General features: G+C 42.7%; 4 protein-coding genes across 5 annotated transcripts; 3 read left to right on the top strand and 1 right to left on the bottom strand.

Moving 5' to 3' along the window:
• The first annotated feature begins 51,463 nt into the window (after window positions 1-51,463).
• Window positions 51,464-66,928, top strand: LOC117047221. The gene is given in 15 exon segments (XM_033150119.1): window positions 51,464-51,602; window positions 52,351-52,400; window positions 52,736-52,846; window positions 52,848-52,908; window positions 54,492-54,602; window positions 55,522-55,572; window positions 56,962-57,039; window positions 58,526-58,582; window positions 60,367-60,426; window positions 61,312-61,330; window positions 61,333-61,375; window positions 63,825-63,849; window positions 63,851-63,904; window positions 64,900-64,955; window positions 66,628-66,928. Coding segments are annotated over 15 exon segments (1,008 nt in total). The 5' UTR covers window positions 51,464-51,587; the 3' UTR covers window positions 66,845-66,928.
• Window positions 66,929-74,140: 7,212 nt separating this feature from the next.
• On the top strand, window positions 74,141-77,419 carry A4GNT (alpha-1,4-N-acetylglucosaminyltransferase). The gene is given in 4 exon segments (XM_033148171.1): window positions 74,141-74,146; window positions 74,966-75,194; window positions 75,197-75,300; window positions 76,642-77,419. Coding segments are annotated over 4 exon segments (963 nt in total). The 3' UTR covers window positions 77,266-77,419.
• Window positions 77,420-84,272: 6,853 nt separating this feature from the next.
• On the top strand, window positions 84,273-104,285 carry DZIP1L (DAZ interacting zinc finger protein 1 like). The gene is made up of 16 exons (XM_033148170.1): window positions 84,273-84,329; window positions 84,599-85,177; window positions 88,516-88,600; window positions 91,563-91,675; window positions 92,711-92,872; window positions 93,490-93,627; window positions 95,445-95,507; window positions 95,793-95,933; window positions 96,468-96,498; window positions 98,122-98,169; window positions 99,209-99,342; window positions 100,198-100,390; window positions 100,637-100,859; window positions 101,626-101,828; window positions 102,873-103,012; window positions 103,913-104,285. The coding sequence occupies exons 1-16, from the start codon at window positions 84,273-84,275 to the stop codon at window positions 104,087-104,089; spliced, it is 2,487 nt and encodes an 828-aa protein (XP_033004061.1). The 3' UTR covers window positions 104,090-104,285.
• Window positions 104,286-120,330: 16,045 nt separating this feature from the next.
• On the bottom strand, window positions 120,331-140,364 carry CLDN18 (claudin 18). Of its 2 annotated transcripts, none has more exons than XM_033150117.1 (5): window positions 140,071-140,364; window positions 124,812-124,976; window positions 123,141-123,252; window positions 121,816-121,926; window positions 120,331-120,919 (listed from the first exon to the last, which is right to left on the bottom strand). In XM_033150117.1, exons 1-5 carry the CDS (start codon window positions 140,288-140,290, stop codon window positions 120,778-120,780), a joined length of 750 nt encoding a protein of 249 aa, XP_033006008.1. In that variant the 5' UTR covers window positions 140,291-140,364; the 3' UTR covers window positions 120,331-120,777. The 2 variants fall into 2 exon arrangements, with proteins under 2 accessions (XP_033006008.1, XP_033006007.1); XM_033150116.1 differs by lacking the exon at window positions 140,071-140,364 and adding an exon at window positions 128,046-128,265.
• Between the last annotated feature and the right edge of the window lie 3,815 nt (window positions 140,365-144,179).

The following is a 144,179-nucleotide window of genomic DNA, read 5'->3' as shown; positions in this document are numbered from 1 at the left end:
TCCTGATTCATAATATTCGCATATTGGGATTGCAAGTATTTAATTTCTTTTTGAATTTTGACACATCTGGGATGTCCTCTTAATTCTTTTTCCTTTTCTTTGATTAATTTCAGCAGTCTCTCCATTTCTACATTTTGTTGCTTCTTCTTTTTTGCTTTTTCACTTATGAGGAATCCTCTCATTACCGCTTTACTTGCATCCCAGGCAATCCTTTTCTCCACTTCGGAACTCCAATTAATTTGAAAATATTCTTTCATCTTTTTCACCGCTCTTTCTACTAGCTTGGTATCCCTCATCAGTGCGTCATCCATTCTCCATCTGAAAGAATCCTTGGAAATCATTTTTAGGTTTAACTGTACCGGATTATGGTCTGAAAGCGTTTTGGGACCGATTTCTGCCTTTTGTATTTTTGGAGCCAATTCATTCGAAATCCAGATGTAGTCTATCCTCGACCATGACTGCTGAGATTCACTGAAATACGTTGCCTCTGTTTCTCTGGGATTTTTTAATCTCCAGGAGTCCACCAAATTCAAATTGTCCACCATTTCAAAAAAAGTCTTTGGGAGTTTCCCATCGTTTGTTAATTTAGTTCTTTGAGATCTGTCCATTAATGTGGAAACTGCCCCATTAAAGTCTCCAAGGCAAACAACCTTATAATCCAAATAGTCCAACAGCAAGTCATGTATTTTTTTATAGAAAATCGACTTTCCATCATTTGGTGCATAAAGTCCCAGAATCAAGAATTTTTCGCCTTGTACGTTAATTTCAATTGCGATGTATCTCCCTTCTTCATCTTTAAATAGCTGTCTTGGGCTATATTTCTCCTTTGCATAAATCACTACACCTCTCTTCTTGACCTTGTCCGATGATATAAACTCTTGGCCTAGTTTTTTGTTCTGTAATAATCTTCTATGACGACGGGCTATGTGGGTTTCCTGTAAACATATTATGTCCAAATTCTTCTTTTCTATGCTGTAAAACACTCTGCGTCTCTTTGGTCTCTGATTCAATCCCCGTACATTCCAAGTCATTAGCTTGAGCGCCATTTCTTTGTTTATTCTTCTCCTCCAGTTGCCTGTCCTTTCTTATCTTGTTCTGGATCCTGGCTTGGTCCTGGTAGTCCCGACGGTGGTGGGAATACTTCTGGAAGCTTGTAAAGCTGTGCTGGGTCCAATGGAGTACCTTTAAAGTGTTCCAGATGCTTGTCCAAGAACTTTTGCTTTTCTGCCAAGGACCTTATTCTTATCTTTTTCCCTTCAAACGTAAATGCCAGGCCTTCTGGAAATTCCCAACTGAAGGAGATCTTTCTTCTTCTTAGCTCAGTCACCAAATCGTTGTAAGGAGCTCTTTTATCCAAAAAAAATTTGGGGATGTCCTTATAAAAAATTACTTTATTCTGCTGTACCACCAGGTTGTTTCTGTAGTGTAAGTCCAGAAAGTAGTCTCTATCGTGTCTATCGTGAAGCACAAGCAAACAGTCACTGACTGTTTTAGTGCTTTTCTTTCCTCTGGAACCTCTGGGTCCAAATCTGAAGGCCTTCACTATGCGTGCTGAGACGTTTACCTCCTCTAATTCCCAATATGTTGAAAATTGTTGCACAATATAAGCTTTCAGGTCTTCCCCTTCCAGTTCTGGAAGACCCCTTATTCTTATGTTTCCTTCTCTCTGATGTAGTTGCAGAAAAGCAAGAGATTCTTCAACAGTTCTCTGTCGTGTTCCAATATTCTCTATCTGCTCCAAGTCTATATTGTCCAATTTTTCCTCCACCTTTTTTATTTTTTCTCTGACCACTTTGATTTCCTCTGAGTCCTTTTTCAAAGTAGTCACCTCAAGCCCTATTTTATTAATTTCTTCTCTGTTCTTTCTTACATTCTCCTCAATTTGCCCAATTGATTTTTCCAAGGTCTCAGTAGAATTTTTAATATCGGCTTTTATATCAGCTTGGAGTTTTTCTATTGCAGAGTTAACTGTTGTATTCACTGATGCACCAATAGTGTTCACCGATTCTTGTGTTTGCTTCAACCTTTCAGTGACACTATTCAAACCTGCTGCAATTTCTGCCACGCTAACAACCAATTTCTCCATTTGTTCCTGAAGAGTTAAGGAAACAGAGCCTTTTCTTTTCTCAGAGCCAGTTCCTTTAGATCTAGTTTCCATTCCCTGTGGGCTCTGTAGCTGTAATCTCAAGGTCACTCCAGTTGCTGTGGTAACTGTCTCAGACATTCACAGCAGAAGACCAACAGTCCCAAAAGTAAACACCAGGTGGCCTGCAGCTAGCTTCTGAGAACAAAGAGGCTGCTGAGCCAGGAGCCCACACCAGTCCAATAATCCAACTTTTAGGCAAAGAGTTCAAATTTTCCCAAAATTATAAATTCCTTAAAGCCAAGAAGAGTCTATTTTAAGTAGCCCAAGTCAGTAACTGTTTCTCACTTGCAGTGTTACCACCAGGTCCATAAAGTAACTTGTATCTGGCTACAAAAGTCAAAGAGTCTCCACTGGTAAACAGTCACTGAAACAGTATCAAGGAAAAAGAAATGGCAACAATATTTTGCAGCCCGCTACTGACCCGGAATCCTAGTCCTGAGGGCGAGCGGTGTCTTCTTTTGCCATATCAACTATTTCTGAGTCTCAAAATATCCATAAAGCAACTTTTAATCAACTTTTAAAAAGTTTGGCAGAGTTCGCAAAACTTTCCCGTTACTCGCGGCTTTAATCTTTTAGCGCTACCCAGCTCGCGCAAACAGTTCAAAGGGAACAGGCTTCCTTTTAAAGTTTCCTCTGCAAGCAGTATGCTCCAAACTTTTCAGATAGTCCAAAATCTTTTACTTACAGAGTTTCTTTGGAAGTTTCTATGTCGGAAGTGCCGGGTGCTCGGGTCTGGCGGGATCGCTGCTTTGATCCTCCGAAGGCAGACGCTTCTTCAGTCCCGTGCCGGAGCTTCGCTCGCCCGATTTCCCCCCTTACGAGGGTCAATCGGGAGCGGAGACGACACGTCTGGGACCCACGAAGCAGACGGTCCACGGGACGCTCTTCCCGTGGCTTTAAGGGACCCGTGGCGCAGGCACGGAGATCCCTATCGCCTGACGGAGGACGGAGCCGTCGGACTCCCGTCCGCCATTGACTCGGCACCAAACCGGAAGTCCAATATTCCTAGTGATTCTAATTGTTCAGCAGTTTTCCTAATATAGCAACATTTCATTTATATTGAACGAGGGATATGAAACCTCCCAGAAAGAATTCAAATCCCCATTTGTACACACTAATAATAGTACACACATAAAAATCCACCTGCTTGTTGAAGTGCTCATTTGAATTCCACCCCAGCTTGTGAGCCTGCTCCTCAATCATTCATTTCACATAAAAGTTACAGAATTTTTGTGCCTGCATGTTTCACTCACAGGCTCACTGCTCCATGGGTTTTGTAGTAGCCTGTGTTTTGTTTTGTTGTTTGCTCAGTTCAAGTAAAGGCCACTAGGCATTTTAACCAAATTCACCAGTGACCCTCTGTAAAACAATTTGGCCAAATGTCCAGCCCAGCAAATATACCTGAGGGATCAGGAATGTTAAACAATCCATAGCCGGAACTAATCCCACAAGCTTTAGTACCACAGTTCAAAAGATGTCTGGGTGTTATCATAAACAAGTCAAAGTCAGGAGGAAAATGGACTAGAAGTAGATAGCTAGAGTTATTGTAGATATTAATATTGTGCAGCTTCAAATAATGAGATGAATACTCATTCCCACAATACTTTTTTACGTGTATACAGAGAACATGCATCCTCTATCCTACACTGAGGTACAGGAATGCTACATGCATCTCTCCATGTGCTCCTCACTACAGAGGAAGAAGAATGAGTATCCAAGTCTCATGTAACACAGGAAGATGAAGCGATGCTTCTCCTGTTGCCACTTCTTTGTAGCATCTGAAGCTTCCCTGAATATCTCCAATCTTTCCCAATTGCCTGGTTTATAAAGAACATCTCTCCTTTTATCCATGTGAAGATTCATAATCTCAAGGCTGGCAACCATTGAGGGGGCACAGTACTCTCAAACCCAGGGACCAAATGTCCTGGGAAGGGTTGCTGGAGCAAAGGCAGGAAATTGCTAATCAATGAAAGGTGATTACATTAAGAGTTACAGTCCCAACACAGAAATTAACCTTAAGAGAGCATATCCATGAATAAAACAAATTGACTCTTCTGCCGTAACTTTGCTGCCTCTCAGGTGAGTTATTAGTTTCACCACAGTGCACATTATCAGGTGTCAGGTCTGAAGGAAATCAGCCCACTGGTTTTAGAGTTAAGAGCACCAAGAGAGTCAATTTCATGGCTGTGTAGTAGATAGGTTCTTCTTTTTATTTGTTCTGCCTGTTTCTAATGTTTCTTTAAAAAAAATTGAACAATTAAAGCAGAATCAGAAAGCTGTAAATTGTATGGGTTATCTTCAAAAGTGGCTTAATTTCAACAATAACGAGCCTTGAGAACTCACAGATGCCAAATGAGCACTTGTTCGAAACAGTTTTTGTTTCCATTAACGGATGGAGCGTTGCATTTGTACTTCTGAGAATAGCAGAGCAGTCCGAACCCCGTCCAGCGAGCAATGAACTGGTGGATCCACTACTGCAAACCCAACATTCTCCCCACAGACCCCCTTGAAAATCGCTGAGGGTCTTGGAGAACCACTTAGTAATTTTTCTCTCTGTTGCAGCAATTGCCATGTGCTGTGCTAGATGCTGTGTGACCACTGGAATGAAGCTCACAAACCACTTGTGGCCCACAGACCAAAGTTTGGAAGTCCCTGCGCTCAGGGGCGTAGCAAGGTAAATTGGTACCCAGGGGCAAAAAAAATAATTCTCACCCCCCCCCCCCGAGGCATGGGAAGGTCAGGTGGTACCCCGCAAAAATGGTTTTACGCTATTTCATATTTTCTTACAAAGGAATAATAACAAGTAATAATAATAATAAACTTGTATTTATATCCCACCCTCCCCGGCCGAAGTTGGGCTCAGGGTGGCTAACATCAGATACATAACATTGGTATAAAATCAAACACTAATTAAATTACCTCCTAAAAACATCTCAAAATCAAATTAAAGTCTAATTAGATGGCTTTCCACAGGGTTAGGGTTGGGAACAGTATAAGTGCTCCACTGAACTGAAATTTCAGCCTTCACGACATAGGAAAACAGCCAGGTAAACAGCTATTTCGGTGGAGCAGGGTCAAGATATTAACAGATATGCATGAAATTTCATATATAGCTATATAATCCCTAGTATAGTAAGATCAGGCCTTCGGAGCAGGTATTTTCAAAAAAAAAAATTCCTTGATAATTTGTCACCCCCTCCATTATGGAACATGGGGCGCCCCCCCCCCCTTGCTATGCCCCTACCTGCGCTACTGCATCCCAAGCCCTCCCAGCTCATGCTAGCTAGGGCAAGAGGTGGTGGTGGTTTAAAAGAAGAAAATGCTGTAGCAGCTTCAAGCATGAGGATCTGTAGGACCTTGAAGCTAGCAGTTCCATAGCTGCTGGTTTGTTGTTGTTGTTGTGGTTGTTGTTGTTGTTGTTTAGTCGTTTTGTCGTGTCTGACTCTTCGTGATCCCATGGACCAGAGCACGACATCAAGGCTTTCCATTGGTTACTGCCAAAGGGAGAACCACTGGCAGTAGCTTCCCACCCAACTGGATGAAGCTGGGAGCTGGCGGAGGCTGGTGAAGAGGCCACTATATACCATTATTAAAAACACATATACACTGCTATCAATGAGGGAGCGGCAAAGTTTAGGGCAGTGCTCTTAGATTCCTTTCCAGGTGATCTTTCACAGTGCAGTTCTGTACATGTCAACTCATGAGTAAACTCCCTTGACGTCAAAAGGGCTTGCTCCCAGATCAGGCCTGCTAATCAATTCGACCCCCATTTTCCTCACCATTATGGTAATGGAGAGGACAATAGTTATCTCTACCCTTCAGAGACCACCTCATTACAATGTTGGGGTGATTTGGCATGAGATCAGAACTGGGTGCAATAGTGTATGACTGGTGTATGATTACACACTCTGTGTGTGTTTCTGTTTGTGTGTAAATGAGAGGGAAAGTGTGTGATCTGCATGTTCTGTGAGTAAGTGTGTGAGCAAGAGTGGATGTGTGCTTGGTAGCATGGGAGGGTTGCCCAATTTTGAATGCAGCTCTCAAGCTGCCCAAGGTTAGCCACTCCAGTGTACAGCATTGCAGCCTTAACTCCCTTTAACTGCGTTGTCAGGGACTGGAGCAAGTCACCATCTCCTGACCCTCAATTCTACACCTATTAAATGGGAATTTTAAAGGGTCTGACTCACAAGGTTCTTGCAAAGAAGATTAATATAATGATGGTAAAGCACTTTGCATCCCATTTAAAAGACTATTTTTTCCTGTAAGCAGTGAGCTAAAACTGACCCATAGTAACTATACTGAACATTTACCTTGTTATTATGCGACTTTAATCCCATTGAGGCTGCAATTCTATGCACAATTACTCTAAAGACTTAGTTCCAAACATGCATAGAACCATGATTAATGATATTAAGCCCTGAATTAACCTTTTATTTCATTATCTTGGCTGATGTGTGTATGATCTGAACCAGTCAGTTCCTCACTTATCCCATCTGTCACAAAAGCTGATTGTCACTTTCATGTCCTGCTTGTTGCCTTCCTATTGGCATCTGCTTGGCCACTGTGGGAAAACAGACTAGATAGGCCTTTGGTCTGATTCAGCAGAGCTCTGCTTATGTGCATTATTGTGGTCCTGGTGGTAAAAGCAACAGCTGCTGAATTTCAGTTGTCATAAAGCTGTTGCAGGCAGATAGCCTCTGTCATGAAAAAGGCAGCAACCCAGCTTAAGCCCCAATCTAGTTCGGCATCCCTGAAGTTGATAGCTAAATCAGAGTGACCTCACTTGGTTTTTAACTATGGCTGAGTGGGAAGTGCTACTTCCAAGTACTGCTCTGTCACACACCACTAAGAACAGAAATCATTTGGTCAGGAAGTATAAAGAAAGTGGAGGAGAAGAGTTTCTGGTTTCCCTATACCCCAAACTGAGCATCCCCTGCAAAATCTGCACATATCTGGAGGTGGATTGTGTCATACCCTCCAACATTTCTCTGATGAAAATAGGGATGTCCTAGTCCATACCCTCCAACATTATTTCAATGAAAATAGGGACATTCTAAGGAAAAGTGAGAGTTGGATCACAAAGAAGGCTGATCGCTGAAGAATTGATGCTTTTGAATTATGGTGCTGGAGGAGACTCTTGAGAGTCCCATGGACTGCAAGAAGATCAAACTTATCCATTCTTAAGGAAATCAGCCCTGAGTGCTCACTGGAAGGACAGATCCTGAAGCTGAGGCTCCAGTACTTTGGCCACCTAATGAGAAGGGAAGACTCCCTGGAAAAGACCCTGATGTTGGGAAAGATGGAGGGCACAAGGAGAAGGGGGCGACAGAGGACATGATGGTTGGACAGTGTTCTCGAAGCATGAGTTTGACCAAACTACGGGAGGCAGTGGAAGACAGGAGTGCCTGGTGTCCTCTGGTCCATGAAGTCACGAAGAGTCGGACATGACTAAACAACTAAACAACAACAAAGGAAAAGTGGGATATTCTGGGATCAAATCAGAAACCAGGACAACTGCTGTAAATCTGGGACTATCCCTGGAAAATAGGGACACTTGGAGGGTCTGCTATGTGCATCGCTTTTGTGTGTGTGTGCGCGCGCTTGTATGCAATTCACACACACCTCAGTGTCCATCCTGTTGGTTTCTGTGTTCTGACAAATCCAGTACATCTCTCCCTGACAGTTGCCTGCTACTGCTGTGCAATTATTTTTACTCTGTGATTTCAGCCATAGGCACTTTTTAACATGAGGGTCACTTGCATATCTTTCCCATAAATATTTAGAGGTTTTGCTGCAACCAACCAAATGTCACTGCACCTCCAGAGGTATGATTGATTTAATGGGTCCCAACTACTACGGATTTAATGCACCAGCCAACCCAGCTAACGGGGACACATCACATACATTTTGTGAAAACGTTAAGAGCACGGCATTGTTCAAAGTCTAGGAAATGGATCAAGGGACACACAGGAAGCTCAGTATAATGAGTCTTTGTTATTCTTTTGGAACTGGGTGTGCCCCTGTCGGGATTGATCAAATGTTCTGGTTCACAGTAACTATGAAAGAAAACTACATTGCTTATAGGGTAAAAAAAAATAATGAAGCAAAACAGTGCAAAAATCAATAGCTCATTGTGTTTTTATTTCAGGCCTGGTAAAAGCCTGAGATATTTACCTAGGGTCTCGGGAGTTCATAAACACCTTTATTTGCTGCTTCCAATTTGACTTTGTTCAAAACCGGGAGGTTGCAAATGCGTTTTTGTTTGCTAACTGCTGATGCTGCTACTTCCCCACAAAGGAATGAGCTGCCTTTTTTCACGAGTGCCTCATAAAATAGGGATTAAGAGTGTTTTTCTTAAATGTAGTTTTTGTAATAGCACAGTCCAAGCCCTTTCAATCAGAGAACTTCAGTGCAACTTGACAGGCTAAACTGCCGTTCCGCAGCCCACAGGACAAGCGGCCCCATTTGCACATGGTCGGTCAGCAAGCGTGGAAGATTCATGCTGCCTGCTAATTGCCTCTGGCAACTCTCCATGTCCAGAATGCCTCAGCGCGGCTCGCTTCTTTCCTCGTGGTTCAAATGCATCCCTTCTCTGTTTTAATGGCTCAGTGGCGGAATACATCTGTGCAGGTGGTTGAAAAATGGAGGAGGGAAAATGTTTTAGAAGTACACAGGCTGACCACAGGAGCCAAATCTGGGTAGGTTTGAGTGGCGAGGTCATAATACGAGAATTTGTGAGGCTCAATAGCCTCTTTGTGCAAAGGTCGGGGCCAGTAGCGAGGCTACCACCTGCCCCAATCTAGAGCATCCCACCATTTCACAAGATCCCAGGAAGGTGTGAACTGCAATCCTGCCTCTCACCAGTGACATTAGAGCACTCGGATGAATTATCGCTGTGCTCACAAGTACACAGTCATTATGACTTGGTGAAGCCTCTGTGTCTTGGGATTTTGGTGCATGTGTGCAACTCTGCATATAGTTCTTATTGGTTTCAGTGCACAGTGTGGAATGCTGCCTGTGAGGCTTGAGGAATCCTCTCCCTCCCCCGGTGGCACCAAGAAGCAGGGAGGAAACAAGGAAGTTCTTACTTATGATTTTACCCAGTCATCACGGTGAAAGACAAGAAATCCAGTCATTCCACAACGATGGTGCTGCTCGCACTGAGCCCCTCCCCCTTCCCTTCTAGCAACAACACCTCCCTCTACGGCATTCTCCAGTGGACAATTGTCTCTGTGTCCTTTGTTCTTGCACCCTTAATGGACGCCATGTTTTGGGGAAAGGGGGGGGGGGGTCGGTTATCTGCCCAGTGACGTGTCAGCTAGCTGCTCTGTATCCCTTCCTCCTTCTCCTAACACCTCATAACTCTGCTGTTCACCTGCCCCATAGCTGTTACCTTCCTCAAAGCCCTGCTATAATTTGAGACTGCCTTCTTCCTCTCTGGAAGCTACAGGAGAAGGGGGGCAGCGGTGGAGCATATGTCCGTGCTGCCCGGGGCAGGCTCACTCCCGAGGGGGGCGGGGTGCAGAGAGTGCCCTCCCACATGCCACAGTTCAGGGTAGGAGAGGGGCAGGGCAACTGCTGCTCACTCTCCTCCTGCTCTCTGCCACCGGGTCAGAAGAGCTGCTGTGGCTGGGAGCAAGGTGAGCCGCCCATTCACCTGCTATTTTGTCACACACACACCCTCAGTCATGACACCCAGGGTGGACCGCACCCCCCTTCCTACACCTCTGAATGGGGGGGTGATCCCCACCATTCCTCCTCCTCTTCAGTCCTGTCCCTGACACTGCCTGGAGCTGAAGGGAATGGAACTATCCTTGTTCATGTGGCAATCTAGATGCATACACCTGAGCCTGTGGATTGCGGCATGTATGTTTTTTCTGGGTGCTGGAATGTTCATGGAAGTTCATCTGATTCAAGGTCCCTTTGATCATTAATCTTCTGTGCTTTTGCTTTTCTTGCTAATATGTATTGGTGTGGAGCCAGTTATAGGGAAAGGGTCAGGAGCAAAAAGCCAAGATTATTTCAGACAACTCCCAACTCATAGCTGTAAAGTCAGCATAAAGGAACAATTACTAGTAACTAGAATGTGCCACGATGGTAGGAATTTATTATATACGGTAATAATTTCCCCCCTATCATATCACAGAGGTTCAAGTCATGTTGCAAAGCACCCAGTGGTGGTTAGTGCCCAGAGAAGCAGTGTGGTGTAATGATTAGAGACCTGGGAGACCAGGGTTCAAATCCTCACTTGGCCATGTTTACTGCTGAATTGGAACAAATATCAATCCATAGGGGGTGGGGAAGTGAGTTCAATTAAGAGACTTATCCAAGGCTGCAAGGGAGCTCAGGTTTGCTGAGCAAGGATTTTTGAAGCTGAGTTTCTCATTTCCATATCAGACTTGTTATTCTCTGTTTTCATGCTATCCTTAAGAAATGTTCTGTATAGGTGACAAACATCCTACTAACAAGCTGCTGACAGCTTCTGCTTTGAGCAGTTGTGTTCTGGGTTTTTGTTGCTGTTGTTGTAGGTTTCAGTACTTGTGTTTATTACTTGCATGCAGAGCAACACAGCTTGGCTAGATTTGCATTCACCTTGAATATATTATCATGAGTTGCGCATAATTTTCTGAAGCTATGTCAGAGCCCAAATTATTGAACACTTCAGTGAAATGTACTGCATTAAGAGTCATTTTTATCATATGTTTATGCAGTAATTAATTGCATATAGTTTATCAGTATATAAGGTCCAAAATTACACTACAGACTAGGATAGGTTTTGGAGAGGAATGGTGAAAAGAACCTTATCTGGTTGTTATTGGGAAACTATTCATTACAACCGTCTTTCTGAGCAAATGTCTATAATACAAGGACCTTTCCCCAGGGAACCAGAGGTACAGGGATGGGCTGCACATGGTTCTGCTATGCTCATGGAGTTAACCCATCATTATCACCTCTCCCAGCCAGAGCTGATAATTTCCTAGCCTCCCTCTGCCAACTCTTGCAAGCTGGTGCCAAACATATTGCTCTGCTTTGTTTTCAGCCACATCAGCGAGGCTGGGGGGGGGGTCTTGTTGTCTGGGCAGCCCAGGTCCTCCAAACTCACTGCCCATGCTTGTGCCATTGGGAGGTCACTTCGGTGCCATTAACACAGCAGAATGACTTCACCCACAGAGGTGCACTCCATTGTCTCTCAAGACAGATGGATGCCAACAATGCACAAGAGCGCAGCAAAAGTTCTGGCAACCAAGCTCACCTATCTGACAACAGGCACCAATACTTTTGGTTTCTTATTGGTTTGATTGTTTAATCAGGCTAGGTTGGGGTGGGGGTGGCTGTGGGTGGGGGTGAGAATGACAGTGAGCATGAGCGCAAGCGCGAGAGAGGGGTATCTTTTTTCAGCAGTACTATGGCAGCCTTCCCTCACCTACTTCCTCGGAGTCAGTGCATATTTCTCGTTTATCTAAAACTGATCTCATTGAATCATAGAATTGTAGAGTTGGAAGGTACCCCTTCCCCGATGGTCATCCAACCCCCTGAGGCTCAGGATTCTCAACTAAAGCATCCATGACAGATGGCCACCCAACCTCTTCTTAAAAACCTCCAAGGAAGGAGAGACTAAAATCTCCCAAGGGAGTCTGTTCCACTGTCAAACAGCTCTTCCTGTCAGAAAGTTCTTCCTGCTGTTCAGTTGGAATCTCCTTTCTTGTAACTTGGATACATTGGTTCAGGTCCTAGCCTCCGGAGCAGGAGAAAACAAGCATAGGCTTTACCTTTTAGTGAGCACATGGGATTTAGTTGTTATGCCGATCCTGAGCATTTCGGCCATTCCATAACAAGATCTATCTCCTCCTTAATGTCTTTTCCTGCACAATGTTCACATTGATAACCTCAAAGCATCTGCTAAGGGAGGAGATACTTCATCTCTGTAGGCAGCTATTTTGGACTGAGCCACAAAGAGTCTTGGTTCAGGGCTTCCTGATCCCGGCCTGCCAGTCACTTGGGTCTTATTCTACACTGTCTTGCCTTACCCTGCACTTTATCACCCCACAAAGACTTTTGCTCATTCTCCACCCCAACATCAGGGGTTGTTGCCTATTTAAAATGCACTCTGTCTTTAGCATGCACCTACACACATATATTATTTCCTAAGACATATATTTGTTGTTGTTCAGTCGTTCAGTCGTGTCCGACTCTTCGTGACCCCATGGACCAGAGTACGCCAGGCACGCCTATCCTTCACTGCCTATACCCCTCTCCAAAATGGAAACAATTCTGTATGCATAAATCTGGAGGATTAAAAATATGTGTTTGGATTTCCTGTTTGCTCAGAAAGGATTGTAATTTCATAATATTAACTTAAAGGATGTATTGCAAGTTATTTTATAAAGAAAGAAAAATGCAGGGAGCAAATAATAAAGCAAACAAACATGAAATGAGAGAGAAGTCAGTATATAACAGTAAATGAAGGGTGTGGGGGGGAGATTGACTGGTTACACAACTGAAAGGTAATATTTGCAGAAACTAATATGTAGAGGGGGGGGGTATTTTTCATGCCAAGCAATATCTAACTGAAGGTTAAGTTTTGTGGTAAGTTTTCAAAAAATGGGGTATTCCATAATTATACATTATATGTTTCTTAATGTAAAAATAACTACTGTACAATAGTTTTTTGGCAAAAGGATTGCAGAGAAATCTGTGAAAATTTCATACATTTTCTCTCTCTAGAAAACCTAGTCTCTAATCCCTTATTCAAATATTCAGTTTAAACCAAACCTTAAGCACATTCATCCCTTGTCCTCAGGCCTCACCTTCTTCCCTTTGTTACCTCCTGTATTGCAAAAAGTTTAAACGTAACCTCCTGGATATGGAATGGAAGGAAGGGAGCCCCATGCCAGCAAGCTGCAGTTGGGGGGGGGGGGAGCAGCAGTAGCAGCAACAGCCAGTCACCACTCACCTGCCTGCTTCTGTAGCCTACAACAACCTTCCAGACATCCCTGTGTGGAGAAGCAGCCAGTCCCACTTAGGATGTCTGCCAGGTCAGAGCTTGCAAACTTAAAGGGCTGGAGGGGTGAGGAGACAGAGCAGCAAAATTGGGGGTGAGAAGCGAAGCATTCCTTGAGTTGCTCGGTGATCAGGTGTTCTTCAGATGCTGCTGGGATTGGCATAGGCTAGGCATTGGACTGGTGCCTGTGGGGCAAGGGAGCTGCAACTACACCATAGGCCTGTTACCTTGGTGACAGGGATGCTTCTCCACCTCAGCAGGAGAAAGGATAATTCATCCCACAGCAGGGTGTGCACTAGTTGGGCTGGCTCTTTTTCAGACTCGGCACCCGTAGTTGATTTCAGAGAATCTGAGCCCCAGGCTGACAATCCCCCACACAGAAAGCATCTAGGAGAGAGGCAGGAAGTGCTCCACTCTTCCTTTCTCCATCCCCAGACATGCCTGGGGGTTATTCCTCTAGTATTCCACTGGACTGATCTGATGGGGCGGATAATTTTTTAACACGTGTTTTCTTTTTCTGGCTCTTCATGAGGGGGAAAAGGGCAATTGATTTGTCAAACTGGAAGGGGGTGTGGTGGGGGGCTTATAAAAGCTAGACAGTTTTCTCCTGCTGTTGCAAGAGTGGTCTGATGCCCTTCCTCAAGTCTTCATCCCCAAATCAGTGCAGATTTGTGGAAGGAAGTGGGACTCTATGCACACTTTGCTCACTTAGGGCATGATCAAATAGAAAAGGGAACTCAAGGTTCCAGTCAGCCATACCTATTTTTTTGGATACTCCATTCCATCCCCCACTCTCCCTGGCTTTTTATCTGCCCAGCTTATTTACCAACAGCCAGCTTATTTACTATGGCAACTGAGTATGCCCAGTTCACACTGACCTGCTTTGGGGTCTCGTAAAATACTTAGTGGGTTCCCTCCCCCTCTTAAATAGTTTTTTTTTTTGTACTTCTGCAAATCTTGGGGTTTGCACAAACCTGCTGATACCTGCCTGTGGTGAGTGAAGGTGCCATTTCTGCCTGCCTAAGGTTCACCTCTTGGAGAACGAGTTTGCTATTAGCATATAGGATCTCCAGAGCTTTGCCTGAATATATTTACACTGCTGGATGGGAGGCAATCGCTGCCAATTGCCATATCTGGAGCCACCTGTGACGGCACCGCTCTAGTGCCATTTGTGTCCCTGCTTATTGGCAATGCATTAACCTCTGGATGAAATGATAAGCCTGAGCAACTACGCAGTGGCCTTTATCCCATCTGCGGTGATTGCCAAGTATTTCTGTGGGTAATGTTATTTATTCAGCACATTGCTAATGTCAGATTACAATGGGCCCCCCATCTGGAAGAGGAAGGGCCCCTCAGCATGAGGCTGGTATGAGTTCATTATAAATCAGTGCTGCTTGGATAAAGTATATCCACGGAGACTATCTAAGCAGTGACCTTCATACAAAATGTATCACATCACATTTTCCATGAAAATAATAATAAACACAGTAAGCAGTAAACAAAACAATCAGAATGTGTCTTGGAAATAAATGAAGAGAGTGGGTGATAGATGGTAAGCTATTAAATGTACATTATGGGATGGGATGCATGCAACCAAGGACAATTTCCTCTTCACAAAAAAACATATAATTATGCAGTTTATAAAAACAGCAACAGGACGATCAGCAATGAAGGCATAATGCATGGATATGCCACCAAAAACCCTGTTGGTGACTCATTCACATGTTAGCTTTGTCGCTCTTATTGTGCCAAGCAAAACATTGCAGGAATATGTCCAAACATAGCAGGGACATTTTGTGTGGCAGCACACTGGAAAGAATGAGAGCTGCACAGAAACATACCTGCACTGGGGAGTGCTTAGAGGGAAAGGTGACTTATGGTGGGGGGGGGGGGACACACACACGATAGTGGTTTATAAAGTTATTGATGCATAGTGGGGAGAAAATAGATGGAGGTGCATTCAGACATGGGGGATATTGCTTTAGTTTTCCTCATTATAATGCTAGAGCTTCTGTTACAGTTTCCAGCCTTCCTCTCACATGGCAGTACCTGTTGTGCTATGAAACTGTGCATTTTTGACCGATATACCAACTTGCTGTGCTAAATTCCATCACTGGTCAGTGTCACCTTCCCCCAGCCTTTCCACACATGTGTTTTTCTGTTCCCCCATGACCACCACCCCTTACGAAAACAGCAGGAAAGAACGACATGCTGGTATACCGCCCTCAAATTTTGTCACTCCCGTGATTTTCTGGGTTAAGGGATCCGCAAATACATTCCCCCCCCCCTAGAATCAGATAACACGGAAATGAGTGCTAAATATGTGCTATATTACATTAGCTTTCTGGAGGCTTTCAGGTGAAAGCTCAAGTATGCTGTGGAAATTAACAGTTAGGGAAATGGAATAATTTGCTGTGTGAATGCAGCCAGACACACTTTTCTCACTCTCCCATATTACTATAACTTGGGATCTCTTGGGGAAATTGATTAGCTGTAAATTCATGACAAACAAATGCAAGTACTTTAAACAACACAAAACTGATGGATGGAGCCTGCTGCTGCATCTCACATCTGCCACAGTATCACCTGCACCTGCCTTCATCATCCTGGTGACTTCCAGATGTTTGGGACCACAGTTCCCTTCCTCTAACAATCTTGGCTTGGTGGGGATTGTAATCCAGAATATCTGGAGGGCATCAGCTTGCCAAAGGCTGGTTTATTATTATTTTTAAATGAACTGTTTCCCACTTTTAAAGCAATCAGTTTTTTGGGGTGTAAGTCTCACTGGTTGGCTCAGTCAGTAGAGCATGAGACTCTTGATCTCAGAGTCGTGGGTTCGAACCCCCCATTGGGCAAAAGATTCCTGCATTGCAGCGGGTTGCACTAGATGACCCTCGGGTCCCTTCCAACCCTACGATTCTATGAAAGGCTTTAAAACAAAATATCCAAACACTCTGCATCCGGCTTGCCATGCTTCAATTAAAGCCCAGGGGAAAGCAGCCCAAATGCATGTTACCAGAACCCTGATAGCTGTGGCCAGGTTATCATTGTCCAGGAAGGGTGAAAGCTGGTACACCTGCAGCTTTTGAGATTTGGTTCAGGGTTTTGAGAGTCCATTTCTGAAAGTCTTTCCTGATGTCCCAGTGCAACTGTATTTCTACATCTGGTTTATGGGGGGTTTGGGGCGTCTGCATCACATCTGGATCATGAGATCTTTCCTCAATGCTGTCACAAACCACCCATGGGAAGTGGCATCAAACTGCACTTTCAAATGCAACTTCCTATCTTACCCCCTATATAAAGTCAAGGGACGTTTTCAGCTTGCTACAATTTTTAAGGACTAAGAACTTGAGTTTTTGCACAGAGTAGCACCTTTCCGTGTCAGTCAAGCCTCTCTGCCAGCAGAGGCAATTACCTGGATTCTTGTGCTTGTGTCTAAATCAACTCTTAACCCTGCCAAGACGGCATCAATTAGCAATATATATGGCCACTTCCAGGCAGCAACTGAGAAGTTGTTAGCTTTTCTTTTATAGTTTCAAGGGCCTCCTGACAATTGTCAGTCCATTGCTCTCTCCATTCTCTCCTTTTTTTCCTGTTTCCTGATTATTAGGAATGATGCTAAATGTCTAGCAATAGCTGAATTTCTATCCTCACCAGAACCTTGGGAGGTAGGTTAGGCTGAGAGACTATGACTGGCCCAAGGTCACCCAGTGAGCTTCATGGCTTTGTGGGGATTTGAACCCTGGTCTCTCCAGTCCTGGTCTGACACTCTAACCATTACACAACACTGGCTCATGCTGCGCTAGTGTGTTCCATAAGCTCATTTTCTGTTGTGCAAAAAAAGTGCTTCTGCTTGTCAGCCTTAAGCCACATAGCCAGGTGGTTGTAGCATCTTTCCCTGTGGACAATAGAATTTATCCAGGGGAAGGAGGGGCATGGAGAAAAGACGGGGGGCTACTACACACACCAGGCTCCCCAGGTGGTTGCATGCCAACTACAGTTAATTTACTCCTTACCGTAGTAAATGGTAAATGTCTGCATTTTACTCTACATTGTGCACTTCCCTAGCTACAAAAAGGCTTCCATACAGTGGCAAAGGCCCTCTGGGCATTTCTGCATTGCACGCTGTTCTGCGGCTATAATGATCTGATTGCACATGCAGGCTGTTTGCTGAACGAGGACACTGTTCATTATTTATTTTTAGCCTCCGTGTTCCGTCATTCAGTGCTTTGCCTCATTCGTTGCAACCCATCCAACTTGCGAAATGGATTTCTATATTGAATATTATCAGGCAGCGGCCATATGTGATTTCCCCTTTCTTAATGCTAATGAATCTAATAGCGTGCTATTATCAGGATTCCTTTATAATGTACATTTTTATGGATGGACTGCTAGGCAAATCTTTGTTAACGAAAACGAGGAGATAGGTGTGATAGATATGCCAAGCAATGATCTAGCTTAATGTAGCCTTTAATTGTTGGTCAGTAATTAATGGAATTGGATGGTTAGGTGGAACTGAACAAGATTGATAAAATGGGATGGGGGAAGAACCTCCTGTTTTGAACAGGGCCTGTAAAACATGGTGATTTTTGTGGATTCTTTTCAGTACATAACCTTTTGCAACTCTGTGCTAGATTTCAGGGGACATTTTGATCTTCAGCTCATCAGTGTCGCAGATATTCTCACTGCTACTCATGCAGCTGGGGCAAAGGACCCCGTGAGGAAAGGCTGCAGCATTTGAGGTGAGTAAAAGAGGACATGACGGAAGTGTACTAAAGAATGTCTGGCATGGAGAAAGTGGGCAGAGAAATGTTTGTCTCCCTTTCTCATAATGCTAGAACTTGTAGACACCCCCCTGAAGCTGAATGTTGGAAGATTCAGGACAGACAAAAGAAACTATGTCTTCACATAGTACATCAACTATGGAACTCACTCCCATAGGAGACAATGGTGGCCACCAACTTAGCTGACTGAAGAAGAGGGAAAGACAATGGCTAAGCTTGATGGCTATGTTCTATTTCTACTATTGGAGGCAGTAATGCTTCTGAATGCCAGTTGCTGGAGATTGCAGGAGATCTGTTTGATGGCTTCCTGTAGGCATCTGGTTGGCTGCTGTGAAAACAAGATGCTGGACTAGATGGGCCCTTAGCCTGATCCAGCAAACTATTCTTATGTTCTGATGTCTTGAATCTTTTCAGTGCTGTGTATGCATCATTTTGCTACTAAAAGATGCTGGACATCTTTTAAAAGCTATCAATGGCTACTTAAAGCAAAACTGCATCATGAGGAGGCTGGAAGACACTCAAAGGGGCAGGAAAATTGTGTGGATGAATATTGTAGCATTCTGACCAGACAGTGCCTTAGAATCTTGATCTCGTTTGTCCTCACAACAACAGCCCTTTGTGGCACATCAATATAATTCCTGTTTTACAGCTGGAGAAACTGAGAGGGAGGGACTTGTGACAGCCACCCAATGCATCACTTGAGACACAATTCTTCTAGTTCAGATTCCAATACTCTGTTCACTGAAAGCCCCCAAATATTGCTTATTGCTTTTTCTGGAGACCTGCTGTGTGAAACATCTAGAGCTTTGCTGAATGTTCTACTGAACATTATTATCCCAAATACAGAGTTTGTGGGGCATTCAGACTCTGAATGAAAGCATCCCCCTAATAGTAGGTAGGAGGCCTTGTTCATCTGTGGTATTCCATTTCCCGTCCTCTGGATTCCAGCCACTGTTTCTGTTAATCTTATTAAAGCTTTTTGGGAGCTTTGCACCTGCTTCAGGATGCAATCTAATGCACGCTGACCTGGGAGTAGATTTCCAAATAAGCATGCATAGGATTGCAATGGACACATTTATTTGAATTGTGTTCTCTTTCCATTCATTTCTGGCTTTGCTCAATATTCAGGGAAATGTAGTGGATCCAACTGATATTAATCAGCATGAGGATAGATGTTTACTCTGGAATCCAAAACCTCTCACCGGTTTGTGAGGCCCTGAGCTGCCAACCACTTTCCTCTGTCTCAGCAGCAGAGGAGCTGCGCTATTCAGTCCTGCCTCCCTTTGTTCCACAGCATCCACAATAAACAGTGCATTTTTGCTTCCACGCCATGTGTGTATGTGTTCAAAGGTTGAAATTGCTGGAATGAAACACTCCGATGCCCCCTATAAATGAGCAGTCACTGCCCTCCTCCCTCCCTCTCCCTCTCTCGCTTGCTGTTTTCAGAAACTCGACAGCGGTCTTGGATTTGAGAGGTAAAAAAAATCTAAGTGTAAAAAAGAACCCTTTCCCCAAATTTAATCAGTAAGGGTCACTTAAGTGACATGCCAAAGATAACAATGACAGCCATCTAGACCCTAGCAGCTTCTAATGGAGCAATGCTGCCATCTACGGACAAACAGAAATTAAGACAGTTTCCTCACTCCCATCAAAGCCAAAGACCTGCCAAAATTCCTACCGGTAAGTGAAATTTAGCATTTTAATACCTATTGCTGGGTGCTAATGCTTATGTTTCTACTGCCTTGATTCCATTTAATACAAGCAGTTATAGTATTATTCCCTATTGTCCTATAACTGTCCAAGTCACACCATTGGTCTATTGAGATAAGTATGGTCTACACTGACTGGATTCATCTCTCCAGTTGGGTATGTTTAGCCTGCTAAAGAGGAGATACGATAGCCATCTTCAAATATCTGAAGGGCTGCCTATCACATGGAAGATGGAGCCAGCTCGCTTTCTCCTTCTCCAGAGGGTAAGACCCAAACCAACGAATTCAAATTATAAGAAAGGATATTCTGACTGAACATCAGGAAGAACTTTCTGACAGTAAGAGCTGTTCAACAGTGAACGAACTATCTCAGAAGGTAGTGGAGTCTTCTTCCTTGGAGGCTTTTAAGCAGAGGTTGGATGGCCATCCATCTGTCATGGATGCTTTGGCTGAGATTCCTGCATTGCAGGGGGTTGGACAAGGTGACCCTCAGGGTCCCTTCCAACTTTTCGATTCTATGATTCTATGTATAAATGCAAACTTAGACATAATTGCCATGATTTAAATAGAAGTATAATACATCTCACCATAGCAGGGAAGACCCTGACCAGGTTCTAACTCTTTATGGGCAACTTCAAGGTCCCTGCTGCTCTCCTTACGAAGGGTTGTTTATCTTAAGAACGTAAGATGAAGCTGCTGTATCAGGACAGTGGCCCATCCAGTCCAGCATCCTGTTTTCACAGTGCCTGTGGAAAACCATCAAGCAGGACACAGGCACAAGAGTACTCTCCCTTCCTGTGGCTTCCAGCAACTGGTACTCAGAAGCATTTCTGCCACAGATTCTATTGGCAGTGCACAGTCACCAGCTTTTTGAATTATGGTGCTGGAGGAGACTCTTCAGAGTCCCATGGACTGCAAGAAGATCAAACCTATCCATTCTCAAGGAAATCGGCCCTGAGTGCTCACTAGAAAGACTCTTGAGAGTCCCATGGACTGCAAGAAGATCAAACCTATCCATTCTCAAAGAAATCAGCCCTGAGTGCTCACTAGAAGGACAGATCCTGAAGTTGAGGCTCCAGTACTTTGGCCACCTCATGAGAAGAGAAGACTCCCTAGAAAAGACCCTGATGTTGGGAAAGATGGAGGGCACAAGGAGAAGGGGACGACAGAGGATGAGATGGTTGGACAGTGTTCTCGAAGCTACTAACATGAGTTTGGCCAAACTGCGAGAGGCAGTGAAGGATAGGCGTGCCTGGCGTGCTCTGGTCCATGGGGTCACGAAGAGTCGGACACGACTGAACGACAACAACAAGTCACCAGCTTCACTGGGTGTCCACAATATCTAGTGTTATGAGAGAGAGAAGGGGAAAACCTTTTCTCTATATGCTTCCTCCATGCCACGCATAATTTTATAAATTTCTATCACGTTACCTACCTCTTAACTCACCTTTTCTTCTGAACTAATAAATCCCGAATGCTCAGATTTTTCCTCATAGGGCAATTGCTCCATCCCTTTGACCATTTTGGTTGCTCTTTCCTGAACCAGTTGGCTTTTCATATTTTGATGGAGACTCCTCTCTAAAGCATGGCACATGGCGACCCTAATGTTTAGGTGAGTTAGACTGAAAATACTGACTTACCAAACACTACTACTCACTGAGTCGTACATGTGTTTGGGGGACACCATGATCCCACAAGAAGAGGGTTCCAGACCCTCATCCCGCTCCACCCCCTTCTTTCTCCCTTTAGCTACTAACTAGTTCTGAAATTGATTAAAATTCAGATTTTAGCATATGCCTTTGCAATCAAATTAAAGCTGGGGGTTTGGCAGTAAAAAGGTCATTTTCATTATGAAGCTTAATCCAAAATCTGCATTTGGATGTGGGTGGGATAGCTTGAACCCTTAGGCCTTTGCATTTAAACTTCAACTCCTACAGCAGTTTTCACTATTTTGACACCCAGGCATTTTCATTTCAGAAGCATCCAAGTGTGCCCTCTGCATACCAATTAAACAAATCTGAAGCAGCAAAGTACTTGATTCCTCCCTCCAGCTGACTGCATACATGCCCTTGGCTCTGGACAGTTTCCTAAAATGGGAATTGAAAGCCAAGGATAGTTGGGTGCACTTCACACTGAGGGTCTGTCCCATCCCCCCCATCCAGGCTCCAGCATCTTTCCTCCTGCACCACCAGAATGCATTTCTTTCACAATCAACATAGATGGAACCAGAGACAAAATCCAGGAAGTGGGCAGGATGCCAACATACCGGGGTATTTTAGAAGGTGGATGCAGTCTACCTTGCTGTATGTGGTGTTATTACTTTAGTTTATTAACTGCCCTACATACTGAGGTCCCAGGGCAGGTTACAACAATTAAAACGCAATACTGAAAATAGATGAAAACAACGTGCAATCATAAAAGTAGGGTGTGTCCCTAAAATATACATCTCAGGTGCTAAAAGCCAGGGCTGAGAGGTTTCTCTCCAGCATTTCCTGAATGCTGCATAATGAAGATGCCAGGCACAGCTCTGTGGGGAAGGTGTTCCACAACTTAGGGGCTGCCACAGAGAATGCCTTCCCCATTAGCCACAACCCCCTCAGCTTCTGAGGGCAGTGGAACAATCAAGAGGGGTGCCAGGCTTTGGGGGATCGGCTTCCTCCCCCATGGCAGTAAATAAGATCAAACAACAAAAGGAACATCTTACCAGTTAGATTATTTAATAAGCACAGTGGGAGAGAAAAGAACACGTCTCCCTAGAAATGGCGGTGTTGCCAATTAAGGCTTACTCTCCCCTGCTCCGTCCCTATTAATCTATGTCACTTCTACGTTTTGTAATCTGAGCTTGTACCCTCTGCGTTTTCTGTTTGGAGACTTTCTAAGCTCTTCGTGACTTTGGGGAGATCGGAGGAATGCTGTCCAATGACTGTGAATCGGTTAACCCTCTCTCTTCCAGTGTTTCTTCACCTAGCTGTCCCCCATCCAGTATTTCCCAGCTTCTGCCTTCTGAACTATGCCCCTCTGCAAACCACTGTTCCAAATCTATACTGTCATCCTGATTCAGGATCAGGATCACAATCAAGGGGAGGGGTGGCTCCCACAATTCTTCCTCAGCGCAGCCCTCCTCATTACAATCCCTGGCAAGGGGCACTCTCTTAACCATACCACACAACTGTCCTGTTTTAAGCAGGACATCCCAGAATTACAGAAGCCATCCTGGTTCCTGGTTCCATCCCAGGATGTCCTATTTTGGCTCCCACACTCTGGCCACACCAGAGCACGGGACCAAAAGTCAAATGTGTCTTTTGGTTCTGCACTCTTGAGTGAGTCAGTTGGCTCCCACCAGAGCGCAGGACAAAAAGATGTGTGTTTTTGGGTGCCATGCTCTCACCTTGTGCCCATGGAGCACGTCTCTTCTTCCTCCTTCCAGAAGCAGTGCCAGCTTCTGGAAGTATGGCAGTAGCAGTGAGCAGCCAGTGGCAGGTGGCAGACAGGTGGGTGGTGGCAGCAGGTGAAGGTGTGTGAGGGCCCATCAGCAGGGTGGTGCAGGTGGGGGAGTGGTAAGAGCCCAGGGAGGGAGAGGGAGCAGGAGGGGGAGGGAGCCAAGAGAGATGGGTTGTGTCCCAATTTGCCTCACCCCTAGTATTTACCATTTGGAATGGTCCAAGCCACTATGCAAATTTGATTCTCAATAGGTCACCACATTGCTTTTCTCTTTGCAATGACAGAATACATAAATGATTAACCAGTCCAGTGTTGATTCCAGTAATGTCAGCCTTCCTTTTCTGTCATTTTCACCCACAACTGTACCAATAATTTGAGCACCAGAAAGTCCCAGTGCTCAACCCAAAGCAAACTGACAGTGGCTGATAAATTGGCTGTGTAACTAAATCCAGCCCAAACTGGTATGTGCTGCCCAAATTATTCTCTGACTGTGGCAAATTAGTGTTTATTTTCTAGTTTATTTATGGTCCCCTACATTTCGATCATCCATCTCAAAAGCTTCTCCTTGTGGTGAAATTTGCACTGTTAAATTATTAAAATGTTATCAAGGCCAAGCAGACATGCTCAGTATTTTTCTTCCTACTGCTGAATAAACTGTTGTATAATTCAATTTTTGTTCCACTTTCTTCCCTTACTCTAAGAAATGCCCAACAAGTCCGTCTTTGCTTATATGGGAATCCTTTTTTTGCTACTTCTTCTTCAGTATTTAGCATAACAAATTAGGTTTCTAAAATAAGAAATCATAATAAACAAAAGAAGGACGCTTCTTTTATGAACATTTCCTCTTAGCTAATTGTAATATCAACAAAATAACATGGAATTCAAATTGCTGGTTCTCTGTGTCTTAGGTCCTGCACCACAGATAGATACTTGATATTGTTGCTCAAAAACACTTGGACTTGCTTCAGACATAACAGAAAATTATGATTTCCTATCACAAGAAGGTGTTGTGATAAGCCTCAGGTCCATGCACTCCTCCTCCTCCATTCTACCTTCTTATTGTGTCAAGGGGGAATGTTTAAAGTCCCTGCTTGTGATTTGTTCCAAACCATGGTTTCCCGTTACATTGAGTTATGGGAAACTATGGTTTGCTCACATAACAATATGGTTTCAGGTCTACAGCGTCTCAAATTTGGGTGTAAAAGGAAATGGTAGTTTGTTCTGAACCAAAAATAGAAGCTTTCTACTTCTTCCCTTGTGTGAAGGGGAGAGAAAGCACACAGCTCCATGGACTGCTACAGCAGATTCTCCTAACAGGAAAGTGGTGTGTTCTTTGGTTATACCTGTACAGGGCCTTTGAGTCTGCACTTAGGAATAAGGTCCTTATATTCTGGTAAGGGTGTTTGTGAAACTTGGGGGGGGGGAGTGAATTTGATGCAACAGCAATAACCAGTATGTATTGCAGGATGTGTAAAAACATAAAACAGTTTCATACATAAAAACAGTTAGAACTATTGGATGGATGGATGGATGGATGGATGGATGGATGGATGGGAGATAGATAGATAGTGATATAAAACAACAGCACATACATAAAAGCAATGCAAATCCAAGACAGATGCCAACTGGTATAAAGTTGTCCATTTAGAAGGGTTGTTGAAAGAGGAACATCTTCTGCAGCCAATTAAATAGAGCTGGATATCATTGGTGCATCTATTACATCTCAGCCTGTCTGTTTGTCTTTCTTTGACACACACAGACACACACTGGGAAGCACATAGATTGGGGAAATATTTATTGATTTCTTTATTCTGTCCAAAATATTTATAGCCCTATTGTTCATGGCAGCTTATGAACACAATAAAACACTATATATATCAGAGCATACACAATTCCCCAGAGTCTGTGTGGCCTACCACAACCCTGTAGTCAATGACACTGTGGTTTTGCAGATTGCCTTTCTCCACCTAGGGGAGATGTGTACATAAAAGGAAGCTTTTCTGTGTGTATCCTGTTTTGATGAGAAACCCCGAGTGCAAGTTAATGATGTTAACAGTGGCTCTTTCTTGGATACAGCTGTTGCAACATTGCTTTAAAACTACTTGAACTTCACAGTACTGGCATGAAGTGCTCTTCCACAAAGTGCCACTGCTGAAAAATGCAGTAAGATGCAACATTTTTGTATAATCATAGTTCCAGCTCAGCCCAATAGGTGGCATACATGCACAGAGCAGGCTGTTGCTTGCCTATGGCTACCAGGATGAGAACCCACATAATCTACATACAAAAAAATCAGACCCAAACTGGTACTGCAGGTGCTGTTTCTTCCCAGATCCAGCTGGTAGGTCTGAATATGTGAGTAGTTCTGTTAGAAAAACAAGCAAATTATCCAATATATTTGTGAATAGGGGTGTGGTTGTCCCTACAGCTGCCTCTGCGCAGTTAGTTGCAACATAGGACGACCCCTTATTACCAAGTCAGTCTATTGGTGCATCAAGTTCAGTATTGTCAACACTGGCAAGCAGTGGCTCTCCAGGGTGTCAGGCAGGACAGCGGTCTTTCCTAGGCCTACTTGGAGATGCCAGGGACTGAAAATGTGCCCTTTGCATGCAAAGCAGATGCTCTGCTGCTGAGCTATGGCCTATTCCTAGCGCAGTACATTGGGCAATTTTCTGACAAAAGCCACATGTGAGTGATCTCAGCTGTGTGTGCACTGCTGGAATGGAACTTTTAAGTGCAAATTAAAGAACTAATATTTGAAATATACCAAATTCTACAATGATCCAATTTTGAGCAGGACACAGAGGAGGAAGCAGCTGTCCCAAGTCAAAAGGTGCTGAATTCCAACCCAGATCCCAGTGTCACACCTGAGCAGAAGCAAATTCATAGTAGGATAAAAAAATTTGAAAGTTCCACTTATTTCAGAATTTTATAAAATGAAGGCTGGAAGTCTCTGTAAAGAGTAGGCTACATAGACCTTTTTTTTCTAACCCAACAATATTGATCATTTACCCAGTGGCAGGATCAGAAAGAGACACCTTCAATGGCCACAGGAACTTTTTCTCTGTTTCTCTGAACTGCCCCTCTGTTCGGAACAAAGTTGTTACATTGAGACCTGTCATTCTGTTTGCTGACCATCTGTCATGTATGATCTGGCAGAGATTCCTGCACTGTAGGGGGTTGGACTAGATGACCCTTCCAACTCTACAATTCTATGATTTTATGATTCTATGGCCAGACAAATTCTGAATTATTGCACTGGACTCCCTTGCCTGTATGTTATCTTTTTATTTACTCTGATAGCTGCTTTTCAGATAAATGGACAAATTGGATAAATGGGGGGTTCTTCTGTGTGCTAAGAAGGTGTTGTTAGTAAACAGACATTAATGCTGTGATTAACTCTAGGAATCATATGCATTTTTCATGGTTCTTTACTCCTACAGATCCCACAATTCACTCCTCAAATCTCATCTTTTAAAACTGCGGTTGTGAGGTTTTATGATCAATAGTGTTTGGCTGCTGTTGACTGTCGAGGCCATTCCATCCATGAAGCCTTGTACTGCAATGCAAGAGAGAGAGAGAGAGAAGACTCAAAACCAGCACTTCCTGTTATGGCTCTTTCTGGACTCCCAAGTTGTCTCTGTCTTAACATGTTGCCCAAAATGCATCACTGTTCATTCATCAACTGAATATCGTGAGAATAGTATTGTGCTTTGAGCCAGGACTGGGAAGAAAGGGGAAACTTGTTGATGCTAAAATCCAAATGGAAAGGATCACAAGAAACTCTGAAAGAAGTAGGTTTCCTTTGCCACCAGAGATGTTCCATAGAGCAAGCACAGTAGGAAGAAAGAATTTACAAAATCAAGCTCCACTTCAAAGATATCTCAAATCATCACCCATGGCTCTTGGGAATTCTATTTTATTTTCAGTTTCAGGTGTTCCTGTGGTCTTGTCTGTCCATTAGGAGAGGATCTCTGAATTCTGTGCGGAGATTAGTTGTTTGAATTTCACCTGAACTGATGCTAGAGAAATTGGATTGTATTTGTGCTTTGAAGTCTCTTTTTTCTGGGGATGTTGTCATCATGACAGCAGCTTGGGGCATCTGATCCATTTCCCTTCTGGCTGAAAACATATAAGCCCATTTTGCCTTTGCCTCTGAACAAGGCATAGTTGGGAGAAAACTTTAATTTGAGCCCACATCCCCCCCTTTTATATACAAGCTAAGCTCCTGGTGTCCTGACCCTGCAAAGATGATGCAGGGAACAAGCTATATAAGACACATTCTCTCTCTCTCTCTCTCTCTCTCTCTCTCTCTCTCTCTCTCTCTGGCTAGGAAATGCTTCAAACTGCTTATTGTAATTTAAATTTGATCACTGAGCTGCATTCCTTGTGCTGGAGGGTGAGGGTTATTGCTGCAATTCACAACTTCTGAGGCATATGGATGGGAGGGAAAGTCTGTTTGAACTTGCAAAAGAGGCAAGAATTAATCTAATGTGACTGCATTTGTGATGAACGCTCCCTTTGCTACCCTCATACTGGGATTCATAACAATGTAGTATTTGAACAAATGTAATTAAATGCCCATGTAGATAACACTTTTTGGGCAAATAAAATCTACATTTTGCAAGACAAGAATTTACTTGGAATTATATGAACTTTAAAAAAGGAAAACAAACTTGGGAGTCAAGATGATCTTACATGTGAATTAGAGACACCACATAATGTTGGCTAATTATCTGCTTTTTTGCCCTTTTTAGACCATCGTTGTAAATATAAATCTTTTCTCCATGTGTTTACTCATTAGTTTTGATTTTACTTCAGGTGACTTCAAGCATGTGCTACTTTTGATTTACTCATATATTCTCTTACCCAACTATCCCTTCATTCTTTTCATATTAAACCGTTTTTTGAGAGTTGCACATGTATATTCCTTCCTGAGAACAACCTTGCTTTGAAATTAGCTTCCCTTTTTGTCTTACTAGCTTTCTTTGTGCGATGACATTTAAAGGGCCGCTTGCACTTTGTTAATCTGCCTGGACCTTATGATCAGCATCAAAGCCCTGTTGATGGGCCTGTCAGCAAGATCAATTAGATTAGCTGGCCCTAGAGACAAGGCCTTTTCACTGGTGGCTCCGCATATGTGGAGCGCTGCCCCTGGAGATACACATCCTGCCATTGACTTTTAAAAGGACCTTTAACAGCCCAGGGGGCAGTCATTTTTTTAAGACTACAATTCACCTAGATCCTGTTCCCCAGCTCCAATCTTACTCTCACTACTTAGTTTGAAAGGTTCACACATTTGAGCTGGTTATTATTTTTAGTCAGCCAAAATCCTGCCACTCTTGCAGATGCAGACTCCTCAAGGGAGGGAGAAGTTAGCTTCTCTCACTCCAAAGTCAGGATTTGAGGACACTTGGAAGCAGCAAGAATCCCCCTTGAAATTTTGAGTGTTTTCAAAGCATGATGTGAATAGAGAGAGAGAGGCCCTCTTTCTCCCCCAAGTCCTCTGTATTCCGAAGGAGAGGAGAGAGAGACAGAGAGAGAGAGGTTGATTCTTTTGAACAGCGTGGTCTGATTAGGAATATATAAAATTAATGTGAACAAAACTTGTTGTCTTCCAGCAGGTTTCTAGTCATTGTGGCTGGGGATTGTTATGAAAACTTCCCGCGGGGCAAGTTGAGAGACTGACCCCAAGACGGACGAAGCTTCCGTGCCCTCTGGCTCCTAGAGTCCAGGGGCACAATGTAATATGCAGTTGTTCCCAGCTTGAAAACAACATACACAAGCCATTTGGCTAAGATCTACTTTATTGTAGATTTAGAGCAGAGTATGCCTCTGCGCAGCAGCTCATTATTTCAGAGCTGTCTGTAAATGCTTCTGCATCTCCTGATGCAAAAACAGAAAGTAAAGAAGTACAATAGTAAAATACAATGACATCACATGTGTGGGAGCTGGTATGCCCAGTGTAATTCCCACAGAGAGGAAACATGACTCTTGAGTCTTGTGACCTTGCTGCAGCGTTCGCAGCTCGTCATGTCATAATATCACAACAGGGATTGGGGAAAGAAAGTAGGTTTGGTACCTAATAGTAAATGGGGGGGGGGTTATTCCATTCACATGAATCTATCAAATTCACAATTTGAAAAAATAATGTGCACAGAAAAACAGCTATCCTTCAAAATCCACACATCCATACTTTGTGATGCAGCCCTCCAAACTACCCAGTGTTTACAAAAATGTATATATTAGGGGAAAGTATGCACAAAAAGAATATATTTTTATGCCTTATATATGGGGAAATGGCTTGCAAAACTAGTCAAATTAGTCAAAACTGCATATAAAAATGTGTTTATAAGGAGGAGAAAAGCATACAAACATGTTGATGAATTTTCATGAGTTTTTTTTTAATGCAAATTGCTGCAGAAATGTGGTGAACTGAACTTGATCACGGAAAATTAGAGACTGGGAGAAATGAAATTGACAGTTCTCTCTATTCCTAGTGCTTAATTTGTACTTCCTAAAATGATTTGCAAGCCCAAATGCAGTTTGTTGTTGTTGTTGTTGTTGTTTGGTCATTTAGTCGTGTCCGACTCTTCATGACCCCATGGACCAGAGCACGCCAGGCACTCCAGTCTTCTACTGCCTCCTGCAGTTTGGTCAAACTCATGTCGGTAGCTTCGAGAACACCGTCCAACTATCTCGTCCTCTCTCGTCCCCTTCTCCTTTTGCCCTCAGTCTTTCCCAACATCAGGGTCTTTTCCAAGTAGTCTTCTCTTATCATGAGGTGGCCAAAGTATTGGAGCCTCAGCTTCAGGGTCTGTCCTTCCAGTGAGCACTCAGGGCTGATTTCTTTAAGAACGGATAGGCTTGATCTTCTTGCAGTCCATGGGACTCTCAAGAGTCTCCTCCAGCACCATAATTCAAAAACATCAATTCTTCGGCAATCAGCCTTCTTTATGGTCCAACTCTCACTTCCATACATCACTACTGGGGAAACCATAGCTTTAACTATACAGACCTTTGTCGGCAAGGTGATGTCTCTGCAATTACCCATAGAAATTTACATTTCTCCAAATTTTGGAATTCAGATCTCCAATGAAAAACTGCGTATAAATAATGTGTTTATTATGGGGAAATTATATTGGGGAAATTGCTTGAAAAAATGTGAATATTAGAAGAAATGCACACTAAAATGCTGAAAGAAAGAAAGAAAGAAAGAAAGAAAGAAAGAAAGAAAGAAAGAAAGAAAGAAAGACATTGCAAATGGCTACAGAAATGTGGTAAACTGAACTTAAGGTTGGGGAAAATGAGAAAAGGAGAAAAAAATCATAACTGGCAGATTCATCCAACCCTACCCATGAGTACTCAATTCCACTAGTTTCTCTGATCCTATCCTCTAGTTTTACAAAAATACAGAGATAGAATCACTGTGCACAGGTAGCCCCTTTCGAAGAGACAGTATGCTTTGCTAGAACAATACAAATACAGTTTGTAATTTCTGTCACCTGCTGATCCTTGACAACTTGGTCCACAGAGACCAGATACACCAGAGAACCAGGCAGGTAGGACAGGTTGACCATCTAAGAACAATTTGAAGGTGTTTATGTGTGTTCCCAACAGTTCCACGTACAGTATCCTTCTGGGAAGTATGAGTGCATCTTCTCGCTGTACAGAACCCTTTGCACTTGCTTTGCTCATTCAATTTGCATCCCCCCCCCCTTGGCTTTGATCACAAGGAAGGCTCTCCCCTGTGGCCTCAACGCTGTACTTGCTATAATTGCAACTGAATCCACAGAGATTGGATAATGGGCTATTGATGTTCATTATGTTCTAATTCTCTCCCTGCACCACCTTTACATTTCCTGTCACCCATTGGCAGGTAATCCTCAAGTGACCTTTTGGAGAAGTGCATCCATAGAAACTACTTGGTATTCAGAAGCTCCAGAAGTGCATCTAGAATTAGCAACTACTCCAGGTTGCTCTCTGATCATTTTGCAGTGTGCCACTTCACATCCCTTAAAGAGTCTGATTCGGGAAGTAAATGGGGTTTGGAGCAGGTGAAACATTAAGTAATTACAAATTATTGGGACACTTCATGGTGTAAGGACTCTTCAAATAATTTTAAATTGCTCTACACTAATTGTGATCAGTGCTGCGTACACTTCCAGCACCTCTTCAGATTGACAGCAGTGTTGTATTTTAGTGCCTGACGTACAGAGCCAAGGCTTTTTTTATAAAAAAAATCAGATCTTGTTTTTGTTTTGTTTTTTAAAAAAAGTTAAATACTTCTCTGCAAAAGAATTGAAGATCATTTCAAAGTCCTAGCACACTGACTTTTATTTTTCTAGCAGAATGGTATGTCAGACTGAGTGAATTCATAATGCTGCTTACCAAGTGATAGTGCATGCAAGTATACAGAGGAGTTGATCATTGGCAGTATCTTTCCATGTGGGGATGAGACTTTTGTCATGTCTCCATCACAGTTTGGAACTGCAAGGAGAAAGGGGCATGGTTACACTCTCTTTGTTTCTCTCTGACAGCAGAACCTACAGAATCCTGGTTCCACACATGGCTGCATGCACAAGGCAGGAATTTCCCAGTTTGTTAAATATTGCCACTCACCTCTTCGCCTGCTGGTCAATGTGCAATTATTTAAAGTTGTGTTGGAAAACAGCCCTTAAGACTGCAGTTCAGAATACACTGGCTGGGAACACAGTGGGACTTAAGTCCTTGCTAGGTGTTCCTTTGTGCCAATTAATGTGTGTGGAGGACTACATTGGGGAATGCCCCTGATGAATGCTCATTTCTTTGGGGGACCCTGTGTGTGATCTGGAGCCCAACAAAGTTTGACTTTTCTTACTTGTTTAGTTACTTGTCCACCTAGTAACTATTTGGATCTGCCATGGTGATATCCAAACAGAACTACTGTATCTGTTAAATAAAGATCCGTTTGTTTGTTTGTTTGTTTGACGACTTCAGAGGGTGGTAGATCACTGTGAGTTTTTGATACTTGTTGGTAGATCACAGCCAGCTTGAGGTTGGACGTGCCTGGACTAGATGAACCTTGGCTCCCTTCCAACTCTACAATTCTATGATTCTATGAAATGCTGTCCCTTTTTAGCAATGAACTTTTCAGAATGCCCCTGGAAACCTTTTGCGAATCTTAAACTTGTGGGTCATCTTGGATTTATTCTATTTTTATTATTATTATTATTTAAAAGGGGGTTTTAAAAGAGTAAAATAACTGTAAAATGTGAACACATTGAATATAAACAATTATGGGGTTTTCCCAATAATATGAAGTATAGATTTTCCCAACCTGTGTTCATAGTCTCAGCCACCATATCTACATGATTGTAATATTCCATCGTGGATTAGTATAATTTTCATTGATTATACTTCAAAGGAAAGTAAAGGGGATAGCATGAAGTGCAGTTTTCTAAGTTCATTCACAGCAGGACTCAATTCAGCACCAGTGTTTCCTTCTCCCTCACTCTAGATTAATATTGCTCAGTCTTCATTTCTCCATCACTGTCATTCATGAAAATATAAAATTGCATGTGTGATCCCTGTTGAGTCCATATGTTTGACTTCGAGATACTGACAGCCCATAAGGTCAATAGACAGATGGCCAACATGCTGAAAAATTGACAGGGCAGAAATTCAGCAGCGATATCCATCATTCAAAGTGACAGGCAAGATAATTATTAACCTTAAACATCTAAGCAATACCATGCTGCTTTTTATGCAGGCTGCGCTATTCTCTCCAAAGTTGGGAGCACACTTAGAAAGAAAAAGACAAATGACGCCGACAATGGTGGTGATTTTTAAATGCTGATTGTAAGAAGCCACATATGTCTAGAGTTTCTCAGAACCCCAGCAAAGAATACTTGCTCTTTATACCAGAGGAAGCCCACCACAGAGAAACATGATTTGACTTGAAATGTTTAATAGTAATAATTAACCTTCTGTCAGCTTCTGCCAGGAGCTATGCCTTTTGCCTGCCTAGCTGGTCCTTTCCTCGGCCTTTAACCATTTCCATGACCCCATTTACTCCCAGCTCTTTTGCTGTTAGCCTTATTTTCAAAAACACCCTCAGAGTGTCTGGCAAGAGATTGCTTACTACTTGAGGGACATGTATGTACGAGTGTCTAGTTTCCTGGTTGCCTTGCCACCAGATGCCTAAAGTAAGCTGTGAGCTTGCCATTTATTCTTCACGGTGGTGTGTGCCTTGTGTTTCCGTAATTTCATTTACTGCCACTCAGATATACATTGAAGAGAGTATTCAGCTCATCAAGAAAGATTATCCACTGGGGCCTTGCAGCTGTCTTGGCATGTAGGGGATTGCTGCAGCCTCGAGTCACAGCCTTAGAAAGGGGCACCAAGAGGTAGAGAGAAGAGATGACCTCTGAAGGTGATAGGATAGTTGTTAGGAAGGGCTGTAGCTCACCAGCAGAGCACCTGTTTGCATGCAGAAAGTCAATGGCATCTCCAGGTAAAATCCTGTCTGAAAACCTGTCTGTAATCCTGGAGACTCACAGCCAGTGTACATTATACTGAGCTAGATGGAGCAATGGTCTCTGACTCAGTATAAGCAGCCTCCTATGTTCCTATTGCAGGGACGCGGGTGGCGCTGTGGTCTAAACCACTGAGCCTTGGGCTTGCCAATCAAAATGTCAGTGGTTCGAATCCCCACAACGGGGTGAGCTCCTGTTGCCCAGTCCCAGCTCCTGCCAACCTAGCAATTCGAAAGCACATCAAAGTGCAAGTAGATAAATAAGTACCGCTCCAGCAGGAAGGTAAACGGCATTTTCATGCACTGCTCTGGCTTCTCCAGAAGTGGCTTAGTCATGCTGTCCACATGACCCGGAAAAACTGTCTGCGGAAGCAGACAAATGCGGGCTCCCTCAGCCTGTAAAGCGAGGTGAGCACCACAACCCCAGAGTCGTTCGCGACTGGACTTACCGGTAACTGTCAGGGGTTACCTTTACTTTTATGTTGCTATTGGCTTGGGCTAGGCAGAGTGGGAGGAGGTTAGAGGGGAGTCTTAAAAGAGTAGCATAGATAAGGAAAGTGGAAATGGGTTAGTGCCTGAAAAACATGAATAAACCTCATGCAGTTCTCTGTATTTGCTTGGGTTTCCCTCCCTCCCCCCCCCAAAAAAAATTCATAGAATATCAGGGCATACCACATAATGGGTGCAATTGATTTAATAAGAACCACATGTTGTATACAAGGAGTTCCCTGTATTCTTATTACTGGGAAGATCCAGCTCTGCTTAGCTTCAGAAATGAAACTCCCTGAGGCATCATTCTCTGAGCTTTTGTGACACACTGCTTGCCTGCTCTCCTGTAACTTAGAGCCACTTTCCATGATGATTGACTTCCAAGGGGCACTCTAATAACAAATCGTTAATGGTGCTCCATGACTGAGTGAGGATTTGACTCCAGATCTCCCAGCCCTAGTCAGTCTGACCACTACGCTAGTCTGATTCTTCTCATGAAGTCAGAAAGCTATTGTCCAGGCTGCTTCCCAGACAAAGGAATGCACGCAGCAGATAGTTAAGTCTTTATTGTCAAAGGTAACACAGTCACTTCTACAGCTCTGGATAGCTACAGTACACACACACCAATCTAGCATCTAGGCCATGATGTTCAGGTCTACGTTCTATGGAGTAGTTGTAGCAACAGGGTACCATTCCCCTCCCCCAGTTAATGTACCTTCCCCTGATGGGCTGTGCACATGCACCCAGAGACTAAGCCTGCCTGAAAGTTTCCTCTGTTTATCCCATTTCCATCCCCTCCTTGTTCTGGGACACAGTGGGGCACAACAGAATGGAGAAGCACCAGGCCCTTCTCTTGCCTGACCTGCCTCTTCCTCCTCTTCTTCTGTCCCACCCTGTGCTCCACCCTCCAGCTCCGAAGCTTCCCTGCCCCCGACTCTTGCCTCCTGGCTGGAACAGTTCCCCACAAATCACTGCCCCCCTCTCCCAAGTCAGACGCCAGCCTCTCTTCCCCCCACTCTCTAGCATCCTGCCATACCCTGCCAGCTAGACACCTGTAGTTCTCTAAAGGTTGTTGGACTCCAACTCCCATCAGCCCCAGCCAGCATAGTCAATTGTCAGGGATTATGGGAGTTGTAGTCCAGCAACAGTAGTTCTGAATCCCTGATTTATGCCTTTTGTCTTCTTATAGGAAGTGTTGGATTCCTCAGCCAATCCACATCTTACTTTCAAGTAGATGCAGGTATTAATCCTTCTGATGTTATAAATTTTGTCACTCGAGCGACTTAACGGAGCCCTCTCCCAATGAACGTTTTACTGTAGGAAATGCCCCTCAACTGTCTGGAATGTAAGAGTAGTCCCATTGACTTAAACTGAACAAGTCCCATGGTTAACATTAAATATAAAGTGCTTTGCTGGATTGAGATTAGAAGGAGCATGTGCACAACATCAGATTCACATTGAGTTTATAATTAAAGCCTCCTGCCACCCATTATTCTTTCAAGAGCAATTTAATAAGGTACCCGTACAATGCAATGCCCTTGTGGTTTGCAAAGCAATATGAAAATCATGCATGCGCATATTCAATGTACACTCGAAGCTGATAAATATGTTCATTCATATGCATGCAGAGTGGTCCTACAAATCAGTCATTTTATACCCTTTACTTACTAGGAAAATTGGAGATGCAAGGTGCTTCTCAAGCTACAACAACAATATAAAAACATCCAATATAATGTAAGTATCAAAATTAAGAATAAATTGTGAATCCAGCAATTCTGGTATCAGTATTGGCACTGTAGGGTTGTTTATTCTTAAAACATTTGTTTTAAGAGCTTGTTATAAATTTTCCTCCTTCAACCCTGCACCTTGGCCTGGTCAGCCACCCAGCCATTGACATTCAGGTCTATAAAAAGAAAAGAAGCAGAGCCTCAGTGCTCTCAAAGCTAGAGAACCAGTTCCCTTACTGGCTAATCTGTTTTCTTTTCTCCCCACCCCACCCCCCTCTTTCCCCCAGCATCCACACAACACCCTCTTCATTCTAATAGCAGCCCACACCTCCTTCTGCTAAATTTGGATTTTCCTGATCCACACATAATCTGATATTTTAATTTTGTCTCATAATGAAGGGAAGGTTTTTGTTATTTTTGTTGTTTTGTCATTAACTGGGATGTTGCCTCAGGTTTATAGTTCTGTTTTGTAATCTTGAGAATTTGTGTATAATTTACAGCACACTTAAGCACAAGAACAATTTATGCAAGAATATATATATATCATCCAGTTAATAACAGAACGTAACACCGGCATAATGAAACATCAATAATTGTACAAAAGAAAGTTTATTTTATTGCAGTCCTATGGTCTAGCCTGTTGGGATGCCTGACTTTCAGCTTGCTTATTATAAGACTGTGATGAAGAACTGGAAACTGTGGCTTATATTCCATTTAAGGCATTGACATATACGCTTTTTGTTTGGAGTTGCCACCAGTTTTGCCCATCGGATCACTTGCTTCTTGCTACACCCAGAAACTTGGTGGGCAAAACTGGATTACGGTAAATTGAATGTCCCTCCTCCCTTAGTTATCCGTCAGCCAAACCAAGCTGACATATTTATCCAGGATCAAGTCTTGGATTGCAAAGGTCCTCCCACTTACTGGCCTGGCATTAAGAACATGAGAAAACCCCAAGGGATCAGCTCACTGGCCAATCTGGTCCATCGTTTTGTTTCCACAGTGGCCAACCAGATGCCTACACAATCGGGCCATGAGCATAAAAGCAACTGGTTATTCTGAAACATACTGTTTCTGGTACTGGGAGTGATTAGTCATCATGGCCATCCTCCATGAATCGATGAACTGCAGACTAGTTCATTTTGTCATTCCAGAATCCCCCTTCAGCTTGCAGGATTCAGGGACAGAGGGAGAAAAACCTTCCCTAACTGCTTTCTTCATGCCTCTTATGATATCCCCATGTAGTCACCTTTTTTCCTAACCAAAAAGCCCCAAGGTGTGGCAAACAGAATTGTATAAATTATTCCAAGTAGAACAGCACCACAGATTTTTAAAATAAAGGTATTGTGTTAGTGGCAATTTCTTTTTTTAAACATCTCTTTCCTGATGATCACCAAGTCGGAATCTGTCTTTTTCATATTACCTGCACACAGGATCTACATTTTCATCAGTCTATGCACCACAACCCCAAGATCCATTACCTGATCAGGCGCTGCCAGCTCAGACCCCATCAATGTATATGTGAAATTTGGCAGCTGATGCCCAATATTTCACTTGATTTTATTGAACTGCATTGGCCATTTAAATGCCCATTCCGCCTCTCAGGACAGATCCTTTGGAGTTCTTTGCTATCCGGTTTTGTTTTGTTTTGTTTTGTTGAACTACATTTGCTGTTTTACTGCCCCTTCAACCAGTTTGAAGAGATCTTTTGTGAAGCTCCACACATTCCTTTTCTGTTTTTGCCACCCTAAATAATTTTGTGCCATCAGCAAACTTGGCTGCTTCTCTGGTCTCTCTGAACTCCAGATCATTTATGAACAAGTTAGAAGGCATTGATCCAAGACAGTACAGATCCTTTGTAAACCCTGCTCATTATATCCCTCTAGTGTGAGCATTGTCTATTCATTCCTTCTCTCTGCTTCCTGTTACCATTTTGCAAGAGGACCTCTCCTCATCCCACAACTACCAAATTTACTCAGGGGTCTTTTAGTGTGGGGCTTTGTCATAGGCATTTGTTCCATAATTCATTATTTTTGTGACCTCTGGGCTGCTTTGTTTTTAATTACACAGAGTACCACCAATTAGAATGTTATTTATTTAGATTCTGGCATTTTCCCTCTGGCCCAAAAGGGTCAAGGTTGGTCCACATTATTTACAGTTAGGGCAAAGGGGGAGGGGTCTTTTGCTGCAAGCACACAGAGAAAAGCCATTGGCTCATTTTGTGGTTGGTTTTGGTAACAGTTTGTATTAGCAGCAGTGTTGAAAAGAAATCCGGCATGACTCAATTGACCAGCATAGGGCATGGCACTTAAACTTTCATTTCTCTTCCTAGAGCTAATTGTTGACACATGCTCAGTACATAGCATTTCATGGTGCCATGATCATAGAATCCTAGAGTTGGAAGGGACCCAAGGGTCATCTAGTCCAACTCCCTGCAATGCAGGATGAGTGCTCTAAGTTGATTCTGGCAGTTCAGCCTGACCTAAGTAGAGAAAACCTCCTCCAGTAGGGTTGAGAAGACCATGGGTGGCAGTCCCTCTGTCGACATAGACTCATCCTACCCATTCATCTTGCAGATCAGAGATTTATAGGCTAAACAAACAAGGGCAGGCCATTCTCTCCTGCTGAACAGTGCAAACATTTAATGGGGGAAAGTCTGGATTCAGTTTCTTCTGCCTCCAATAAGGTGGTTGGAGCTGACAATATTAGTCATTGTGCTCAAGCCCTGCTTGCATCTTTTCCATAGGCAGCAGGCTGGCCACTGTAAGAGCAGGATGCTGGACTAGATGGACCTCTACACTGATCTAGCAGGGCTCAACTAGCCAAGAAGGGGATGGATGGAAGTGCTGCTTAGCAACTAGTCAGAGTGGCATGGTCTTCAATGAGGCTGAATATGCTCTGATTGGTGGTGTAGTTATGAGGGAGTTTTTCCTCTGTACATTTGGTTGCATGTCTCCATGCTGTGTACAAGGCCTGAACTAAAAAAGACAAAACAAAACAACACCCTTTATGTTAATTTCTCCTCAAATTATATTCTGTTTTCATTCAGTTTGCTCAGTACAGGGCTTATCCACACTTACGTTTCCTCGGCGTTTTCCAGGTATGGTCCACACTTTAAAGCTGAATCAGACTGAACATCAATCTGAGGAAAACCTGAATTGCCATTTGATCCAATTCAGCTTTAAAGAGCAGGCTTTCGTAGGGAAAGCTCGAGGTGGGAGAGACGCTCAGACACAGAGCTTTAAAATGTTGACCTGTGCCTGGAAAGAGCAGGGCTAAAGGTAGGTGTGGATAAGCTGAAAGTGTTTTCAGGACTTTTCTCTCTGGACTCTCCCTGTGTTATTTAAGTGATTTTGCTAACATTCTCATGTTCTTGTCTATTTAGTGCCACATCAGGTGGGACGCGGGTGGCACTGTGGGTTAAACCACAGAGCCTAGGGCTTGCTGATCGGAAGGTCGGCGGTTCGAATCCCTGTGATGGGTGAGCTCCCATTGCTCGGTCCCAGCTCCTGCCCACCTAGCAGTTCGAAAGCACATCAAAAGTGCAAGTAGATAAATAGGTACCGCTCCGGCAGAAGGTAAACGGCGTTTCCGTGCGCTGCTCTGGTTCACCAGAAGTGGCTTTGTCATGCTGACCACATGACCCAGAAGCTGTATGCCGGCTCCCTTGGCCAGTAACGCGAGATGAGTGACACAACCCCAGAGTTGGACACGACTGTACCTAATGGTCAGGTCAGGGGCGTAGCAAAGGGGCGGGGCGTGCCGCCCCGGGTTCCATAAGGAGAGGGTGACAAATTATCAAGGAACAATTTTTTTTTGAATATTTTTTTTTAAAATGCCTGCTCCGTAGGTCTTATCTTACTATACTAGGGATTATATAGCTATATATGAAATTTCATGCATATCAGTTAATATCTTGACCCTCTTCCACCAAAATAGCTGTTCACTTGGCTGTTTTCCTACATCATGAAGGCTGAAATTTCAGTTCAGAGAACACTTATTGTTCCCAACCCTAACCCTGTGGAAAGCCATCTACTGTAATTAGACTTTGAGATGTTTTTAGGAGGTAATTTAATTATTGTTTGATTTTATACCAATGTTATGTATCTGATGTTAGCCACCTTGAGCCCGACTTTGCCCGGGGAGGGTGGGATATAAATATAAGTTTTTTTATTATTATTGCTTGTTATTATTCCTTTGTAAGAAAATATGAAATAACGTAAAACCATTTTTGCGCGCGGGGGGGGGATCAATGGGGGGGTTGACAAGAAATTTTCCGCATCAGGTACCACCTGACCTTCCCATGCCTGGGGGGGGGGGTGACAAAAAATGTTTTGCCCCCGGCTACCAATTTACCTAGCTACGCCCCTGGGTCAGGGGTCCCTTTACCTTTACCTTTACAGGTGGAAATGGGGGTCTGTCCTTCCCTCCTCCAGCACCTTATTGTTTAGAGAAAATCCATGCACATATACCACTTTCTGTCCTTTCTCCTGAATCAGGGTGATGTTAACAGCACCGATAGGAGAATCATGGAAGCTGTTAGGCTGCAGTGTTTTCCTCAAAAGGTTGGCAGTGTGATCTACATTGTATTCATCTCCATCTTTCCCATTTTTAAGGTTAATGAAATTTCAAAGAATGCACTGAGGACCGAGTCCTGACTAACAATAGGAACCCACAGTATATAATGAACATTCTACTGCCGTATGGCAAACAGAGCTCATTAGTATTGAAATTGTCTCATACATAGTTCACTTGCAATTTAGGGTCCAATAAGCTTTCTATTTAGAGCCAGCAATGCTATGAATTTATGTCTTGACTGAAAGCCGGTGTAAGACTATTGCACAGACATGCAATTTCATACAGAGATAAGATACTGATCTGCTGTACTCTGATGATTCAGAACATAATTTGATATGCTTTTACCATCTCTCTGGGATAAAGGAAACACCCTTTAATTCAAAGAAGAAAAACACATTTTCGCTCCTCTGCTCTGTAATGGCACAAATAGGAAAATGGACAGATTATACCCAAAGAATGGGGGGAAAGAACTATAGGAAGGATGCTCAAGGATGAGTTCACTTCTGGGGATCTTTCAAACGACTTGGGAGTAGTGGTTCACCCTTAAGTTACTTTGTCTTCCAAAATGTCAGGCTAATAGTTTTAATGTGATACTGACTCACACTGCCCAACTGGCTCAGTACTATCTACATAGAGGTGGCTAGGCTGTTGCCCTCCAGATGTTGTAGAACTACAGCTCCATCTGTCACCACCAGCATGGGCGGTAGAAAGGGATGATGGTTATTGTAGTTCAATAACATTTCCCAGCCTATCTGAAGATGCCAGGGACTGAACTAGGGACCTTTTGCATTCAAAGCAAAGCATGCTCTACCCGTTGATTTACAGCCCTTCCACAACACATATATATCAATGAGGAACAAGAAAGCAGTACAACCCAGGCAAATTAAGCTAAAAGGCATTAGGCCTAAGCTGATTTAGTACCATTAACTTTGGGGCAGAGAGAGCTGTATGGAATGAAAGCGCTTCCACTTAGCAATGTGGCTGATCAGCTGTAAAAACTGGATTCCTTTCTGAAATGTTTGTACTGTATAGGATTGGGATTGAGATGAATGCCTTCTCAGGTTACCTTCCAGCCCTGTGATTGTGTAGCTGTAAGAAACGGCCAGACAAAAGAAAAATGACCAAACCAGTTTCTTTGTTAAGTCAGTAACCTTGCCAGGATCTCTTAAGTTTCAGCTTTGCTATGTGAGCTTGCGCCAAAGTGTTGCCATAGAAACTAAAAAGATGGAGACACTTATGGAAGGTGAGCTGAAGGGGGCATGCCTTCCCCCGCCTACTACTGCCTGGAGATGACATGTTATTTCTATTGTAAATCACTTTGGGACTTTTTAGTATGAAGTGCAAGTTTAATAAGTGTGTATGAGAGAAAGAAGAACAGTCAAGCAGCTTTGGGACTAGAGTTGGAAAAGAGACACTGAGGCCTGACTTGCTCTCTGTGCTGAGTTCAAAGCTATGCCCACCTCCAAGAAGTAGAAACATAAGGGGGAGGGGGAGGACCTGTTGGAGTGCTGAGACTTTGAGCCTTCCATTTTATGCTCACCTTGTGTGTATGTGTGTGCATAAACAAACCTTATATTATACAAGCACAGTAAGTCTCCAGTAACCTCCATTCCAGGGAAATTAAACCCAAGACATGTGCTGGGACTCCTGAAACTTCTCCCTATTTGGAGAGTGTGCTCTCTCTCTCTCTCTCTCTCTCTCTCTCTCTCTCTCTCTCTGTGTGTGTGTGTGTGTGTGTGCGTGTGTATCAATAGGGGCTGTGATTTTCACATGGATAGATAGATGATAGATAGATAGATAGATAGATAGATAGATAGATAGATAGATGATAGATAGGCAGGCAGGAAGGCAGGCAGGCAGGCACTGAGGCTTCTATAATAGATGTTTTACATATTGGAGTCTCCCATAATGAACACTGAAAACATTTCCCCTAAATATTGGGGAGGGGGAATACTATGCTGTTTGTTACTTAACATACTGTATCATGTTGTAAAGTTTTAAGAAATATACCTTACAACTGGGACCGGCAACAAAATGTTGCAGCATGGAGTTCTCTTCTTCAGTATCCCAACTAGCTAGCTATGCCACACACACACACACACACACACACACACACACTATTCAAGTTGTGTTTTCTATGATCAGTTTCATTTGTTGTGAGACATTAGTGTTGCATGCAATATTATGTTAGGAAGAAAAGAGGGGCCTTTTCTAGGACACTCAAACATTCTCACTCCCCCTGGTTTTCTGTCTCTCCTTCCCACCCATCCCACCCCCCATGCCAGCCCTCTCAGGGTTTCTAGAAGTTAAATCTCTGAGTGAGAAGCAGGTCCGTAGTGACTCTGCTTTGCTGCATATCAAAGCACACTGACATACAATTCTGGTACGTCCCTTCCCTTCCATCCCTGCCTATGCAGAGAATAAATGCTGCCGAACGGGTCTTGGCTGCAGCTATTCTGTAATAACTACAACAAGATCACTGTGAGATTAAAATTCTATTAAAGTTTTCTTTTCTTTTTTAAAAAGGTAAAAGTGTTATCACCGGTTTGCCAAGACACCCTGCTTCAAAATTCAGTGCAGGACAGGCTATGTCATTGCAAGTGAATATAACATATATCAGGTGGATGAGAGCCTTCAGCTGTCTAATGGGGAGGAAGGATTAAGCTGTGATCTGTGGGGTGAGAACAGCAATGTTAAAGAAGCATACAGGGAGGCTCACCTGGCTCCTTCGTTGTGTATCTTTAGGCACCAGGCAAAAACATTCCTCGTTTCCCAGGCCTTTGGCTAATTAATCTATGGCCTTTTAAACTGGGCAGCGGAGGGAGACGTTTATTACTATTGGTTGTTACCAGTGCTATTTTTCTAGAAACAGAGGTGCCAGAACTCACCATGAACGCCTCCCTTGTTCCCTTATACAGTGGTACCTCAGAAGTCGAACAGAATCCATTCCAGAAGTCCGTTCAACTTCCAAAACATTTGGAAGCCGTGCAGGGGCGGAGCAAGGGGGTGGGGCAGCCTGCCCCAGGTTCCAGGGGAGGGGCTGTGACACTTTGGCCACCCTAGTCTACCCCGCCCCGCCGGGTGGGCCCCGAATGAGTGCATGCTGCCTTTTCCCCTTCGGGCAGCTTTTTTTCGGCGCGAGGGGCGGGCCAGCGAGGAGGGGGCGTCCTGCCAGCGACAAGCGTGATGCACCCTCCTCACTGGCCCGCCCCTCGCACTGAAAGAAGTGGCTGAAAGGGGAGAAAAAAGGGGGAAAGGAAGGAAAGGGGAAAGGGGGGAAGCAAAGTGGGCACGTTCAAGCGCCCGCTATGCTTCCCTTTTTTCCCCCTGCGCAGGCACGAGCTGCCACCCGGCATCTCCGGGGGCGGGGTGTCACGCTGTGCACATGCGTCATGCCACATGCACACCCTGCCCCCAGGGGTGCCTCTTGGCTTCCCGCCCCGGGCAGCCAAGGGGCTAGAAACGCCCCTGAAGCTGCGGAAGCCTTGCCTGACATTTGGCTTCCAAAGAACGTTCACAAATTGGAACACTCACTTCTAGGTTTGTGGCATTTGGGAGCCAAAACCAAGGCGTTTGACAACCAAGGTATGACTGTAATGGTAATGGCGCCCACTTGAGAGGTGCCAGAACTTGGTTCCAATGAGTTCCACCTGAAGAATGCCCTGTTTGTTGTGTATTTTTGTGTTTTTATATTGCACACTGCCCTGTAATCAGAGGTGGTAATGCTTCTGAATACCCATTGCTGGAAACTGCAGGAGGGGAGAGCATACCCTCCAACATTTGTCTGATGAAAATAGGGACATCCCATTCCATAATGATAATTTTACTCTTTATACCCCCACACATCTTACTGGGTTTCCCCAACCACTCTGGACAGCTTCCAACATATAATAAAACACTAAACATTAAGATAAAAAACCTTCCCTATACAGGATTGCCTTCAGACGGCTCGGGGGTTGGATAACTCCATACCCTTCAACATTTCTCCAATGCAAATAGGGACATCCTAAGGAAAAGTGGGATATTCTGGGATCAAATCAGAAACCGGGACGGCTTCTCTAAATCAGGGACATCCCTGGAAAATAGGGACACTTGGAAGGTCTGGGAGAGTGTTCTTGTGCTCAGGCCCTGCTTCTGGGTTTCCCACAGGCATCTGAGTGGCCTCTGTGAGAACAGGATGCTGGACTAGATGAGCCATTCGCCTGATTGAACAGGCTCTTCTCATGTACCCTTTTAACTTCTAGAAACTCAGTTAAAACGATCAATATGAAAAACATGGGTAACTTTCACAGACCAAAAAAAAAAAGGAATTGATTGTTAGAAAAATACAGTATTGACCAAGCAAATGCCAAACGGTGCTGCTGATACAGAACACAAATCACAATCAGGGAGAACATTCAATTGCTGTTAAAAGCCGATGCAAACTCTTGGGTTGGCAAAAGAGAAAAGCAAAGGCACTTCAGATTGCTGTGTGCTGTGCAGATTCCTGTGGTGCACACTTACAAGCTAACCTAAACAAAGAAGTTTCAGACTCCGCAGAACCTCAAATGCATGCAAATATGCCAGAATGCCCTTCCAGGCAGTAAAGTAATTCTCCCGGTTAGAGAAATTGAAACTCCATTCATTGTTATATAAAACATCATCTTGGGCTGTGATCGACCGAGTGACTATGTTTACCTCAGGCACCTTTGGAAGCAGCACACACTGAAGGGAGGTAGAGAGGTATCTTTGTGGTGGCAAAACAGGAGGGATGCTGTCTCTCTGGCTGCGTTGTTGATAAGACAGCCCTTTCATTGTGGTGATGGTGCAGTTATTCCTTAAAGGAGAATGTGGCCGAGAATTGTGAAACTGCCTTTTCCCACCATGCTGACCCATGTTATACCATTATATGCAGCAATGCAGTTTAGATCATGTTATACTCTGGGCTTCAGAGAAGACTTCCCTAGTGAGGCAGAGCTGCAGTGCTAACTTCCTGGCGGCAGCAGCATCAATGACACTTACTGAGAGGGCTGGCAGCTGTAGTCCAGAAACATCTCTAGGGGAGCAAAACATTTACTACCCTTGTGTATTGTTCCACTTACTTCAAAAGCGGTAAGCCAACTCTGCTGCACTTGGGGGCTCTCTTGCTCATTGTGCTGAGTTGGATGCTAGACTTCTGCTCCAAAGTCTTCCCCTGATTGCATCCCTATTTCTGTGTTGAATTTGTAAGTACTCCTCAACCCATTGAATTTCACCAGCATCTTCCACCGCTGGTTACAGTCAGAGGGAAACTGCTAAACTAAATGGACCTTTGGTCCAGCGCAGAGCATTCAGTGAACGACTCACTGACTTACTGACTCACTGACCACTGACTCACTGACCACCCGGCTTATAGCCGTAAAGTGGCTTGAATCCAAGTACCAAGATTTAACTGGATTGTGCTCTGGGCTGCAGCTCTCTTTATGTGAAGATTAGCTTGGATTCATCTGTTTGACACAGCTCTACAGATTTAATCCGATCTATTGCATTTGACACCCATGAGCGTGAGGCCTTGTATCATTAATCCAACTGAAAAATGAAGATGTGTTTCTCTTTGCTTTCTGCCCCTATCAAAATAGCATGCAATTTTGTTCCCATATTTCATCTGAACGAGCCACCCTTTGTACAACCAGATAGAGCGGAGATATCAAATGGCTCCTTTTAGGAGTGCATTTACGGTTTCAAAGTCTTTAAGAGAGCAAGAGGCAGCTCATTCAGTTATTCATTTGGACTCAGTACTGTTAGACACGGATCTTAATGGATAATATTGATTGAGAGAAGCAAAGCACATTCGCGTGCGCCCCCCCTCCTCTTTTCGCTTCAGAAAGTGGACTTTGCAGAGAAGGATGGTCGGCATTTCACTCTCATGACAGCAAAGTGCTGTACTACAAAATCCACAAGAAGCCCTCAGGATAGAATCCCAGCAAAGGAATGTGCTAAGCATTAAGAGAGTGGGAAGTGGAAATCAAAGACAATGAAGGGAATGCTTCAAGCAGCCATTGGCATTCTTGTCCCCATTGCAGGGAAGCAGCCTAGGTCGGGAGTACCCAACGCGGTGCCCTCTGGTTGGACTCCAGCTCCCACCAGCACCAGCCAGCATGGCCAGCTGGTCAGAGGTTATGTGAGTTGCAATCTAACAACATTTGGATGGCATTGGGCTGGCTAGTCTTGGCCCATGCTTTTGAATTAATTGTGACCTGGAAATTCTGGCTGGCACAGAAGGGTCAGTGGTATCACCTTTATGATCCAAGTGTGGCTCCAGCTCTACTAAGGCATACCCTCCAACATGGCCCAGAAGAAAACTGGGACATGCGTCTTTCTGAACTATACTGCCCCACAAGTCATGTGACTTCTACAACAGCAGCCCCCCCCCCAAAAAAAATGGGATGTCCTGCTTAAATTGGGACAGTTGAAACATATGCTAAGGGCCACTTTCAAATGACCCTTGCTTAAGTTTGGAGATTCTTTCCCACCCCTTCTCCCACTCCTTATAGCTGAAAAACAGCTATCATTTTTATATATTGCTCAGTAACATATAGCTTAATTTCATCATCATTAGTTTATTTTTCATTCTTCTTTCCCCCTCAGTTCCTATCTTTCCACATTGTTTGGAGAGTCTTAAGGTGCTCTGCTTCCTTCTTAGAGAAGTAGGGCTTCCTCAAGTACACAAATCTACCTCTGCATATACGTGAATCCCAACGCAGGAAACCATGTTTTTTCAGGAGTGTGTACATGCAGCAATCCCAACTTCTGCTTATGAATTATTATTATTATTCCACCCCACCCTGCTGGGTTTCCCCAGCCACTCTGGGCAGCTTACAGTCATTAGCCCTATTCATACAGCATATAAGGGGATGTGAATGTGTGGGTGGGAGAAATAGGATTGCACCCCCACTCCAGTTAATGCTTTCACCTGAACCTGAGATCAGAGCCTGTGTGCATAACCACAACTTGTGCATGCCTAGGCTCTGTACATACAAACAGGAGATAGCCAAACGGCTTTGAAAGCACAGATTAGTGTTGCAAGATCCTCTGTCCAAGAAGGGGTGGAGCTTGTGCAACAAATGGAGCAGAAAGCACTTTTGGCCACCGTAGGAATCTCCTATAGCAGGGCGGCCAACTTCCAATAGACTGCGATCTACTCACACAATTAAAAACTGGCAGTGATATACCCTGTTTTTCTGAAACAGTCAGCCTCACAGCGAGAGCTCCATCTTTCGTTCTACCAATCTAGAGGGCGGGGCGAGGGGGCCAGGGCCAGATGGAGGAGCCAGTGATTGACAGCAATCTACCAAAACCTCCCGGGCATCGACCAGTAGATCGTGATCAACCTGTTGGACATCCCTGTCCTATAGTGCCTGGATCAAAAGCCACTCAGAACCTGTTCCAATGATGAATATGCATTGGATCTCAGAAAAACCAGCCTCTCCACTTCCTGCTAGTGTCACCTCTGACTTCCCTCAAGCCATCTTCAGTCTGTTAACCCTCTTTCAAATGCTGATTTAATTGTGTAACCCAAATCTCATTCCTGAATTCTAGGAACCTTTGGGTCTTCGGCCTCTTTTAATTATTAGCTGGACAGTACGTTTAAGCTATGATGTAGCGGATCATTTGCAGACATGGACCCAAGCCAGATTTTGCCTAGTAATCTGTTGATTGATTGGCAGTATGTTCAGGACAGACAAAAGCAAGCCCTTCTTCACTCAATGAATAATGACATCATGTCCAGCCTCCCTACCAACATTAGCTGCAGATATCAAATTATAATCCAATGATTCCTCCCACCTTACAAATTAGCCTTCCTCCTGCTGCATCTGTGATTATTTCCGATATGAAATAAAACAGCCAGCCAACACAAGCAAATTGGTTATCTCCATAGGAGGGGGAGAAGGTGTGGTGCTCTGTGTTTGTGACAAGGCTGCAATGCTGTGCACCTATCCTGCACATCCCCAGCTGTACAGCTGTATCTCAGTAGCAGCCTGTGCATACATTTATCTCACTGATTGCCTGGCAATCCCTGAGCCAAGAATAAATACGCCTCCCAACTCGACAGCCACTGGCAGAGAAACACCTTCTGTTGATAATCTACGGTGCTCTTGATTTGAAAGCATCGGTTAAACTCCTGCCCAAACTAGTTGGACTTAGTACTTTCTCTCTGCAGACACAGCCCATAATTCATAGGCATGCTCCAGCAATTTTGTACTGCTCCTTCAGTATGAAACAACCATTAGCCAGGTTTAATAAGCCAGCAAGGAGGAGTTAATAAAGTGTGCTTTCCTCTGTATGTTATACACCCCGAAAGAAGCTTCACATGCTGTCAGCTAAAGAACACAGTGTGAATTAACAATGCCTCCCCTGCAGCAAGGACTGGGCATAATAGCCAAATGCTTCAAACTGCTTCAAGGTGGTACTGTTGATGCAGGAGAACAGCTCTTAGTTTTTTGGAATTTTGGCTCTTCTGTGTTAGGGCCCAACCTTAGAACCACCCTTGTGTCCTACAACAGCTTCCAGTACTTCTGCACTGAGGGCTGCCCCTTGCTATTGCCATGATACCGCACTATTTGCAGGAGGAATCAAACATTTGGAGATGTCAAGAAGGAAAAGCAAGTGGATAGGGCTCTCTTTGGCAGTCCCGTGCAAAATACCAGGATCAGGCAGGTGCTCTAGCACAGTGTGAAGGCTAAGCTAGACATAGTATCAGTGGCATTCATACAATTTACATGCCTGCTTTTTGATCTGTTAATAGCAGCCACAGGGCAATCCGAGCAGCTTCAGGACTGTGTATGGGTTGGTCAGGAAGTTTAACCCTTTCTCTCCCTGCAACAGTCTGGGCAAAAACTTTCTCTCCAAAGCTGCCATTTGTACTTCAGGGAAAACTCCCATTTCCCTTGAAGTGCAAACAGTAGCTTCGCAGTGGTGCTTTATTGGCAAGGAGAGAAAGGGTTGAACTCCCTCTCCTCACCCACCCATTTCACAGTCTTCAGGCTATTCAGATTCCCCCATGGCTATTATTTAAATAACTCAACCATGCAAGTTAAGTGCACTCATGCAATTAATGTCAGCTTAGTTTGGAATTTATTTATTTATTACATTTAGCTTTCCTCTGGGGAGTTCTGCTATCCATCCATGACCAGACCTAGATCTGCTTGACTTCATCAATATTGCTGCATCAAGTGCCTTTAAAACAAAGAATCTTTCAAAATGTAAAAGGAGCTCAGACCAGGGTGCACATCCATCACCCCATCATAATTTATTGCCGTCATAACCCTGAAGCTACAAACCATCTCTAGCCATCGTGGAAGCATAACCATGTGGGAGGTGCAGGGTAAGGTGTGCCATCCCAAACCCCTCTATCCATGATTGTGCCCACATTGACCAGCAGGGTCTGAGGGGGGCTTGCAAGCAGGTTCATTCTGACAGGCTGACAAGACTCAGAAACCCCATGTGGCCTGATCTCCCTGTCCTTTCTCCCTGACGCTTGCTTCCCATGCAGAGGGACTATTTGTGTTAAGGAGCATTCAGTGTAGGGCTGGGCCAAAGTCCACCTCCACCTTTGCCAGACCTCTCCACCCACCACTAAGAAGGATGGAAGAGAGAGAATCCCGAGACTGTCGGGTGGGGTGTTAACTGATACCTATAGTTACAAGCTGGCTGAGGATTGATTCTTTTTCCCTGTCCCTTAGCAATCCCCCTACTGCAGAGGCATTATTTGAAAATGGGAACTGGAAATTGTCTTGTAGCATCTTTCCCAGGGACATTTCTGGGCCAAAATTTCCAAAGCATGTCTCAGTGGTAGCGAGGCCACAGGTGCACTTTATCATTACTTGAGACAGCACAGACAATGGATTGTTAATTTTTTTTAGGAAAGGGGGAGAAGAAAAACCCAACCCTTGGATATGTTTAAACTGTGAAGTCAGAGGTAGCAGTCCTTTTTCTGGTGAGGTCCATATTCCCTCAGGTTAATTTCTCAGAAGCTCCATATGAATGATGCCTTGGACCACAGTCAAAAGTGAGCAGTGCATCTATCTATGCTATCTATCTATCTATCTATCTATCTCTATCTCCTATTCCCATTTTCCCCATCCTTGCTATCCACAAGAAATTAGGCCAAGAGCTATAATATAGACCCCTGTTTCCACACTGCTGCAAATATTAGGCAATACCCTTTCTCAATGTTCCACCACATCACTTTAATATTCACCTCCGCTCTCCAAACTCCAAATTTCATCTTGGTCAGACAATCAGCCCAGCCCCATTTCAATAAATGAGCCCTCATCTTCAAGCTGAAGTGGTACAAGCCTTATCTGAACTGGGCTATACAGTGTTCAAAATAACTGTTACATTATTTTATTCCTAAAATACACTGCAGATTTTCTCATTCACTTTCTTAGCTATTGCCGATTTCCCTCTCTACCCACCTCAGTTTCTCCAGAAATTCTAGAGGCCAGGCATCCAGCATGTTTCCAATGCAACAATGAACCTGAGGAAAAAAATAATTCTCTGGAAACTTCTGCTGTATTGGAGCAAAGAGAAAAATGAAGCTCTTTTATGCAAAATTAAGAATGTATTTATACAAATGAGTGGAACTGTGTTGCCATCTAGTGGTTTAAAAAGTCACAATGGGACCCTATGAAATGTATTTTCACCTTGTGAATTAGCTGGGCCCAGGACCTCAGAGAGCTCCTGTACTTTCAAAATTGTAAACACTGCGACATTTAACCTTGTGCAGTTTTGACCATCAAAGCATTGCAAAAAAGGGAGAAGCTGTACCTGGACAGTTCCCCTTTTATATGGTTTTGAAACTATTCAATATGTGAGTCCATAATATTATCAGTCACTTCTCAGAGCAATCCTATGAAATAATCCATTGTATATAGATTGACCCTTGAGCTGAGAAAAGGTCATTTGTCTAGTGAGACTGCAACATAGCTAGGATGTGAACATAAATTTTAATTCACCAAACAATTCCTCGTATGTAGTCTGCATCCAGCACAGAGTGCTTTCTCTTAGGAGACTGCTAAGCCCTTTGTGACATCAGAGGCTGCAGGGACACTACCCAGAGAGAGTCACACAGACACACAGAGCACACAACACAGATAGGCTATGCATGGACTCGGCTAGGCTACAGGGCAAATCAAATTAGACATATCTGAATATATTTCTTGGCAGAGAATGACATGAGTGAAGCAAAGGTAATGTTGATGCTAATGGGCAAGGGTGGGTCTCTGCATGGCTGCTTATAGTTCTGAAGCTCCATAATAACTGTAACCCACAGGCATTGTTGAAAGTGAGCCCTTTGGGGGAAGCGTCGCGGTTCAGTGGTGGACATCTGATTTGCATGCAGAAGGTTCCATGTTGGTGGATTGTGAGAGAGGAATCTCTGCTTTCCTTTCTCAAAGTAGGCTAAGCAGGACCCCTCCAAGAACTGGGTGGTGGCTGTTGTGATCAGGGAAGTTTCTGCTTCTTCAACTGCTGCCGTGTGCCACTCTTTGTGTAAAGCCCACCTGGCTTAGAAATGAGACGTGTGTCCTCCTTATAGCTTACGTTGAAGCTATGATAGCAGTTCCTGTAGGTAGACCTCTAAGCTAAGTAAGCTACCGTTTAGGGCCTCGGATTAAGAGGAGCCTCTAAATGAAAACAATTGAATTTCAGATTTACATAACTGGTTACAAAATAAGGAAACAAGAAAAACAAGACTCTATAACTGACATTATCATTCTGTTAATGGCAAAAATAATGTGGAAGGCTTATTTGTGGCTCTTTTGGGGGCTAATGGTAACAAACTACTGAGGTCATCTGAAAAAGATTTAGCTGAAAAGTATCAACAGTGAACTCTGGACAACAATGCCACAAGAAAAACTGTCTGTACTAAGCATTATGTGCAATTATTTCGCTTCTGGAAGTTAAACAAAAATTCTAAAAGAATGTCATTTCTGCCAGCAGATTTCTGAAGCCTTTACAGCTGTCAACATAGGAACCAAAAATGCCAGGTACCGGTAAGTGTTCTTAAGTTAAGGGAAGTGGGGTCAGCCGGGAGGGGAGCGTGAAACAGGGTGGCAACTTACACATCACCAAAAAAAGGAGGATTATTTGTATGCATCTGCATATGTTAAGTAATGGTCAGAATTCAACACCTGGAGATTCTCCAGACCCACTGACCCACGCTGAGCCAATTTCAAGGGTGTGCAAGGTGAGAGAGAAGCCCCATTTCACAAATGGAAATCCTCCTGTAGGTCTTCCACTTTAACTTGAACACATTTTCTTCTTAGATCCCAAGTTTGCAATACGTAAGGGACTGTATATTGTCTTTTAATATCCCAACTAGGGACAGTTGGATAGCAGCAAAAGGAGCCTCCATCTTCCAGTCCAGGCATACAAATATATGGTTGAGAGAACAAATTAACTGCCTCATTACGGAAGGGAACAACATCAAGGCAATATTTGGATTTACAAGGAGCTATGAAGAACATGAAAGCTGAGCTCAAAAGGCACGTATCAGTAATCAATGGGGTGTTGAGTGAATGGCTGATTCCAGCTTGGGAACAATTATTTTTCAGAAGCTTTGAACCACGTTTTCCCTGAAAAATTCACAAAAATCAGTTGCATGCTATAAATCCCCAGTGATGTGATGAGGGCAATTCTGATGGTTGGTGTTTTCTCCTGGTAACCAGGTGGTGGACCCTCCTCTGGAAAGTCAGGTCCTGTCACACACATCTGGATTGCATCCAGCGGTGGCCTCTGCAGTGGGAAAGAGCTGTCCTTCCAACAGCGTAGCTATATGGGTTCCAGTGTGATGAGAGAGCCCAATGGTCCACTACAGTGGGAAATGACACACTTGGGCATCTTGCCCCATCATCCCCATTGGGAAAAGATGCTCTTGCATCATTTCTTGGTGCAGTTTGCAGGAGCAACCCTCCTCTGGTGGCTGCTTATGTACTCCCCCTTTCCTTGTATGAGGCTTTTATTTCCTTGGAGGATAGGAATGAGATAGCAGGCACTAAACACACAGGGGGACACATGCTTTTGGAGGGCAAGCATTTGGTTCTCGCCCAACATTGCCTGCCTTTGAAAAGTATCTGTGGAGCTTAACACGATTCAGTTCTCAGTTTCTGCTGATGGTTGGAGTAGTTAGGCTTCTGAATACAATGCTGGAAATACTGGCCGGAGGGAAAGGGCTCTTGTGCTCATATCCTACTTGCAGGTTTCCCACAGGCATCTGGTTGGCCACTGGATGCTGGACTAGATGGGTCATTGGCCTGATATTATGTTCTTATTTGTCCTATACCACTTCATTGGCTCTGGATTTGTTTCAAGGGACATTCAAAAGGTTGGCTTTGACCATAAAGGCCCTAAAATGTTCTTGTTCGTTCGTGTTATTTATTTGATGCCTTACCTACCCTCACTGTATGGTGGTTTATATTGATTTTAAAATCCAATATGAAAATCCATTTCAAACAAATTACAGTCAAACAGAATGTGAGGTGGGCTTTTGCACCAGATTATCTGAAGGAGGATTAATACTTTTCCCCCATGGATTTCCCCTATGTGACCCAACCCTCATGTTCTGACTGTCTAGCGAAGGGCGTATTCTATGCCCTACCCTGAGCTGATGGCAATATGGCAGGTCAGAGAGGGCTTCTCAGTGGTGCACCTGAGCTTTGGAGCCCCCTGACCTGGGAGAGTTGGATGATGTCCCTCCCCATGTTTAATCTCACTGTAAACATGTGGTACAAGTGACAATAAAGTATTTCTATTCTATTTCGCCTTTCACGGAGAAGCACAAACTGCTGCTGTTGCTCAGATGAGCAATTTGTTAAAGCGCTCTCTAGAATAAGCTTAACTCTTAGTTTCCCCTGCCAGTTAAATATTTTTGGATGGTGTAAATCGTTGTTATTTTAAATGTAATTCTTATTTAAGTAATTGTTGCATACTTCTTTATTCATCAGTGTTTACTCTTGATAGTTAGCTGCCTTGATGGTCTTGTTTGGGGCAGAATGGGGGGTTACAAGTCTTTGAATTATTATTATTATTATTATTATTATTATTATTATTATTATTACCTCAACCATATACATGAAAAGCAAGCTGAAGAGAAAATAGCCTATTTAGAAACAGAGATTGAAGCCACAAAGAAAAATCAGGAAGAAGAGACTGTAACAGCATCTTTAGAGGAGCAGTATCTTAAAAAGCTGGTAGGTAAAAGAAATCTTCCTGATCAGAGTTTGAAGCATGCGCGCGCGCGCACACACACACACACACACACACTGCATGGCATCATTAAAACAACAAAACTCAAAGATTTATTGGCTTTGTGAACACTGTCTGATGATATTATTCCATAATCATTCTTTTAAAAGAAAAACCGTATTGGTTTTGGACATTTACTAGTATGGTATTTTCCATAGAATCAATAGCCTCCATCAACAGCCTTCACCAAGCTGATGCCTTTCAGATGTTTTAGACTACAACTCATACTTCCCTGTGGCTTCTGGGTGTTATAGTCCAAAACATCTGTAAGGCACCACCTTGGTCAAGGCTGTCCTACCATGTAGGTGGCAAACCAAAAGCTATAGAAATACACATTTCTATAGCATGAATACTTCAGTTATATAGATTCCATTCTATAGGCCTCACCAGGTATAGACCTATTTGTATTCATCATGTTTCATCCGCTGTGCGAAGAATAACTTACACAAATCTAAGGGAGAGCCTTATGAACGGGAGGCTCATTGCCTACAAATAAGGAGACTGCAAAAGCAATCGCCTGGAGGCTTTCCATATTGCCATCTGTGAACAGCTATTTATCATGTGGATCCTCTGGTGTTTCCCCACACCACTACAAAACAGGAAGGAGGGAGGACTGCAGCAGAGGACACTTGCTGCTGTTATGGCATCTGCCTGGGCTAGCACAGCACAGGAAACTCATTTTCCACCAGCCCATTCAAATTCAGCAGCACTGGAACTTAGAATTGGAGAGTTAGGACTTTGAGAGGTGTGTAACGCTTTCTGAGGGGTTTCTTTAGTTTGTAATGAATTGTTGCATCCCTTCAGCTGCAGCCCAAAGGGTCGGGTATCTTTACAACTAACTGTGGCAATTTCTTACCCTCACAGGAGAAGGAGAATGAAAATTTACACTTGAGGATCTTCATGCTTTCTGAGAAGGTACAACAATAATCAGCTAGGTTTCCTCTGAATTCCATATGTGCACCATATCCTATCTTCCCCCATGTTTGCGAATGTGCTGCAAGTGTATAATCATTTGAAACCACTGAAAGTAAGTCAACAGATGGGAAAAATAAACGCAGGTTGAGTAGTGGGCTGGATTTCTGATGAAGTATTCACACCTGTAGTGGTTGGGTCGGGGCGGTGATGCTCACCTGATCTGTCACTAGCATTTCTGAGCTTCCTGGGAGGGAGATGGGCAAGGCAGTGCAGAGACTGGCATGGTGAAAATGCACCAGAAGGAACACTGGATGTGTTTGGGTGCATTAACAAGTCTTTGTGTTGTGCTGGTCCTGAATAACTGCATCAGATTTCCACTCTGAAATGAAATGGAAATGGAAATGGAAACTGACACTGTTGCATTAGTGTTCATTCAGTCATGTCAAAAGAATCCCTTTAAAAAATAATAATAATAATGTAATACACCTATTATCTCCCTGGTGCTCATCTTTCTTTGTTGTATGCCTGTGTTGGCAGCACCAAAGCCTTTTTAAAGTAGGCATGAAACACCATGCATATCTGAATATCTCCATTGTACGCTCTCTTGTTGTAGAAGTCAATGTTATGCTTGAAGCTCTAGGCTTTGACAGACCGCAGTCCTTTCATTGCATAGCTTTGCAGTTACTCTTTAATTTCTACTGGAATAAATATTAGTGTTATTTGATAGACCACTGTTCCACTCAGTCGTTCTGAAACGGATGTCTAAAGCAAAGCCAAAAATGACAAAGCAGATCCATGATGGTGATTTCCCATTGCTTTTGTTTTACTTACAAGCACCCCCACTGGGACTTAGGGACACGGGGACACAGGACACCCCCTTGCACAAAATCAGATCTTTGGCCAACCTAACTCAGTATTGCCTTCGCTGATGTCCACAACTCTCCAGGATTCCAGGCAGAGGCCTCTCCCAGCCCTACCTGGTGATGCCAGGGATTGAACATGGGCCCTTCTGCATGCAAACCACACCCCTCCACTGAGCAACTGCCCTTACCTGACTTTCTGGAAGTTGATGGGTGTGGCCTAAGCGAGGGGGTTTTACCTGTTCCTCCCATGACATTGCCCCATTAAAACTCCTCCCTCCCTACCTTGAAGCTCCTATTAACTCAATTGAGAGAAAACACCACTAATAAGAGGAAGGAAAGAAGGAAGGAAGGAAGGAAGGAAAGGAAGGAAGGAAGGAAGGAAGGAAGATCCTTTATTAGGATCGCCAGGGTCATCTCTGATTTGCCCACTAAACACTGAGGTTGTAACAGAATAGCAAAGGTTTGGGCTGGCCAGTGATTGGTGAGACTGAATCTGAATATTTGTGTGTTTTGTGCCCCAAACCAGAGCTCAGCATTGACTGCATCGATGAAGATCAACCAGCAGAGTTACCTGCAGCTATGCTGCCATGTCAACAAGCTAAAAGTGAGTAAGATTATAGAACCACAATAGTAAAGTAAGGTTGGAGGGGGAAGGTTAAAAGAAGTGCCCACTGGAATTAATACAAAATACATGGGGGACAATACTTGGGCAATTGAGAAAAGGAGATAGCAGTATTTGTGAAGGTGGCATATATACGGGGGAAATGAGAAGATTTCACACATCCCTGTTTTGGTCACCTCCGCATTTCCTGTTTACGTGGAACTCCAAATAGATGAAGTTCTTTTGCTGCACTGTGCTAAAGTCTTCTGGCTCTGCACACTAGCACCTGGGTATAACAGATACAGGAGGGACAGTTGAAAAAATGGCAGTCCAAAATATTGTCAGGTCATTTTCATTTTGTGCAATTGGGGATTTGGAAGATTTTTAGGATGCAATGCAAACCTCTCCCCACAGCCATAGGGCTGTGAGACTACAGCCACATATGTACCTCTGTGGTTCATGGTGGCCAAGGTGGAAGGTGGTGTGTATGTGTAGAAGATCACTAGGCCAGCCTAGAGCTGTCACAAAGATGAGGCCCAGATTGGGTCCAATGCCATTGTGTGATGGTAGCAAGACTGGCTTTGATTCCAAAAGATCCCATGCCTGCCCAGCCCTTCTCCACCCCACTTTGGGGCTTTTGCTGGTTACTACTAATGAGAATTCCACTGACTTCACTGCTATCTAGCAGGTGGAAGTGCTGCACCAGTGGAGTGACTCTTGTGTCACTCCATCGTCATCGGCTGGTGGAAGTCCAGCTTAGCCTGCAGAGCTGGGCATAGAGACACCTCTACCCAACCCAACCTCAGCAGGACATAAAGAGGGTTTGGATTGCTCTGTTAGTGTCCACCAGCTTTTTAGTTCAATGCGTTTTGAATACTTTAGAAGGACTTCATCTAAACTTCTCTAAAGATATATAAAAATGTGTATAAAGGTAAAGGTACCCCTGACCATTAGATCCAGTCGCGGACGACTCTGGGGTTGTGGCACTCATCTTGGGAGCCGGCGTAGAGCTTCCGGGTCATGTGGCCAGCATGACTAAGCCACTTCTGGCGAACCAGAGCAGCGCACGGAAATGCCGTTTACCTTCCCGCCAGAGCGGTACCTATTTATCTACTTGCACTTCGTGCTTTCGAACTGCTTGGTTGTCAGGAGCTGGGACCGAGCAATGGGAGCTCACCCCGTTGCGGGGATTTGAACCGCCGACCTTCCAGTTGGCAAGCCCTAGGCTCTGTGGTTTAGACCACAGCGCCACCCGCGTCCCATAAATGTGTATACTTTGCTATATTGGCACTCACATGGATTTCCGATGAGAGGCACAATCTGTTGAGAAGGTCTCCAGTACAAGTGGCATTGGCGTGTTTTCTGGGAAGGCGGCCATTCCCTTTCACTGAGGATTGAATCTCTTGGCCAGAGTGGAAAATAAAAGTCTTACATGTGTTTGCTTCAGAGATGTTGCCAACTGAAAATTTATATGTTTATTTTAAATTAGAGAGAGCTCCAGGAATGCAAACTGACCTGTGGTGAGGAGGATGAAGTTTTTACAAAGGTAAACTTAATTATCATATATAGGAGACAGCCGAGCCAAAGTTAAGCAGTTCTAGGTTCCCCTGCTTTGGGCTAACCCCCCGTTGAAATCAATTAGGCTGTAAGATGCACAATTTTGCTGGTGGGTTTATTTATTATTTATTTCCCTACATTCCATTTCCTCCAAGGAGTCCAAGGTGGCATACATGGGTTTTCCCTCCCCATATTATCTGCCTAACTGTTACAGTTGCTACAAATGGAATCCCTGATCTGAAACCATGTGCAAAGTAGAAAAATGTTTCAAAGCTTTAGTGGAAACAGTTTTAGAATGGTTACAAATAAACAATATAAGATACAAAATAATACCTCAAGGACCGCTTTCCCCCATATGAACTGACCTGAATCCTGTGAATATCATCTGGGGCCCGTTTTTGTGTGACTCCTCCGCGAGAGGTCTGGGGGGGGGTAGCAACATGAAAGTGGGCCTTTTTTGCAGTGGCTCCCCACTTGTGAAATGCTCTCCCCAGAGAGGCTCACCTGGGCCTTCATTCACATTTATATGCCAGGCAAAAATATTTCTCTTTAACCAGGCCTTTGGCTTTGACTGGTTACATTTTATGTCCTTTTAATATGTTTATGGGAAGGGAGTTATTTGGTGTGCTTGTTTTTATGATGTATTTTGAGTTCTCGTTTTGTATTCTTGAGTTGTGAACCACCTTGAGATCTTTGGATGAGGGGCGGTAAACAAATTAAATAAGTAAATTATAAAATAAGTAAAAATGTTGTTGTTTAACAGCAAACAATGCAGTCCCGTCTTCTTTTAAGTCCTTAATACTGTTTGATATACTTTCCTCTACCTGGTCCCAGGAGAAAGCCTAAGCAAATTGCTTGTTCATCATTGCAGAGCTTAGCCACTGCTGTGGCTGCTCTCTCCATCAACGGACTAAGGCATTGAGTTGTCATGTTTCATCTTTTTGCTGTGAGAGCTCTCTGCTTGGCTTTCCAGTCACCAGTTAGCATAAAGGCTGAACCGAAAACATCCAACCTTTTCTGGCACATTTGCCAGAGTGAAACCTTCTCCCTAATGCAGACTTCTCCGCTTTGCAAATGCAAAATTTAAATTAGTTTTGCAAACTTCAGTGCATACCAACATTGCTTTTTATGCAAATTAAACTTATCTTTAGCGATAACAATCCTGTAGCGTAGGTTAGGTTGAGAGACAGCGGGTGTCCCAATTACACCCAGTAAGCTTAATGGCTGGATTGTGATTTGACCCCTCATCTCTCAGGTCCTAGTCCAGCACTCTCTAACCACTGCACTACACTGGCTGAAGCCACATCATCCCAAATAAGAAATACCCAAGCATCACTTCCTTCTCTATCTCCAGCTGATAAACAACTCTCTGACTTTAGAAGACACCTGAAGGTAGCCCTGTTTAGGGAGGTTTTTGATGTTTGACATTTTATTGTGCTTTTAATGTTCTGTTGGGAGCCGCCCAGTGGGGGGGGGGTTAGAAGGCAATGGAAGGTTGACATTAATCAGGCCCTATTCTTGTCCAATGCTCAATCCCAACCCTCCCCCCCAGGTTTTCAAACTAAAAGATAAGAGGTCTGATTGATTTTCAAGGTGGGCATCAGGCTGCTTGGCCGTCCCTAGTGGTGTCTGATCTATCCCTTGAACATTGATGAAACACCTGGAATTGGTATGATCATACCAGGCAAAAATTTAAGTGTGCTGACTAAAACCCAAGGCAAGAAGCATTACAAGGATGGGGCAAAAGAAAAAAGACATGTTCTTCTTTTCCAGATGAAACACCAAATCTGGGAACTAGAAGAGTATATACAAGAATACAAAGTGAAAATACAGGTATCTGTGTGAAATGCTTAACCATTGATGAACTGAATATGGAAAGCAACAGCTGCCTAATTTAGGTTGTAGCACTAAAGACACTTACCAGGCAGTAACCACAACTGAGCATGGTGGAACTTACTTTTGAGTAGGGGTGCAGGAAAAAATTTGATTCAGTGTGTATTTAAAGCTGAATCTATCACACTCACGCTTTCCAAAACAACATGCAAACCAAAACACAATTATCTTTTGAAATTCACACTTTATCCAAATTTTGCAATGCAATTCTCTAAGCCAAACAATGTTTACAAAAAATGCATATATATTGTAAACCAAGAAAATCTTTTTTTAAAAAATGCATATATTAAGGGGAAGTGTGAATAAAATATATTAGTGAAAATAGCATACAAAAATGCATCATATTCAGGAATATTGCTTGCAATAATGTGTACACTAGTGAAAGCTACATGCAACAATGTGTTTGTTAGGAGAAATTCACACTAAAATGCTGATAATTTTTCATGAGAATTTTCTTTTCTTAAAAAATTACAATTACTGTAAATGTGGAGAACTGAATTTTATATTTGAAAAATGAGCAACTGAGAGAACTGAAATAGACACATCCACCCCTACTTATGAGTAACCATGCCTAGGAAAGTACTGCTTTGTTTGGGAATTCTGAATATTTGGATTGGTATTCCCCATTGGTTGTTGGGGAGGAGAGGCCATAAAATGCCAAAGCAAGGAGTGTACATGGATAGCATCTGGAGGGCAGCACGCCAGCTACCTGTGGACTGTATACAAATTGTTCTAGGTCTTGATCTGTGGGGATTATCAGAGATGTCTGTGGGGAGGAAGAAGAAACAGAAACTTGAAGGGGACTTGCTGATATTTTGTTTTCAGGTTCTTCAGGACAGAGAGAAAGCCTGCAGGATGAGCTGTCAGCTATTGCGAAAGACAAGGTTCGGTAAGACTCCTCTATGAGTCCAATCCTTTCTGCAGCCAGTGTCAGTCCTTGAAAGCATGTCAGATGAATCAAAGTCATGTAATTCTTCTAGTGAAGAGCACAGCTTTCAGCTGTAACATATGTAATACTACTGAGCTAAAGAGACAGCAAGGAATAGCTGAGGTTATTTTATGACTGCAAGCGGTCAAGGAAACAGCAGATTCATATCATTTTCCTGAGCTATATTTGATGAAGCTGTGCCAGGGTTTGACCCAGAAGGTGCAGTCTACTATCCAAGGTATAGGTGCTGATGGAAGTGAACCTTTGCAAAATGCAAAACTGATTTACTGGACCAAAGGCCAGTAAACTCATCACTCTGTTTTTATCTGGATCCATAGTTCATTCTTCACCAAATATGTTTCAAACCCAACCTTTCAAGTTTTAATCACTCTGGCTGGCTGCTCATTTCATGAATTGCTTATGTCAACATACACATCACATGGTCTGGACTTAAACTGCATTGGGCTAGGCCATGCCTCAATGTAATTATCTCTGGCCAGACACACTGTTCTTCTGTAACCCTGCTTTTCCCTGGCCATGGACTCTTTATTTATGTATCTCTGATGTCCACCAAAAGACAACAGAATTACCACAAGTGCTCCTCAAGACTGTCCCTCTATCACACTGCTTTTTCCACTTGCAATGGTGTACAGTGGTACCTCTAGTTACAAACTTAATTCGTTCTGGAGGTCCATTCTTAACCTGAAACTGTTCTTAACTAGAGACGTGCTTTCGCTAAATGGGGCCTCTTGCTGCCGCTGCACCGCCAACACACGATTTCCATTCTCATCCTGGGGCAAAGTTCTCAACTTGAGGTAACTCTTCCAGGTTAGCGGAGCTTGTAACCTGAAGCGTTTGTAACCTGAGGCGTTTGTAACTCGAGGTACCACTGTACATCTCAGGAAAATGCCAGCAGTTTGCTTTGTGCTGATAAAACAGAATGACATCATAGAACTAACTAGAAGAGAATGCTCCTCCTATTGTAAAAGGAAACTATATGGCTCCACAGACATACTGCTTATGGGCCATCTTTTTGGTAATACAAGTGCTCTCAAAGCTATTCCCAATTTCCTCTTTCTTATTCTCCAGACATGCTGGCTACCTTTTAGCCATCTGGCTCTTCAGAGTTCAGTTCAGTTCAGAGCAGTCAGTAATTGATTTTATGTATGATGAAATGGCTGCTTGAAAGCTTGATTCACTGTCAACCATGATCTGGGAAATAAATTCATAAATTAAAGGGATTCCTCATTTTCAGAAGCATTTATTATGCACTTCCACATTGGTCCTCATAGCCAAAGAGAACTGCTTCATAAAGAACCCACAGAGAATCTACATTGTATCTGAAAGAGCATTAACTTATTAGGAGTTAAATTGGAAGTGTTTTACTTTGCATCCTAAACTATTATGCATGTACTTAGCCACTAGCATTGCAAGAGAAATATTTTTTAATCTTCTTTTTCCTTCAGTGATTTGATGTTGGGCCAGGTATTGAGCTTGAACTCCAATACCACAAACAGCATATATTTGTCTGCCTTGTTAAATAATTGGGAGGAAGGGAACTATCTTTTAGTTCTAATTGATAGTCATTAAAGGGAGTTTTATCATCATGTACATATGTACTAAAAAAAAGGTGGGGGAATCTATCCTTTGCCACATTTTAACCATTATAACCAAACCATCCTGTCAATGTGGATGTGTTATGCTTACAATGTGATCTTCAGTCATTCTTGGATTTTGGTACATCCTGGCTCTGCATGTATCATTGTAGCATGCTATATCAAAATAACTTCAGGATCAATCCATTTCTAGTCAATTTCACATGTGTTTATTCATAAACCCATTCCATCTATGTTTCCACATTAATCTCCTAATTCTTTTCAAAATAAAAGCCATACTGAATGCAAATACAGAAGTGTACATAAATTCATATTTTATCACAAAACAATATTCAAGCATGTACAGTATTTTACTTCGATGTAAACTATGTATTTCCAAACATATTTTATCCTAAATATACATACTGTGTTGGTACGTTATTGGAGTGAATAACTGTATAGTAAAATTTGGTGAAATCTGAAATATAATTATGTTCTGATCTCTGCATTAGATCCTGAGGAGCAAAGGAGGTCAGTTCACTTAAAAATGTGGATGAATTGAAAATCTCCTACATCCATATGCCATATATTACATGTCCTATCATGAAATGTTGATTAGAAGGCTGCCAGCTCCCTCAGGGAGAGCCAGAATCTGGCTTATCCATGTGCCTTACAACATTTTCTTCTTCAAGGAACCAGAGGAATTTGCGCATTGCCCTGTTTGGGGCTGCAAAGAGGACATTCCTGTAATTCAGAGAGACAGAATAGCTGCTACAAAATCTGCTAATGATCCAACCTTTTTTCAATTATTTCAGACATCAGAACAAGTTGCCAGGCAAGTTTTTTGAACCTTCACCCAAAGAGCTTGATGTATGAAATGGCCAGGGCTGAACTGGTCAGTAATCTTGTTTTACCCAATAAAGAGAAAGCTATCTGGTCAGTCTTGTGAGCATGAATTTTAGTTCATCGATCAATAAACAGGAAGGTTTTGATTTTATGCTATACATAACGTTGACACAGTTATTGCAGCAGTCAGGGCAGCAGCATTGGCGGCTTGGTTGCCCCTTGTGTTTGGATGTGAAGGTAGAGAGGGAATGCTATTTAACAGCTTCTGAAAGGAAGGAGACGTGTGTTGCATGCTATGTGGCCAACAAATGCATCATAAGCTCACATTCTACATCACTGATGCTTTGTAGTAGTTCTCTTGCTAGAAAGCCAATAGGAATGCGCTGTCCTACAAGTTCTGATCTTACAATCGCCTCTGCAGTGGCAGCAAAGCGCTGAATCTGGTACAAGAGCCTAACACTACTCCAAGGGAATGCTTTGTCATTTGCTGTTGGTTCGTGACCCAATTTTAGCCTTTGTGCTGTGTTTCAATAAACCCCCTCCCAAGCATAGGTGTGGCACTTCTGCTGTTTTACTAGACATAGTGGCTATATGCTACCTTCAACATTTGAGGCAGCCTGCCTCTGAATGCCAGTGGCTGAGAAATAACAGTGGTAAGGAATCTCACTGGCCACTTTAGGAAACACAGTGCTGGACTAAATAGCCTTTAGGTTCATTCAGAAAGGGCTATTCTTATTATATAATTGCTCATCACAAGCAGTTAAAATTGCCATAGGTGCTGTTCTAACTGCTGTAGTGCTTGCCTCACAACAGCTGGCATGGTGGGAGAAGTTTGTGGTTTTCATTTGGCAGCATGGCTATTCTGGCGACAGATAAATTGCCTGGCTAGCCGGTTCCATTTTCCTCACTTCACTTTGGAGAGTCACACAATTTAGAACTTTAAAACTCCCAGTAATGAACTGCTTTGAGCTCCTTGATCATTTACTACTACAAGTGTATGTGTGTTGGAGGGGTAACTTCTTCCAACTTTCTTTTTAACTACAGGAAGAAAAAATGCGAAGAGAAGAGAAATTGGTGAAGAAACAGCTTTGTGGTGGTAGGTTAGTGAAGAAAATGTTTACTATTTGTCACTGTCTTCTCACTTTTTTAAAACCATGCACCCATAAATTTATAACAATGCAGACATTTGCAGCAATAGCCTCTGGCTTATATTTCATGTAGTCCTATTACTTTGGGAAGTGTGACTTGGTCCCCATTATTTATGGTGAGGCTGTGTGAGACTTCTGCTTGGATTTTCATAACTCTATGATTAACTGGTTATGGTACCAAATTCCATAAAATAACCAGAATTCGGAGGTGGGTTTTACCTTTCGTCCATGGCAGTATTGCCTGTTCCAAACAATGCTAGCACTAAACAAATCCAGCAAGATTCCGTTACGGGTTGGAAACCTTCATTAGCCACAAAACTTTGAAAGTACCACTGGCAAAAGGGAATAAAGAAGAAGAAACTCCAGATGCTAAACAGAGAGCATTGAAAAGTACATACGAATGCAGACAATGCAAATAAATAACAGTGACTTCCTTCCATCAAGATATGTGGAAGAAGTACTGATGTGTGTGTTTTCAAATGCTTGTCTTTAATATTGAAATTGCCCGTTTTCTGATGTGGATTAATTAATAGGTACAACAAGTGAGCAAAGTAAATGGAAGCTATTGTTAGGTGTGACCAGCCCTGTCCACCTGGTTTTCCCAGGCCTGCTACTTAGCATCTTCTACAAATCAGGCCCATTCAAGGTAAAAAAGGAAGAGGCTGTCAAACTAAAAGGAGATGCATACAAGCAGGCATGTAACTGGACATGGAGGGTACAGGGATGGGTGAAGCAGCAAAGCATATTGTTCATACTCTCTGAAGCGTGTTCTGAAGTACTTAACAATTATCATCTCCAACTTCCAGTGAAGTAGGCTAGGGTGAGGAATACTGACTTGGTCTAAACCCTTTCAAAAAAAACTTTATTGTTACAAGGATTTGAACATGATTCTGCCACATTCAAATCTAACATACTAGCCATGGAACCATAGAGACAGGAAGGAAGCAAATGGCCCATTGCATTGTTCATATTAGGCTATTTTGGTATTAGATGTTTAAATAAAGGTGTTTGTGTTGCATTTTCCTCATCTGTAATTGGAATGCAATGTCAACATTAGTTGGCATGAATGTATCTTCATTTTCAGCCAAAATGGATTTCTACCAGTTAAACGCATTACAAAACCAGCAATCATAATGTGCTCAGATAATACGAAAGGGCCCTCCCAGAGGTGCTTTTAGTGTCACTTCCTAAAAACCCTTGGAGTCAATTCTCCTTCATTAAAAGCCCAAAGTTCTCTCTGGTCTGAGTGACAACCTTTCGGAAGCTGCTGAGAGCCAGTGTGGTGTAGTGGTTAAGAGCGGTAGTCTCGTAATCTGGGGAACCGGGTTCGCGTCTCCACTCCTCCACATGCAGCTGCTGGGTGACCTTGGGCTAGTCACACTTCTCTGAAGTCTCTCAGCCTCACTCCCCTCACAGAGTGGTTGTTGTGGGGGAGGAAGGGAAAGGAGAATGTTAGCCGCTTTGAGACTCCTTCGGGTAGTGAAAAGCAGGATATCAAATCCAAACTCTTCTTCTTATGTGCTCATTTTGCCCCATCAACAGATTGTCACTTGGGACCAAGAAAGGACAATGTCACTCTGGCTTGTCTTTATAAACTGCAGGCTTCTCTTTTCTTATTTCACAGGACAAAGATCACCTGGGTCTTGATAGGCTTGTGGCACTTTGCTGGTGTCCTGCTGGTGATTGTCTTGACCATCCTGCTAGTCACCGTCTTCATCCTCACTGCCTGCCTTTCCAATCACACAGTGACAGAGGCATATCAGCGGCCTGTGTGGCAGTTCCTGGACTATTACATCCAACCATATATGCAACTCTACAGCACCGGCATCTTACCAAAGTGATCTCAGGATTGGAAGAAGCTGCCGACTATAGAGAGAGCCTGTCATTATAATGTATCTCAGAGTGTGGATAAAGCTCATAACCTATCAAGGTTTTCTGGTGTGCAATGATTTGGGAGTGTAATTCCCCCCCCCCTCACACACACACACACACTGTACCTTACCCATCACTGGAGGCCTGCTCAGTTTGTGATATGCCAAGCCAAATGCAGCACAACATCCATGTATGGACAGTCTATCCTGGGCACTATAAACATCCTGATTTTACTTCCTGTCTGGAGTATAAAAACAGAGAGGCAGATTAAGCACAGCACATACAATATAATAAATTGTATAGGCATGCATTAGTGAACTACATACGATCTTCATTGGGGATCTTAACATGCATTGTGCCAATGTGCTGTGCCATATTTCCTCCTGTTCTTCTATTTATCTCTGTGCATAGGACAATAATACACAGAGATAAGTAGAAGGGGAGGAGGAAATATGGGACAGCCCTTCTATTTATCTCTGTGTATAGGACAATAACAGGGACACGGGTGGCGCTGTGGTCTAAACCACAGAGCCTAGGGCTTGCCGATCAGAAGGTCGGCAGTTCGATGGGGCGAGCTCCCATTGCTCGGTCCCTGCTCCTGCCAACCTAACAGTTCAAAAGCACATCAAAGTGCAAGTAGATAAATAGGTACTGCTCCGGTGGGAAGGTAAACGGCGTTTCCGTGCACTGCTCTGGTTTGCCAGAAGTGTCTTAGTCATGCTGGCCACATGACCCGGAAGCTGTACGCCAGCTCCCTCGGCCATTAAAGTGAGATGAGCGCCGCAACCCCAGAGTCGTCCGTGACTGGAACTAACGGTCAGGGGTCCCTTTACCTTTACTATAGGACAATAATGTGCTTGATGTCAATTTATCCTTCTTTTCTTTTTCTTAGCCAGAGATGGGGAGAATCAATCTGCTTCTTTTCTTGATTATGTAGAGAGGTTCACATTACAAACTTGTTATGGAGAATAATGGTGCCCCATCTATGCCACACCTCCTAATACAATATTTGTAACATATAATATTAACTTAAACTGAACTATTGTTGCATAATCCCTGTGTTACTATTATTTATCCATTAGGAGTAAAGCTTCTAGATATCATATCATAGTATATGTTTGCCCTGTTCTGCTCTGGCTGCATTAAGAAGTCCTACATCCTTTAGGTGTTTTTTTGCAACAGGATCTGTCTCATGTTGAAAGCAAACATGGAAATATTCTACAACACATTATGTTTCAGCCAGCTCTCTTCCAGAAAATATCCACTACCTATACAGTGGCCAACATCTGAGCTGAAACCAGATTTATTGAGCTTCAGTCAGGTCCCGATATTGGAGCATCCTGGATAGTGCAAGGTTGCCAACTTTACTAGTTTGGCCAGTAAACTGTTCTGTCAGATGAACAGCATTGGGTTCTGAGAAGCCAGTAAACTTCAGATTCTGACAGGCATCACACATGATCCAGCAACTTCTATCAGATTTCACCCCTAAGTCATGTCACCAAGATTTGCTCTGGCTCTAGCCCTGAACCACCCCATTCATCTTGGCTCTGCTCCTACAATGTACCCCTCAGTGGTGTGCGGTGATATTTTTAAATAGAGGAACAGTTAGGGCCAGAGGCACCAGCTTGCGAAGGCCATGGGGGCAGGCTGTCGATGTTGCATGTGTGAGCATTGCACCTCCCTCCCTAAGCTGGACAGAAGCTTCCTTGGCTTTGGGAAGGAGATGCCCTCATACTTTTAATTAATTTACCAGGAACATTTTGGGAACTAGCCTAGTCCCCCTAGTCCACTGACCACACGCCACTGGTACCTTCTCACTACTGTGAACTTTCCCCCAAAATATGCTTTAAAATAGATCTTTATGGGTATCAGGGTGGAAGAATGTGGGATATACAGGCTGAATTGTCAGGATGTGAGAGCCTGCTCACTCCTAGAAAACCACCACTACCTATTCCAGCACAGGGTTGCCTCGTACCTGCTTTCCTTCTTACCACCAGTTCAGGGAGTGGCACTACAGGTCACCTTCCGCCTCTTCAGCCTGAGTTTTGCTCCTGCAGAAGAAGAGAGACAAGTAAGATGGAGACAAAACTAGAGTGAGTTGGCTCTGTCTCTCATTGGCTCTGGCTTCACCTACTGTTGTTCTACCTGCCTTCTGCCCTGTGAGTCCTAAGGAGCAATAACAACCACTACATACAAATAACTCAATTCTCCAAGTGCCAATTCTTATGTAGCCAAAATGACATCATCTGTGCACAAAAGGGAGGTATCAGAAAGCTCAGGGGAGCCAAAACAACCCAGTGAAGACAGAGTGAAAATGAGTATGAAGGGAGAAATGGGAAGTGGGTGCTTCCTGGCTCCTGAACATGCACAGTCCATAAGGCAAAATTTGGTTACAGGTCTCACTTCTTAGAAGACTAGGCACCAATTCTTACTGTTATGTTTGCCATTATAATGCTTGTAAATAACATAATCATTATACATTAAGTGTGCTTGCTTGGTTATTGAATTGGTTATCAAAGCAAAGATAAGATTTAATGGAAAGAGCTTTGTTGCAATAAGAATGGATTAACTGTGAATGGAAGAAATCTTATCACATGGCAAGCCTGTGGGCTGGTAATGATGTCTCAACAGGCCACGTAAATGGGAATCTGAGACTCTCTTACAGAAAGATGAGGGTTGTATTGGGCTGCATTTGGCTTGCTTCACACCACAACAAGCTTGCCATTATTATATATAATTAATTCTGTGTTTAAAAAAAAAAAATCATCCCACCTTTTTGTTAAGTGTTCTCCAACAATTAATGAGGAAAGAAATTGCTTTTGAAAATTATCAAAGCAATTAAGACAGTGACTTGCCCAATATCACCCAAGGAGTTCATGCCTGACAATGAGGGATTTGAAACTAGGCCTCTCATTCCAGCAGTCTAACTAGGGAAACCCACAAGACCATTGATACACTCTAGCCCCCTTCATATGTTATGCCCCCAGTATCCATGTGGGTTGCACATAGATGTCCACAGTGAATATATTTCAGAAAAATGGGTCGTCCACTCCATGAATCTTGCTAGTAGACCATCCCTGTGACCAACAACTATCCAGCAGTTTAACTTTAGTTCAAAAGATGGTCTATAAGCACTGGCGAAGGAAGAGGGGAGCAGGGGGAGCGCACCGCCCCCGGCAGCGCGATCCCAGTCGGGTGCCATCACGGCTGCCCCCTCCCGCCCGCACTGGGCGCCATGCCCCCGCAGACAGCATGCCACGCCCCTAGGACGCACACCAGCCATGCCCCTGCCTTTTCTCCACCCCCCGGTGCTGGAGCATGAAGCTCCGCCACTGTCTATAAGAAAGCTGCATATAACATTGTGAGATCCCTTCACATGGAGGCACCTGGTGGAATCATTCCAAGAGACATGACATAGATACCTATTGTTTCTAGTGCAGCTGGGTTATGAACCCCCCCCCATTGACAGCACCCAGTGAAAGAAATGGCAGGTTCAGTATATCATATATCCTTTTCTGAGCACCACAGCATCATCCTCCAAAGAGGCTGAGAAAGGAGTTACATTAAAGAATCTCTCATTCACAATGCGTTCGGCAGAGGATTGGTGATGAGGAGATAACATGTGTACACTGGGTTGGATCCACGCTAAGGCTGCAATCCTAACCCCACTTACGTGGAAATTAGACCCATTGGATTCAATAGGACCTGAGTAAATATTGTTAGATTGCACTGTAAAGTGCACGAGTCCCATTGAAATCAATATAGTTATTCATGATAACTTAAGTCCCATTGATTTTAGCGGTAACAAAACACCCCTTGCTTAGTCTGGATTCAACCTACTGTATCTAAGCAACCCACTCCAGAACACTGAAGAAAATGAGCTATCTGTTATATGTTAAATCTTGCAGATTCTGTTGTTCCACCTGAGCCTTATGCTACTGTATTTCCCAGTACAGTACATTGCTACTTATTATGTTCTTATTATCATTCCAAAGTGGTTTGTCTGCTGCTTTCCCACTGGCAAGCTCTATTACTACACTGTACATGGCTTGGCGGTTTTATTTCTTCCCTACCTGTACTATTTTTCCTTCTTTAAAAAAAACCATTTGTTTCCTCTGCCTATCTCAGGGCAAGTAATGTGCAAATATTACCTCTAGGGTTGCTGCATTAGAAGTTAGAAACAGTGGTGCATGTCCTGGATATGAAAGGTCTCCTGCAACTTCTTCACCATATATGTGCTCCCATTGCTTGCTAGATAATCTTCTGCTTTTCCATGTTTTGCTGGTAAGTTCTTGTTTATTTGAAATGCATCATATGGGAATTAAACAACATGAACAGTGAGAAATATAGATGGGAGATTAATTACTTGTGGTTTATATTATTAGAATGGAAAAAGATGGATTTTTGATTACCCATCACATAATATTTTTTTAAAAACAAATTAGAGAGAGAAATGTGGTCTTTCTGTTGAGTGGTTTGAGTCTCAGGGCAGTGCATTATTCTCTGATAATGAATGTGGCCATTTCAAGAGGTCTGAGCATGCTGTGACAAAAGCAGAAATGTTTTCATCTCTTTCAACAGAAAATGGAAGGAAGGAACCATTTTATTTTCTTGAATAATACTTGTAGGAATAAACAAATATATAAATAGCAACATCCTATTTATGCTTACAGAGAAGTCCCACTGAGTTCATCGAGACTCACTGCAATGAGAAAGTGTGCATCAGATTGCAGCTTTAGTGTAATACATTGATGTTGCATAAAAAGACAATATAATCAAAGACGTGAAATATGCCTACCACAAAGGGGTGTTAAGCACTACAAGGTCTATAGTTAATATGTGCCATATTCCAAGAAGAAGGTCTTCAGATTTTGGAGCTATAGACTATAAGCTAGTGTAACAGTACACATTTCGGTATGCACATACAATTACCTAAACCTTGTGACTGGTGATCAGCTTCCCAATAACATTAAATTAGTGTTGTGCTGATCATTTATTGCATCTTTTCAACCATTCTTCATTAATTAATGAGAAGAGAAATCACATTCAAAAATGCTCAATGGATGGGGGTGAGGAATCAGTTACATTCTCATGGTTTCTTCCATGCTTACTTCACTTCCAAGGTGGTCAAAGGTTGTTTGTGTGTGTCCTTTCTTTCATTCTATAATCTCACCAGTGGTCTGCACTCTGCAGGCTTCCCATGCTTCAGTTAAGCCCTGGGGGAAGACATCCTGTGCAGTGTTGTAGTGGCCCAGTGTGTGCAGGGGGTTGAAGACACTGTTGTCTGCAATACTGTCCCTATTCTAGATCCTAGATTTGCCCAATCAGCATCAAGAGAAGCTTTTCAGCCACGGTATGCTCCAAAACTAAGCATTTAGAAACACTTAAAACACAATGTGCTTCAGTGTTTTGTTTTTTTCTTTTATTAGATTTTATTACAAAAGGATCACAGGAATAATAAATGGTATAATTAAAAACTACCAAGTTCTAATGTCATTAGTACATTGCAAAAACAGCATAATAAATTTTCAATAATATCTACAACATAAAGGTAAAGGGACCCTGACCATTAGGTCCAGGCACAAACAACTCTGGGGTTGTGGCGCTCAACTCGCTTACTGGCGAGGCAGCGGCGTATAGCTGTTCGGTCATGTGGCCAGCATGACTAAGCCGCTTCTGGCAACCCAGAGCAGCGCACAGAAATGCCGTTTACCTTCCCGCTGGAGCGGTACCTATTTATCTACTTGCACCTTGACGTGCTTTCGAACTGCTAGGTGGGCAGGAGCAGGGACCAAGCAACGGAGCTCACCCCTGTCGCGGGGATTCGAACCGGCAACCTCTGATCCGGCAAGCCCTGGGCTCTGTGGTTTAACCCAAAGCACCACCCACGTCCCTAAAAGAGAGAAAAAGAAGCACATGGAAATATGCACTGGAAGTAAATGATAATGTATCTTACTCTCTTTAGCATCCTGATTTTGAGTATAGCAGAGTAGGAATATTCACTGAAAAGGGATTAATCTGCAAAATTACCCTGACACACCCTTTGAACAGGCCTTTCCTTCCCCAAATGATGCTTCAATGACAATCAGATGCTTCCGATAATATTAAATTATTCATGCTGTTGAGAGTCTGCAGCCTTCTTCCTACAGCTCATCACTTGAAATGACTCCAGTGCTGTTGGCTGAAGCATTGCAGCTGAAAGTTTCTGCTATGATAGGCAAAGCTGAGAAGGAGTGGATAACATTTATTAAGCAGCCAGCACTGAGATGAGCATCTTGGCTGAGGAGAGCATTGCAAATTCCACTCAGCCACTTGTCTTGCAGTGATAAATAGATCTTCCTCCACAGAAGGAGCAGTGCTTAACAGTTCCAACCCCTTTGACGGCAAAAATGATCTTCTGGATGCAAAAGATGGATGTTGTCGGAAAGACAGAACAGCCATTCCTTGTCCTTTGTAAACTAGAGGGTGTTCCAAGGTACCAACATAGAGATGATGCTACCTTTTGATTATTATTTTTTCAATCAGTCGTACATGTTTGGAGAGATTGCAACTGAATTCAGTAATGTCTCCAGTTTCTGAGGAGCTGAGGCTGAAGACATGGCGCAACACCCAAGATGCTAACCTATACGAATCCCAGCTGCTATCTTTTCCTGAAGTGTCCAGCTGGACCTAAAGTACTGCAGAAAGGGCAACCTGTTGAAGACATTGGGCTTATGATGATCTATGGCTCATTCAGGGCATTCTCAAAATAGCTGCCAAGCAAGCTGGCTGACATAATCTCAGCACATCAGAGTTTGGGAAAAAGGGACGTTCATTTTCTCCTGAAAACTGTACTACTACCCTCCCAGAATTGGAGGATGGCATTTTGTTTTTCTTTCTAACTTTGAACAATTACTAAATAATTTTATTCATCTGCCACCCACCTCTGAAATTGCCTTCAGCAGAGACCTGACATGGGCTTCCTATTCACCTCATTTCTGCTTCCATATTATGACAGAGGACACTAATCATCAATAGAGAAGAAAGAATTCCCGTAAATAATTTTATCCTGTCAGCATCCTGTATGCAACAGAAGAGAAAGCCTGGTGCTTGGGAGGGGAATCAATTCAGACGGGAATCAATTCAGACTTTGGTTCATTTTCTGATGCAGCCCCACTGGGAACACTGAGTTCCGCAATAGCAATGGAGTCTACTCAGCAACATGAGAGGGTTCTTAAGTGGCCCAGGAAAAGAATCCCCTTAGGTGGGCAAGGGAATCTCAGGAAATGGTGGTAAGAGGACATCTTATTTATTTTTTGAATTTTAACCATGAATATATGCTGCTGCATTAGCGTGCTCTGCTAATTATCTCCCTAGAAATTTTTCAGATCTTTACAGGATTTTTGCTGGATTTCAGATCTTTTGCCATGGTTTGCATGTTATAGTGAGTAGATTTGCTTTGCACCCTTTAAAATTGGATGGGATGGGATGGGATGGGAAAGGAAAGAAAAGAAAGGAAGGGAACCCCCCCCCAAAAAAATGCAGGCTGCAAACTTATACCCACTTACTGGGAGTAAGCTCCACTGAAAATAATGAGACTTACATAGGATTGTATTGTCAACCACTAACCCCGGGTTGAGAAGCTGGGGGCCTTCAGTGTTGCTGATTACAACATTCAGCGTTCCTGCCAGTGGGCCATGTTTGGCTGAGGCTGATGAGAGTCCAACAACATTTGGAGGGCCACAGCTTTCACACCCCTGCTTGAACCATTCTTTTAACCATAGTATCTTTCCAGGAGACCGAAAGAATTCATTCATGTTGTAAACAAGGCTCCTCATCCCACATCTCCATTGCAACCCTACAGAATCGGTAACAGGGCACAACCTTCTGCTAAGAGGATGGCAATCACCTATTGTTAAGGTTTTGAAAAGCAAGAGTGCAACAAGTATGTGTATGTGTGTGTGAAGAGAGTAAAGGTATGACTAATATTTATTATGCTTTTTATTAAGATCAAAAGTGGGAGGATCAGTCAACATGCTGAAGGAGAGCCAGATGCTACCTATGTATCTTCTTTTTGTTTTGCATTTGGATGTTGTATGAGTTCTCCCTAGAAACCTGGTTGCTTCTTTTCCTGCAAACCTGTTGCTAAACAACTCATGATGCCCCAAGATGTCATCTCCCAGGGGAGAAGTATCATCTTTCTGGAGACAACTGACCGTCTACAGCCTCCACCACTGGTTTTATGCTCTGTAGAATCTGCTGCTAGAATCTATTCGGACAGACCATCATTTTTTTTAGTGCAAGGGCTGGACAATAGCACAATGACAGATTTCAAGTTGACTCCCCTTCACTGTAGTTCTTATCGGCTATGAAGAATGTTTTCCTTTTCCCGCTTGGAGATGGATATTTGTTCCAGGACACACCTTTGTTCCTGTGGTACCATCAGGTGAGAGAGAAAGAGGTACGTTTTCTGGTGGGATGCATTAATTGCAAAGTTTAGTTGCAAAATATTTTTGGTGACAAATATCAATCTCCCTTTTTAAAAAATGCAAACTGTTCACTGGTGACTTTATCAGTGCAAAGGAAAAGAAACTGTTAACACTGCCTTTCCTACAAAGACACTGAAATGTCATTGTATGCTTAAATTTAGTAATGTTTGGTGAAGATGCAACTTCAAAGCATGTTTTATTATATCCTTTGGTTCATTTTACCTTATACAGTATTAGTAATCACCATGCATGGCAATCAGCCCAGGTAGTGGGGAGAATTCAGAAGAGAGAGTCAGTATGATGAAAAAGAACATACTATCATATATTACACTTGCACTGGCCTTCAGAGTTTCAAATTCACAATTTCTGTTTTCCAGAAATTCTGAATAACTGGTGATTCCTATTCAGCATGCTAAAAATTGATGTTTTCCTTTTAACTAAATTATGCCCATACAGCTCAGAATTGTTTACTCTGACTGGCAGCAAATTTCCAGGGTCTCAGGCAGAAGTTTTGCTCATCACCTACCTGATCATTTTAACTAGAGATCAAGGTAAAGGACCCCTGACCATTAGGTCCAGTCGCAGACAACTCTGGGGTTGCGTGCTCAATTCACTCTATAGGCCGAAGGAGCTGGCGTTTGTCCGCAGACAGCTTCCGGGTCATGTGGCCAGCATGACTAAGCCGCTTCTGGCGAACCAGAGCAGCACACAGAAACACCGTTTACCTTCCCACCGGAGCAGTACCTATTTATCTACTTGCACTTTGATGTGCTTTGGAACTGCTAGGTTGGCAGGAGCTGGGACTGGGCAACGGGAGCTCACCCCATCCCGGGGATTCGAACCGCCGACCTTCTGATTGGCAAGCCCTAGGCTCTGTGGTTTAGACCACAGCGCCACCTGCGTCCCTCCTTAACTAAAGATAGTGGGAATTAAATCCGGGGTGTTGAACAGGCAAAACATGATGTCTGTGGTCTACCACCGGGCTCTGCTCCCACCCACAGGTTAAGTGGCCTCTGTAGGAACTGGGATACTGATCGATGCAGTGAACCCACTGAAACGTTTAGGCCCTACACTTTCTCAGGTATGCCTGTGTAGAGATAAGGTCTTTTCTAGTGGGAAGTCACATCCACAATTTGAACCTGGGATCACAAACATGTGACACCTGAGCTGCTCCACAGAGCTAAGCATTCCTGAATTTCCAGTAGTGGAAATATTGCAGGCATTGAAAGGAAGTAAAGGGTATGTCTTAGGAGCTAGGGGCTGCCCCTTGATTCTGTGTCCATTTTTAACCCCTGCAGGTGAATGCAACACAGGAGAAGAACTGGGTCTATATTATCTCTGATGCAATCAGGCTTGCAATGGTGTGGAAATATGGTGGGATTTATATGGACACAGATGTCATTTCCATCCGACCCATCCCAGTGGCCAACTTCTTGGCAGCCCAGTCTTCCCAGTTCTCCAGCAACGGGATCCTTGGTTTTCAGCGTCATCACTGGTTCCTCTGGGACTGCATGGTAGATTTTGTTCAGCACTACAACGGAGCCATCTGGGGAAATCAGGGACCTCACTTAATCACAAGGGTGCTAAAGAGGCTGTGCAACCTCACAGATTTCAATGATGTGGAGGATCAGACATGTCACAACATTTCATTCTTGCACCCCCAGCGTTTCTATCCCATCCCCTACAACCTGTGGCATAAGTACTATGAAGTGTGGGATTCAAAGCCAGACTTCAATGAGTCATATGCTTTGCACCTGTGGAGCTTCATGAACAAGAAAGAGAAGAGAAATGTGACCATTGGCAGCAATGCCCTGGTGGAAAACTTGTTCAGAACACATTGCCCTACTACTTACCAGAGTCTTATTCAAGCTGCACAAGGAAGCAAACAGATATCTCAAAATAAAACTAGCCCATTGTGGTAAAGCAAAAGAAGGATATTTTACCATATGCAATACGTGTCCTGTTAGGCGTATAATTTAGGAACCTCGGACCTCCAAGCAGATCACCTTCCACTGCAAGATGATTTTTAATATTCTCAGGGGGAATGGAAATCAGAGAATTGTAGACTTGGAAAGGGCCCTGGGGGTCATCTAGTCCAATGAAAGCATCTCAAAGAATTTCATCTAAAGCATCCCTGACACATGGCCATCCAACCTCTGCTTAACAACGTCCAAAGAAGTAGCATTCACCACTCTCTGAGGGAGTCCATTCCAGTGTTGAACAGTTCTTACCATCAACAAGTTCTTTTTGAAGTTGAGTCAGAATCTTCTTGACCCACATGGCTACCTACCTGTAATTGAATCCATTGGTTTGAATCCCACCCTCCAGAGTGCGGGGGGAGGGGGGAATCACTGCATCTTGCATGTCATAGGCCTTAAGATGTTTGAAGAAGGCTATCGCATTTCCTCTCAGTCTCCTCTTATCTGAGCAAAACATACCCAACTCCTTCAACCATTCCTCATAAGGAGAGGCTAATACTGCAGTCATGTTCCTGAAAAATTGCCAGAGATCAGGTCTTTTAAAAGATGGGAAGATAACTTGAGAGAGATTAGAATGCCATGGTTTGGCAGCAATGCCCCCTAGAGGAATCTCCATAATAGCTGAATAAATAAGAAAATAAATGGCTGTAGATGGAATAATAATTGTCATTTGCTACATAATTCTATCTTTTGCTACTGCCACTGAAGTCAGACAGATTTTTGTTAAAAACAATGTTTACAGCCCTGTTGATACACATCGTGCTAAAATGCTATGTGTTTGTCATGGTGATGGATACTATGTTGTGCATCTGTTTGCATCTGTTTTTCATTATGCTGTGGTTGATATGATAAAGCTGTAACAAATAAAGAAGACTGATTTCCAGTGCAATCCTTTACATATCTAATTTAGAAGTAAGCCCCGTTCAAGTCAATGGAGCTTATGTCCAAATAATACAGGATTTCAACCTTCGGTATCTATGCAGGAATATTGGGTCTTGACTTAATGAATGATGGTCTTTGTCCTGCTATTCTTATATATATTGTTCTTCATTTGACCCTCCTGCCTCCTTTTTAATAGATAAGCTACAGTCAACTGTCTGGTATGGTGTAATTTATTTACCGGTATATACCATATTTATATGGCAATTTGATTGCATGCAGAAATAGGTGTCTACTAACTTCTGAACTTAACTACATATATTATCCTCTTCAACCTGCCTAGTAACTTTTTTTTGGGGGGGGGGGAGGCCTTTCCATGCTTTGACAGGCACTCAATACACCACTTATTAAGGGGCACTGAAAGGACAAGGACAAAGACATTTCGTTTTGTCCACAAGATTCATGGAGAATCATGAAACCCTGTGCTGGCCTCATTTAAGGACAAGGATGGGGAGGTGGATAAGCCATTGCTTGTCAGGCATATGATTCTGCTTTAGCTACTGCAAAACAAGTTGCTATTTAAGCTGCTGCATCTTGAGACAATTTATAGTAATTGAGCAGACTAGAATGCCCCAAATCCATCGAGGATCGGATGCAAAGTTCTTTTTGGTTTTGCAAACTGCAGTTTGGGCAAGGGTAAATGACATGGTCAAAGGAACTGAGAAAAAGAAACCCAAACAAAATGTATTACGTATGCAAGTAAGTTGGTTGATTTCATGTCACCAAAACTCTTATTGAAAGAGAACTTACAGCACAATCCAATACATATCTACTCCAAGGTCAGTCCCATGGCTGAGATCAATGGGGCTTACTCACAGAGATAGAACTGCGGCTGTAGTCTTGCATTTTTATGCGCATATTAGTGAAAATAACATAGAAAAATGCTTCACATTAGAGGAAACTAGCTTGCAAAAATGTATATATTAGGCAAAATCACATACAAAAGTGTGTCTTATCAGGAGAAATCCATGCCCAAGTGCTGATCAATTTCCTTGAGGACTTTTTAAAATAATATTAATAATAATTGCAAACTGACGTGGAAAAGTGGCAAACTGAACTGAAGACTGGAAAAACGAGTAACTAAGAGAAACCCATGTTGACAGATTTGCCCGTCCTTAATTGCAACCGTGAGCCCGGCCTCCTCACCTGCAGCTACATGTTCGGGTACAATTATAGCCACGGGGAGGTAGCTTTGTTATCAAACATACAGCAGCTTTAAAAACCCCTGAGCATCGATGCTCCAATGCACTTTAATTACCTGATCCTCCCTCTTTCCGCCTTAGCAAAGCCAAACAAGAAGGGAGAAGGGAATCAGGTAGGGTGTTATTAGAAGTTACTACAGCAACGGCTTGGCTTTGGGGACTGCCTCGCAGCAATATATTTTTTTCCCCCCGTCCTCGAGGGAGCAGTTCTCTGCGCTCAAAGCTCTGGAGTTGCTTTCTCCCGCTTGAGCCTGATGTTGTGCATTTAGGCCGAGGCGATTCGTCGCTGTGGGGAACCAGCGCTTTGCTGGATGGTGTTGAATTTCCTGGGTGGGAGGAGAGAAGGAAGATTCCAGCTCGGAGAGAGTTGCGCCTCCAATCCAGGCTGCTTTAGATCTCTCTCTCTCTCTCTCGCCCAGTTCCCAACTCCACGCCACAAAACATGCGCTCTGGTGACAGGTAAGGATTTCCTTTGTTTGGTACTCTAAAAAGAACTGAAACGTTGCACCGTGAAGCTCTGGCAAGAGAGTTGGAGGAGGGAAGGAGGGAGGGAAGGAAGGGGTGGAGGAGGAGGAATGCAGAGAGGTGGGACTAACCAGCTCTGCTTTGTTCAAGCCACTGCTCGCCTTCTTTCCCTCTTGCACGTTCCCACCGCTCAGGAAAACATCAGCGGATGAAGTTGCTCGTTAAATTGCAAACACCCGCAGGAACCTCCAGACTGGAAACTTAAGGAGCTGACCAAGCGAACTAAATCTACATAGCTCCTCCCTCTCTGTCCACCAAGCTACTCTTGCCTGCAGCCCGGCTAGGAAACTTTTCTCCAAAAAGGCAGATTCCTTGAAAACTTGCTGGGGAATCTGAAGCTGCAGCTAAGGGGATGACTTGGGGGTTGCGCGACAGGAAGGGGAGTTGGTTTACTGGGAAGGGAAGCGGGGGCGCTGAGTTGGGGCATGCTGGTTATAAAGCAGCCTGCCACAAATAATAATAATAATAATAATAATAATAATAATAATAATAATAATAATAATAATAATAATAATAATAATAATAATAATAATAATAATAAAGGAGGGAAGGTAGAAGAGGAGGAGGAGGAGGAGAAAAGGCATTGCTCTTTGTTCAGTTTTGAAACTGCTTGAGTAGAAATTGCTAGCCAACATTTGGCGGGGGGCGGGGAGAGAGGGGAGTTGGACATCCCGCGGCCAGCAAGGCCCGGTGCATCTTTCTCTTCGGAGGCATTGGGGCTTCCTAGCACTTGGAAATCCAGGGGCAATTTTCCAGAGAGGCTGTCGAGGGTTGTCAGGGGAGGCACGTTGCTAAGGCCCTTCTCTTCTATGGTGTGAGAGAAAAGGTAGTGGGAAGAGCAGAAACTCAGTGTTAGGGCATCTGCACTGCATGCAGAAAGCCCCAGTTTCAATCTTTGGCATATCCAGGAAGGGCTAAGAAAGACCCCTGTCGGAAACCCACGCAAGCTGCTGCCATCCGTGTAAACCAGTGTTTCCCAAACTTGGATCTCCAGCTGCTTTTGAACAACAATTCCCATCATCCCTGACCACTGGTCCTGCTAGCTAGGGAAGATGGGAGTTGTAGTAAAAAAAAAAACTGGAGACCCTCAGCCATCTTAATCAGGGACGATGGGAGCCATAATCCCACAATTTATGGGAAACTGAAGATTTAGAAACACTCATGTGGACAATACTGAGTGAGATGGACAGCATAAGGCAGCTTCCTGTAATTCTGTTTAAGCAGCTTCCTGTAATTCTGTTTAAGCACCACCAATGATGCTTTACAATGTGGGTTGCTGCCTTGCTTCTGACAGGGCCCCTGGGACTTCAGCAGCTGCAAGAAAATTTATTTGTTTATTAATATTTATTAGATTTATATACCACTCAAAAGAACTCAAGGTTGTTCACAACATAGAAATACAAGATAAAAGCACAAATAGTTAAAACAGAAAGAACAAAACAAAAAATAGTTAAAACAGAAAGAACAAAACAACAACCCCCTCCTCTCACAAACACATTTAAAAGGCTTTAGAATGTTAATTAGCCAAGGGCCTGTTTGAAGAGGAACATTTTCACCTGATTATATATATATATTCCCCAGATGCACTTGTGGGTAAATTTCACCTGACAGACGCCAACACACCCCACTTCAGACAGAGTAAAGCTGTCAGGGATTACATCAACCTGTACATTTTGTCCCTTTCATTCATAGGCAAGTTAAACATGATGAGGGGAGTGACACAGCCTTGCAACATCAGTAAAAGGTAAAGGGATCTCTGACCATTAGGTCCAGTCGTGGATGACTCTGGGGTTGCGGCGCTCATCTCGGTTTACTGGTCGAGGGAGCTGGCATACAGGTCATGTGGCCAGCATGACTAAGCCGCTTCTAGCGAACCAGAGCAGCGCACGGAAATGCCGTTTACCTTCCTGCCGGAGTGGTACCTATTTATCTACTTGCACTTTGACGTGCTTTCGAACTGCTAGGTTGGCAGGAGCAGGGACCAAGCAACGGGAGCTCACCCCATCCCGGGGATTCGAACCGCCGGCCTTCTGATTGACAAGCCCTAGGCTCTGTGGTTTAGACCACAGCGGCACCTGCGTCCCTCCTTAACTAAAGATAGTTGCAGCGCCACCCGTGTCCCTGCAACATCAGTAGGTCTGCCCCAATAAGAGGTGACCTGAGAAAGCACTTTCTGTGTGCGCAGGTAAACAGCAAGTGCTTGAGAAGTGCACTCACAGCACAAAGCAGATTGTTACCATTACAGCAGAATGTGCTTCAGGTGGGCAAATAGTGTGGGACAACATGGGGAGCACATTGTGTGCATAGCACCCCTAAAAGGCACTTGCATCCGGCACTGAATGCACATTATCATGCAAGCTGTACACACCCCAGGAGTCCTATGGCACCTAAAAGACTAACAAATTTATTATGCCACTTGGTTTTTGTGAACTACAGTCCACTTCATAAGATGTATGAAGTGTTATCCTGAGGTTTTGGTATGGGGTGTGAGGCAGGTAGAAGGAAATTGTTAAAAGTGAAGTCAGAGGGAAATGAAAAACAGAAAAGTACAGAGAGTAATAACTCCATGTTTAACAGTGGGACTTCACAAATAGTTATTGAGGGCACAGGCACCACGCTTTGTAAAGCAGTTAACATCTCTTAATATACTAAAATCCTTTGTCTCGGTTCAGCCCACAAGTGATAGCATTGAACCCTTTCATTCAATTCAGTGGTTTCATATTGCAATCTCCCTTTGAATTTCCCTTGCTGCAGGATGGCTACTTTAAGGTAATTTACAGAGTATTCTGGTAGGTTGAACTGTCCCACCACTGGTTTTTGAATATTTCCACTTCAGGTGTCAGATTGGTGTCCATTTATTCTTTCATATTTAGACTGGCCTGTTTGTCCTGTGTAAAATGCAGATCAACTTTGCTGGCAGATGAGAACACATGTTATCACCTACTTGTTCATTGTGATCATTGTTTGCTCATACTGGAGCTGCAAACAAATACATACAAAGCCAAGAATGAATATTTAACCACTTGCAGCATGCTGCTTAGCTATGGTATATTTGTGCTGCTGTGAGGGAAACTTTGGAGTCCTGTTACCATCATGCCAGGACACACCTAGTAACACACCGTTGCACAACACAACTGTCTGTTGTGAATAAGCAAGGGGTCCAGATAGATCTGAACAGCATTTCTGTACTGGGAAAAAATGGTATGTATCATTTTACAGCACTTTCCCCTAGAGGCTACTACCCAATGCACACATTCGTGGAAGTAAATCCCATATAGAGCATAATAGAGCTTTCTTTTGAATAAGCATGTATAGGATTACATTGTAAGCGGTTTTGTAATTGTGGCAATTAAATGTTGAAAGCAAATTGTTATAATAAGAGTGCCATATCAAATGTCCTCATTTTTTCAGTCCTCAGAGCTGAAAGCTCAGTGACTCTCGTGCATTTTATATTTGGGTAGGAATAACACAACTCAAATTATAGTTGTTTGAGTACATGAGTACAGGAATGTTTTTTATATGGAAGCTGGAACCCTCGCCTGTATTCTTGATAAGCCTATGTTGAGAGCCAACTTTGAATTTAATAGCTAATGAATCAAACCTTTCAGCTATAAACAGCAGTCACCTTGATTTGCTCACCTATTCATCTTGCTATTTTCTTCACTTATTTGAAATCTTAGTAGTTGTTTCTAATCTGTGGTTGTTTAACCATCTAGTATGGTAATAAGTAAAGTGATATAGAAACATAGAATTGTAGCGTTGGAAGGCACCATGAGGGTCATCTAGTCCAACCCCCTGCAATGCAGGAATCTTTTGTCCAACATGGAGCTTGAATCCATGACCCTGAGATTCAGAGTCTCCTGCTCCACTGACTCACTTCTCCCATGTACCCAAGGATTGAGTAGAATAATATAAAAGGAAATCAGTTCTGCAGGATACAAAGAAAAAGGGCAGCCAAAATGATCAAAAGGATGGAGCAACTTTGCTATCAGGGTAGGTTGCCCCATTTGGGACTTTTTAGTCTAGACAAAGGGCAGGGAAGAGGTGACATGATAGGAATTAATAAAATTATGCAAGGCATGGAGAAAGTGGATAGAGAAAATGTTTTTTCCCTTCTATCATAATGCTAGAACTCACAAACATCTAATGAATCAGAATGTTGGATAATTTGGGATAGATAAAAAGAAGAACTTACTTACGCAGAACATAGTTAAACTATGGAACTCCCTCCCTCAGGAGGTAGTGATGGCCACCAATTGGAATGGCTTTAAAAGAGCATTAGATATGGAGGATAAGACTACCAATTGCTACCAGCCATTATCGTTGTGCTCCGCCTCCAAGGTCAGAAGCAGTAATGCTTCTGGATAGCTATTGCTGGAAACCACAGGAGCAAAGAGTGCTCTTGTGTTCAGGTCCTGCTTGAGCATTTCCCATGGGGATCTGCTTGGCCACTGAGAATAGGATGTGGACTAGGTGGGCCATTAGCCGGATTCAGCAGGTTCTTCTTACATTCGTGCATGTTTTGGGTCTGCTTCAAGTACACAAGTGTATTGTATCAGGTCCCATTTTGTTCCAGCCCTAATTCATCTTGTATCCTTTTCATTGCCCAGCCTTTTGCTGCTAATATTTACTACCCACCACAATTGCCTGCACCCCGTCATTGTTGGACAGGTATGCCAGGCTCCACATTTCCTGTGAACTTCCCAAGCAGCAGCCATCTCTTGGGCAGCATGCTCGCCAGTCCGAGCATGGTCCCTGCCTTTAAATTCCAGTTGCGGCGAGACACAATCGACTGGAGGCGGTTCAGCGCCATCGATGTGGAGCGGGTGGCTCGGGAGCTGGACCTTGCCACTCTGCAGGAGAACATCAACAGCATCACCTTTTGCAACCTCGATGCAGAAAAGTGCCCCTACTGTCAGCAGCCAGTTGACCCTGTGCTCTTGAAGGTCTTCAAGATGGCCCAGCTGACCATTGAGTACCTGCTGCACTCTCAAGAGTACTTGAGCATGAGCCTGGCCCTTCAGGAAGAGCAACACCAAGTGACCCTGGAAGATCTCAAACGCGTCAAGCAGGACTGGGATAAGCAAGCAGAAGAGCTGAAGGGTGTCAAGGAAGAGAGCAGGAGGCGGAAAAAGATGATTGCCACACAGCAATTGCTCTTGCAAGCTGGGGCCAATAACTACCACAAGGTGAGTGGTATGGCTGCATGCTTTCTGTGCAGCTTTCATAACTGTAAACAGGGCTAGCCGATATCTAGTATTCAACATTGTGGTATATCAGCAGCTAAATACCATGATATGCTGATATATCATGATGTCTGGAATGTATCTCCACCTTAGGGGAGGAAGAAGCAACCAAGACACATCACCCAGTCCTAATTATTATTATTTATATATTTATTTATACCCCGCCCATCTGGCTGGGTTTCCCCAGCCACTCTCGGCAGCTCCCAACAGAATATTAAAAACACAATAAAACATCAAACATTAAAAATTTCCCTAAACAGGGATGCCTTCAGATGTATTCTAAAAGTCAGATAGTTGTTTATTTCATTGACATCCGATGGGAGGGTGTTCCACAGGGTGGGCGCCACTACTAAGAAGTCCCTCTGCCTGGTTCCCTGTGGCTTCACTTCTCTCAGTGATGGAACCGCCAGAAGGCCCTCAGAGCTGGACCTCAGTGTCCGGACTGAACGATGGGAGCAAGCCCCAATACCTCTGTGGCTTATGTGAGCCAGAGGGGCAGGAGCTTCATTAAACTGCTCAGCTGGGGGCGGGAAGCCTCCTGCCTTCAGCTGAACTAGCCCCATACCGCGCTGGCTCATGTGAGCTGGAGGAGCAGGCTTCCTCAAAGGCACAGGCAGATGGAGGTGGAGAAAGTGCTTGCCCAGAACCATTTTGGGCTCTGTCTGTCTGTGCCTTTGATGTCTGCAGACAATTTGAGCTGGGAATACATCATGGCTCCCCGACCAGCACAATGTATCACCCGCTCAAAATGTCTGAAACCGGTATTGTGATCAGAACGCCATACCAGTTTCAGACAATTTACCAATATATTGTCCAGCCCTAGTTGTAAATAGGGACACACATGGGTACTTAGGACAGCCTTGCTCTCACAGTAAGGATCATTGCTGGAGTAAGCCTCCCCCTTCCCCCTGCCGCATCCTAACCACGATGGCATGCTGTAGGAAGTATTTGAACATACATGTATTATTGGGATAGACAGCTATTGGTGGCGTGGAAGGGAAGCTGTTGCCCTTTTCTGTGTGTGTGTGTGTGTGTGTGTGTGTGTGCGCACATGGGCAGAGCAAGCCATGCATCACACCAGCAGTGACTGATTATAACAGCGGTCCAGTCATGGATGACTCTGTGGTTGCGGCGTTCATCTCGCTTTATTGGCCAAGGGAGCCGGCGTACAGCTTCCGGGTCATGTGGCCAGCATGACTAAGCCGCTGCTGGCAAACCAGAGCAGCGCACGGAAATGCCGTTTACCTTCCCACCGAAGCGGTACCTATTTATCTACTTGCACATTGACGTGCTTTCGAACTGCCGGTGGTAGCTCCCACCTATTTGCTGTTTGAGTGGGTGCATTGAGGCACTCCGCACCAGCAGTGCCCAATGGGGTGGGATCTCACACTGCATCCAAATCTCCTCCAGCTCAGCAGATGCTGTATTAGATTCCATTAGATTTTTTTAAAAAATAAATAAATCCCCAGATCTCCTCCAAAAGTAAAATAAGGACAGTGTTTTAGAAAAGAATCATAGAATTGGAAAGTAGGAAAGGACCTTGAAGGTGGAGATGAGCCCAAACTTCTCAGATGGCATTTCCCTGGAAAAAAATGCCTTTCTTTTTTTGGCAAAAAAAATAATCTTTCTTTTTGCCATCCTCTCAGCCCAATTTAATTTTAATTAATTATTTTTTCAGCAGAATTTTCTCCAGATATTCTCCTCTGTTTTGTTCTGGTGGCCACCCTTAGCTCTGCAATGGCCCAGGATTATATTAGATCCAGGGCACTGATGGCGATGTAAATGGTGTCCATCCTGCCACCATCCTACTGATGCTGCTGATAACATTTGCAGCGGCAGCAAAAGGAGAAGGGGAAACTTTTTAGGTGGTGGGTGGAGATAAGTTGTGCTACTGTGGGGAAAAAACCAAAACCCCTGGGAAATTTCTCTCCCCCCCTCCCCCCGGAGAAATTTGGTGAAATAATCCTGCAAGTTTCTCTACCTGCAAATACAGTGGAGGATTTGGAGAGCTTGCCTGAGCACTGTTGTACCAGAGGTCTTCTCATCCAACCCTTCTGCTCAGTGCAGGATTTACAATGCAGGATGCAACTACAGCATCCCTGACAGTTTCTGCTTAGATACCTTCTGTTTTCTGAGGACTGTCCTTGGTAAATAGGGACAGCTGGAGCATATGGAGCTGCATTATGCACTGTGGATTTTCAGTCAGCGGCCTGTCAAGGAAATGTGAATGATCTTTGTTTTTCTTCCAGCTCATCTCCCTGATTGTGGTTGCAGAAGCAAAGATAGATTAGCAAACATGGGGGGGGGGGTTGTACAGCTGTCTGGGTGTTGGCACTTCAGCAGCCATTTACAAACAGCCCATGATTCAGGGTTAGTTTGAGCACATGGACGAATGGTCCTGCATTAAGCTTGGAGTTGGTCTAGTGGAATGTTTTGCTCCCCCTCTGGCTTTTTAGGTCTACATAATAGCTAAGTCAAGGTTGTAAAGAATGACGTGCATGGACATGTAGGCCAAAATCGCACCATGCTTTTAAAGCACCATGATACCACTTTAAACAGTCACGGCTTCCCCCAAAGAATTCTGGGAGCTGTCATTTGTTAAGGTGCTGAGAGTTGTTGGGGAACCCCTGTTTTGCCACCATAGTTTTCCATTTCTCAGGGTGATTTTACAGTCAATCCCTCTTCCCAAGGATCTCTGGGAATTGTGTGGGGAATAGGGACCTCCTAACAACTCTCAGCACCCCTAGTAAACCACAGCACCTTGAATTCTTTGGGGGAAGCCATGAATGTTTAAAGTGGTGTCATAGTGCTTTCAATGTGTGGTGTGAATGTGGTCTTGGTTTGTTTGGCTTAGTACGTGGTCTAAATCCAGAATCATGATTCAGGTTTCTTCTCCTTGACCTGTAGTCAAGGTTTGTCCTGCAGTTGCAGGTCATGGTCGTGAGGGAAGCATCTTCACCATAACTGTCAACTTTTCCCTTTTCTTGCGAGGAATCCTATTCGGAATAAAGGAATTTCCCTTTTTTAAAAAGGGAAAAGTTGACAGCTATGATCTTTGCCCTGATCCCTGGTCTGAGTGACAGGCTAAGCCAAACTTTGGCTTGGGGGTCCTCCCAGGCTAACCTAAAAGCTCGGGGAGGGGGAGAGAGAGAGAGCGGTGTGAGTTCCTAGCTGGGAGCCAACACATTCATGCAGTCATGATGAGCCACACTCTGTCTTACTTTGATGTGTGAACCAGGCCAGCGTGTGACCTATCTATCCTTTTCTTTGTCTTTCTCCAGTGCCAATTATGTGACAAGACCTTCATGAACTACTCCTTTCTTCAAGCCCACATGCTGCGCAGGCACCCAGAGGCCACTGCAGCAGGTGAGCACAGAGGGTTATTCCATTATGTACTGCTTCATATTTCAAGACTTACAATAATTGCTAATTGGTTTGCGGTATCTTAAAAATATCACAAATACAAAAAGAAACCAACAATAACCCCCCCCCCTTTTTTAGCAGCACAGAAGATAAGAATTTTATATGTCTTAAAACATCAGTATAAACTAGCAGTAATATATGGGGACCATAATTACTAATAGCCAGTCCAAAATACAGAGCTCATTGTTATTCAGTGTGCTTGTTCCTTCAGCACAAGGACTTTTAGCTGTGCAATGGAACTTCTCCCTTCCCCTCCCCACAGGATGCCCTGTGTGCCCTCTAAATCTCTCCTGGGAGTTCCCCAATGCTCCAGAGCACATTTGGGGAATGTGCAGAGCACACGCATGAAGAGAATGTCATAGAGCTGAACTCCAACATATAGTTAGCAGACTAAAAACTTAAACACATTGCAGGATTCCCCCAAAAAATAAACCAGAGGCAATTAATATTTCATCCAGCAGAGCTTTACTGCTACTGAAGGCAAATGAGCATAATGGTTGCAAATCCAATACATTCAGGATTGGCACTCTCCATAAGAAATCCAGTTGCATCAGACTTAACTTAAACTTACAATAACTTATAATAAGTCTAAACCTTAACACCAAATACAGAACACCACACCAGAAGGGAGAGAGATAGAAAGAGAAAGTGAAACCCAGGCTCCTTCTGGCCTTACTTTTTATAGTCATCATGATTATTAAATAGTGGGTGAACATAGCAGATGACACAGTGATTCTCCAAGCAGCTCTGTTTATTCTCAGGCTGAAACAGAACTGAACTGAAGGGCTCAGCAGCCTGCATATATAGAACTCAGCTACAAGCAACAGTAACAACTTCCTGTAGTTACCCAATCCCTGAACGTCACTTTCAATCCCTCATTTGCATGTGCGGACCTGAGTGAGAACTGCAGCAGAATGAACTATATACACACACACCCCTAGTGGCCTAGAGTGAGAACTTCAATACATAACAATGACCTTGACAGAAGAGACAACAGAACCAATTTAAACCAGCTGTGCTCAGTTTCTCTGAAGGCAGTGCTTTAAAAAAAAAAAAGTTTAGGGGTACTCGCATTTTCCTACCCATATTGAAATACTGCCCCTCAATGAGGCCAAACTTAGATTCACAAAATGTTTAGGGGTATCCATACCCCTGTGTCTCCCCAGAAGAAAAGCACTGTCTGAAGGAATAACCCAAACATCATGAACCTTCTGCTTGTTTCTTTCACACAGAGAAGCTTCCAGAGACCCCTTGAATTAATTAGAATAGGAAAGATCTCTACACATCACACCAATACTTTCTGTACTAAGAAATGCAAACTGACAGAGAAGGGGGGGGGAATTGTGTTTCACAAACAGAAATCTTTGCACTGATGAAACGAGTGCATTTTACTTCTTTTTCCCCCCATTCTCTTCTCTTCCTTTTCCTTGTTAAATTTAATAACTAACTAACTAACTAACTAACACAGAGGGACTGTTTGTTTTCCAGATTGCCTAGAGCAGGAGTAGTGAATGTGGTGCCCCTGCCCAAATTTATTTTGCTGGGCTCAAAAACATATCAGCTCCGTTTAGCATGGCCAGTAGTCAAGGGTGATGGATGCTACAGTTCATCTGGAGGACAGCACAGTTACTGCCCCTGATCTGAAGTGTTATTTGAGATCACCAGGGGCCCATTGGATCAATCAAACTGTGTAAAAGCATTTGATTTTTGAACGCCTCTCTCCATATACAGGTTGATACCCAGTAGTTTGTTACTAATTAAGCATTCAGGCATTTTCTTTCCCTTAACTCATTTGTGGGCAGAAAAATCTGGAGAGATTTCCTTTTACATTAAAATATCGTTTTAATGAAACAAACTGTTTAGCTTGACCATTATCTACAAATAAGGGGCTCAGTAGCCATCATTTTTTTTCTGAATGGTTTCACATATAAACCGATTCTGAGCCATACTGGCAACATCAGACATTAATGGACGTACATCCAGCATTTTGGAAAATGTTAAGATGTCATTCTGCAAATCTGGATACAATCATGCAACTATAACTGCCCCACCTCAGAAGGATATACTTCATACTCACATAATGATAAGGTTGGCCATAAAGCATACAGATTAAAACATGACAAATACATTTTGTTCAAATTGATTTACCTCCCCAAATAATATGCACGAAATTCTCTGAGGTATAGCTTTGGATTTATGACTGGGAACAAAATACTTCTAGGAAGCCTAAGAAAACTGCAAAATATACCACATGCATACTGTTGAGGTGGCAAAGGAAGTTCACAAAATGAGAGGAGAACAAAACCTTCAAACCTTGAAGAAAATTCAGCTCTGGGCATGGTTTTGTCCAGCAGAGGGCAGTGGTTCCGCTATAATTTATGATGACAATCCATTATAGAGCTAGCTGTGTTGGTGTACTGTACTTTGAAATGAACAGGCCTCAACACATTTACTACTGGATTGAAATGTTGCCCTTGTTAATTCACTTGTGTCAAATATTATTTTCCTGACATACAAAGCAATGTTTTAAGTCAAAAATAAATGAAAAATAGAGTTTCAGGCTGGGAAAACCAAGCCAGATGGACGGGGTATTATTATTATTATTATTATTATTATTATTATTATTATTATTATTATTAATACTATTGTCATCATCATCATCAGTGCTTTTTTCTGGGGGAACGCAGAGGTACCCTAAACATTTTGTGAGTTTGGCCTCATTGAGGGGCAGTATTTCAATATGAGTAGGGAAATGAGAGTACCCCTAAACATTTTTTAATAGAAAAAAGCACGATTATCATCATCATCATCATCTTACATTCCTGGGTACCTTTCTATACACAATTCAAAATGTTTGCAATTGTTGCCATAACTAACCATGCCTCTTTCTGAATGAACTTTATAGAGCAGGAGAAGAAGAAACAAGTAGTACAAATGGAAAGTGAGATTGAAGAACTGAAGGTCAAACTGAAGGAGACCCATGCCCAACTGGAGGCTGAGAGCCAAAGCAGGGCTCAGGTATGAACTCACAAAAGCCAAAGCCTTGCTGAATTACAACGATCTGTTTGTAGCCAAAGTGAAAGCAGTGCATGTGAAACTCTTAATGATGCACCTTTGCACCATGGCAGCTGGAAGGGAAGAGGCTTGTTGTTTGTTTGTTTGTTTGTTTGTTATATTTGAGTCCCATTTTTGCATTTTGAAAGTAGTGACTCAAATTGATTTACACAGTAAAAAGTAAAATAACAAAGACAATCAAATCAGATTAAAAACAGCAATGAACAAAAACTTTTTTAAAAAACCCATCTAACAATATTTCTTCTGCATCAGTAAAAATAAATTCAAAGGCGAGTTGCAGAAACATGCAAGCTATGAAGGTGTGAGGGGATCCTGAAGGGCAAACATTTGCAGGCACATGGAAATCCTTCAGAACAATGCCAGTCATCTCAGATAATCTCTTGGCCTGGGTATCTGCTGTTCAGTGGGGTGGCCAATAAACCATTGGAAAGGAATTCCTTGTGAGCCTCACGTATATTAGGGAATGGCTGTAGCTCAATGACAGAGCATCTGCCTTGCATGCAGAAGACCCCAGGTCCGATCCCTAGTGTCTCCAGGTAGGGAAATCTTCTATCTGAAACCGTGGCTGGTCAGAGTCTATTGAGCTAGATGGATCATCTGCCTCAGTATAAGACAGCTTCCTATGTTCCTGTGTACAACAATCATACACCTTGAACTCAGTGGGACTTAGCTTTGACTAGACATAATAAGATTGTACTTTTAATATATTTGATAGGGCAACTTGTCTGCGCAGGTCATTGCCACTCCACTCACCCCCCCCCCCACTGTTGTAAGCTATTGGTTGTTACCATGTTGAATATCCAGCTTAAAGTAGCTGGGCAAGAATTGGACCATCCTGCCCTTTGCTTGGAGTATTTCCACTTCCGTTTGAATGACTGGGATTTCTGGAAACTGCTGTCAAATCATTCCATAGCCACAACTTTTTGTCTTTTCTAACCAGCTTATTTGCAGCTTCGGATCTTGTTGTTTTGTTGATAGGAAGCAGAGCAGCTGAGGCAAAGAGAAGAGGAGAGTAGAAGAAAATTTGAGAAATGGAAGGAGGAGGAGAGGGTAAAGTTTCAAAGGGAGATGGAAGACCTCCGGCACCTGTTCCTCACTGAATTCAAGGACATTGCCAGCAAGAATTCCGCCATGGAAGGGGTAAGGCAAATGCACAACTTTCTCTTTTCCTTGAATATTCAGGGCAGTCACAGCCTTCAATAAACTGGCATGCTGCTTTTAAATATTACCACAAAAGAACAGCAGAGCCTTTTCTTCAAGGAATGATAAAAATTCCCTATGTTAGAGAAGGATGAATCACTTTGTTTGAGCATGGACAGACCTTGGTAATATGGTGCCCTGCGTTTCACCAAAAATTCCATCCTTCTCTGGAGATTATTCAGTATAATGCACTTTTCTGGTTATAAATAGCCTGGATAATTTTGCAAGGTCTTGTTCACTTAGCTGAATTTCCAGCACCATTGACAAGTGAAGAGCCATGCAATTGGCTATGATCCTGTTTGTGGGGGAAATCCACACTCTAGCTAGTCGTCCTTTCCCAATCAAGAGAATGAAACACAAAGCAAGAAGCTGGTGTTCCTTCCAACAAGTATTCATTTCTACATGGGGAAGTCCCAACTTACATGACAACTCTGCTTTTTATATTCCATCAGATATGGCACAGAAACCTAACCTACCTGAGAGATGCCTTAATAGCTCTGGCCGCTGCTACTCTTTGCCAGCAAAGTGTTTACATGTACCACTTATTCCTCCTCCAGAAGCTGCAGGAACTACAAGGCAAGAGTGCAGTGGTCTCTAATCTGGGGACATTGCAGGATGATGAGTCACCTGACCAGCAGCAATGGAAGAAGACTCAGAGGGAACTACAGGGGATGAAGGCAAAGATAGAGCAACAGGTGCGTTAGCATAGATGTGGTGGTTGTGAGCTCTGCAATATATCATCTCTTGCTTGTAGAATATAACAGAGTAGGAGGAAGACACTTAAGAGTATAATCTTATTTTTGCAGTCCATTACATTCTAAGCCCCACCCCCAGGAGCCAAACCATAAAACCTAAGCTATATAACTATTGTGGAGAGTGGGAAATGATGCAAGCAGATAGATTGTTGTGGAGTCACTTATGCTGATGTCCCTTGTGCTCTGACATTAATACAGCATGGTTTAACAATACGAGGCAACGCTGCTCCCTCTCCCCTCCTTCTCCAATGTGGCCATGAGGAGGAAATAAGAAGCTTCCATTTCTGTTTCACATTAATGACCATTTAGCAATGGCATTGAATTCAACTCTTGAACTATAGTTAATCACAACTATGGCTTGTTTCAGCAAGCAAGCTTCTTAAACTGTGGTTTGATGCTCGCTTGTTTCAGCAAACTGTAGTTAAGATTAACCATTATTCCTTGAGTTTGGACAATGCAACAAACTATGATTAGTTTAAAATTGAAACAAAAACGTTTTGTGCTCCTTGCAGCTTCACTAGAGAAGGTGGGAGTGCACAAGCCTGAGGGTTGCTTGCTTATTTATTTATTTATTATTTTCATTCCTATACCTCTTTATACTTTTAAGAAAAATCTCAAAGCAGTTTACAGTATATTAAACATCAATAAAACAATCCAGAATCAAACATTTCTGAAGAAAGTCAAATATAAAGTAGACAGTCAAAGCAACATGATTAACAGAAAACTAAAATATTATCTTAAAGGTTTCAAAAGAAAACATTACAAAGGAGGTCAACAACAGAATACGTATTTAACGTAAAGTTAACAAAAAATCTTAAAACATTTCAAAAGAAAACATTGGTAGGTGAAGTCAAATATAAAATGCACATTTAAAACAGCATAATTAAGAAGAAAATAAAATATTATCATAAGCATGACATAGCCGTTTGGCAGGCACAAAAAGATGGGGCAAAAGAATCCAATAGTTAGGGTTTGTTGTCAGGCATTTGTTCCTCCGGCCTCATGAGGAGTAGGGCCTCATGAATAGGGCTGGTAAGTGTGGGTGGAAAGGGCCTTGTAGGGAGTGGCCTTCATGCCCCACAGCCGGGAGACGTTCCTCCGTCCTCATGAGGAGCGTCTTTAGTAGGGCTGGTAAGTGTGGGCCCTGCCCTCTAGGCCAGGTGGAAATGGCCTTGTGGGGAGCGGCCTTTACGCCTCACAGCCAAGCAATGTTCCTCTGGCCTCATGAGGAGCCTCTTTCTAGGGCTGGTTGATGTGGGCCCCGTCCCCTAGGCCGGGTGGAATGGGCCTTGCAGGGAGCGGCCTTCATGCCTCACAGCTAGGCGAATAGATTCATTGTTGCACATACTAGGCCTTTCTGATTAACCCTTGTGATCAAACCAGCCCTTTCTGATTGAAGACACTTCAATCAAAGTGCCCTGCAGAACACCACATATTTTAATAATATGACTGTTAAGTAGAAGGGTTGTCCGTGCCCTTCTGGATGTTTCTATTTTACACCAAGTGGGTCGCCAGCATTCTTTGCATGGTTTTCAGGGGATAATTGGAGCAGGAGGACACAGTGGAATTGAATGAGATTTCCAGTTCTTGATTTGAGTTGGTTCATCACCCTAAAGCAGGTTCAGCCAAAAGTGAAGACTTAAAAAAACACATTTGGAATCCTGAATAGCTGCTATTGAGTTTTACACAACTAGTGATAAATAGTGTCCAAATAAGTTTGGCTAAGACTGAGGTTGTTGTTATTTTTAATTTATCAGAAAACAGAGTGGAAGTGGAAACTGAGGGATCTTCAGAAGGAACACCAGATGGAGAAGGAAGAGGTGAGTGTGCTGAAGAATATGTTTTTCTCACTGTTTCTCTCTCATTAAGAGTTCAAACAGTCGGTGCCCAAATAGGAACCGAATCTGCCCATACCTCTGTAGAGCATGATACACAAACAGAGATTATGCATATACAATGCAACAAACTATTACATGCATAGACTCTGTGTATACATTGTGCTGGATGCTGTTGGGGAGGGCAGAGCCTGCACACGCAACCCCACTACCTTCATGCAGCGGGTCCTCATGCCCAAATCTCTAAACAGTTTGTTCTTATCTCCTCAGCTGAAGGGTGAGAATGAGAGACTACGGGCCTCCTTGTCTTCTGACCAATGGAAAATGGCCGAGCACAGCAAACAGCAAATAGCATCACTCAGTGCACAACTCAGGGAGCAGGTCAAGATCATCCAGTCACAGGAGAAAACAGTAAGTTGAATATGGTCTCTTGCCTTCAGTCCTGTAAGAAGCTCTCTGTTCACCTCTTGGGGCTCACGTTCAATAAGAGTTTTGAGTCCTGTTTTGAAGCAGATTGTTGCTTCTGCTCTAAGGCTCAAACTGCAATAAACAGGATTACATGCTGCTGCTCTTGCCAAATAACAGGTGGCAATCTGCATGTTTGAATGTATCCCTGATAAAAAAACTCCCTTGTTCTACACTGCGATCCTTCTAATCAAGTTGTTTGGATGAAGAGAACCTTTCATATGATAGTAGGGCTTATACCAGAGGACCACTTTGAATGAGATCCTGGTACAGGGATGGGGAAGCTGTGCCCCTCCAAAAGCTGTTAGTCTCTAACTCCCATCCAGCCCAGCATGACCAATGGTTCCCCATCTCTACCCCGCCTAAAGAATACAATGCATATTTGGGGCTCCTTTTTCAGTTGTTTCGCTTTTTTCCTGATTACAGTTTCTAAATCTTGTAAATAAAACTGATCTTTTAATAACATATTTTGTCTTGCAGATTAAGCTCTTGTCTTCCAGCAAACCTAAAGGTAATGGTCAAAATCTAGGCTGAATGAATTTCCATAGTTAACACCAGATGCTTCTTTTTCTCTTCTGACAAACTGTATAAAACTGGGCAGGTTTAGGCAGGCAGATAAGGAAACTCTGTAACAGCCATATCTATTGATTCAAAAGCTCACAGTGAAGTTAATTATCCAGCTCTTTTTCTAAGGTCATTCTGAACATTTCACCTCTGATTTTGGTGTCCGTGGGAATTAAAATTGGAACTGAGGTGCAGAAGCAAAGGAAGCCCCAATTGATTCCATAGTTATTTGCTGTTATAGATAGTGACAACCACAGATTGCTTTCTGGAAACTAAGATTTCTTGCAGCCCCAGTACAAACTGCACATCAAGGATTAGTGATTAATAGTGGCTCTAAGGTTGCAGTCTACTTGCAGAGTTAAAAGAAGAATTTTTCTTAGAGCACATCTATAAGGGAGAGTTACTACGGTCAATTTTTTCCCATTATGCTGCTAAGGGGACCAAAGTCTTTGTGTCTAGTGATTTAGCAGACAATGAGAATTCTTGTTTTTGGAATGAGAGCAACCTCTCTTCTGCTTGTTGGAAGAATCCAGTATACCAGTATAGTGCAGTCAAATTAATCACTGAATTGTAGAGCCACAAAGGAAGAGTGAACAATAATTGCCGTTATTGTTGTTGATTCAGTGTGCATGATAACTGACAGAGTACAAGGGGTCAGGTTCGTGCCCTGAGGAGCTTCCCGTCTAAACTTTGATACAGAGGAGGAGAGGAGAGGGGAGGCAGAGGTTAGCAGAGAAAGAATGCATTTTTTTTTCATTTACACATTCTTAGGACTGGTAACGTGTAGTTGCTGTAGAACTTGAGAACGTGTTCAAGTACACTTACATCAGGTCTTTAAATCAGTTGATAGGCCTGGAGAAGGAAGGATTTAGAATCACATTTAAACCTCCCCTGGTTCATAATTGAATTGGTTAAAATTAACTGAAGTATGAGGAAATTCTGGAATGATCATTAAGTTGCTTGGAACACGTCATTGAAGAGTTTTCCTTTTGTGCTGAAATATGCAGTCTGGCAGTAGCAGAAAATCTGATTTACTACTCCAAATAATAAAATTACTCTCTAAATTCTAACCCTCTAACCAAAATATGCAATCCAGTGCTTTCATCAAAGCTATTCCATGCTCATCCAGCAACTTCTCAGTGATTTCATGCCTAGAGGTCTTTTGAAATGTTTAATGTGCTCCATAACAATTGAATAGTTTTTTATCATCCTGAACACTATAAATAAAATGTATATCATATATGTACACACACAAATTCACATGTACAAAAAGCCCCAGTGTGTTTTGTATACTTAGCACTGCAAACATACACTTAAGCACTTGTGTGATCTTGAGATGTGAAATAAGCATGCACAGTAACAAATCTGAGGGATTCTGGCAGATCCTTGAGAGCTCCAGAAGTGTGTTTTGCTCCCAAGTTCCATATGGACAAAACTACAAATCAATTTTTTTCTGGGATAAATGAAACTGTACAGCTTAAGTTCCATGCTAATGTGTAAGAACTGTGAGTTCCACCAACTGGAATTTGAATAATGTGCCTTTTCCTAAGTTACTGTTTTTAATTTCCAGAAATAACTGTGCCTAAGGCAGAAACCTCAGAAGAATCTACTGAAGAAGGTATTTTTCACCAATTTCAGTTGCTCTTCTCCGATTTTATGCTAGATACTGTTGTTGTCCAAAGTCCAACCTGACCAGAGGACCTTTATGGGTCTCCAGAAACCAATGGCTAGCCCATTCCCTCTGGAACCCAAGACACCCCTTTGCACAGGGAACAATCCCCCCCCCCCACGGCTAATTACACAGGACTGCACTTCACAAATGGACGGTTTCTTAACTTTAGTTTGCCACCTCCAGATAAGCATCATATTACTGATTATAATAATTATTAATTGGATTCTGTCAAGCTGCCATAGGATGCAGGTGGGTTTTAGGCCCACTTTATATGTTTAGAACCCTATTCTCCCCCCTTCAAATAGCAAAAGAATAAAGTATTGCAAGCTCTCGTTCAGTGGCAGAATACAGTTGTACCTTGGATCCCAAACGCCTTGCGAGTCAAATGTTTTGGCTCCCAAATGCTGCAAACCCAGAAGTGAGTGTTCCAATTTGCAAACATTCTTTGGAACCCAAATGTCCAACATGGCTTCCGCAGCTTCCGATTGGCTGCAGGAGCTTCCTGCAACCAATCGGAAGTCGCGCCTTGGTTTCTGGATGTTCTGGAAGTCAAACAGACTTCCGGAACGGATTCCGTTCGACTTCTGAGGTACGACTGTAATTAGAAGTTGATAATTTAGGCAGTATTGCAAAGAGTAATGCTGGTCCCAATGTTATTGGCAGTACTCACGAAATTATTTCATATTTCTGATTGCCCAAAACAAATGTTTGGGTTTCAGCCTTATGCTGGGATGTGAAAATAATGGCAGCACGCTAAGGTGCCAGAATCCTTTAAGCAGTTCTGATGATCACTCAGAACATAGTTTTATTCTCTGTCAAGGTGTGTGGAGAAGTTCCTCTCAATTCAGCAAAGCACTGCGATGCTGCCCACTGGTCCCCCTTCCCAAAGAAAGATTGCTTGGGGACCAGAGCTGACCCACGGGCTGGTGATTTGCCACCATTTCTTAAGATTTTTTTCTGGTTCTTGCCATTGGTTTCACTATAGAACTGGAAGATACTCTGGACAGAAAGAAGAGGGTTCTAGAAGCACTGAGGAGGAATCCAAACTTGCTGAAACAGTTCCGGCCGATTCTGGAAGAGACCCTTGAAGAGAAACTGGAGAGCATGGGAGTGAAGCGAGTAAGTTCCATGAGAGAAGGAAAGTAGATACAGAGAGCTTTCCCCCTTGTAGTCAGTTACCCAACCTTGAATTCCTTTTCCATATTCAACTGAAGATTGCAATGCCTAATATGTCTGAGAATTTAGAGTCAAGCTCATTACAAGCAGATCTTGGCAATCTTATCTGGCAATAGGGATGGAAGGATCTATGAGTTTCAGTTCTCTAAGACTGGAAAAAATGAGAATTTGCAAATTGCTCTAGAAATGCGGATAACAAAAATAAAGAAAGAAAAACTCTCATGAAGATACTTCAGCTTTTTAGGATGCATTTTCCCCAGCAAACACGTTAATGTAGTTTTGACAAATGAACACATTTTTTGAAAGCAATTTATCCCAATATAGTGCATTATTTTCACTAATATAGTCATTTTAATGCACCCTTTAACCTAATACATGCATATTTGTAAACAATGGCTGAAGCAACTACATGTCAAATTCAGAAAAGTGCAGTTTTCAAAAGATGTTTCTCACTTGGCTTTGTAAGGTGTGAATTTGATAGAGTCACCTTTTAAATGCAAACTTAATGGAATTTCTCCTCCATCCCTTCCCAATAGCTAGTAAACCAAGGATGGAAAATCTGTGATCCTGCAGATGTTGTTGAACTCTAACTCCCATTAATCCCAACTACTGGCCAGGTTGCCTGGCAGTGCTGATGAGATATAGAGTCCAACAACACCTGGAGGGCTCTCCACCCCTCCATCGAAACATATTGGTTCTGTGTGTCAGTTGTGAATGAAAAGGGCTGTGGTCTACCACACAAGAACAGAATTACGCAGTGATGCAATCTGCATTATTCCTAATTGTTTTTTCTTACAGGGTTCAAAAGGTATCCCTGCTCAAACCTATAAACATTTGAGAGACGTGATAAAAACCCAACAACAGCAGAAGGCCAAAAAATTTCCACAGCTCCTTGCCTTAAGAGACAAAATTGAGCAAGAAGTGAAAAGGAAAGTCAGAAGGGGTCAGAAGGATGAAAGCGATCTCTCGCTGCCACTCTCGGGAACCTCAGGTAAGAGGCTTTGTGACAGCCTTTGTCAACCTGAAGCCCTCCAGGCTAAAACTCCTATCAGCCCAAAATCATAGTCCAAAACATCTGGAAGGCAACATTGCTGAAAGTTTCTCTATGATATTCCTAATTTGGGATACTGATTTTCAGCGCATTGCTTTTATTTTATGGGGGGGGGGTGTATTATTTACCTGGATCAGATACTGGCCAATTTGTTTTCCTCCAGATGTTTCCAACCATCTCTTTCAGGTAAAAGCCAAAGGAGCCCACAGTCTCCAATCCAGGTTGTGTCTTCTAAGCCCAGAATGCAACAAGCTGAATTCAAGCCTTATGCCTCAGAGATGCCCAAACCAGCCCCTCGGAGCAAAGTGAGCTCCAAGGCAAGTTCAGTGGAGACCCCCAGGATCCCTTCTCCAAAGCAAGTGAGGAGCAGCACACCATCTCTTCAATACTCTGCTGCCCATCATCCCAGGTGGGTTAAAGTTCTGGGTTAAACTTCAATTTCCCTGTTTTTATGCTGAATTGTCTTGGTTATTGTGTATGAAAACTGATGATGTTGAACTGATGTAATTGAACTGTTGTCATTATGTTTTAGGCATTTTACAAACCTTTTTGCAAGCTTTTAATTTCATGAAGAAAAGTGTGGCTTAGCTTTTAATCTGAATTTTGTGTGGGAGAGTGTAGCCCCTTGTCCTAAAACAGCTATTTCTACCAGACCTTGTTAATTGGCCAAGATTTGCAAAGTACTCTGGGAATCCCTCAAAAGTGTCTCAGTTGGATGTTGCTCCAAAACTCTGTAGGCAAAGTTGGGGATTTTCATTTCTTATCCATGTCAGTTTCACATGTGTTTGTTCATAGATCTGTCCTGTCTTGTCTCGATTCTGCATTGATCTGTAGTGTAGATGTTTTTAAAAATAAATAAATTCATATTTTAAATCCATGTATAAATATGTACGTCAGTATGTATTTTTTATCACGAAATATACATTTTTCCTCAATGTGTGCATTTCTAACCTTATTTCATCCTAAAATACATACATACTCTTACACACATTTTGGTGAGGTTGTGTGTGTGTGTGTGTTAAGCTGAGAAATGCATCACAAAATTTGGAGAAGTCCAGAATTACATTCTGATAAATATATTAGCCCAGAGATCAGTACGCTTAAAAATGCACCAAATGAAATTCTCCTCCATCCTTCGTTTCTGTTTCCCACTCTGCTGTGTTTCCATTCCCCAGCACTTCGCCTTTCAGCTCTGAAGAAGAGTCTGAAGAGGAATCAAACTTTACATCTCCAAAGTTTACACCCCGCAAGACAGAACCAGACCCTCCCAGAGCAGTGCAGAATGAAGAAAGTGACTGGGATTCATCTGACATAGAATTGTCTGAGGGGAAAGGCAGTATGGGAAGGGTCCTTGCAACAGCGGCAGAGACTCATTCAGGTGTGTGTGTGTGCATGTTTTAATATATTTTAAATGCACATTTTAATATGTGTTGAACTGTATATTTTCATGCTTATTTAAATGCATATGTCCTCTGAAAACATGCATTTAAATCCATATTTGGTCCTTTTTAACTACCAAGGATTTTCCTGCAGTATTGAATAAAGTGCAAAATGTGTTGGCTATGTCGTTTTGATATGCAGTTTGATCAGATAAGTGCAGATCAGGACATTTCATACAAGAATTTGTGAGGCTCAAATTCTTCAGGCTTCTCTAGTTATAATGCAACAGGGTAGGCTAGAAAGCTCTTACCTATGTAGTTGTTCCACATGGCTGGCATAGCATTTTAAAAACGTTTTCCGTGTGCTGCAGCCCATTCAAGGGCAGTATTTTTATGCCAACAATCTGTGACATACTGTGCTATCACTGTGCATGAATGCTCTTGTTACACAGTGGCAAGGGTTTGTGTGCTAGATACTTATTGCCATAGGTTTTCCTGGACCAGCTCTCCAGTCAGACACACGTCAGCTCATTTCTTAGTTTTGTCATTCTGACAGCTTTCATTAGAATTATACAGTTTCTTAGGTCAGCCATAACCCTCTAAGAAGCCATTTATTATTATGAACAACTTTGCTGTTTAAATCTGATGTCTAGACTTGAATCCTAACTCTTAATATGTATATGAATTGTAGGTGTTTCGTTTGAATTTGTTAATGGTGTAATGTATTTGGGTGGAATACAACATAGCACTAAGGTAACTATTCCACCACCCCAGGGAGTTTTGCTTGCTCATCAGAACATCGTCTCCTTCTCTTTCTTTGCACCCACTAAATCTGTTATCAGGGTTTCCCCTGGAATAGATTTTGGGAGGGTGCAGGACACATGCAAGGGAGGAGAGGGGGATACTCCCATTACGCAAGTGAAAATTCTTGCACTGATGGGACTCGTTAGTATAATACCACCCTTTATGTTTTAGATATGTTGCAAGTCACTTGGAGACCTTTGAAAGTTTAATGAATAACAACAATTCTTTGCTTCTTGTAGAAACAATGGTGCAGTCAATGGCTAAAAATCTGGAGAGGACACTGAGTGCATCTGGGAAAAAGCCTGCTGGTGGAGTTAAACTCTTTCCCATCCATACCAAAGAAGCTCCTAAACCTGGCCCAACTACTAAAAAAATCCAGGTACTATACAATACACACTAGTTTAGGAAACCAGACAGGTGGTCTCCCCCTTCCTCTGCCAAATTCTAACCCATAAGAAACATAATCCTGGTTTTTGCTCCTGGCTATTCATTCAGCATGATGAAGAATTCGGGAGAGCTTGAAAGCTTGCTCGCTCTTATGTCATTTTATGCTTGATGACCTAATAAAAATATTGTCCTACTGTGGTTTTGGATTTGGGGGAGGGGGGGCAACACAGCTACCTTTGCTTTTCATTCACCAGTTCTTTCCCAACATTATACTATGCATATTTACTCAAACATAAATGCCTCAGTGTTCTATGAGGCTTGCTCATGAGCATGTTTAGGATTTCAGCTGTCAGGAATTCAACTAACAGGGTGCAATCCATCAGGTGGTTCTCCTGCACATGGAAAGAGCTGCTCTTGAGCAGCACCCATTAACTGTGATAGTGCAAAGCACCCAACTACTTGAAAACCCACCAGTTGTATACTGACTAATGGGTAATAGGTGGCAAAACTGGTACTGGGCATAGAATGGGAAACTTTAATCTACAGCCCTGAATTAAGAATTATTTACTTATTTGTTGTATTTATATCCTACCTTTCCTCCAATGAGCTCAAGGTGATGTACATGAAATAGGTTAGGCTGAGAGACTGTGATTGGCCCAAGGCCACCCAGGGAGTGTCATGGCCAAGCAGAGACTTGAATCCTGGCCTCCCAGCACTGTAACCACTACACAACCCTGGTGGGGTGTGCCTTCCCCGAGAAGTATCTTCTTCACTGATTCAGGGTGATTTTTAAGGAGGAGGATGTGAGCCATTGCAGAGATGAGAGTGTGTGGCCAGTCTTTGCCATCTGCTGCTTGCTCTCCTATCTGCTTTCTCTTCTCCCTTGCTGCAGTTCGTTGATGAGGAGGACAGTGACTTGGAGATTTCTTCCTTAGAGGAAGTCACCCCACACCTGGAGACCAACAGCAAGCTGAAGAAGCCACCAGTCACAAGGAGCAGCGGGGACTCAGTTGAGTCTCGGGGCACCAGTCTCTGGGGTTCTGGCAGCACAAGGGCTGGTGCCTGGTAATTTTTGCATTGAGCTGAGCTGTGTGAGACAACAGGCTCCATTTGAGATGGAACAGTTCCTGGGGCAAGCCAACGAAAACGATGCTGAACTTTCAGAGAGAGAGAATGTGAATAACTACAATGCTCAGGATCATATCTTTTGGCTCAAGTGTGAAGTTGTTTTGCTTGAATGTTTTCCTCCTTAGTAAAAAAAAAAATGAGATAAAAAGCTAAGAACCAAGCAGACACGTATGTATGTACCATGGAACATGCAGGTTTGTGAGACTGGAAGTCTCAGGTAACAAAAGCTTTGAAACAATAACTTGTAGGACTGAGACGAAATATCAGCCCTAGCTTTGTAGCCCCTGCATTTCATTGATGCTTCAAAGGGAGGAGTTTGATGGGAGTGAAGTTCACCTTTTGATGAAGGGAGCACATCTCCACTTGATGCTGAACTATCCCTGCTCTTGTTTTCTATGGAGGAGCATTCAGTCATATGAGTCCCCAGCTGTAGTCTAAATTGCAATAACCCAATGCAGGAACATCATTATCACTTAAAGTATAGCTAGACCTAAGGCATTCAGGGCCACACGTCTACTGAATGCATAGCAACATTTCTCCTTGCTCTTTGTGTTTTTGCACAATATATATGAGTGTAAATAAGTTTTTTTTAATCTATATTGAATGCTTTTCACACTAAAAACGCTTTCATAATTTTAAAGACTATTTTTCTATTTGGGGTATTTTTCTATTGAAGCTTGTTCTGATTAGACTAGTTTTCGTAGATAACATGATCCAATGGAAAGACATGTTTCTCCCCCAAACAGGAAAATAACAGTTATGGATGGCAATTTAGTTTGGGATAACAATGTTGGAGAAAGAGTAAACCCACCTCCCATCTCATTTGCCCCCCTTTCCCAACTGCTGTTTTTAATATGAATTTAAAGAAATGTGAGATATCTCATCTGGTGTGGCTCATAGTTATAACATATTTGAGTTCTAGAAACAGTTAAATAAAAAGTTGCTGAATAGAGCTGACCACTTGATGGCACCACAACTCAAGAAACATACGTTTTTTGCTTTGATTTTTGAGATGCTGCAAATGGCACTTGTTACTAGAGTAGATTTTTTTAAAAAAGAGAGAGAGTATTCAGGAGAACAAATGGCATAGGTAAAAATGAGGCATCCTATATACCTGCCCAAAAAGAAATTACACAAGAGCAATATGGGGGGGGGTGTGATCATAAGGGGTCCATACCCCCTTCTGCCCTTTCTTTTTATATTAAAAAACCCTTTCATTAAAAAATAATAATTTTGAAGCATTTGTTTTATAGAAGTCCCATTTGCTCATTCCCCGATTTCTCAGGATATATGTGGCCATATGTGCTGTCTTTGCAAGTTACCAACCTGCATTTATCTCAAGAAGGCAGATGCATAAAATATCTGGCAAAAGTTATTAAGCACCATGACGACATTTGCAAGCTTGAAGGCAGTATTTATTGAGATCTTCCTTTTTTCCAGTAAGACAATACAGTTGCATAAAAATGATTGCGGTCAGCAATAATCCTCAATGTAAAGTACAAAACCTACAGAAATGGTGTGTGGGATCCATCTGACCCCACACTTTTTTAAAACATAAAAATAATTTACCATTAAGATAGAGGTAGCTTGCAACTTACATACATTTAACTTGTGCACATTCAGCTTTATGCGTTTGTCAATTTAAAAGGAAAAAGAAAGAAAGGGAGGGGGTGGAAAGGAGGTGGGCATCCGTGGAAAAATACTTTGGCAGTCCCAGCTGCCAGAGAACTCAAAGTGATTTGACTCTACATGTTTTGGGCTTTAGGCTCTATCCCTGGAATGAATCGCCTGTATGTATAACTGTAATATTTGCACAAGTATAACAGCACAATAATCATAATTTGTGAGTGACTCCTAAACAACAAATGTTCAGCTTCAAAGCCCTCACTCTGTACAGACATGAATGTTTATGAATTCGGATGCTATTGGTTGGGTTTTCTAATTTTAGAAAAGGAGGGGCATCTCCAGAAATAAAACTTTCTCATGCAACATTTGTGTGTTTGTAATGTAAACTCTGGTTGCCTGTTTGTGTGCTTAATTTTTGAATTTGAAATAATTTTTAGTAGAGGGAAATGGAAAAGTTAAAAAAAATCAAAAGTCAACTGCGTGTATGGTATGTTGTTATTCTGAACGCATGTAAGGTATGATCTCGGCAATTTTCATGGTGAAATTGGCTCTGCATAAATATATTTATTTTTCTTCTGTATTACAGAATGTATGTACTATGCTGTTTAAAAACATTCCACATTATCTTTGCAAATCCATGCAAAGAGGAAGGTCAGTCCCTGAATGAATGTGTATGTGAGCAATGAAAAGCATACCCATTCATTTCAGAATGAATGGATATTGAACTGAATGGACCCCACTCAGTTAATGTTTTCATTTCTTGTAAAACAAAGGCTCACCTCTATTTTGAATTTTTAATCAAATGATTAAACAAAGAACTGGAAAATACAGTGGTACCTCAGGTTACAGACTCCGCTAACCCAGAAATAATACCTCGGGTTAAGAACTTTGCTTCAGGATGAGAACAGAAATCGTGCAGCAGCGGCACAGCAGCAGCGGGAGTCCCCATTAGCTAAAGTGGTACCTCAGGTTAAGAACAGTTTCAGGTTAAGAACGGATCTCCAGAACGAATTAAGTTCTTAATCCGAAGTACCACTGTATGCAGAAGGTGTGGGCAAATGTCTCATAACTGATCACCTACAACAGAGAAACGTCTGCAATTGTACACTCCTTCTGAAGGTTTGGTTACTGCAGGAAGGTTTGCCCTCTTTAGTATGATGCTAAATCTATGGGCAGGGGAAGCATGCACATAAGTATTAAACTCTCCCTTCCTTCTGGTGTACACTGAGCACAGCCACAACTGCAGAAAGAGTACTGTGCCAAAAACACAGTTAATTATGGACGTGGCATGGAAAAGACTAAGATGAATTAAATGTGAATCTGATCAAGCCCAAGGTCATGTTTAATTACCATTCTATACGGAATCATATCAGAATATGGAGCACTATTACAAATAATATATTAATTAATATTATCTAGAAGAAAGTGCAACTGTGAGAGATATCCAACTAAGTCATACTCAAAGTACTCCCAAAGAAATCAAAGTCGGTTTTAACTGGTTTGTGCTGGGAATGGAGGAAGAATTTGCCCTGTTCAGAGTCTAAAATGGACTCACTTGACTTGATCTAGGCAGATCATGATCCGGATCAGATCAATAGTCCACTTCAGACTATGCAGTCCAGTAGATTCATATACGAGGCAGTCAGCATTTTTTAAAAGCTGAAAATCACATTTATGGCAGGGCATTGGAAGCTTTTTTTAAAAAAAGAAAAACATCAGCAACAACCTGAGGGCCACATCCCCTTCTGTATAACTTCACAGGGGCCACATGCCAGAGGTGGGTGGAGCCAGATTGTGTGTGTGTGTTTTTACAATCAAGTGTTCTATAAATTTTATGAAGTAAATAATAATAAAATAAATAAAAGTGAACAGACTAACAAATGAAAAAAGCCATTATACAGTAGGCTAGTTTCGACACCCACCCCAAACAGCCATTTCAGTCCTCCCTCCAAGAGAAGGAAGAGGCATTATGACAATTCCTTAAATCTGAAGTTCCACATCCCTGATTTGTAGCATCTTAAGATCAAAACTGAAACAAAGCTTTACAGGAATACTAAAAACCCCACCATATAGTTAAGGCTACAGTGTTGGTCTGCCATAGTCAAAACAAAATAAAAAACAAAAATAAAAAATTCCTTCCAGTAGCACCTTAGAGATCAACTAAGTTTGTTACTGGTATGAGCTTTCGTGTGCATGCACGCTTCTGAAGAATGCACACGAAAGCTCATACCAAGAACAAACTTAGTTGGTCTCTAAGGTGCTACTGGAAGGAATTTTTTTATTTTTTATTTTGTTCCCACATAGAACATTGGATCTATTTTATACCATCCATCTATGCAAACTGTCTGGATTTTATACAGTTTTATATAGTATTATACTATATGTATTTCTAAGGTGGCTTCATGACACTGACACATATTATCAGGATTAAGAACAAGGCATCATTTTCAACTTTAGCCACATGGTGGTGCTTTTTAACTATTTTGATGTGCAATAGAAAATGTAATATAACAAGCCCAATGTGCCCATGTGGCTGTGTAGTTTCTATATGCAGGAGGAAACTGTAACAAGTATTTGGCCATTTCCAATATCATTCTAGCAGAAATTTCACACCAGGGATGTGTGTGAGCTTATAGCTATTGCAGTGAACAGAAAGACCCACAGTTAATAAGAGGAGCATGTTAATGAGATACATATGGCTTGAAGTGAAGCTGCGGGTGAGGCAAGGGAGGAAGTGCTACACAGTAAGCAATAGAAAATAATCTGGAAGGAAGGACCACATAGTTCAGTGGCATAGTATCTGCTTTCTATGAAGAAGGTCTCCGGTTCAGTCCCTGGCATCTGCTGCCCGTCAGTGTGAACAACAATGAACCAGATGGACAAATGGTCTGGCTCAGTATACAGCAGCATCCTATGTCCCTTATGTAAAAATCTGTACACATATACCGCACACAGATACATTATTTATGTGTATTGCCTCATGGGTCCATTTCCCCTTCAGTATCTCCCAAACTTCCCTTTCCACATATACTCACCTATATATATTTACTCACAAACAGTGCTTTTTGTAGTGGCACTCAGTGGTGCAGAATACTGTCACCTCAAATTATTATTATTATTATTATTATTATTATTATTATTATTATTACTACTACTACTACTATTTTGCTGTCCGTGGCAGCCATTTTGTGGTGGCATCCATGGCACTTTATCAAGTATGAGTCCCAGCACCTCATTTTTTACAAAAGGGGGGGGGAGCAGTACTCACAAGCAACAGTACTCAAGCATGCCATTATCATACACAGTCAGAATTGGTCTAAAAATGGGCTAAAAGTTAACAGTGCTGCTGATCTTTCCCCCAGCAACAGAACAGAGCCTCATCAATTCCAAGGACTGATGCGTCAGCAGGTTTTTAAAACTTCCGGTTCTGAACAGGTTGAATGTTCTTTAAGTGCCGATCCACACTTCCGTTTGTCTCGTGCCTAGATAACACACATCTGAGCAGATTTCCCCTTGCCCCACACCTTTCCCAGGGAAAACCTGCTCTTTAGTGCTAAATGGGAGCAAACTAAAGAGAAAACCTGAGCTGTTATGTGCTCCGAATGAGAGCTCCCACTCCAGGGGAAAGCAGTGTGATACAAGAGGAAGTGTGGATAAGCCCTGATATTCCATAACAGCTCTGTAGCTTAGCCAGTGACTAGGAAGCATTCACATGTCAATCCAGAAATGGATGTAGGGGAGCATGACCGGTCTACCTGCACTGAGCTGCCAGGGGACCACAGCGGGTGTTGCAACAATGACAAATGACAGAAGGGGAGGAGTGGGGGGGGGGGGTTTGCGCCAAATTTTGGCATCGCAAAGGGCGCCGCTGAAATTTAAAAGCCCAAAGTCTGCCACTGTTACAATCGAACCAGATCTTTCATAGCAAAATCAATTCTTAAGGTGCAAGGACTGCATCCTGCCTTTACTCGAGTTGCTTCATTTCTTGGATGTATCTGGTTTCAGAGTAAGGCTGTGTGCACACCCCTGTTTGCTCTGCATTCAGTGCTCTTCCACCACTGCTTTGGAAAGCAGTGCACATACAATGTCAGGCACAAGCCATATCCATCCTGTAGCTATATTGTCATTTCTTATGGGATATTGCATTTTGATATGTTTTTTCCTGAAATCAGCCTTAGTCAGAATTGAGAAAAAGAATGACCTAGCTGTATTTTAAACATGCCCACAACCTTAAACTGGCAAAGCCACTCTTTTTCTACAAATCTGTATATGTTCTGTTCTTTGCTCCGATGCATCACCTACCTCTCTTCAGATAGGTTTAGTACCTTACAAGATTACCCCAAGCTGACTTGGGCTTCACAAATAAATGTAGATGTCATAATCATCATTGTACTGTATGCATTATCAGCTAAATATCTGGCATGTGGCCCCTTTCAGAGAAACAGCTATGATGCAGTAGGCCAGCTCTTGGAGAGCTGACTCAGAGATGTGGCCAGGTTGGAGGAGATAGTTTCTACTCTGTGCAGCCTCCCAGGCCTAATCAAGAATAAAGTTTAATTAGCCATTAGCTCAGCTTCTTCTGTGTTCCTAGATAAACAGCAGAAGACAACAGAGTCCACATTTAAGCATAATGTGCCCATTTTCCAGGGCACGAATGGGAGAATCTGATACAACAAATAGCATGTACCTACCAAATGTTAGTGATGCTGCCTTTACATCCAGAAGCCACTCTTCGGTGTATAGATTTCCCAAGGAATGTGGTACTGCATTAATTAAGCATCACTAAGGGTTGCAATATCCATCCCTTCAGCTCAAAACAAATAAGCGTGACACCTCTGAACACTAATTTCCAAGCCAGAAAACAATACATAACAGATGTTAAAGAGATCGTGCTACACTATGGTTGATTAGAGCAAAAAGCCAGATATTATCACTGGCTATCTCTGCTGCCAGCTGATGAACAAGATATGTTTTGACTAAGAATGCAACTCAATAAGCATCAATCTTCCTGGGTTTCATAGTTAGCTACAATACAGGCATGAATGCAAATAGTCAGACTTTCACGTTTATTGAAATGCAGCATCAAAATACGGCTGCATAACTGTATTTACTATATATATTGGAAAGTGGTTTCTCTGGCTGCTTTTCTGTTTGTTCAGATGCCTCTTGAGATATTGTCACCAAACTAGGCACAAATATTCCTGAGGTGGGGAAGTGGGTCTATGTTGATGTGTCAATGCCAGGCGCCATTTTTAATCAATATGGCAGACCGAAATGTCACTTTGGCATGACTTTGCACATTTTTTGACATAGATTTGGCTTGAGAGATCATCACCAAACTCAGCATGAGGGTTCCCGAGGTAGGGAGTGGCAGTCTTCAACACCAGGCAACCTATCAAATCAAAATGGTGGACTAAAACCTGACTTCACCCAATTTTGGGCATAATGGGTCCAAACTCACAAATTACACTCTCAGTATAATTAACAATCTTTTTGGGGTTTCTAAAAAAAATCCCAGGCAGCACGAGGCACACCCTGCTAGGCTCCTATGCTATTTACCTCTCAAGTGCCATGTTCCTCTAAACTTTCGCTTAACTGACATGATTCTGTTATGTGACCCAGTCCAACTCATATAAGAACCTAAGAGGAGCCTACTGGATCAGGCCGGTCACCCATCTAGTTAAACGTCATGTTTTCAAAGTGGCCAACCTGCAAGCCGGACATGAGCACAACAGCACACTGTCCACCAGAGATTCCCAGTATTTGAGGCACTATGCCTCTGACATTGGAGGGAGAACATAGCCATTATAACTCCTAGCTGTTGATGAATCTGTCAGTTTCACTTTCTCTTGTCACCTCATTTTTCCAGTCTTAACCCACTCTGAACATTTTCACATCAGTTTATGATCTTGTTTTTTAAAGGGGGAAATTTGCAGGCCTTTTAGTGCAAAGTTTCTCCTAATGACATTCCAGTCTGATACGTACACATTTTTGAAAGCCGTTGCCCCTAATAAAATGCATTACTTTATGGTGTTTTCACTGATTTAAGCATTTTAATGCATACTTTCCTCTAATACATGGGTTTTTTAACAGATCATTTGGTTGGAGAACAGCATCTCAAAATTCGGGCAAGTGCAGATTTTGAAGAATAGCTATGTTTCGGTTCGCAGATTGTTTGGGGAAGTGTGAATTAAGTAAATTTGCTTTAAATTCCAAATCAAACTGAATTCCTTCCCCCCCACCCCATGTGTAGTACCCAGATGGTGTCATTCTTGGACCTATCCTCAAGCAAGCCTTCTGAAGCAGGTTCCAAGAGAGAGGGAAAACTTCCCGGAATCCAAAGGATTTTCCTCCACCAACTGCTCATGTATTTCCTGTCTGCTTCTTCCCTTTCCCACATAAAGGCAGCAACATGCCTGTCTGAGCCTTTCACCCTCCAGCAGCATACATGCTGAGGGCCAAAGCAAAAAACAAAAACAAAAAAACCATGCAGCAGTGCTGAAGCAATTAAATCTCTTGCCACTACGCTATTCTGTAAAGTGCCCTGCGACCCAGTTTTGTCGCTGATGGCTGCTGCAACCCTACCCAGCACTCTACATTCCTTATCTCCCTTCCTACCCTTTACCTCTGCAAAGGTCCACAAGGAGAAGCCTTTACCCCACAGTGCTTTTCAGCTCGTGACGACTGAAGTCAATTCCTCCGTTACCTCATCAAATGCTGAAGAGCGCTGAGGGCTGAGGCAAACTACCTGAAATCTCTTCACCATGTGCTCGTCTGCAAGACAAGAGTCCACTCAAGCCTAAAGTTGTGTATTGTTTGTCGCTCCTCACTTGCCAGTGTTCCAAGTTCCAGGTGAAGACAGACAACATCAGTTTCTTTGTGACAGGAGAGGGCTGACGACCGACGCTTCTTTTATATTATACTCTTGATTTGCAGATGTAGAAGCAGAGCAGCTGGAAGCAGGGAGGTAGTATAGATGCTGACAGCCGGTGCTGTTTGCATCACTTCCCTCCCACCCACCCCTGCTCCAAAGCAACAGGAAGCTCTTGCAGGTTCCTAAGGCTGTTTCTCATCAGGCAGCTCTCCAAACTCACAGCTCCCCAAACTCTCCCCTGCCCTCACAGGGGGCCTCTTTTAGGGGTGTTAGCAAACCTTGAGAGATGGCCATGGCCATGGCTGGCAAACCTAGAGAGAAGGCTTTGCACAAGAGAAAAGAGTGACTATAAGATCACCACATTGCAACCCAGAATACTATGTTGTACCTTAAGGTTTCCCAATGAACTGGAAAACAGGGCATCCATGGCTCCTTCCACTGGTACTTTCCTCAGTCCAGTTGTATACTCCTGTTCCTTTTTGAGGCATGGCATGCCTAGATCCCAATTTCTATTAAAAAAAAATCTTGTTGTTTTGTTTTGCTTTCTACGTGGGTACTATTTCTTTTCTTTCTTTTCTTCTTTTTTGTGCCTTATCTTACTCTGTCCACTTGTAAGTATGTACTTTTTATCTTTCAATAAAGAATAAAAAATTAAAGGTGAGCGAGGCGACAGAAACAGGAAATGGAAATTCTGGGATGAAATGTATGTTCCTTATTTCCTACTGCATCAGGGAATCCTAGGAATCTCCAGGTTGCAATCTGGCAGCCCTAGACTATGATCACTTTCAAATGTCCTGCTTATTAAAAAGTCATCCTGACTTGTTTGCTGATATTCTCTACTTACTGAGTATTAATTCAGATTTGTTTACAGGGAAGTTAGACAATGGCCACCAAGCAAGTGTTCATTCCGCACTTACCTGTGCATTATCCTGTCACTTTCCTTATCTTGAAAAGTCCAATATTTGGGGGAAGTAGGTTTGTTACGCAAGACCTCCAAATCTACTTTAGTTGCACAACCTGAATTTCCCAGTATATGATTGAATCCCACCTGAAAATAGCAACAGTCCGGAAGCACCCAATAAAAAGATTACTCCTGGTATTATATATCTTCTGGTGTCTGAATCTGGTTTTTCTTATGAGTTGAATTGCCTTGTTGCAAAATTAGGATTTGAGTTCAATGCACACTACCTATGATCCACTGCTTGTATTAACAGCTAGAATTAATACACTGCACAATTATTCCATGTTCTTCATGTTCTCTGCATTTATAACACATCAGAGAAAAGGAAGGGAAGCAAAGAGATTACAGAATTCAAGAGAATAACTGAAAAAGAAATGTGTAAATCCATAGAAGACAATGTCAAAAAAGTGCAGACTGAAGGGAGGGAACTTACTTTTAATCGAGTTTAAATGGAGAAACAGGTGCCCTGATAATTCCTTTACACAAAGATTTGTTTGTAATGGCATTAGAAAACAAATTTAGCTTTCCCACAAGAGAAATAGAAAGGAACAAAAGCTTAATCCAAAATGAATTTCCTTCTTTCTGCAAAGATGAGATTCCAAAACAGCCACGAGACAATGAAATCCTATTACCGGCACATGCCACTGGGACTGGGGTAGGCCAGCACTCGGTGTGAAAACGCATTTCATGCAAATTGAAGATGTTAATATGTGGTGTGACTTGTAGCGTATTCTCCATTCAATAACACACCAAAACAAAAACAAGAATGCAGAAAACTGCCTTTGGAAATCTTTGGGTCTGATCCACAGCTGGTGTAATCTGGCAGAGCTCCCAAAAATCATAAATGATGAAAGTAAAACACACCCACCCTCCCACCCTAGTCCATTGTTTCTCTTTCTGACCAGAAGATGAGGGGATCAGGGGGAGGAATGCTAAATGCAAATGGTAGATGGGAAACTCAAATATGGGGAAGTCATGTTTCTCTGAGCAATGCACTAAGACTGTCACAGGATCAACACAACTTCTGCAAAGTAAGTCCCCTCCCAGTCACCTTCTAGAGCCCTGTGGACATGGGGAACATAGTAGACATTGTTTGCTTGGATTTTCAAAAAGCTTTTGACATAGCCCCTCACATCATTATTCCAGTTACAGGTAGGTAGCCGTGTTGGTCTGCCGTAGTCGAAAAACAAAATAAAAAAAATAAAAAAATTCCTTCCAGTAGCACCTTCGAGACCAACTAACTTTGTTCTTGGTATGAGCTTTCGTGTGCATGCACACTTCTTCAGATATGAAAGCTCATACCAAGAACAAACTTAATTGGTCTCTAAGGTGCTACTGGAATGATTTTTTTTTATTATTTTTTTTGATACATCATTATATTTATATGCCATCTTTCCACAGTTCAAGCTGTGCTCAAGGCAGCTTATTACAGTATGGGGGAAAAAAACCTGTAACTCCAACATTGACTACAACTTTAATGAGGCCTTTGGTTGATTGGCATCCAATACCCTTTTAAAATATGCCGTGGAAGGTGGGGATTATTGGATTGTTCTTGTTTTTATTTTGTGTTTTTATATTGTGAATTTATGTTGTGAATTGCCCTGAGACCTGCGGGTACAGGGCAGCATACAAATTTAATAAATAATAATAATAACATAGATAGCTTTTAAAGAAAACATTTAACCAATTCCTGCAAGAGAAGGCCACTGAAGGCTACTAGTCATGGTGGCTATGCTATGCTTTTACAGTCGGAGGCAGTAATGCTTCTGAGTAACAGTTGCTCGAAACCGCAGGAGAGGAGAGTGGTTTTGTGCTCGAATCCTGCTTCTGGGTGTCCTCCAGGAATCTGGTTGGCCACTGTGAGAACAGGATGCTGGACCAGATGAGCCATTGGCCTAACCCAGCAGAGTCTTCTTATGTTCTTAGGGCCAACCCAGCCATTAGCTAGAGTGAGACAGCTGCCTCAGTCAGCAGATGGTGGATGGCAGAGTTGAGGAGCTGGGAGGACAGAACGGTGTGTTCTGTGCAGCCTGCCATTCGTCCACTAATCTTGTTTGTAGTGGAGGAGGCTGTCCTATCACCGCTGTTGAAATAAGATTCAAATGCCACCCTGGTCAATTTCTGAATGTGAAATGGAGAGTACCATTTTCCCCTTTGGCAAAATATTTTGGACCGCTCCTTGCAGCAACTTACGAATCCGTTCAACGGAGTGTCCCAAATGGCCGCTGCTAAATCATCACTGCATATTTAGGCAGACCCAGTTTGTAAATATTGTGAGCCCGGCTTCTCCTGGTGTGAACTGGCATTAGTTGATATTCAACGCTAATTAGGCTGTGCTGATTTGCAGTCAGTGTGTGAATCCGCCTGACTGTTTAAAAATATTTGTGTGCGCATTTCGTTTTCCCACTTGGCACTTCTCTCTTTTTGAAAAGGCTGGGTCTACCAATGAAACCCTCTTGCAGAGAATATAAATGATAGCTGAAATTAAATAATCAAATGGCACCAGCACCTACCCTTGGAAACAGAACAAAATTCGCCAAAATAATGCACTCCATGAAAAATAAAGGAAAAGAGAAATGCTATCAAGTTTGTTCAGCTGGAATATCTCACCAAGAGAGCTCTGCTCCTATAATATTTGGGCCAGAACCATGTCATAAATCTTAGGGCTATTAACCCAGTGTCTCATTCATCTCTGCTCAGCTATAGAAGAGCAATAACCTTGTCACTACAGGAAGGGAGATAGAGGCTTTTAATTGCACTGAGATTACAGGAAAGCTCTTATCTTATAGTCCAATTTGTAACTGCAGATACAATTCTTTGCTCAAAGTTGGTGCCAGTCTATAGTGCCCCTTACTTAATAAATACTTCAAAAGTTTGTGTCCCCTGCAGAAAAGACTGCTGCATTAAGTTCTCTTTGTAGAACCCAGTGCTAAGAGATGCCCTGCGGTCGTGCTGCTGAAGTAGCTGCATCACCACATATCCATGATAAGAGGGCTAGGTCCACCAAAACATCCCATAGTTCCTACTGGAACTTTCAGGGTGTACTTTGATGGTGACATAGACGTAAGGAAAGACTTTCCATTCAGGTGTACCCCTCCTTTTCTGATTCTGATTGTATGAGGAGGCACTGAATGTGAACCTGGACTTCCCCCACCAATATTTTGCCTTGCCACAACCACTGTGAGTTGAATACACCAAAAGTGGGGCAGGGGAGAGAGACAGTGTTAGGAACATGGCCGTAGCTAGGGGGTGGTGAGGTCGCCCCCCGACAGGGGCGCAGGCGATGGGGGAGCACAAAATTGGCTAAAATATGTTCATAAATATAAATATTGATTATTGCCTCATAAGAAATGGCTTTAAATAAAGGGTGAATTGAATGGGTGGAAAAGAGGGGGGGGGGTTGGAGGAGAAGCAGAAAGAAGAGCTAATTTGTCCGTGGCTAGGGAGTGCAATCTGGACGGTTCTGCCTGGGGCACAAGATCACCTATCTACAGCTCTGGTTAGGAGCCAGAGTCAGGAGTAGGTCAGCAATAAACTAACTTCACTAGTGTCAGAGAAGTTAACTCTCTATTCAATGAAACCAAAATAGTGCAGGCCTAGTGATCCCAGCGTTTCCGTGCGCTGCTCAGGTTCGCCAGAAGCGGCTTAGTCATGCTGGCCACATGACCCGGAAGCTGTCTGCGGACAAACGCCGGCTCCCTTGGCCTATAGAACAAGATGAGCGTGCAACCCCAGAGTCGTCCGCGACTGGACCTAATGTTCAGGGGTACATTAGTGATCCCAGCAACTCTTCCCCAATGAGGCAGTTGCGAGGACTGAAAGTCCCTGCCCTCCCGCTCCTCTCTAAGGCTCCTCCACCTGTTCCTTCCCCAGCAGCCTAAATCTATTCTCTCATTGCTTTGCCCTCCTGCATGTTCTGGGAGACTGGGTGGGAGGGGAACTGGTTGCAGCAGGAGGGGGAGGAGCCGAGGAGGATCCCTGAATTCTTCAGCCACCTGCCTCATCTCTGTCTCCTCCCTCACCCCGCTTCTGCCTCTGATTCTGGACTGCTCTCTGCCACAGCCTCTCCCTGCTCACCAAACCCTGTTGCCTCTTCAGCTTCCAACACTCCTCTGCTCCCAGTCCACTCCCTCTTCTCCCTCTGACCACGCATCATCATCCCACCACCAATCCCCTGGCTCTGAGCCTTCTTCCCCTGGGGGTTCCCCTGAGGGTTCCTCAACTGGTGCCTCCCACCACTCCTCTGCATCCAGCGTCCATGACAGACAGACAGACAAGCAAATGACTCCTTGGAGTCTCTTCCACCATCTATCACCAGCTGCCCTCTGGGAAGGATTGCAGGGGAGAGACAGGCAGGCAAAGATCACCCCAGCATCTTCTTCAGCTCGATGGTTGTCCCCCACCCCCAAATACACAGCCAGGAATCTATCACCAACTGCCCTATGGGGAGATTCCCAATGCCAGGAATTTTTTATTGGGCTTATTGTCATGTTATGTATAAACAGCCTAGCAATAGTTATATGTTCAGGATATCACTCTGTGTCGAGATAGAGCAGGTGTACTTAGATGTTCAGTCTCCACTGATGGGAATCACAAGTGGGTTGAGTGGTGGTATGTCAGTTTTCATTTCTTAGTGCAGAAAGTATTGATCTGATGTGTGGAGATCTTTCCTATTCTGATTAATACAAGAGGATTCTAGAAGCTTGTCTGTGTGAGAGAAGCAGGCAGAAGGGTCATGATTGTTTGGGTTATACCTTCTAGGAAGCTGGCTTGAACTTGTTCTCTTAATCTCTTCCAATTAAGGTCAAGCTGACTATAAATATAGGCCAGAAGGAGCCTGGGTTTTACTTTCTCTTTCTATCTCCCTTCTGGTGTGGTGTTCTGTACATAGTATGCTTAGTGCTAAGGTTTAGTCTTATTATGAGATAAGTTTATAAGTTTTATTGTGAGTGCTGCAACTGGATTTTTATGGACTGTGCCAATCCTGAATGTATTGGATTAGTGATCATTACACTCATTTGCCTTCAGCACAAATAAAGCTCTGCTGGATGAAGTACTATTGCCTCTGGCCTATTTTGGGGAAACTCTGCTATATGTTTAAGGTTTTCCTCCACACATATGACACGGGATGCTCAGGTCCTGCTTTGAGGCTTCCCATGTGCCTCTACATTCCCGTGTGCTGGTCTAAATGGGCCACTGGCCCAACCCAACCGGCTCTTTTCATTTTCTTAGATGTCAAATATGAGCTCAACCTAAACATGTGCCAGCCTCTTCAAATACACTAAGGGATAACAAAGGCCTCCAAAAATTACATTTCCACTGTGATCATCACATTTGTCTTAGTATTGTGTAGGATCAAGGTCACTTGGTTTGTTGATTGATATTTTCAGGGGTGTTTTTTTGTATAAGCAATGGGTGCCAATATTTGGAGTGCCATTATCTGCACCTGTAAAGAACTTTCCCAAGAGGGAATTAATGTGCTTTCACAAACGACATGAAGAGCAAAACCCCATTTTCTTTCTTTTGTCCTGGAATAAAACTGAAATGACTGTAAAACTCTTACAATGCAGCAGCAGCAGCAGCAGCTCAGTTGGATAATTTTAGACTCTAGACTTAATGGTCTTACAGTGGGCCTTACTTTATAGAAAGTCAAACCATTGGTCCATCCATGTCAGTATTGTCCATACTGACTGGTGGTGGTTATCCAGAGTTTCAGGCAGGGTTCTCTCCCAGCCCTTCCTGGAGATGCCAAGGAAGTGTGCGCATCTGCATGCAAAGCAGATGCTCTACTACTCAGCTATGACCCCTTCCTCTAAAAAGGTGCCCTCTCGTTCTTTGATTCTACTTCAAAATGTGATAAACCAGCCCTGGGGTTGGGGGGGGGGAGAAGCTCAGGCTCATTTTGCTGAATACAGACCTGGACCTCTGCCCCAATGTCTTGCCTTGGTAGCACCACTGTACATTACTGAGTCTAGAGATTACTGAAGACCCAAGTGACAAGCAACCAACAAGAAAAAGAATGGCAAACCTTAAAGTATTTTATTTTAATGAGAAATAAATCAGTGTTATAAACAAGTGAAACAGGCATACAACCAATAGGTCAGCTTTGTGAAAAGCTAGTTAATTAAATTAAAAATACACACGTCAGGGTTTTTTTAAAAAAAGAAAAAATACATGCAAAAGGTCTTAAGAACTATGCAACATCACTGGTCATGCTGGCTGAGGCTGATGGGAGTTGGGAGTCCAACAACAGCTGGAGGTTCCTCATCTCTGGGTGAGAAGAGCCTCCTGACATGACATGATTCTGCTCGAAGTCATGTGGCCCAGATTCCTCTGGTTGTTGGTTACTACGGTATCTTAAGGCATTGCGTAGCAGTGTGTTCTCATGAAAAATTTGGTATGGTGGCGTTGTGACAAGGCAGTTTTGCCAGCACAAATTATCAGAACTGCAATGTAAGAGTGGCAGTAAATTCTGTGCTTTGCCCCAAAGTCAGAAGGGTATTGCTGGTTTTCTTATGACAGGTAGTGTATTCAAATATATAAAAGAAGTGTTTGCTCTAAGAAATATTTGACATATTTCCATTATATATGAGGATTTTCTGTATAAGCTCACATGGCTGTTCAAGAGAGGATGAATTTAATGAAAGGGGAAGAAAGCAAGTTGTAACTTAGTTTCCTCTGGAATTCAGTAAGTAGGTGGTGGTTAATTCAGAAATTTACATATGAAATTAAGTTTTTAACATTTTTAAATTTTGGATTGGCCTCTGTGTAATGGTGTTGTTTTAGCCTCATATTTCATTTTGTTTCATCAAGGGCAACCAAACACTGAATGAAGTCTCAATACATGAACTTTACATGAACTCAACACTGTACATTGCAGTAATGTTCTGGTCTTAAACATCTACTTACATCTATTAAAAGAAACAGCAAAAGGTACATTAGTAAACCAATTCTTCAGCTGTCTTTAACTGCTATTATAACAAATGTAGCAGAGGGGAACAGTTCTTATGGAAGTCTTTATAATGTCAGGAACTATACACAGTCATATTAAAAGAACATTTATAAACAGCAAACCAAACCAAAGAAAATAAGAAAACAGACTTGAGAAAAGCTTCAAGTTAGGACTTTGCTGCTGCTTTGGTCTAAAACCATAGGTTTTAGGAAGGGATTATACATAGTCATATTTTGAAGGATAGGAACGTCTCCCTTCATCACTTTTGATAGTATTGGTTTCAACTACTGGGACCTTCTTGGCTTCATACCCAGTTCCAGACTTATATCCAGCACTCTTGTAGGACACGGCCTTGTAACTGAAACAGAAATAAAACACAAAGTGGTGTCACTTTGTGGAACTGTCTAAGATAACTGACTACTCAGAATCATTTCTTCTATTCCTTGATACTTAGTGAAGAATATAATACAATTAGGTAAGCTCCATAAATATCCATTTTCTATTTTACTACAGTGACATGTAGAACAGACTCAATCATGATGAAAGTAACCATTTTATGAAATGCTTAGTGATTTTCTCATCATGCATGTAGGTAGGGATGGGTGAATCTGACAATTTTGGTTTCTCTCAGGTTCTCTCAGGAAGTATGATGGTAAGAGCTGTTCAACCGTGGAACTGACTCTCTCAGAAGGTGGTCTACTCTCCTTCATTGGAAGTTTTTTAAGCAGAGGTTGGATGGTCATCTGTCATGGATGCTTTAGTTGAAATGCCGGCATTGCAGGGGATGGGACTAGATAACCCTTGGGGTCACTTCCAGTTCTACAATTCTATTATTCTATTATTCTCTCATTTCTCCAGTCTAATGTTCAGTTGTCCACATTCGTTTGGGGAGGAAATAAAAAGTTCTCATGAAAAATTATCAGCATTTTAGTACAAATTTCTCCTAGTATGCACATTTTTCAATGCAATTTTGCCAGATTAATGCATTTTTATGTTATTTATGTGCATTTTCCTAATATACACATGTTTCTTCTATACATTACTTGGCTGGAGAACTGTGTTCCAGTTCATGCATTGCTTTGGAAAGTGCAGTTTAGGTAAGTTCACCTTCGAAAGCAAACTGAGTCAATTTTCTCCTCCATCCCTGTGATTTAGCGTGGCCACTCTGCCATCTTTTAAGTTGGAGAATGAAGAAAAAGATCTGTCTTGCCCTTCCACATTGCAACAGTTTCATGAACAAGTATAGGCACTCACTGGGTCTCTTCGGGTGCCAGTCCTCTGCAGGCAATGCACATCATAATGCCTCCAATCAAGGCCAAGCCTCCAGCAACCCATCCCACAAACAGTGCAGCACCAAATGTGTATCTGGAAAACAAAGTGAGTGATGGTACTTAGTTTACTCAAGTCCATGTGTCTTACTCAAGTCAGTATGTTGCTTCTTAGAAAGGATATTTAAAATGAAGTTGTGTGAAGGGATAAGCCAGGTATGGGAAACCTGTATCCCTCCAATTAAGTAATGCATCACCTCTGGTATTTAAATTAAAACAAGGGTTTTGTGCGAGAGTTGGCAAAGACATTTGTTCAAAAGGAGTGGGAGGGGCATATTGCAGCCATGGCCTATAGTAGAGTATGTCTCTGTCATCACCCTGCCTCTATCCCCCTTGCCTGTTCTCCTGATCTATCAGACCAATGTACAGTATTGGCTTCTTTTGCACCATGTCTTGTGATCCCATCCTACTCATTCTGTGCCTTCCACCCACACAATGCGGACCTAGCTAGCCCACATTACTGGGAGGAGGAACCATTTCTCTGTGACAGAGCACATGGAGAAGGTCCCCAATTCAGTGCATATGCACACCAGACATTTTAAGCACATCCAATTCTGATTTAAACTTCACGACCTCCTCCAGAGAATCCTGGGAAATGCTGTTGATGAAGCTGTGGATTTTAGCTCTGTAAAGGGGGAACTACACTTCCCATGGTTATTTTTTGGGGGGAGTCATATGCTTTAAATGTGGATTTAGTATGCTTTAAATGGGTGGTGCGGATCTGCCCTCAGTTTTTGGTATCTCCAGATTTTAATATTTTTTAAAAAGATAAGGCAACTAGTGATGAAAAACTAGCACCTCATAAAACCATGGCCAATCAGAATAAATAATATTGGGCTATAGGGACAAAACTGGGCTTTAGACCCAGGATAAGGTAGTTTCCTCTGTTACTGTGTGTTCCATGGCATTCTTTTATACACTTGACTTGGCCCGCATACAATGAATCTAGTTAATGCTTGGCAAAGAAGATGTCACTAACTTATGAAGCCAGTCTAGACTACAAAGCACATCAGTTTTGTATCCATTTAATTGTGATGAACCATAGAATCCTGAAAACTGTAGCTTGGTGAAGGTGTTGAAAATAGCCCCTCCCACAGAATACAATTTCCAGGAGTGAAGAGTTCATTCCTCTTGTGTAGTTATGCCTTAAGTCTCATCATTGTGGCTAGGCATGTCATGAATGAAGCACACAAGTGGCTGCACACACACACAACACCCCAACACTGGATGCCATGCATGACCCATAATTACCTTGTCTGAAGTGTCTGCATCATTCCTGGCTGATACATATTAGCTGTTGACATCCAAAAGTTTGTAACAAGCATGTTGGCAAAAACAGATACCCCACAGATAGCACAGAGACCTGTCAGAGAGAAGGGAACATTACTTGTTGCCAGAATGGAATTCAAGGTGGTCAACGCCAGATTTTTAAACTTAATTTTACTTATGAAACAGGAATCCATAGAATAATATAATCAATGCCCAGGTGTATGAATGCTGCTACCTTTCACTGCAGGTGTGTATTTATACCAAGTTAGATATCTTAAACTATGTTACCCAGAAATGTAAAAAGTAGGGTCAGGTACAAGTGTCCTTGAATCAAAGTGGTAATATTAAGCTGGTGTTGCACTTAAGCAACAGAACACCCAGTTTATTGCACTAGTATATTTCAGGAGAGTCCAAGGCTGCATTCAGATGTTGAGGTTATAGCATTTGTTTTACTGGTTGTGATGCTAGTGCTTCTGTTGAAGTTTCTAACATTCTCTTTATACTGTATCACCTACTGCATTTTGGAAATTGTTGGCATCCGTCTGTCTCCAGAGACAATGGAGTGTGCCTCCAGGGGTGAAGTCACTTCCCCTGGATCCACTACTGGCCTCATTTGCTCAATTTGCAGGAGCCTTCTTCACATGCAAGGGGAATCCCTAACTTATGGAAGGTTTAGGACCCATTGGCTACCCTCATCTCGCTTAGCTAGCCAGTCAAAACCATTCCTTAGGTGTAGCTGCTGTCACATCCTGACAGCTTCTAGGAGCCACAGGTGAGAGCTGAGCACAGGGTGGAACCAAAGGTGGACAAGCTACCATATGGGGGCATGATATGTCCCCCACCAGAGGTACTACCCCTTCCCCAACACCCCATACAGCTCATTAGTGAAATATGGATTTTTTATTGATATACCACATCAGACTATATTTTAAACAGCAGGAAAGAGCTGTATGCTGGGATACTGATTTTCATTTATATACATTTCAATAGTATGAATGAATAATTTATTACGGTCGGAGACCAGCTTATAAAGACACATTTGGGGGAACAATCCCAAAGGACAAAACATACATATAAAATATTGTACAACAGTAAAATTAATGTTTATAAATGCAATAAGCATATAGATATTGTACTTTAAAACTTTAATATAAGCTGCTGCAGAGAACTGACCCTGGGTTGCTTGCAGAACCTGGTTTAAGGATTTTCTAACGAACTGGTTTGGATTAGGGGAAGGTCTATGCCTGCAGATCTGAACACAGAATTTGGCGCCCCCAGATATTGTCATGCAAAAACTGTGGAAAATCACAATGCAAAACCTATGTGGCTTTCTGTGTTAATAGGTTTGCACATTGATAATTTTTTTCTGGAAACAATTAACATATAAATGACTGCTTAATTTCCACTAGATTCCACTAGAGTTCCAGAAGTGGCTTTTACATTGTGTGAAATATTACATAAAATGTGAAAAATTACAGGTAAGGAAATATCAGGAAAATGGAATGAAGTGCCATCTGAATGCACTCCAATGCCTGCTTATGAACTTTATTAGTCACTTGTTGTAAGTTTGTTAAATGCTTTCAACCCCTTTATTTCAATTGTCTCTTCCATAATAGATGGCACTGTGGAGCCCCAATAACAACCATCACTCACCAGCTACAATGCACATGATTCCAGCAGTCAAAGTCATGTTTGCTTTGGCAGAGTCCTCCATATTGCCGATCCGTAAACACTTCAGGGAAAAAATAGACACCAGGAGGCCAAAAGCACCCAGCACGATGCCCACAATCATCAGAGCTCTTACAGCCTGGAACATCGCTGCAAAACACATGCGGGGAGAACAGGAATCATTTAAATGAGTAGCAAAGGGATAATACTCACAATTCTTAACACAACCAAAATCAACTCTTATCAAAGGGCTGTGGTACAAAGGAACCATTGGCAAAATGTTCAGGGCAGTGGGGGGGGACATGTTACTAAATGCAGAATTAAACATAACCTCTTGAGCTCAAGCTAATGTAGGCTGTTGATAAGAAAGAAGGGAAATGCCTGATGATTTGTGAAGTAAATATTGAAAGTCCTTTTCAGAAACATCCACATCCAAAGCTGCTCTCCATGCTTAATGTCTGTTGAGCAAACATCAAGAAGCACACATGTTCTTTCTGAGCAGAACAGGACTTCAGTTTGTTCCCTGTGGATATGGCCCTTGACATTTAGATAATGTGCCTGTGACAGCTACTCTCTCACATGTTTTGTCTTTTTTCCTGCCTTGTAGAAAGCTGGCCCATTCTGACTCGAGTCAACCTTTCAAACCCTTTTCCCTCCAAGAAACATATATACTGCGAGAAGGAAGGTTACAGGAAACTAGGCAGAGTGCCTTCTCGGTAGTCGTGCCAGCCCTGTGGAACAACCTCCCATCAGATGTCAAGGAAATAAATATCTGACTTCTAGAAGACATCTAGGGACGCTTTTAACGTCTGGTGTCTTACTGTGTTTTAATTTTTTGGAAGCCACTCATAGTGGCTAAGGCAACCCAGTCAGATGTTTTTGTTTGTTTGTTTGTTTAATCTATTTTTGTAATCCTATGCAGGGGCGGAGCAAGGGGGTGCATTGGGGGTGGGTCGCCCCGTGTGCCACCCTGGAGGGGGTGACACTCTGGGCACCCACCTCCCCGCAATGCCCAAGCCGAGCCCCACCGCCCAGTAAAACGCCTAGCTCCACGGCTTGCTCACGGTTTGCTGGCGGCGCTGCTCCATAGCACGCATGCGCAGCGTTGCTATGTAGCGACGCATGCATTGTATGTAGCGATGCATGCGTCGTAGTAGCGGCGCTGCGCATGCACACTACAGAGCGACCCCCTGCCCCCGGGTGCCACCAGGTTTGCCACTCCGGGTGGCCAAGCAGCTTCCTTCGCCACTGATTCCATGATGAAAGGTTTCTGAACAGGAAGCGATTAACAAGATATTTGCCATACCATCTAAAGACCCTATTACCCTGTGTTATGAGAAGCCCATTTTCCAAACGGTTACCGACTGCCATCCTTTCTGCTGCAGCTAGTATATGAGTCACTCTACACATGAGGTTTGGTCTAATTAGTCAACGCATAATCACAAATATTAACAATCCAGGCATTTTCAGAACCCCATTCATCAGCTCAGGCCTGATCTTCACTATTACACATAGGGAAACAAGAGTTCCTGGGCAAGTGCTATCGGTACCAAAGGGTGATCACTGCATGTTTTGTGTACAGAACAGAAGGAGGCAAACAGAAAGGCAATGCATGATCTGCCTATGTATTGTGTTCCACTTTCAGTTCCTCAAAATTCATTTCGGTGGCTCCTGTTTTACCAAGATCAGAAACTTACAAAACACATCTAAACAATAGATGAAAAGCAAAAAACGTAATGAGAATAGATTGGCATATTTTGAAAGTTTGAATGCTATTTTTAAAATAAAATGATTGGTGTTCTAACCTATTATTTTGGCCATAACTACATTTAATTTTCCTATTAAAAAAACAACAACCCCAAAACACCTATCCATATCCAGGACCACTTTGTATTCTTAAATCACCTTATATCCCAGCCCAATCATTGCGATCTTAGGGGGAGTCCCTGTTGGTGGTCCCCTGTTTTTCAGATCTACAGCACATAGCTATTAGCTGTTGTGCATTCAGTGTCTATGGAACTCCCTCTCAACTGAGATTAGACATGCACACTCTTTGTGGAACTTCAAGTACATGACTACGGCTTTTTGTTTCAGCAGCCTTTATGATAAAAAGAAATTCTGGGCCTTTTTTTATGTACACTGCTTTGAGATGTGAATAATTAAGTGGTTAAATAAATAAATAAATAAATATCTAGATCGCCTTCACCATGAGGTCCCAGGGCAGGTTGCAGCAATTTAAAAATATAACATTATTTCAACTTAAAATCATACTACCATGGTTTCACCCTAGACATGTAAAACCTGCTCACTTGAAAACTTGATTTCAAAAGTTAGAATTGTGATTTTCAAAATGTGAAATATATATAATTCATGACATATCAGATATGTTTCATTTAATATTTTTGAATGTCTGTCTATTCCAAAGTCATTTTATGGCTGCACTTACTGTATTTGCGGCCTATTTGCACTGGCCCAGGTGTTAAAATCACGTCCTTTCTTGATAACAGAAATTTGTCCCTATCTACTTTCCAACAAGCACACACCCTGCCAGATACACTCATTGCTTTGACCACAGAAAGTTCCACTAAAACTTCAGAAATAGTACAAGGCCAGAATTATACCTGGACATTTATTATTATTGTGGCCAAACAGCATACTAAAACCAGAATTTCTGCATAGTTCTTCACAAAAACAAGAAACAAAATTTTCTCCTCCCAACATTTTCAGGCCAAGTATCTATATTACTTACCAGCGGGTGGTGGAGGGAGGGATTAAACCTATTTACTGTCATGTAGGAAAATGGTTTCTTTCATTGGTGGGTGTGCACACCGATATCCAAGATACGATATCAAATCAGTTCATTCAAATAAATACACAGTGCTCAAATACACACTGAGTTAGTCTTGGTCTGGCGGGTAGAAACCACTGCTTCTCCTCCGAAAAGGAGTTTAGTTAGTTTTCACTCTGGGTTTCTGGCACCTTTCCCCATAACAATAAAATATGATCTTTTAAAATGATGTGTGCACTTTAATATCCTCTGTATGACAGTTTTATTCACAGCAATTGATTCTACATTTATAACTACATCACTGCAGTCAATATTAGTCTCCATTTACATTAGCAAGCTGTTTAAAATATTGTTTCTTGCTAGCCTATTAAAAATCATTGGCTTTCGTCACATCTCTGGGTAGCCTCGCTTGGCCAGCCCCTTGTCCGTACCTGGAAGCCCAAGGATTGTGAAATAAGGCCGGCACTCTGTAAGACCTGAACTCTGACTGACGCAGCTCCTCCAGAGGCCCTGGTACTGGAATACAGCTGTCACCGGGTTGTCATATAAGTCCTGCGTACTCCATGCATCCATCGCCGTGGCTGCAATACAGCCAGCGAAGCCCAGGGTTGAGACCACAAAGCCCAACACTTGGCAAATTGTTGTGGACATGAGACCTCCTTTGCAATCAGAAGCTGCTACACCACTGGCAAAGCTTAAGGAAGCAGTGAAGTCCCATTCACTGTACCAGCCAACAGTTGCTGCCCTTATCAGATGGTTTCCATTACCGGGCTTTGTTGACTCAATGTGTTTTTGCAAGATAGCGCAGTTTCAGTTCTGTTGGTTGGTGTGTGCTTTGGGGCTGGCGGGAGTGAAGACTGGTGCCTTTGTCCGTTGGAAACCCTTGTTGGCCAAAGAGTCATTGTTGGACTAATGGAGGTCAACCTTCAAGCTGCATTGAACAATCTGTTCATAATGCACATGATCAGCCCCCCTTATTCTTACCCCTGTTATTCAGCTTTGCTTATTCCATGTACCTGACATGTTGCTGATTCCAATGAGACAAAAGGAACTGAGGGCAACACCAGCATTACAAGCTATATTTTCAGTGCTTCCCAAAATGACCTGCTCTCATCAGTGTCATCAAAGTGTACTCCACTGTAGCCATTTAGCGATTGTTATGTGAAGTGGGACTATATATATATATATATATATATATATATATATATATATATAATCACATTGCATTTTGTGACTGTTTGTTTCCTGCTTACTTGGAATTAGATCTCTGTCTTGAACCAGGAAAGGTGTAAAACACATTCCTTGCAAACACTCTGAAATTGCTCTATTTTCAGAATAGGAGAAGTGATAACACTCCCCCTTTGGGAAAGCTATTCAAAGGACCGTCTACTTTGCTTGAACATAGCAGGCTAGCTGAGACGGTATAAGGCAAACTCAATGGCTCACACAGATCTGTCCTCTAATTCCTTGTCTCTGATCTCTCCCCCCATCATCTGCTTCTTAATGGTAGGCCTGGAATAAAATGGCTCTGATGATTTATGTGTTGTTCTTGTACTCTTGCTGTTGAATTCATCCATTACTAAACAGGGATGAAGACGGGGCAGCTGGACTAAGGTAAAGCAGTTCTTTTGCTCTATTTTAGTAGATGAGAGGTTCTACTGGTGCTGATTAATACTGAAAGTTAATTGGAGGTGGGGTGGTAAGCCCTGCACGTTTCAATAAAGCTGTTACACAACCCGATACCATGAATCATTCCACTGAATTAACAATGAGAAAGGTGTCTCGGGCTGCACCCCTAGAATAATAAATTGCTTCCTTAACCTAATCTTTATCAATGTACAACCCCTTTATCTGTTACATTCATCTAGTACTGTGTTGACACAAGAGGAAATGCAGTAGAGGTATGGACGCCATGTTTGATTTTGAGTCTTTCAGTTTTAGAAGAGTTGGGAGGAGGACTGAAAGAAAACCAACAAAAATATGAAACATTTAAGTAAATGTACAATGGTGAGCACCAACATGCCGATAGCAAGGATAGAGCATAAATGTCTCTGAACCATAGCCCTAAACGGAGTAAATAGTTTGGCTGGTGCCATTTCCATTCCAGTCTAAAGCACATCAAATGGTGAATAGTTTAGTCACTGTGTAGTCCCAGGAATAACTACCTGTATTGTATTTCAGAATGACAGAAAAATCTGAGATACTACAATGCTTAACTAGGAACAATTTATTGTTACAAAGTGTCTGGAAAATCCAGGGTAAAACTAAGATGGGTGCAATCTAATCGCAAAACAATTATCTCTCATCCCAGCTCATTTTGGGACTTAACTCATTCAGTGTGTGCGCTGATTTGGACATGATAGTAAGCCATAAACCATGCTTTACTGCAAACAAGCAATGTCCTAGTGCAGTGTTTTTCAACCTTTTTTGGGCTAAGGCACACTTGTTTCATGAAAAAAATCACGAGGCACACCACCATTAGAAAATGTTAAAAAATTTAACTCTGTGCCTATATTGACTATATATAAAGTAATTCTCTTGAATAGGAATCAAATAGACAAAAATTTTCCCACGACACACCAGGCAACATCTCGCGGCACACTAGTGTGCCGCGGAACAGTGGTTGAAAAACACTGTCCTAGTGCATGCTTCTCGATTACAACCACCCTTCTCCACCCTGTGCCAATCCGAGAAGAAATAATCTAGTTTAGTGTTACATGCAAACCAGCATGCAAGGTTTGTTTCTCTCTAAACAACCATGAACAGAATCTTAGGTTTGTTCTGGTTATGCCAGTGCTCTGGTTTGTTTCCATGAAGGGATGGGCAGGTATGATTGAGCAGCATGCACCAGCAGTAACCCATGGTTTGTTTTAAACCATGGGTCACCATTACATGTGAACTGGAACACAAAGTTTCTTGAAATAGGTAAGTAGTATGGACATGAAGCCTTTTGGCATAAATGTAACTACAAATTTGGCATAAATGTAACTACAAGTTACAACTGAAAATACAATAAGCCACAAGGAAAACCTCTGTGCACAGGAGACACAAGGCTGACCTGACTATACAAACAACCCAAGTGACTGTTTTGGACAGCAACATTTTTAGAAGCCATTGTGAAGCAGCCGGCAATCCAATAGCATGTCCCAGGATACCTTGCAATATTTCAGTAGAACCCAGGACCTGTTCTCTGAACATGTGGTAAAGCTGTTTGGGGTTTGAAAAATGTCTAGGGATGACCTTAACAGGCGGGGAACATATGAATACACAGGAGAGGGGACTTCAGCATCCTTATGCTCACTGAGAAATCAGCCTAAAGTGACACTTGATTGCACAACTTAATTATTGGTTCAAGTGGAATAGTGACCTACACAAAGAGGTCACCCATCCATAATTCTGCTTCCATTATTTCCCAGATGGCCATAACAGCAGAACCTCAGCCCTAATTAAGTGCACTTTGGCTGTGTTTGAACACTTGTCCATGCCTCTATTATTATTATTATTATTATTATTATTATTATTATTATTATTATTATTATTATTATTATACTGCCCTATACCCGGAGGTTTCAGGGCAGTTCACAGAACAAAAAGCCATAGCTGATAAACCATGGATAAGTCCTGTGGCCATGTGTTTCTTCATTGCCTCTCCCCTCTCTTCCCCCTGGTTTATTATCCTGTTTTGTTAACCAACACCAATCCAGAGTTCTCTGGTTCAGACATCACAAGGAACACTGGCATAATGTAAGCTGGAATCTCTGTGCCAAAGTCTGTGAGTAAAGGGAGGAGTGAAGGAAAGAAAAGAAAAGGAACAAGGAAGGAAGCAATGGCCATGGCTCTTGTCTAGAGCTTTATGAATCATAGTTTATCAAGTTGTGGATGAACGTACCAATGGTGGCTTCGGTTAGAAATGCCCTCATACAAGCTAAGGGAGAACAGCCGTTTTATAGGTGGTGTTGAGAAAGGCAGAATGGCTGTAAGAATTAGGAAATTAATTTAGTTTCTCCACTGTGGTAAATGGCTCCAGGGAGCGATATAAATTTGCCAAGCTGCTCTGCCAGATGCACGGCAGTGAGTTACAGAGGCCTTCTGGACTCCTGGCTCATCAATTCTGATCTAATACACTGTTGCAACTGATTTACTTCAACTCTGACCTAGAAACAAATCCAGCTTTTACCCAGTCATGCTACTCTTATTTTCGACCGACACAATCAATACAATTTTCTCATTGTAAATTGAATGGAAACTATCATTAGGAGGGATAATTTATGGGGAGCTTAGTATGTACAGGCTATTATATAAACATGCTGGTAATAACTGCCTAGGTGGGTCAGGCATCCCGGTAATATATAAAAATTAAGAGGCTGGGTGTTTAACTATATGCATGTTAAAGAACCACACCATCTAGCTGAGCAGATAAACATTGGGTTGCATCCATGTAGCACTAAGTTAAAAGTCACTTAGCGGTATACTTATTGTGCTGGGGAACGTTATTTCACAAGGGAAAACACAAGTACATTACCAAAGATAGTTGTGCAGCAGATTGCCTAAGAATCTACTGTTGTGCAACAAGAACCAGCTGTTGCTGAACTAGCTTCCACTAGTGCAGCAATTGCATTGGATTTTTGTTGTAGTTGTGCAAGCTAGCAAACAGAGAATGTTGGATATGGGGGGTGGTGGATTTTGGCATTGCACAGGGTGCCAGTGAAATTTGAGACGCCCAGGTCCACCACTGCTGGACTACATCTCACATCATCCCTGACCACCGACCATTCTGCCTGTGTCTGATGGGAACTGGAGTCCAGCAACATGAAGAGGGCTGCAGGTTACTCTCATGCTAATGACAAGGTTAGCCTATTAAAATACATGTTCGATTGTCCAGCGAGCATCAATCTACTGGTCCTATTCATCCCATGATCCAGTGAAGAGATTATTCCAGGAAGATGGGGCAAGGAGATCCATTATGGACTCTTCGTCCCAGACATGAATTGTTTTGCCCATGTTTGGCTCATGCTGTGTTACAGTACAGGCAACCCAGATTCATGCAACTTGTTCTTTGCCACTGAGCCACACCCTCACTCCTAGTTTCAGCAGCACCCACCCCTTTTATCTGCTCTTTCCTCAGACAAATGTGTATTTGATCACTGCACCCACTGAAACATTTCAATGTTATCATTGCTGCTCCTACAAAACTACCCGAAACTCATGTTGACTTTCTTTTTCAGTAAATATAGCATACTCCCACAGGATGGCATCCAGTTGGAAAAACTGGGAGGGGGGGATTAAGGCAACTCCACCATTTTCTGTACAATACTTCTTATGTTGTGGACTGGAACCCAAAGAGTGAAACTTCAGAGTCTCTGAATGGCTTTGCATGATGAATTAGAGTTTTCTCTCAAAACACAAAGACCCTTAGTCCAAAGGCCTTAGGGCTGACATTGTTCATTTACCATGTCAAGTGCCAATCCACCTTTTTCAAGGCCCACCCAGTGATTAATTTGCATATCAGATATATTCATGTAATGCATCTGATCCTCAGAGTTATAAAGGCAGGGACTTTGGTCTGCATTGGTCCTCTATCTATCTTCACTGGTATATTCAATTTAAAAAATGCAGCAAACACACTGCAGAAAAGGATCTAGTGGTGTTGGTGATCTATTGACTCCATAACAAAAATGAAGTGATTCACCATTCTTGTCCAGCACCCAATTGGCATCTTCTTATAATCAATACAAATGGCATGAACGAGGCTGGAGTTCAAGATACTGTACAATGATATTTCATTTGGTTTACAAATAAAGCAGCTACCAAACCATTTTCTAGCTATCTTTCAAAGCAGCACCAGCGCTGGGAAGTACCAGACTAGGGAAGAGAACTTTTTAAAGTTGTGACTGTTATAAGCATGGATACGGGATATATTCATGGAAAATATTGTGGAAGTCATGAAAAGATCACAAATCTGGAAGGAAATGGTCATATGATGGTTTGGTGGCATCACGGATTTGATAATTATGCTATCTGGACCAGGATGATAAAATGGGGTAGGTGATAGAAGACAGAATAGGACTTAGCCGGCATAATTGTTGATGGTATATCAAACCTTGAGTACATTTTTGTGAGGGATCAGTTGGAACAGAAACTGGGGATATAGTTCTCCAGCCACAGAGGCTACTCTGGAGTAGTGCTAGGTAAGACATTATGCCTACTCTAGTACCAATGGCTTGCAGTCTGACACAATCACCATTATACCTTCCCTTTTGCATTATCTTGCTGTCCCATTTTAGTAAACTTCTAAGGACAGAATAACTTTAACTAAAATAAATCCCAAGGACTCTTTGTTTTTGGTGCACTTGAGAGCATTAAGGCAGGGTGGGGTTGGGGGTTGGGGGGAGAAACACTGAAACCAAAATGTCAGTGATACATTTGGGTTGCCTGGCTGCTCCGCACCAATCTTACTGTTTTTATTCACTATGACACTATTGTTCATAATATAAATTGCTATTGTCAGAATAATAAATAGGGCTTTATAATGGAAATACTGGCAGCCCCATTAACTATGTCCAAGCGGGTGAGGTGGCTGTAATGTAAAAATGGGTGGGGCGGGCTTAGAGTAAACTCATCCCTCAATCTTGTAGTTTTCCATCCTAGAGAAAGACATATTGCTACAATTTGATTATTTATATTTACTTGTTTTCCTCGAAACATTGTTCTCCATTACTCATTGCAAATGGTGTAAAGACAGCTCTATCACACACCCAGAAAGCCCCAGTAAAACATGGACCTGCCTCACTGGCAAGGCTCTTCTTGTATGGATATCCCCAGCAATTACAATCATAAAATATACAATAAGTGAGAAAAGTGTTTCTACTTTTATTCTTCTTAACAAAAGACATGCTGCTTTAGTTTTATGTTGGGGTGTGTGTGTGTGTGTGCCATTTCTTTCTTCATTAGACTATGCTGATAATGATTACCAACTACCAGCTACTTTGGAGTAAAACATATTTGTATGTACATATTACATTTACTCACAGAATAAATACTGGTGGGGGTGTCAGAATCCTCCTCCGCGGCTGAGGAATTTACATGCTAATTGATTTGGTCTGTTAGCACTTTAGGATGACAAGTTAATTAAAAACATGTACACAGTGCTGAATCACACACAAAACCACTCCACGCTTGCAGATTGATATTATTTTGGCCAAGCAGAGCTGCGATAGCTTTGTCTCCTCTGTCTCTCAGCACAAGGTCTATTCCCAAGTGGTTCTTTTTCTACTTTCGAGTGCCTGGGGAAGTGAGGTAGAATATTTCATATTTTGCCTTGCAGCCGGCTTTGTTTTTAACATGAGGTGAAAATGGACTTCTTCTCTCGCCGTGTGACAAGTGATCAATTGTGCCCAGAGCCATTAAAATAATAATAATAATCACACCACCTCCACGTTTGAGATACTTCGCTGAACAGCTACCAAAATAACAAAACAAACCCCCCACACATTCAAGGACAATGGCTCTTGGCTGTGGAAGGGGGTTTACAAGAGTTATTTCATTTTGTTCACAGGAGCACTTATCCTATGTGCATCCTACCTTACAGAGGACCTGTCCTCTGTTTGAAGGCTGCTACTGGCCAAGCCTTCTTTAAAGATGAACAACCCTAAGGAGGAAGTGGAGGGGCCTTGCAGCTGCCCCTTGACCATGTGGGGAGGCAGACTGAGTAAGCACGTGGGTCACCTGACCACAGTTTCCCCCTCTTAGGTGAGGTGCACTATATTACATTTCTATTTCTATTTCAGCATTTATTTCTAAATTCCCATATGTACTTATATACTAGCACATGCAAAGCTTATGCGAACCTCTGTCTTCTTTTTTGGGGGGGAGGGGGTGACTCATAAGCTGCCATCTTAACAGCACTGTTATGACCCATAGTTTTTCTTTGCTTATAAAGTGGAATGACTGAGACTGAGATGTGTGACTTGCCCAACTCTGCCCAATCAGATATGATTCACTTCCTACATTTCCAGCCATGTTTTTCATTATTACGCAACGAAGGGTAGTTTCCAGTGGTACTACATGCAGAATAATACACACCCACCACAATGCGCCCCTACCTTTTGCACACTGGAGTCATGCTACCAGGAGTCATGCTTTGTCAAGCATTAACCCTTGTGTAAAGGATGCCAACTGGAATAAAATATTTGGGGGGCAGGAAAACCACACCCCACATAATTGATCATATGGCATGGTGCACACACTCCGTTTGAATAGCAATGTCCATCATATTTGGGGGAGGGGGGCTCAAATATTTTATTGGAGCAACAAAGACCCCTCAGCCTCTAGTACCATTAGGTCCAGTCGCAAACGACTCTGGGGTTGCAGTGCTCCTCTTGTTTTACAGGTCGAGGGAGCCGGCGTTTGACCGCAGACAGCTTCCAGGTCATGTGGCCAGCATGACTAAGCCGCTTCTGGTGAACCAGAGCAGCGCACGGAAACGCCGTTTACCTTCCCGCCAGAGTGGTACCTATTTATCTACTTGCACTTTGACATGCTTTCAAACTGCTAGGTGGGCAGGAGCAGGGACTGAACAATGGGAGCTCACCCTGTCGCGGGGATTCGAACCGCCGACCTTCTGATTGGCAAGCCCTAGGCTCAGTGGTTTAGAGCACAGCGCCACCCGCATCCCTAGTAGTTGGCTCCAATGCCTTGTGTTGGCCAGAGATGAAGTTACTGAGCTCATGATTTCTTTAAAAATATGTGTGTAAACAAATCTTAGCATTTTTGAACTGCTTTTGGCTGTTTTAGCTCCTGGCTAATTATGATTTATTGCAAATATTTTTAACTTAACACTTTGTAATCTGCTGTGGAGTTTTTCTGGGTGGTGAAGGGCTGTCTAGACATATATTAAAGAATAAATTGAATAAGTCATTTGTTGGCATTTCCTGTTCAAAAAGTCCTCACCTATAGGGCACCACATGGCAAAGAAAGATCTGTGGAGACCAAGATAAACCAAAAGCTTTAAGGTACAATTGGGGGGGGGGGATTCTTACTTCCATATGTCTCAAAGCCTGGCAGCCTGTGAGATTAATTTTTCCTGGGCTAATTCTCTGGGTTCCTCTTCCTTGTTGATCCCAGTATTGAGAAAGAGAGAAAGAGACTGAAGGAAAGGGTATCTTGGACATGTTTTTGACCAAAACAGGAAGCAAGCTTTATAAGGTTTGGAAGCTCCCTCATTCCTACTGCTAACAGCTAGTCTTACATTTACTTTGCCAATATTTATTTTATCAATGCATCACATTACCCACTTTGCCTTGCAGGATGATAACATGCAGTTTTTAACGTGGTGAAAGTAAGAGCAAACTTTAATCTTTAGTCTGATCTAAGTATATTGTATAATGAATACAATGTAGTGTTACTGTTTTAAAATAGCAACATGGGAATACCACTACCTGCAAAACAAATTGTAGGAGGCAGTGTTGGCAGTTGTTTTCAAAGAAATCGTTTGGGCCACTTCAGACATTGCTATTTTCCTCCATGGATATAATTGCTGTAGAGGAAAACATGAGTTGACCATGATGTGTAAGTGTATCATAGGTGCCTTTGACACCACAAGCACACAGATTAGGTTGCCGCCACACAGCACACTTTTGGCAGAAAACTCATTGCCGTTGCTCTTTGCACACACTGATAAACGCAATCCTTCCTAAACTCAATACAGGGAAATTGGAATGTCGGGTTTGCTTGTCGCTTTTTGTTGTTCAGCTCTCCCCATCGAATATCGTTATGCTTACTTGCTTGTGCAAAAAGACATATGTTGGAATTACAAATATTGTAATAAAATAAGAGTAAAGCATAAACGCAGAGATGCCAGTCTTCCACTTCTGGATCTTCCCTACCACTATTATCTAAGGCAGATGCCAGAAAGGCTCTGTCCAACATTCTTTTTTCCTATACCTACATGCTAGAATCTGATAGGAAGGAAGAAGAAGAAGAGTTTGGATTTGATATCCCGCTTTATCACTACCCGAAGGAGTCTCAAAGCGGCTAACATTCTCCTTTCCCTTCCTCCCCCACAACAAACACTCTGTGAGGTGAGTGGGGCTGAGAGACTTCAAAGAAGTGTGACTAGCCCAAGGTCACCCAGCAGCTGCATGTGGAGGCGTGGAGACACGAACCCGGTTCCCCAGATTACGAGTCTACCGCTCTTAAGGAAGACTCTTAGGGTAAGGCCATAGCTCTGTGGAAGAGCACACAGGTTCAATCCCTACCATCTCTAGGTACTGCTAGGAAAGGATCTGAAACCCTGAAGATCCACTGCCAATCACTGTAGACAATATTGAGCTAGACTGACCATAGGTTTGTCTCAATATAAGGCTGCTTCCTATGTTCCTATGAGGTGGTCACCCCAGTCCAGAGACCTACAAAGAGCAGCAAAAGAGGAGTACACTAGGTACTGACTTCACAGATGCTTTCATTCGGTATGGGCACCCTATCCCTCATTATATAGGTAAGTTCAGAAGAGTCTTAACTAAACATTTTACCCCTAGAGGCTACCAGGAGGAACTAAACCACAATATAAAACAAACAGAACAAGTCAGTAAGCACAGATAAATCTTAAAAACCTGTTATAAAAATGCTGGAATTGTTTACCAGTTTTGTAGCAGAATACTAGAAGAGTCACCATACTTATGTTACAGAAGATGTATGCTATTATTATTAAGAATCCGTTTCCGGCATTAAAGATTTAGAACAACGGGGCTTAAGTTGTAGGCTGCTCTTCAGCAGTTGATAAGGAGGGCATGAGGATGATAAATGTGGAGGGTTTTCTGCATCGCCTGAGCAGCAAGAACAAAGAGGATACCTTTGCAGTGACTCCAGTCAAGAAAAGAAAATTCATATACAGACACACACAAAGGACTTTTCATAATGTTGCTTTGGGACAGGTGTCATGGGCTTTATTTCAACCCCAATGAGCTTTGATTTCCCCCTTTTCTCTGGACGAATAGAAAGCAAAGATTATATTTCCAAAAGAAAAGAAAAAATATTTCTAATCTGATGTTAAATCACCTGCAGACTAAACGTTACACTATTTAATAAGAAAGTGAGGGGGGGGAGAGAGAAACCTAAAGGCCTTGCACAACATGAGGTAAAGATCTAGTCTCCTGAAAGTAGCTTTTATTTAATTGATCATATATGACCCTGATGTTGGGAAAGATGGAGGGCACAAGGAGAAGGGGACGACAGAGGATGAGATGGTTGGACAGTGTTCTCGAAGCTACCAACATGAGTTTGGCCAAACTGCGAGAGGCAGTGAAGGATAGGCGTGCCTGGCGTGCTCTGGTCCATGGGGTCATGAAGAGTCGGACACGACTGAACGACTGAACAACAACAACATATGACTTCTATCTTATATATTTAATTCTTAACTTTTAAAATCCTACCTTTAGAGGTATCTTTAGAAAGGAGGACAATATTCTCCTTCCCAAAATCAACATGACATTGGTCATGTGGACTTGGGATGGTGGGGGAAAGTTTGAACAAAAGCAATATTATACTTCTGAATTCTCAATTTCAAACACACACATATATAATCCGCCATCCTCTTCCCACATCATTAGGAAATAATACTGAGGTCATATGGGGGTTTTGTCATTTGCCTTCTACCTCCTGATCCCTTTGGATAGTTCTGCATCCATGTTTCTGCACTTTTGCCCCTACATCAGTCAGCCTGGCAAATGCTGGTTGGTCTACCTACAGAATTTAACATCAGTGTGAGGGGGGGAAATGTGACTATCTCCAGCAGAATATCTCACTATATAAGATGCTGTATTTCTGATCGATTCTATGTTTTAAACATGTGTGTGCTGGTCGTTGACCGTAATAAAATTTGTTGTTGTTGTAAAATGCTGTCCTCTAGGTAGGGAATAGACAGATCTGTCAATTTTGGTTTCTCTCCATTTCTCATTTTCCCCAATCTTTAAGTTCAGTGCTCCACATTTCCACATCGGTTTGAAACTTTTTTAAACAAAAAAAAGTCCTCACAGTGTATTTATGCAAATTTCTCCTAATATGCACATTTCTGTATGCATTTCCTCCAATATACACAAGCAATTATCCTCAATACAATGCAATTTTGTACATTACTTTCACTAATATATGAATTTTAATACACACATACATATAAACATTATTTCATCAAAAACTAAGAGAAGAGAAGGATAGGTATGTGCCAGTTCATATTGCTTTGGGCAGCGCAAATTAAGTAGGCTTGCATTAAAAGGCCCGCCAAACCAAATTTCTTCCCCCGTCCCTTTCTCAAAGTCTATGGAAATGAAAATAATATTATGAGGAAGGGAGCAATAGCAAATGAGAGGATCCAGTTCTCTCAGGGGCCTACACCAGTCTTGAGTCGCTTCATCCCACCAGCTCTTTTAAATCGCACTATTGAGAGTACAGCATATTCCCTACCTGGTAGTCCAAGGATGGTGAAATAGGAGCGGCACTCGGTGAAACCAGAGCTCTCCCTGACACAAGTGCGCCATAGCCCCTGGTAATTAAAGACGGCTGTCACCGGATTGTTGTAAAGGTCTTGGGTGCTCCATTGGTCCATGACAGTAGAGGCAATAACTCCACCTACGCCCAACATTGACACCACAAATCCCACAGACTGGCACATTGTCACAGACATGATGGCGACTTGCTTTGAAAGGGACTCTGCAAGGTGTACCGATGGTTCTGTGATCACATCTGAGTACCTGTCAAGCAAAATGGGGCTTTTAGTGACAGGAGGCTGCACACGTCACTAACAGGAAGGGAAATTTGGCCTCTGCCATACAGACTTGCCCTGTTCCCGTTATCTGTTTCAGTTAGATTATTCGCCTCAGTCGGTACCAGGAGCCATTTGTTATCCATATTACAAATGCCTCACTCTCTATTTACCTTTCGAGAATAGTTTTCATGACTAATTCAAAAGGGTTGGCATTAGTTAAGCCTTGCAGGCGCCTTTCTGTTGCAGAAATGTTGGGCTTACACACCAAGGAGTGAAGTTGGCCATGCCATTAAAATGCTGTTATTTAGCATAAAAACATTGACATGTCCTCCCCTTTAGGTTTCAAATATAATTTACTACTCTTACTACCTATTAGAAATCAGGGAAATGTACCAATACCTATGGGGTTTGACCCATTATTCCAACAATTACCTCCTTGCTTCTGCCAAGTAATGTTGCATCTATCTATCTGCGTGTGGATTCTGGGTGTACATTGATTTATTAAAAACATATTTATTTATATCCTTCTTTTATTAAGATATTCATATCAAGGCAGTCAACTGCAGTACTACAAAACAAAACAATAATCCTAAACATTGCTAAAATTTAAACAAAAGCAGACCAAATAAATGAAAAAAATTAATATTCTGCTGGGAGCCACCCAGAGTGGCTAGGGAAATATAATTGATGATGATGATGATGATGCAGGTCGCACAATAGCAGTGGCCATGACATGGGAGTAAGAAGGGAGAGACACTGAGAGTGGTAAAGTGGCAATTTAAAACAACAGCAGAAGGTTGGGGAAAGTAGGGATGGAGGGGACAGAAGGGGAAATAGTGGTCTTAAACAACAGTAGAGGTTTGAGTACTCTGGCTGCTATTGGAGGGCTCCATGCCTTTTATCTCTCTCAAATAAGGCAGCTGAGGAATGAAAGAGAAGTTAGAGTATAGCAAGAAGGGAGAAACACTGAAAGGAAAGTAGCTGTTTTAAACAACAGCAAAAGCTTCAGTAAAGCTGGGATGGAGAGGAAAGTGGCAGTTTTAAGCAATGGCAGAAGTTTGAGTAGAGCAAGCAGGAGGTAAAACTGAAAGGATAAAGTGGCAGTTTAAAATAAGATTTGAGAACAGTAAGAAGGGAGTTGAGAAAGGTTCTGTTGCGTTAGCTTTTTGGAGTTAGCTTCTGTGATGAACCCACTTTTACTATTTCTCCTTGCTAAAATTTGTTTAATAATTTTTAAACCCTCAGTGTCCTTCCCTGCTCTACCATTGTTTAAAATCTCAATTTTCATCTTGGGCTCAGTGTTCCTCCGACCCATTTCTATCATTGTTTGATTCTTAAACAGCCTGGGGCTTCTCTTTCTCCTGGTCCTTCAACGTTCTGCTTCATCCTTCTCCAACAGCCATGCTAATAACACTGGCCCAGAAAGACCTACATTGGCTCCCAGTACATTTCCCAGCACAATTCAAAGTGTTGGTGCTAACCTTTAATGCCCTAAACAGCCTCGGCCCAGTGTAGCTGAAGGAGCGTCTCCACCCCCAGCGTCCAGTGCCGAGGGCCTTCTGGCAGTTCCCTCACTGCGAGCAGTAAGGTTACAGGGAACCAGGCAGAGGACCTTCTTGGTGGTGGCACCCTGTGGAATGCCCTCCCACGCGATGTCAAGGAAATAAACAACTATCTGACTTTTAGAAGACATCTGAAGGCAGCCCTGTTTAGGGAAATTTTTAATATTTGAAGTTTTATTGTGTTTAATATTCTGTTGGGAGTCACCCAGAGTGGCTGGGGAAACCCAGCCAGATGGGTGGGCTATAAATAAGAAATAATGATAATAATAGTCCAAAAACATCTAGAAGGTAGTTCTAGGAGGTTGTCCTACCTTCTTGTGCCACTGCTTGAAGGAATATGAAAGAAGTGTGTCTCTATACATAGCTCTCCACACCATCCCAGCAAGCAAGAGGCCTTACCACAGTTCATTGATCCATCCCTGCTGGGTAAAATCACTAGAGGGGGGTGCAGAGCAGGATCAATGATGTGTGTGTGTGGCAGAGTCCTAGGGAGGCTTGGAGGACTGCATTTGACAACAGAGCCTGACCTTCCCCACCCCTGGGATATATGGACAGAAAGCTGCCAGACAGTAGGGGCAAGAAAGCTTCTCTGTATTATTACTAACATACAAAGAGAAATTAAGTGTTGAGACTTTGAGGATTTTCAGGTAATACAATATTGTGTGTTTCTGTTGTGTATTCTTACAAAATGCCTTGTCACCAAATGTCATATTTATGTATTGATAATATAATATAAATATGCACATTTGTTTTAATTGCCTCTGAATTTACTTACATATCAGTCCTGCTAGTTTGGATCTTAGGGATTTTTTGGGGGGGGGAGGAATAACAGGAAATTGCTGGCGGGAAAATTCAGTAAAGTTAATAGGCAGCTCAATGTTGACTTGGCTGGGTCTGAAATCAGAGCTACATCACATGGTGCAACTCAGCCTAAAGTCAGCAGCTGTCACATCATGTGTATTCTAGATGAAGTCACTCTTGGTATCGGTCAACACAGGATGAAGTTCTTTCTGAATAGTTTTCTGGTATTGCCTTAATCATAGCTACAAACATGATAGAGAAATAAAGGTCATAGAATAGAATCATAGAATCATAGAGTTGGAAGAGACCACAAGGGCCATCCAGTCCAACCCCCTGCCAAGCAGGAAACACCATCAAAGCCTTCCTGACAGATGGCTGTCAAGCCTCCGCTTAAAGACCTCCAAAGAAGGAGACTCCACCACACTCCTTGGCAGAAAATTCCACTGTCGAATAGCTCTTACTGTATGAATATGAAAGAAGTGTATGAATATGAATATGTATGAAACTATATGAATATGAAAGAAGGTCGATGCTGTCTGAGTCTGCTGATTGGTTCTGAGAACACACAACTCTTGAAGGCATCCCTTTTCAGTCTGTGATAACTGCACTTTGGGTTTCATGTACCAACTTGGGTTGGGTCATGACTAACATAAGTTCCATTGACTTCAATGGGCCTACTCTTAAGCATGATTTAGGCTGCAACCCTAATTCCACTTACCTGGAAACCTCACTGAAATCAGTAGGACTGAGTAGATGGTTAAGACTGTGCTGCAAGTCTAGATTTAATTCACTGTATTCGAACATTAAGACACGAACTTTGTGTTCCACTTTGCTAAAGCAACTGACACAAATGTTATACTTTGTTGGTACTAGGTTTGGGTTTGATCCAGACAAAGTTAGCTGAACTTAAGTTCACATTGGAATCAAAAGGAAAAGTTAGCCATGATGCAAGTCCCATTGATTTCAGGTGGGGAAAGCTGAATTAATTGAATCTGGATCATGTTCAATAGTCATATTTTTGTTTCGTTTCGTTGCACTGCTTGATCTTGCTTTTCTTTCTTCGCTGCAGTTTTCATGACCTCTCCTTCTTCTTCCTCGGCAATGGGGGCAGGAGGAGTGTCCTGCATTGAGGGTTTGTCTCTGTTGGCAAGGATACCTTTCAACGATTTGTTATATTGTTACAGAAATTGGGGGGGGTCCACCTAAACCCTAGAAATTAATAAATGCTAGGATTTGGGGTTCTTTGTGATATGAAAGGAGAATATAAGCTGGGGGATTCCTGGGCTGCCTACGCAAGCCAATCTGGCTGGCTGAGGGAAGAGAAGAGATGTTAGCATTACAATAGAGAGCCACGAGGATCGTCAACAACTGCTTGTCCCAGTTGTGACCAGAGACTGGAGATTTGGAAGGTTGCCAGGATAACTGCTCTGGGGGAGGGCAAGTGG

Source organism: Lacerta agilis, chromosome 5 (assembly GCF_009819535.1).
Source record: "Lacerta agilis isolate rLacAgi1 chromosome 5, rLacAgi1.pri, whole genome shotgun sequence".
NCBI classification, from domain to species: domain Eukaryota; kingdom Metazoa; phylum Chordata; class Lepidosauria; order Squamata; family Lacertidae; genus Lacerta; species Lacerta agilis.
Note: the sequence above shows the minus strand (reverse complement) of the source record. Positions and strands in the feature narration are given on the sequence as shown.

Coding starts and splice junctions, on each gene's coding strand:
- DZIP1L (XM_033148170.1), top strand. CDS start 84,273: ATGGAGGATAAGACTACCAATTGCTACCAGCCATTATCGTTGTGCTCC. Junction 100,860..101,625: donor TCTGCTGCCCATCATCCCAG/GTGGGTTAAAGT, acceptor TCCATTCCCCAG/CACTTCGCCTTTCAGCTCTG. Junction 103,013..103,912: donor CAACTACTAAAAAAATCCAG/GTACTATACAAT, acceptor CCCTTGCTGCAG/TTCGTTGATGAGGAGGACAG.
- CLDN18 (XM_033150117.1), bottom strand. CDS start 140,290: ATGTCTGTGACAATGTGCCAGTCTGTGGGATTTGTGGTGTCAATGTTG. Junction 121,927..123,140: donor ATGCAGACACTTCAGACAAG/GTAATTATGGGT, acceptor TTTGTTTTCCAG/ATACACATTTGGTGCTGCAC. Junction 120,920..121,815: donor CTGGCACCCGAAGAGACCCA/GTGAGTGCCTAT, acceptor TTTCTGTTTCAG/TTACAAGGCCGTGTCCTACA.